The sequence below is a fragment of the Hyperolius riggenbachi genome, chromosome 2, assembly GCF_040937935.1.
Source record: "Hyperolius riggenbachi isolate aHypRig1 chromosome 2, aHypRig1.pri, whole genome shotgun sequence".
NCBI lineage: Eukaryota > Metazoa > Chordata > Amphibia > Anura > Hyperoliidae > Hyperolius > Hyperolius riggenbachi.
In genome coordinates, this window is record NC_090647.1 from 44,388,005 (window position 1) to 44,530,283 (window position 142,279).

Genomic DNA, 142,279 nt, shown 5'->3' on the forward strand with positions numbered 1-142,279 from the left:
TTACTAAGGCATGGAAATGCACAGTATTCCATCTTAGTATGGAAGACAATTGTGCACAACCACTTTCCTTTGTCTGAAACATAAAACCCACAATGCATCACTTCAGGAAAGTGAGCAAAACTATGCAAATAATTCAATCTGTCTGAGTGGGGACATGTTGAAAAGGGAAGAAAGATGATATCCTGTTGAAAAGAGCGGCCACGAAAATAGCAGGAACCTGGGCCACCCACTATGAGAACTTTGGCTACAAATGTGCAGTTCACATAACAGGTGACACCTGCACCCACTATTTTAGCAGGTGTCCTTTTTAACAGGATGTCAGTAGGAGTGATAGGGTATGGAGGGAGAGGGGGGGTAAGGTGTTAAGTGTTCCCCTGCAGGGGTTCATGTTAGGTGCCCACCAGAGGTTAGTTTAAGGTTAGGTGCCCACCAGAAGGTAGGTTAAGGTTAGGTGTTCGACGGGGTGGAGGGTTAAGATTAGGCACCACAGAGGGTTAAGGATAGGAACCACCGGATGGTGGGGGGATTAAAGGTTCGGTACCCACCAGGAAGAAGTCAAGGTTAGATTACCACCTGGGGGGGGGGTTACAGTAAGGTGCCCAAAAGGGGGGTAAGACTAAGGACCACCGAGGAGGGGTTGGCAAGGCACCAACAGGGGGGTTCTGTGTGTCTTTAGGGGGAGGAAGAGGTTATGTCACAATCCCCATCTGCTGGTGACATCATGAACTATTTGGACGAACTTCCTCTGTCTCACCAGCAGATGTCCTTGCTCTCTTCGGGTATTATGCAGCCTGAACTGCTCTCTGAGTGAATGGAAGGCTTGTGGGAGGGAACATCGTGGCTATCATCATATTCCTTTCTGAAACGTTGGTTTTACCCAGAAGTCAAAATTTTCAATGCGTTATTACGGAGCCAGGGAGAATGAGAAAGGGATGGACAATGCATAGAAGTGTGTGAACCCAGCATGGACATACCTCTATGCTTAACTGAAGTAGCTTTGCCTCAGGTCTCTTCCTCCCCCTTTCCATCTTTTCCATATTTTTGATGGAATCTATTTATTCCTCTAAAATCATAGAAAGTGGCACATCACAATGAAAAGACTCCTCCCACTCAGGGCTCTGGCCAGGCGCCTGGCGACCAGTCCAAGCTCCAGCCTCCAGCATATTATTAAGGGGTTGCACATTCTTTCACTTTCTCATTAGTCACATCCAGGTCACCTGACCTGAGGTTTATAGCATTACTGGAAGATGTAATGTTAAATACTGCTTTCTCATTACAAGAAGATGCAGTGACTGATTTTCTATTACAAGAAGATGTAGTGACAGCTTCTCCATTACAAGATATAGTGGCGGCTTCTCCATTACAGGAAGATACAATGACTGCTTCCACATTGCAAGAAGATGCAGCGACTGCTTTTCCATGACAGAAAATTGCAGTGACTGCTGCCCCATTACAGGAAGATACAATGGGCCTGATTCACTATTCGGTGCTAACCTAGTTAGCACGCCCAAAGGGTTTGGGCGTGTTAACTAGAGTACTAAGTAGTAGCGAGCGCTACTTAGTGCGCACAAAGTGTCTTTAAATGTGATAAGGGGCTTTTCACAAGCGTGCTAACAGTTAGCACCGCTTTGTGAATCAAGCCCAATGACTGCTTCCCCATTACAGGAAGATGCAATGACTGCTTCTCCATTACAGGAAGATATGGTGACTGCTTCCCCATTACAGGAATATGCAATGACTGCTTTCCCATTACAGGAAGATGCAATGACTGCTTCCCCATTACAGGAAGATGCAATGACTGCTTCCCCATTACAGGAAGATACGGTGACTGGTTCCCCATTACAGGAATATGCAATGACTGCTTTCCCATTACAGGAAGATGCAATGACTGCTTATCCATTAGAGGAAAATACAATGACTGCTTCCCCATTACAGGAAGATGCAATGACTGCTTTCCCATTACAGGAAGATGCAATGACTGCTTTCCCATTACAGGAAGATGCAATGACTGCTTCCCCATTACAAGAAGATGCATGGACTGCTTCCCCATTACAGGAAGATGCAATGACTGCTTCTCCATTACAGGAAGATACAATGACTGCTTCCCCATTACAGGAAGATGCAATGACTGCTTTCCCATTACAGGAAGATGCAATGACTGCTTCCCCATTACAAGAAGATGCAATGACTGCTTCCCCATTACAGGAAGATGCAATGACTGCTTTCCCATTACAGGAAGATGCAATGACTGCTTCCCCATTACAGTAAGATGCAATGACTGCTTCTCCATTAGAGGAAGATACAATGACTGCTTCTCCATTACATGAAGATGCAATGACTGCTTTCCCATTACAGGAAGATGCAATGACTGCTTCCCCATTACAGGAAGATGCAATGACTGCTTCCCCATTACAGGAAGATACGGTGACTGCTTCCCCATTACAGGAATATGCAATGACTGCTTTCCCATTACAGGAAGATGCAATGACTGCTTCTCCATTAGAGGAAAATACAATGACTGCTTCCCCATTACAGGAAGATGCAATGACTGCTTTCCCATTACAGGAAGATGCAATGACAGCTTCCCCATTACAGGAAGATGCAATGACTGCTTCCCCATTACAGGAAGATGCAATGACTGCTTCTCCATTAGAGGAAGATACAATGACTGCTTCCCCATTACAGGAAGATGCAATGACTGCTTCCCCATTACAGGAAGATGCAATGACTGCTTCTCCATTACAGGAATTTATAGTGACTGCTTCCCCATTACAGGAATATGCAATGACTGCTTTCCCATTACAGGAAGATGTAATGACTGCTTCCCCATTACAAGAAGATGCAATGACTGCTTCCCCATTACAGGAAGATGCAATGACTGCTTCCCCATTACAGGAAGTTGCAATGACTGCTTCCCCATTACAGGAAGATGCAATGACTGCTTCTCCATTACAGGAAGATATAGTGACTGCTTCCCCATTACAGGAAGATGCAATGACTGCTTCTCCATTACAGGAAGATACAGTGACTGCTTCCCCATTACAGGATAATGCAATGACTGCTTCCACATTACTGTCCCATTACAGGAAGATAATGAAGGGGGAGGGAGTCGGGGCAACTGTCCTGGAACTAGACTTTTTAACAGGAAGGAGGTGTCGCCTACGGATTAGGGTGGAGTCTGGACAAAGTAAAATGGGAACTAGTACAAGAAGGATAAAGTCTACTGATAAGCCAAAAGTTCATGTTTCCATAATCATGACATGAAGTTGTGCAATTACGACACAAAATTGCAATTATAGTATCAGAAAATTTGTAATTTGGTGTCGTAATTTTACATGAAATCATAATTTTGTGTTTAAATTTGTGCTACTCGTAATTTCTTGTAAAACAAGAAAATGATCCAAAATTATGGGTAACATGAAATCATAATTTAAAGTTTTAAGCAAAAAATAACATTAAAAAAAATACTTGTAACGGGAAGCGGAAAGGGGTTTTAGTTGATATGTAGATATTTTGAAAGCAACTCTTCCCCCCTCCCCCACAGCCTCTGAGATGACTCCCAGGACCCATCCCAAAACACTCCCTGCCATACAAAATCATTAGGTGTCCATCATATGTCCCCAAAAGCATTGTTGGTAGCCCCATTATTCCCCTCTTCCTTTCCCTTACAAATACAAACTGTACACAGCGGAGTCTTACCTAATCCAGGCAGGACACAGGAGGCAGCACCATGTTCTACACTCTGGATTTCACCCCACAACACCCCTCTTCCTCATTCCCTGCAGGCATGTATGGGGTCATCGTAGCTGGAGGGGAGGGTACACATACTCGGGTATTACCTAATCCAGGCAGGACAGAGGAGGCAGCACCATGTTTTACACCCTGGACTTCTCCTTATGGCACCTCTCTTCCTTATTCTCTGCAGGCATGTATGGGGTAACCATAGCTAGAGGGGAGGGTACACACTAGTGTTGGGCGAACAGTGTTCGCCACTGTTCGGGTTCTGCAGAACATCACCCTGTTCGGGTGATGTTCGAGTTCGGCCGAACACCTGATGGTGTTCGGCCTTTTAAGTTCGGGTTCGACCCGAACTTCTAATGGCCGCCGAACTGGGCCGAACAGGGCTCCTGTTCGGCCGAACAGGGCCCTGTTCGGCCGAATACTGCCCCCCTACGGGGTCGCAGGCATAAGGGGGGAGCATGCCCCGATCGCGGGGGGGGGGGTCGGAAATTCCCCCCACCCCCTCCGCTAGCGCTCCCCCCTCTGCCCGCTTCCCCATACAAAAATTTCAAGAAGTACCTGTGTCCGGTGGTAGTGGGTGGCTGCCTGGCTGGCAGTGGGCGGCACTATGAAGGGACTGACTGAGGAGGAGGAGTCCGGAGAGTGACGCGTTGAGGGAGGCCGGGCAGCGGGCGGTTCAGCAGTAGTACCGTACTACTGCTGATCCGCCCACTGCCCGGCCTCCCTCAAAGCGTCACTCTCCGGACTCCTCCTCCTCAGTCAGTCACTTCATAGTGCCGCCCACTGCCAGCCACCCACTACCACCGGACACAGGTACTTCTTGAAATTTTTGTATGGGGAAGCGGGCAGAGGGGGGAGCGCCAGCGGAGGGGGTGGGGGGAATTTCCGACCCCCCCCCCCGCGATCGGGGCATGCTCCCCCCTTATGCCTGCGACCCCATAGGGCCCCTAAAAGCGGGATGTTCGGGGAGTTCGGGGTTCGGCCCGAACATGCCGAACATTGCGGCCATGTTCGGCGAACTTTCCCGAACCCGAACATTCAGGTGTTCGCCCAACACTAGTACACACACTCGGGTATTACCTAATCCAGGCAGGACACAAGAGGCAGCACCATGCTCTACACTCTGGACTTCTCCTAATGGCACCTCTCTTCCTTATTCCCTGCAGGCATGTATGGGGTCTCCATAGCTGGAGAGGAGGGGGCACACTTTGGGGGGGGCCCTACAGGCTCTGGTGCCCCTTTTGCCTCTATGACAGGTCCGGCCCTGGTCAGGGGAGCGACGGTGCTACTGGAGCTAGTTAGAGTTCTTTACTTAGCTTTTTTTTACTGTACAAATGCCGCAAGTGACAGTCAGCTTGCAATTAGTTTAAATGTGTATAGATTGCTGAGGAGTTCTGCATTTGTAACTGTTAATGTCTCTGTGCCCTGGAGGAATACGACCAATCATTAGCCTGCTACTGCATTGTATGGATTTCCCCTAATCAGCGTTTAAATACGCTGGCAGCTTCATTCCACAACATGCGTAGAAAGCAACACCCCCACTGTTTCCAAAATACAAAGTGCACTCAGCAGGCACCTCTTGCCACACTTGGGAACCTCACAAATCTATTTACTCCACTATATTTTGTAAAATATCAAGACTTCAAGGAGTTTTTTACTGTAAACTTTCTCACTTCAAAAATTAGCTGAATCTGGCTTCATTGCTGACACTTTAGGGCCTGTACACACTGGCTGGGTTGTGCTGCGTTTTTATAATCGCATGCCTGTTTAATAACGGGCGCTAGGCAACACGCTGTCAACTGCTGTATGGTCCCCCATGCGCGCATGACTGCCTCAAGTCTGCCCACGGCCAGCCGCTGCGCATAACATGTGCACCCCTGACGCATAACCGCAGGGACACATGAGGATGCAGGGAGATTATTATATAGGATGTGTTTTTCAAACACAAAGTCTTTTTTAAAAATAATATAAAACCTGATGAACTGTACACAGTGGTGCAATGCGATTTTAGAAAATCACAATCGCAGTGACTGCAGCGCTTTTTAAAGGGAACCAGAGATGAACGATTCACACAAAATAAACATATCAGTTTATAGCTTGTAAAGAATAAATGCTCTACCTGATAATTTCGCCGCTCTGGTGTGCCTTTTTGAGTGTTTTTTATCCATTATTGCTCCAGGAAAAATCCAATATTGCCGCCGGCTCATATCCCTTCTGCTTCCAGTTTATAAGCTGTTCTGGATGAGCTGTCTAGGCTATATGAAACTATAGACAAGCAGAGCTGCTGCAGCCTTTCATCTGTGTGCTTTCAACTTTATTATTCTGGCATGCTGTGTGGCTGCCTGTAGGAAGTGTCTCTCATAGAAATTAAACTGCATACAGTAGATAATGACTGGCTGCACAGTGCACTCAGAAACACTTGTCTGTTTCAGAGCTTCTTTCTCAGCAGCAGCAGCCCCTCCGATGTCATCAGAGCTCTGAGTATGCAAAGCAGGAAAGCTGAGCTAAGAGGGGGCAGGCTTGGGCTTGAAAAGACTCCACAGAAGAGTGACTCAGCTGTAATGATTCCAGGTCAAACCTAGACTGAATGCTCAGTCGGGGATTCTTATCACAGCTGATAACAGACAGATTAGGCAGAGAAGAATAAAACTGAAAGCATGGTAGGTGTTTACTGTCACGTTCCCACTGATAAATGTAATAAAATACATGAGGGTGCTTCGTCTCTGGTTCTCTTTAAGAGCTGTGCTTGGAAAAACTCATACAAAAACACAATGTGATTGCTTTGCGTTTGTTCAAGGTCAAATCCCAGGAGATCTTGCAACTTCCTGTTGCAACTTTTACCAATCACAAAAAAATAAAACGCAAATGCATTGCAAAAATGCAAGCATCTGATTTAAAAAATGCGCCGTATGCAATTTTAAAATTCAACCGTATGCCATTTTAAAATCTTATTGCGTTTGTGATTGTGCTTGGCGATTTTCAGTGTGTACAGGCCCTTGAAGTAGATTTGAACTCTTACACAAGACATATGGAAAACACAGAGATATGCACATGTATGTATTTAGAGAGTTTAGCCTGTCTAATTCCCCCTCATCTGTGACTAATCACAAGCTGTGATTTGATCTCTCTCCTGTGTCAGCTGACTGCCATGGCAGATAAGCTCATTTGAAAGCACAGGCGGTTAACAATATGTCTGCTTCCATGAAAGCAGGAAGTATAAACACTACCGATTTATTTGTGTCAGCTGTAACAAAGCAATGTTTGGAGCAAAGAGGAAGTTTTGAGTTCAGGTCCGCTTTAACAGGTTTATTGCATTTTGCTTTGTACCTGTTGTAGCATCAGTAAAAATGGCAATTTCGAGAACTAGGAATGTTCATAATGACTAAAATGACTAAAATAATATTTTTGTGTAAAAAAAAAAAAGAAAAGAAAAAGAAAGAAAGCATTTAAAAAAAAAGTACAGTAAGACGGAGAGTGCTGTGCTCACAAAAGTAAAGTTAACAAAGAAACTAAGCAATACAAAATGAAGTAAATGTTCGAAATGTTTACACTGGTGTGCAAAATATAATTACATAAGAATACAGCAAGATACCAAGCCTATTAAAACTTTATATCTTTAATGAAATTTAATAAAAAAAAAACTATAAAATGTTATTACATAAATACAAATAAAATAAAATACAGCAAACTGCACCCAGTGGGGTCATTTCATAAGAATAGCCACAGTAAAATGAAACTGAAGCTTTCCAGTGATAACATGATAAAATACTCAAGTTTCTAGGATGAGTAACAAGAAGAATCGCATCCAATTTGATCCGTACTCGTGTTTCATGGCCAAAGGCCACTTCCTCGGGATTGTTATGAACCCTGAAAAAGTCATGTTGATCCTAAAGTTACAGATGTAATTAAAGTTAGCTTTGAGAAAGAAATATACAATGCTACTTTAAAATGCCCATCTAAGTGTAATTAAAAGTTTAACAACACCCCCTCCATCAAACAGACACACACATGCACACTCCCCAACCCAATATACATGCTTTTCTTGCACTCTAGGGTAATCCTAATACTTCTGATTACTCTTAAGGGGGCCATTCATGGTCCCATTTGGTGAACGGCTTGCCTTCCGAGCCGATAATTGCAATCAAAAGGAAACAATCAAATGGAAACGATCATAAATCAAACAATCCCCCCATAAATGTGATTAAATATAACCAATTCAATCATTTCAGATAGCATTGATCCACAGAATGAGTATCAATAATCCAATAGATAAACTGACATTTTTTGTCAATCGGCACCATCAACACTTTCTAATTTCAACCAAACCGATCGCAATTATTGGATCAGAAGGCCGATATTTCTCTTAAATTGTACCATTATAGGCACCTTAAGGACTTTACAGGATGCATTTCCTATTAAAGTATCACATCTAACTTGTAATACTTCAGCAATCAGCCTAATGGGTATCCACATTACTTTTTCAGGCTTCACAGTCATGGGTGGATAAAGCCACATGAATCACATGAATCAGACGGCAAAATCTAGGGGGTAGCGTTTGGACATTGGCGAGAGTTCACCACGGCCATTCAGAGGGTAAGCTCTGGCATGCGACCAATCAGACTGGGGGTGCTGGCACCAGACTGGCCAATCACAGCTGCCGATGTGCTGTATTGCTTCTGTGTCCACCATCAAGACAGATCCACACTTACCAGAATAAACAGAACCCCAATCAAAAGATCTACAGCACACACTTTAGAATCCCCAGTAACTTATTCCTTATCTGCTATGTCAAGGTTTGTCTCAGCAGGCATACAGGAAATATAGAAAAAATGTTTTAAGTGAAGATAATTAGTTCATAAACTTACATCCAGTGTCCACAAACAATGGACCCTTAAATATATATATAACGCTCTGTATAGTTGCCTTCTCTCCGCCCTCCTCTCTGCCCGACTGGTTTCGCTCTTGCTTTGTAAGTTTTTTCCTGAAAAAACTATGGACTATTCACAGAAAGCATTTCAGAATTATTTTTCAAACCCATAGTTTTTGTGTACTGAATGTAAATAAATACCAACCACAAATAATACAACCACAAATTTACAATATAATCCCCCCCAAAAAAATCCTTTTTAGATTCTTCATTGGTCCAGCAAATAAATAACACATTTTTCCTAATGCAAATAAAGTCACTTGAAAAACAAATTCAGGCGACTAAATGCCTCATTAGAAGCCATCACTTGTGCCCAGTGAAGCCTTAGCAGGAGCAGAGCCCACTTCTCCTGAGTCATGTCTCAGGCAGTAAATTAATTATGCTGCAGGTCAATATTATGAAGGCTGTTATTATGTGATTCAGTGCACTCAGCATGTTCACAGGCAGCATGGGTCCTTGGAAGTCTTTTCAAGCTTTCGATTTGGCATTATTTCTTATTTATTACAAGCAGTGTTACATGAGGTCACACGAATCAAGAAAGCAAGGCTGTTCTGTATAATGTACTGCATTTCAACATGGCATCTCTACAATCTACAGCATATGTCTATAGAATAGCAGGACATGTACGTACATCACTGACAGCTAGAACTCTCTCCTTTATCCCTTTCCTATCCTATGGCAGACTATTTTTGATCTTTTTCAGTATAGGCCCAATGTCAGATATGGTCCAACATAGCAAAATGGCTGCCGCTAGGTGGCGCTGTTGCAAGATAAAATCTGGCACGACCTCTGCTGCTGCACCACATATTGTAAATAGTACATGGGTGCATTTGGGCTTGTTGTAGGAATGCTGCTGCTGCTGCTGGTAATGTGTCTGATGGTGCTGCTTGTAAATTTGCGCTGCCCCGCATGCGCAGTAGGATCCTGTGTGGTCACATTTCCTATTTAATTAACCTGCTGGTGGTAAAACACTAAAGATCTCCATTTCTACACCTCCAACGCTCCCCAAATTTTCAGGGTAGACAGAGGACCCCCCAAACTACCTCTATGCCAAATTGCAACCCCAAATTGTAATTTATCTCTGGAACCAGCGGGGGCTCGGGGGCTGCAATTTGGCACAGAGCTAGTTCGGGGGGTCCCTTCCCTACCCTGAACATTTTGGGAGTGTAGGAGACATGGGATATTTAGTGTTTTACCACCGGCAGAATAAATAACTTCCCACTGAACATGCGTGAAAGGCAGTGTTGAAGGGAGCTTCCGGGCAGCATGATCAGACATAACACCAGATCTGGTCTGGCATGGCATTGCCCTATGTGGATGTGTGACACTTTGATCCCCTCCAGCACCATGCTGTACCCTTGTGTGTGTGCAGGGCCAGATTTGTACTCTTTACCGCCCAAGGCCACTGTCACCAGCTACCCCCCCCCCCTTCATTATAGGTAGCGAGATGACCCCTGTGGCTAGGGTTTTAATTCAGTGCACTCCCTCCTCCCCCGTCTGTGTTTTTTGTCAGCATGTGACCAGGAAAAAAGAGAAAAGAACGTCCGGGCACCTTCCGTCTTCAATTTTATTGCAAAGTGATCTCATCAATTCGGGTTACATACCACTGGTGCGTACAACTGGTGGTCAGTTTGGTGGTGGTGAGTTGGAGGTGGGGGTGCCGGGCATCAGTTGGGGCTTGCGACGGCCGTTTCGCGTCTTACTAGACACTCGGTCACGCTGTGCTCCAGTGTTAGCATGCACACAGCTTATGCTGGCGTATGTGCATGGTGCGCATGGACACATAACGTTAGCTCCCTTGTGCGATTGGTAAGATGCGCTATCTATCCCATGAGAGGACGTCAGGATGTGTGCTCCTAATCCCTAGATAGGTTTGATGCAATGAATGTTTGCATGTCTGCACTATGCATGTTACAGGGCCAGAGTTAGAACACCTATGTTTACCTGGGTACTTCTGCGCAGTGTGGATGACTAAGCATAAGAATGCATTCTTCTGAGAACTAAGACCCCGGCTTTTAACTTACTGTAGCTGTGGGGATAACAGTGGTGCCTGGATGAGTGAATCTGTGAATGCATTTGTTTGAACATTTGCATGCGAGAGTGCGAAGGGTTAATAGATTTTTGCTGTTTTCTGGTCACACCCCCTTCAGCACCTCCCTTTCCTTAATAACTTATTTAATGTCCTAACTAGAGGCGATGTGCCTGGATATACTGTATGTGTTTTTTTCCTTAGGAGACATAAGACGTTAATAGTTGACATATCAGTTCTGGGTGGAATAACCCATTAAACGCCAACCCCTTTAATGTCCAGTTTTGTCCCATTTCATAATTAATCTTTTTTTTTTTTGTAACATGCTAAATATAAAGTGAATGGTAGTAATATCTTTATATCTGATAGCATCTAATCATTTTCAATTCTATATCATTTTATATTCATGAGAGATAAGATGAACCCTTCTATATTAAAATAGGCAATTTGGAGACTGTACGGAAGACATTTAAATTTCCTGTGCCCGGCCCTTATCTCACAGTTCAAAAATAAAAAAAATAAATAAATAAGAGCACGTTTTTATGAAGCACTAATTAGACCGCAGGAGGAAATAGTCACCACAAAACGTATCAGTTAACTAAAGTTCAACATTAAGGCCACTTTCTCATGCATCACTTCCAAAGGGATCTTCATTGTCTGGTTAATGAAATCCTCTATTTGTAGACGTTACATCCTCAGTGTCTAAATGCAACTCTAGGAAAAAAATAGTTTTTACTTTGTTTTGAGAGGAATTTGAAAAATACAATGAAACTGTGCTTTCCCTTTTATAGATGAATAGGGCCGAAAACCAATTCATTTATATGAAAGAAAAGGATCCCCTGATGACGCTAGATTGCGAAACCGGCCGGAAAGGAGACAGATGGCACCTTTTAACTGTCTTATGCTGTTGACCAACACACGTGCGCAACTTATACCGGGATTCCCTTGTCTTGGGTCCCGTATGTAAGTTTCTTATGTATTATTCCATGTTTTATGTATTTTGCCTTAAAGCGTATCTGAGGTGAAAATCTAACCAATATAAGTAGCTTGTCTATATATCTTATCTAAAGTTTAGATAGTTTACACAGCAAATCTAGCCGCAGACAGCTTCAACAGTAGATGATTATTTCTTCCTGTGATACAAGGACAGCAGCCATGTTCTGCTTGTGATCATTACACACAGGCAAGCTGCTCTGCATCTCCTCCCCTCAGCCTGTGAAAACTTTACTCCCCTCTCCTCCTCTCTCCTCCCCTCCGCCTTTGAAATCTCTGGCTAATAACCTCCTCCTCCTGCCCAGACTGAGCTCCCATAAGCCCTTGCTACAGTGCCATGGCGCTGGAGGAGCTGTGGGCGAGGCTTGTTTAGTTTATAGGGAATTAGGCCATTAAAACCTTAAAAAAAAGTATTTGGCTTGAGGAATGCCCTGTAAACTATATGAAAGGAACACAATTATGCAATGAGTAAAAGTTTATCTTGGATCTACTTTAAAATAAACGGTGTACACTAAGGGCCTGTTTCCACTACACACAGATTGGATGCAGAATGGATGCAGAAAAACTGACTCCAATTAAAGCTTATGGGCCTGTTTTCACTAAACGCGATTTTTCTGATGCAGATTTTTCCATATGCATTCATTGGAGTCAGTTTTTCTGCATCCAATCTGCGTGTAGTGGAAACAGGCCCTTAGAGTTGCTGTTTGTTTGTTTTTATAAGTGATTATTGATTAACCTGGTTACCACACCTACTCACACTGAGGCTCTGGGCGTCATTATGACATAGTACTGTTAGATACTCCTTTTATATAGAACCTTTTAATGTGTGCTGCTTGTAGCTGGTAAGCCTCGCTCATTGTTTGGGTAATGGTGACCACAGGAGCATGTGAAGTTTAAACAACACCGAGGTGACGTTTTAAAGACTGTATGCTACATTATATAGACATTTGGGATCTGCATTGATTTTGTAACTGTAATATGAAAGAAAAACTCTTTAACTGAGCAACATATAACCAAGTCCAGAATGCTGTTCTAGTTGAAACAAGCCAGGAGAATGTCTATGAAGTACTCTGTGGGCACTTGTGCAGTGTGGATGCGATTGTACACAGAGGTGAACATGGCTACGAAGAAGGAGAGGGTCCCAACCAGCAGCGGAGGGGTCATGGAGGATTCAGGAAGCCACTGGAGCATCCAGAGGCTTCCTTCTACAGTGGTAAGTATCTCACTTTTTTTTAAAAAAAAAAGGGGGGCAGGCTTGTGGGTTGGATTCAATTTTACTTTAAGACAGAAGGAAGAAGAATCCAATACCATTGTTCGGGATAAATACTTGTTTAAAATAGTAAAGACATTTGTTAGTAAAGACATTTTTAAAATAGGTCTTTCGTTTCTGTGTTGAAAGACGACAGAGCTGCCCCCTTTACACGGCAAATGTATTGTCTCCCTAATAGAAAAGAAATGCATTGTTTACTTTCATCTGGTGTCCCCGGACACAAATGCTTCCTCATTTCCAGTAAAGAACATACAAGCCAAATAGAAAAAGTCATCTAGAAGCATGTGCCCCCGCTGCTTTCCCAATAAGTGTGCAAATAACTTGCTATTTTTGGTTTTTACGTTATTTGTGGTGGAGGAAGGGTTTTTTTAAGGTTAGGCATCAGAAAGGGGAGGTTTAGGGTTAGGCATCAGGAAGGGGGTGACTTATGGTTAGGTATCAGGAAAGGGCAGTGCAATTTTTTTAGGGGTGCTATGCAGGTGCTGGATCTTTTCTAGGGGTAGCTGTGAACTTGCGGCACGCTTTGCTCGCTGCTGAAAAAATAAGGGGGCATGGCCAAAAACCAGGGGGTGTGGTCAAAATGGGCATATCTATTCACTGCAAAGTGGGCGTGTATAGGTAATAAAGTTTCCTCAGTATAGGTAGTAAAGCTGCCCCAGTGTAGGTAGTCCCAGTGTAGGTAGTACAGCTGCCCCAGTGTAGGTAGTACATCTGTCCCAGTTTAGTTAGTCCCAGTATAAGTAGTACAGCTGCCCCAGTGTAGGTAGTCCCAGTGTAGGTAGTAAAGCTGACCCAGTGTAGGTAGTCCCAGTGTAGGTAGCACAGCTGCCCCAGCGTAGGTAGTATAGCTGCCCCAGTGTAAGTAGTAGAGCTGCCACAGTGTAGGTAGCATATTTGCCCCAGTGTAGGTAGTATGCTGCCCCAGTGTAGGTAGTACAGCTGCCCCAGTGTAGGTAGTATGCTGCCCCAGTATAGGTAGTACAGCTGCCCCAGCGTAGGTAGTATGCTGCCCCAGCGTAGGTAGTATGCTGCCCCAGTGTAAGTAGTATGCTGCCCCAGTGTAGGTAGTACAGCTGCCCCATTGTAGGTAGTATGCTGCCCCAGCCAGTAGGTAGTATGCTGCCCCAGCCTTCTCTCCCATCCAGGGAGAGAGAGAGAGGGGCGGCGAGCAGCTGCAGGTGCTCAGGGGGTGCTTGAAGAATTTTAGGGGATGCTTCAGCACCCCAAAGAACCCCCCTGGCGCCTCTCATAGGAAAGGGGGTTTTAAGGTCAGGAAGTAGGGCTTTTAGGGTTAGGCATCAGAAAGGAGGGGTTTTAGGGTTAGGCATCAGGAAGGAGGGGTTTAGGGTTAGACATCAGAGGGGGGAGGGTTCTGTATAACAGTAGGGTTAGGTATAGTTGTAGTAAAACATCAGTAATATTTACCAATGTTATTTTGCAATTTCGGCTTCACCCCAAGCTCTTTAACCACTTAATGACATGCCTCTTAATGGCTCCAGGACGTTTTTATAAGTCAGACAGTGCTGCTGCCGCTGTGTGTGTGCACTTGCACGGGAGCACGCGCGTACGTGCACATGCATGCTCCCGCGGTTGCATGTGCTCGCTCCCGCGCATGCGCGTGCATCCCCGTGCACGTGAAAATAGTGGGGAAAAAACACCCCAAAAAAAAATACACCTTTATTTCCAAATTATATCTTGTTACCATACTTTGTACTAGGGACATAATTAAAATGTTGTGATAATCAGGACAAATAGGCAGATAAAATGTGTGGGTTTTATGCACAGTAGCAGTGTTTATATTAAAACTATAGGGGATGAAATTGGAGAAATAGGGAATTTTTTAAAAAATTTTCTTGTATTTCCCTTGCATAGAAAACGAAGTAATTACTGAAAACAAATATCAACCCCAAAAAGCCAAATTGGTGGTAAAAAAAATAAGATATAGATCATTTCATTGTGATTAGTAGTGATTAAGCTATTGGCAAATGAAAGGGATGAGCACTGAAAGGTGAAAATCGCTCTTGTCCGTTAGGGTAAAAACCGCCTTGGGGTGAAGTGGTTAATACCGTTATTTTAAAATATTTACTAATCTAGCGCAGATAAAGATGATGAAATGATAAAAACTTTGTTATATACAATATTTTTAGATTTCGCCTTTCCCCGCGCCCTTTTTTCCCCACGCCTTTATTTAACGTACGCCTCCCCAACATCCCTATGTTAGTAAAGACATTTTTAAAATAGGTCTTTTGTTTCGGTGTTGAAAGACGACAGAACTGCCCCCTTCACACGGTAAACGTAATGTCTCGCTAATAGAAAAGAAATGCATTGTTTACTTTCATCTGGTGTCCCCGGACACAAATGCTTCCTCATTTCCAGTAAAGAACATACAAGCCAAATAGAAAAAGTCATCTAGAAGCATGTGCGCCCCCCCCCCCCCCCCCCCCCCGCTGCTTTCCCAATAAGTGTGCAAATAACCTGCTATAAATAGTCTTTATAGCATAACTAATTACTGTACATAAAACACCAGGATGCAGCATATGCAGCATGCGAAACCTGCCCGTGGAATTCTTAATAATCCAGCATGATGTGTTTTATTATCTTATGCTGTGTGTTGGAGGCCATAAAACACACCCCACAAAACCCTTTGTTTATTGCAAAAAGAACTGTCATAATGTTACACACAGAGCACCTCACCGGAATAATAAGACTGAAGGTACCTTCTGAGATCGCCACTCGAAAGATCCCTCTCTGATCTGAATCATTAAACATAGATTATCAATAGATTTCAGCCTGATCTATCTCCGCTCCTACCCGGCTCCCATTAAACTGAGATCTTCTGTCCAGTCGGATCAATATTTTTCACAGTGATCAAATCTGCTCAGAATTGACAGGGAAAGTCTATAAGTATATGGGCATCTTAAGGGCCGGTTCTCACTCGGAACGCAAATGATAAATTGTGATCGTTTGTGATTTTGCATTGCGATTTTGTTGTGATTTGCGTTTTGATTACCGTTCAACGGACTCCCTACCCTCCCTCACTACCTCCCTACCGACCCCCCCCCCCCCTCCCTCCTTTAACGTCTTCAAGAAGGCCCTCATGGTTTTGGGCCCGTAAAATGCCAGGTCAGTATAGGAACCCTACAAGTGACCCCTTTTTATAAAAAAGACACCCCAAGGCATTCTGTTAGGTGTATGATGAGTTCATAGAAGATTTTATTTTTTGTCAAAAGTTAGCGGAAATTGATTTTTATTGCTTTTTCACAAAGTGTCATTTTTCACTAACTTGTGACAAAAAATAAAATCTTCTATGAACTCACCATACACCTAACGGAATACCTTGGGGTGTCTTCTTTCTAAAATGGGGTCACTTGTGGGGTTCCTATACTGCCCTGGCATTTTAGGGGCCCTAAACCGTGAGGAGTAGTCTAGAAAACAAATGCCTCAAAATGACCTGTGAATAGGACATTGGGCCCCTTAGCGCACCTAGAGTGCAAAAAAGTGTCACACATGTTGTATCGCCCGTACTCAGGAGAAGTAGTATAATGTATTTTGGGATGTATTTTTACACATACCCATGCTGGGTGGGAGAAATCTCTCTGTAAATGGACAATTGTGTGTAAAAAAAAAATCAAAAAATTGTCATTTACAGAGATATTTCTCCCACCCAGCCACAAGTGACCTTATTTTAGAAAGAAGACTCCCCAAGGTATTCTGTTAGGTGTGTGACGAGTTTATAGAAGATTTTATTTTTTGTCACATGTATTGTTTTTTGTTTTCACAAAGTGTCAATTTCTGCTAACTTGTGACAAAAAAAAAATCTTCTATGAACTCACCATACTCCTAACAGAATACCTTGGGGTGTCTTCTTTCTAAAATGGAGTCACTTGCGGGGTTCCTATACTGCCCTGGCATTTTAGGGGCCCTAAACCGTGAGGAGTAGTCTAGAAACCAAATTCCTCAAAATGACCTGTGAATAGCACGTTAGGCCCCTTAGCACACCTAGGTTGCAAAAAAGTGTCACACATGTGGTATCGTCGTACTCAGAAGAAGTAGTATAATGTGTTTTGGGGTGTATTTTTACACATACCCATGCTGGGTGGGAGAAATCTCTCTGTAAATGGACAATTGTGTGTAAAAAAAATAAAAAAAATTGTCATTTACAGAGATATTTCTCCCACCCAGCATGGGTATGTGTAAAAATACACCCAAAAACACATTATACTACTTCTCCTGAGTACGTAAATACCACATGTGTGGCACTTTTTTGCAGCCTAACTGCGCTAAGGGGCCCAAAGTCCAATGAGCACCTTTAGGCTTTACAATTTAGCACCCCCCAAAATGCCAGGACAGTAAACACACCCCACAAATGACCCCATTTTGGAAAGTAGACACTTCAAGATATTCAGAGAGGAGCATAGTGAGTCCGTGGCAGATTTCATTTTTTTTTTGTCGCAAGTTAGAAGAAATGGAAACTTTTTTTTTCTTTTTTTCTTTTTGTCTCAAAGTGTCATTTTCCGCTAACTTGTGACAAAAAATTAAATCTTCTATGAACTCACCATGGCTCTCAGTGAATACTTTGGGATGTCTTCTTTCCAAAATGGGGTCATTTGGGGGGTATTTATACTATCCTGGAATTTTAGCACCTCATGAAACATGACAGGTGGACAGAAAAGTCAGAGATGCTTCAAAATGGGAAAATTCACTTTTGGCACCATAGTATGTAAACGCTATAACTTTTACCCAAACCAATAAATATACACTGAATGGATTTTTTTTTTATCAAAGACATGTAGCAAAATAAATTTGGACAAAAATGTATACAGAAATTTTACTTTATTTGAAAAACGTCAGCACAGAAAGTTAAAAAAAAATCATTTTTTTTGACAAAATTCATGTCTTTTTTGATTAATATAATAAAAACTAAAACTCGCAGCAGCAATCAAATAGCACCAAAAGAAAGCTGTATTAGTGACAAGAAAAGGAGGGAAAATTCATTTAGATGGTAGGTTGTATGACCGAGCAATAAACCTTGAAAGCTGCAGTGGTCTGAATGGAGAAAAAGGCTCTGGTCCTTAAAGAGAACCCGAGGTGGGATTTACTTATGCTAGTGGGGCACAGAGGCTGGTTGTGCACACTAACACCAGCCTCTGTTGCCCCATGGTGTGCCTCCAAGACCCCCCTGCGCGCAGCTATACCCCCTGCAGTGCTGGTGACACGCAGCATGTCGCCTGCACACTGTTTACCTCTCGCCTGTCTGTTAGCGCCGCTCCCCCGCCTCTTCCGAATTGGCGCTACCCGCCCACGTCCCTTCCCTCCCGCTGATTGGAGGGAAGTGACGTGGGCGGGTAGCGCCGATACAGAGGAGGCGGGGGAGCGGCGCTAACAGACAGGCGAGAGGTAAACATTGTGCTGGTGACACGCTGTGTGTCGCTAGCACTGCGGGGGGTATAGCGGGGGGTTTTGAAGGCACACCATGGGGCAACAGAGGCTGGTGTTAGTGTGCACAACCAGCCTCTGTGCCCCACTAGCATAAGTAAATCCCACCTCGGGTTCTCTTTAAGGGGCGAAAAGACTGTGGTCCCCAAGTGGTTAATAATAATTAAAACAAAAACACCCTGCAGCAGCGATTAGAGCCCACCAACAATAAGCTCTGTTGGTAGGCAGAAAAGGAGCCAAGATTCATTTGGCTGCTAAGTTGTATGGCTCTGCAGCGGGCTGTTAAAGCTGCAGAGCACTGAATTGTAAAAAATAGTCTGGTCACTAGGGGGTGTAAGCCTGTGGTCCTTAAGTGGTTAAACGAAACCTGCGTGAATATAAACTGATGAGATAAACAACTGTATCTTACCTCTTATTACTAAAAATTACTTCTTCTTTTTTTAGAATCCTGTTTTATTTCCTGTGTGCTAAGAAAAGAATGTTTAATATTGCATTGTCTCATACGCTGACACAGTCTTTCAGTGTCACAGAAGCTAAACTACAGTATATGAACTACTTACCTTTTTTATCAATCCCCTACTCTCAAAAATCTTCTCAGCAAGGAAGGAGGTTTATTACTGTAATTCCTTATCAGTGAGGGTTACGCTATTGTCTGACTAAAGTTAAGTAACCACTGAAAGATGGATCAGGGAATCTGCGGTGATGAACAACCGTTCCTCAATCCATCTTTAAAACCTGTGGGCCTCAAAAACGAACAAAAGGATGTAAACAATCGTTTGAACATCACTATCACCCATGGTGCTGCTGTGGCAGCCCTGGCATGAGTCATGCCTGAACCCCTCTAGATACGCTACTGCATCCAGAAGCCTCGTATAGATTAACACGGACCTGAACTCAGAACCCCCTCTTTGCTCTAAAAGATACACAACAGCATAATAGCCTTTAAAGAAAAACATTTCTTTGTTACAACTGATAAAAATCCTACAATAAATCTGCACTGTCTCTACTTCCTGATTCATGGAAGCAGACATATTGTTAACAGCCTACACTTTAAAATGAGCTTATCTGCCATCTCTGCCATGGCAGTCATGTGACACAGGGGAGGGATCAAATTATAACTTGTGATTAGACACAAATGAGGGGTAATTAAACAGGCTAAACTCTCTAAATACATATAGGGTGCATTTCTCTATGTTTCCCTTCTGTTCTGTGCATGAGTTCAAGTCCACTTTAACTTTTCTAAGGGCCTTCAGCCTAGTAATTTGAATAGTTACAAGTCTTCCTAAAAATGCCCATTAACGGTACAAGTTTTTCACCAAATGTGATCTTTTGATGCGATTTTTACGATCGAATGGGATAGAAAATTCACTGTTTATGAAGGCAATCGATAGTGAACGATTCTTTGGTCAATTGCTTAATGGGATAAAATTGATCCAAAAGTTGGAAAATATGATATCTTTTGAAGAAAGATACGTTCAATAAATGTGAACATTCAATCATTGCCTTCAAATTACTTACGATCATTCAAATCGCATCGAAAGATCGCATTTAGCGAAAAATTGTACCGTTAATGTGGGCACCTTAAAACAACAAAAAACATTTGTAAAATGCTTTTTTACTACTGAAGTGCTAACATGATGCAATAATGCTTATTAAGTGTGGAGATAATCTTAATTTATGGTCAGAGATATCTCTCCTGAACCAAGCCTGACTTTCTGGTGCCTGGAGAAAATGTCCAAACACATATTTCAAGGTATTTCTTTGCCTTATATGAATAGATGACAGACACCACCTGGGTAAAAATAATTTCTAGAGTACAAAAACAGTCAAGCCAGTTGAAACTGCAATGTTCTCCCTTGGATATACCGGTCTGAATATTTAGCATCACTTTGATGGCTTTAACTCTCTGACAGCCTCTAGAACTGAGAAGAAAACCAACAAATAATTACAAAAAACATGCATGGAATATGTATTTTCTCCCCAAGTAATATATTCGCAGGATAATGAAAGATATATTTCCTTAACGGCAGCATGGCCAGAAAGCAATACCGCCTGATGGAAAGTCGTCCCTCCATCAGGATGGGCTTTGGGCAAGATGTTTTCCATCTCCGAGCTTGGAATTAATGTTTCTAGGCAGGTGTGACTTGGGTCTCTGTGGAAATGTTGGTATTTTGGTCCTGTAGAAGCAAATTAAAGTAAAGGCAGTGCTATTTGATTTCCAGAATCCTATCATGTTGTTCAGGGTCTATTTCTAATTTAATCTGGAGCTTGCGAGCTGACATTGGTCAAGTCAGAGAACTCATACGCACTGGGAATTGCACTACACCATATACTTACTCTTCACCGAAACAACTTTGGATTAAACTGTAGCAAAGAATTTAATAAGAGGACAATGGGATCTTCACTCTGCGGGGCGCAAAGTTTTCTCTAAACTTTCTTCTATCTAATATATATATCTACCGGGCATACAGAGTCTTATTTAAAGTGACTCTGCCTTGCACTGGGATTCATAAGAATCTGAATTTCCACTCCAATTTATTTATCTGCATCACAGTTAAAGATTCAATACTGTAGCGTATCTGAGTCCCATTTATTTGATTGCTTTGTGAGAGGCTCAATGTCATGGTAAGGAATGAATTAAAGTGGTATGAAAATTAAAAGTAAAGCGGAGAAGAGGGGGTAGGTTAGTGTTAGGAGAGAGGGAGGTTAGTATTAGGAAAGGAGGGATTTTAGTTTTAGAAGAGGAGAGGGGGAAGGTCGGTGTTGGGAGAGGAGGAAGGTTAGTGTTTGAAGAGGAGAGAGGGAAGGTAAGTGTTAGGAGTGGAGAGGGTGGAGATTAGTGTTCGGAGTAGAGAGGGAAGTTAGTGTTAGGAGAGAAGGAAGGTTAGTGTTAGATGAGGAGAGAGGGAAGGTTGGTGTTGGGAGAGGAGGAAGATTAGTGTTTGAAGATGAAAAGGGGAAGGTAAGTGTTAGGAGTGGAGAGGGTGGAGATTAGTGTTCGGAGTAGAGAGGGGTGTTAGTGTTAGGAGAGGAGGAAGGTTAGTGTTAGAAGATGAGAAGGGGAAGGTTAGTGTTAGGAGTGAAGTGGGGGCAGGGAGGATAGTGTTAAGAGAGGTGGTAGGTTAATGTTGGGAGAGGTGGAAGGTTATCGTTAGGAGAGGAGAGGGGGTAGGTAAGTGTTAGGAGTGGAGGTGGAGTTAGTGTTAGGAATGAAGAGGGGGAGGGAAGTTATTGTTAGGGGAGGTTAGTGTTAGGAGTGGAGAGGGAGGTTATTGTTAGGATAGGTGCGGGGGAAGGTTAATGTTAGGAGAGGAGAAGGGGAAGGTAAGTGTTAGGGGTGGAGAGGGGGGGTTAGTGTCAGGAGTGGAGAGAGGGGAGGGAGGTTAGTGTTAGGAGAGGAGTGGGGGAAGGTGAATGTTAGAAGAGGAGGGAAGTAAGTGCTAGAAGTGGAGAGGGGAAGTTAGTGTTAAGAGAGGGAAGAGGTTGGGGTTAGGAGTGGAGTGGGGGAGAGAAATTCGTGTTTGGAGAGGGGGAATGTTAGAGTTAAGTGGTACAATGTAGAAGGTTGTGACAACTCGGCAATCTGTGCCCTTACTTCAGGGGGGGGGGGGCATGCAGACCTGCATATGCATCATGCAATCAGTCAATCTTCACCCCAAAGCACCCCTGTATAGTGGCACACAGTAGAAACCAAAGGATTTATATGTGGCATGAAGATGGAATAAAACGTTTAAAGCGACAGTTGCCCGGTCTGCCTTGGTGTACCGCATGTTAGAGTTAAGAGTGCAGAGAAGGAGGGTTGGTGGCAGGAGTGGAGAGGGGGTGAGAGGTTAGTGCTAGGAGAGGAGAGAGGGGAGGTAAAAAACTATTTTGGCAATATCCTGTGCCAAAAAAACAGAGACAAAGAAAATAAATGTATGTCTTTATAGGAACCTAACCTTTACTTTGCCTTTTAATGTTAACTCCGGCTGTCTTGCCCCAACTGTTTAACCCTAACAACAAAACTGTCCTTTCCTTACCCTATACCTTAATTCTAACCCTACTAATCTATGTTTTATCCTAACCATGACCCCTAAAAACTGCTCACCTTCCATTCTCTTCAGTGCCCAGCATTTCAAGTATATAACAGCCAAACTCTAGCACCAAAACTAATGAGCCCACCACCAAATATATAAGAGCGTAAAGTGTAAATGGAAACTGTAACTAAACAGGGGCTATAATGACCATCCCCACTAATAGCTTGTATTTGGGAATTACATCAATGTGAAGTCCTGATCTAAAGTAACAACGCAGAGAGTCTTGTTTTATTAAGTATATAACCGGTGAGCAGGAAGGAATATGAAGAAAGATACAACCTTTTTCAGGCTAAATCAAGCAGTTAAGTAGTAAAAGAGAAAAGGAAGAAGATCCTGAATTGAGTGCGCCGGCTCTGAATAACAGGGCTCTAAAAATTCTAATAGCCGTCATAACCGAGTCCCCGAGTTTTAATGATGCAGTTCCCTGATTGGAATTAATAAAAATGGTAAAAAATCTAATTAATAGAATAACTTACATTAGAAAAGGCTCACAAAATTTACTGAGATAGCAAAAATCCTGGCACAGCAATGTCTTCTACTTCCAGAAAAGGAAATTTTTATATATTTTTTTTTTAAGCTTTATTTTCCTTCTGCCAACTTATCGCTCATTGAAAGAACAAAGAGTAATGTTATGTGATAAGTAATATGTTTCTCTTATTTCCGGGGAAAGCCTGGGATTGGTCGCTGGAAATATTTGAGATGAAATCGGCTTTCTGTCAACCAGCTGTTCGGGGATGATTTCTCATCATCGTTGCGAGTCTCATAATGTGAGGATTTAGGGCTTTTGAACATGGACTAGAAACATGGAGGGCGAGGAGAACGCCAGCGCATACCACTAAGGCTGCATCTGAAATGACCACCAGCTCAGTGTGCAGCACCTAAATAGATTTTCTGAACACTTCGCATTCAATTCAGATGCAAATCATATGCAAATCTGCTACTACTTATTATGCAAACAGGAAACTCAGGAGGAGGGGCTGGGAGCAGCTAATCTGATAGTTACATGGTTAAAAAGTTAAGAAAAGGTGGGGGGAAAGCCTGCACATCCCTAAACACATGTTGCAATTGAATGGTTAATCGCACAGGCATACACCGCCTCTGTCAGACTGAAAAATGCATGCCCTGCATCCAAGACAAGTGCTAACATTTATTAAGCTAGGAGGAACTTTAGCTTCCAATATGGTTTGCATGCAAAGTATATTATACTAGACACTTGCACCACGGTGAGGCAAACCTCCGGGCAAGTGACCTAACCTAAATTTAAAACCTTGGGAGCAGCTAAGCAAAAAAAATGTGTAACTTACATTTTGTTGAACAGCGAGGAGAACGCCAGCGCATACCACTAAGGCTGTATCTGAAATGACCACCAGCTCAGTGTGCAGCACCTAAATAGATTTTCTGAACACTTCGCATTCAATTCAGATGCAAGTCATATGCAAATCTGCTACAACATATTATGCAAACAGGAAACTCAGGAGGAGGGGCTGGGAGCAGCTAACCTGATAGTTACATGGTTACAAAGTTACAAAGTTACAAAGTTGTTGCAATTGATTGGTTAATCGCACAGGCATACACCGCCTCTGTCAGACTTTCCCCCCACCTTTTCTTAACTTTGTAACCATGTAACTATCAGGTTAGCTGATCCCAATGGGAAGTCTGTGGGAAGGAAAAAGTGTGGCAGAAAACGCTGCACAAAGAGAAGAGGTGACCGGACCCTGAGGAAGATTGTGGAGAAGGACCGATTCCAGACCTTGGGGGACCTGCGGAAGCAGTGGACTGAGTCTGGAGTAGAAACATCCAGAGCCACCGTGTACAGGCGTGTGCAGGAAATGGGCTACAGGTGCCGTATTCCCCAGGTCAAGCCATTTTTGATCCAGAAACAGCGGCAGAAGCACCTGACCTGGGCTACAGAGAAGCAGCACTGGACTGTTGCTCAGTGGTCCAAAGTACTTTCTTCGGATGAAAGCAACTTTTGCATGTCATTTGGAAATAAAGGTGCCAGAGTCTGGAGGAAGACTGGGGAGAGGGAAATGCCAAAATGCCTGAAGTCCAGTGTCAAGTACCCACAGTCAATGATGGTCTGGGGTGCCATGTCAGCTGCTGGTGTTGGTCCACTGTGTTTTATCAAGGGCAGGGTCAATGCAGCTAGCTATCAGGAGATTTTGGAGCACTTCATGCTTCCATCTGCTGAAAAGCTTTATGGAGATGAAGATTTCATTTTTCATCACGACCTGGCACCTGCTCACAGTGCTAAAACCACTAGTAAATGGTTTACTGACCATGGTATTACTGTGCTCAATTGGCCTGCCAACTCTCCTGACCTGAACCCCATAGAGAATCTGTGGGATATTGTGAGGAGAACGTTGAGAGACACAAGACCCAACACTCTGGATGAGCTTAAGGCCGCTATCGAAGCATCCTGGGCCTCCATAACACCTGAGCAGTGCCACAGGCTGATTACCTCCATACCACGCCACATTGAAGAAGTCATTTCTGCAAAAGGATTCCCGACCAAGTATTGAGTGCATAACTGAACATAATTATTTGAAGGTTGACTTTTTTTGTTTTAAAAACACTTTTCTTTTATTGGTCGGATGAAATATGCTAATTTTTTGAGATAGGAATTTGGGGTTTTCATGAGCTGTATGACAAAATCATCAATATTAAAATAATAATAGGCTTGAACTACTTCAGTTGTGTGTAATGAATCTAAAATATATGAAAGTCTAATGTTTATCAGTACATTACAGAAAATAATGAACTGTATCACAATATGCTAATTTTTTTAGAAGGACCTGTATGTTAAAAACAATAGGTACAAAGTATTTTTAAAAAAAAAATGTGTAAAGAGGAATCATATTGACAGAATATACTGTTCAGAATATACTGCTTCAGAAACCTTTCTTACTGTATGTCTATATAAAGTAGGTATTGCTATATATTGATATATAACACCATCTTCCAGTAATGTTTAGCCTAAGCTATGATGTCACACAACCTTCTGCCCCAGATCATTCTGGGAGACCAACTAATGTTCCTACTCACTAGTTCTAAAGTGTTCAGGTTTCTCAAATTCGTAACATCAAATTCTTCCAATCAGACCCTGCATGTGGACACTGGACAGTAGCTGGGGGCATTATCTTAACCTTGTTGCTGCCTCTGGCTGCTGTGTTCCATGTTGCGTTTCATGTCATGTCAATACTTTCTCCTTCTGATATTGAAGGAGGAAGTATCAGAGAACTGGAACCCGACATGGAGTGTAGCAGTGAGAGGCAGTGACAAGGGTAAGTAGAGTTGGGCCGAACCTCCGATTTTAGGTTCGCGAACCGGGTTCGCGAACTTTCGCGGAAGGTTCGGTTCGCGTTAAAGTTCGCGAACCGCAATAGACTTCAATGGGGATGCGAACTTTGAAAAAAAAAAAAATTATGCTGGCCACAAAAGTGATGGAAAAGATGTTTCAAGGGGTCTAACACCTGGAGGGGGGCATGGCGGAGTGGGATACACGCCAAAAGTCACCGGGAAAAATCTGGATTTGACGCAAAGCAGCGTTTTAAGGGCAGAAATCACATTGAATGCTAAATGACAGGCCTAAAGTGCTTTAAAACATCTTGCATGTGTATACATCAATCAGGGAGTGTAATTAAGGTACTGCTTCACACTGACACACCAAACTCCACTGAACAGAACAGGTATGCAGTGGCGGGTCCACTGAACAGGTATACAGTGGCGGGTCCACTGAACAGAACAGGTATGCAGTGGCGGGTTCACTAAACAGGTATACAGTGGCGGGTCCACTGAACAGAACAGGTATGCAGTGGTGGGTTCACAGAACAGGTATGCAGTGGCAGGATCAATGAACAGGTATGCAGTGGCAGGATCACTGAACAGGTATGCAGTGGCAGGATCAATGAACAGGTATGCAGTGGCAGGATCAATGAACAGGTATGCAGTGGCAGGATCAATGAACAGGTATGCAGTGGCAGGATCAATGAACAGGTATGCAGTGGCAGGATCAATGAACAGGTATGCAGTGGCAGGATCAATGAACAGGTATGCAGTGGCAGGATCAATGAACAGGTATGCAGTGGCAGGATCACTGAACAGGTATGCAGTGGCAGGATCAATGAACAGGTATGCAGTGGCAGGATCAATGAACAGGTATGCAGTGGCAGGATCAATGAACAGGTATGCAGCCAGGGACAAGCTAAGGCTAACTAATCTTTCCCTATGAGAGACTGCAGTAGCTCGCCCTACTCTAACTAATGCAGGCACACGAGTGGCCACGGCCGCCGCTGCCTGCCTATATAAGGGGGGGTGGGGCTCCAGGGGCTAGTGTAGCCTAATTGGCTACACTGGGCCTGCTGACTGTGATGTAGAGGGTCAAAGTTGACCCTCAGTGCATTATGGGGCGAACCGCAATGGGGCGAACTTTTCCGCAATAAAGTTCGCGTGCGGGTACACCTAGGTTCGCGCGAACCAGGTTCGCCGGCGAACCGTTCGGCCCAACTCTAAGGGTAAGTCAATGTCCCAGCTGCTGTCAGCATGTAGGTTCTGATTAGAAGAATTCAGAACGAGATTTTGAATAAAAAAAACACATCAGCACTACTGCTCACTAAACAAGTAGAAAAAAAAATCCCAGCATCAGGGTGAGGTAAGATTTTCCAAGTGACTAAAATTTTTTTTTTTTTTTTTTTTTTGCAGCTGCTATATTTAGTTATCTTCCAGCCCTGCTGATGTTTTATGCTACAGCTGAGTCTGAACCACACACTTGAAACAAGTATGTAGCAAATCAGGGCCGGCGCTACCATTAAGGCAAAGGAGGCAGCTTCCCCAGGGCCCCAGAGCTTGTAGGGGCCCCCAGTGGCTACAAGAGGAAAAAATTGTTTTTCAAATCGGCCTTATAGTTTTTGAGAAAATCGATTTTAAAGTTTCAAAGGGAAAAAAAACACATTTAAAAACCTGCCGAATTTAATGGTTAATAGCAAATCCACCTTAAATGCTAGAAACCCTAAATTTGCAGGATATGTTAAGGAGATCATTAGGAATAAGAGGAAAAAAACAATTTTTCAAAAAGACCTTATAGTTTTTGAGAAAATCGATTTTAAATTTTAGAAGGAAAAAAGTATAGTTTTAAATGTGGTAAATGTAACTTTTAGTAGCAAACCTAACGGTAGTGTAATTTTACATGCATCAAACGAAAGTGCAATAAATTTCCTGACGGGGTTTCCAGGGGGTCTATAAGCAGCCGCAGCGCTTTGGCCAGGGATCGCTATACAGCCGCAATATGGCTGTATGAAGATACCCGGCATTTTTTCCTATTTTCCCGATTTTTTTTATGTTTAGAGTGTGGGAATTTTTTTTTTTTAAATTATGTGGGGTCCCTTCTCCTGAAACTTTTTAACCCCTTGTCCCCCATGCAGGCTGGGATAGCCAGAATGTGGAGCTCTGACCGATTGGGACTTCACACCCTGACTATACCAGCTGCAAAAAAGGTCCCCTAATGCCGATTTTTGTTCCGGGGTATATGTTGGGGGGGGGGCCCCAGGTTTATTTTGCCCTCGGGCCCCATTGTTGCTTAAACCGGCCCTGTAGCAAATCCAGTCAGACTTCAGTCAGAGCATCTGATCTGCATGCTTGTTTAGGGTCTATGGCTAAAAGTATTCGAGGCAGAGGATCAGTAGGTCGACCAGATAATATGCATTGTTTAAAAGAATATAAAAATGACAGCCGCCACATCCTACTCACTTCAGGTGTCCTTTAAGTTAAATTCCGTAAAGTTCCTTTTTGATTTATTTATTCAGAAATGTACAGTTAGGTTCTCTTTTAATTTCAATAGATATAATAATAATAATAATAATAACATAAAGCTGAATACAAGTTTGAAAATTAGAGGGATTGTCCATCTTGTTCCTTGGCCTTTGAGCTCCGGGCCGAGCCTGGCCAATCCTCTGTCCAGGAGGGATTGTATAAAATTTGAATTTTTTAGCGATGATCGTAATGGTAAATTTCGCTTACGTAATTGTTTGTAATTATGATCACTACCATAATAGCAAGAAGTTTTGAATCAGGATGATACCATTTATTGGCTTTCTTAGAGATAAATAAAAAGTAAGCTTTCGGCTAATAATAAGCTTTCATCGGACTTGGTTCCTGCTGCCTACATATACTAACCAAGTCAGATGAAGCCTTATTATTAGCCGAAAGCTTACCTTTTATTTATCTCTAAGCCAGCCAATAAATGGTATCATCCTGATTCAAAACGTCTTGCTTTTTACTGATGGCTAACATGGTACAACACTCTTCTGTTTCTACTATCGTAATATCAAAATTGTAATTTATGAAAAATGAAACAACATTTTGCGTGATTACAAGTATATGCATACTTTTTGTGATTACAATCATTTTTGTGATTGCTAATTTGTAATTACTTGTTTTGTGCATTTACGATTGATTATGATACATTTTTTATGTAATTACGATAAATTACACAAAATTACGAGTAAACAGGAAATTACACACACAATTATGATTTCACTTAAAATTATGATGCAACATTACAAATTACGACTAAATGAATTACTAGTTTGATGCAAATTTGAAATTACGATTTTGCATCATAATTGCAAATTACGATGGAAAATTGTGCATATATTTTTGGCTTATCCCTACTTATAAATCAGTAAAATGTACAAAGAAAATCAATTTTCAGTTAACAGTATGGACAATCAACTTGTTGATTATAAAAAAGGGGGTTCTGTTTAACCACTTAAGCCCGAAGGGTTGAAATTTTTTTACATCCGAGCAACTTTCACCCCCCATTCATTTGCCAATAACTTTATCACTACTCATCACAATTAATTGATCTATATCTTGTTTTTTCCGCCACCAATTAGGCTTTCTGTGGGTGGTATATTTTAAGAGCCACTTTACTGTAAATGCATTTTAACAGGAAGAATAAGAAAAAAATGGAAAAAATTCATTATTTCTCAGTTTTCAGCCATTATAGTTTTAAAATAATACATGCCTCCATAATTAAAACTCACGTATTGTATTTGCCCATATGCCCCGGGTATTTCACCGTTAAAATTATGTCCCTATCACAATGTATGGCGACAATATTTTATTTGGAAATAAAGGTGCATTTTTTCCGTTTTGCGTCCATCACTGTTTAGAAGCCCATAATTTATTAAATCATATTGATATACTCCTTTGACATGCATATTTAAAAAGTTCAGACCCTTAGGTAACTATTTATGTTTTTTTTTGTTTTTTTATTATTGTAATTTTTTTTTTTTAAATTTAAACTTGTATGTGGGTATTTTTTGGTGTGGGAGGTAAACAGGGTTTTTTTTTAATATATTTATATGTTTATTTGTAAAACTTTTTTTTTTAGGTGTAATTTGCTATTTGGCCACAAGATGGCCAGAATCAAAAAGTCCTGGGAGCGATCGATCTCGCTCCCAGGCAGAAGAAAGGAGACCAGAGCTCAGAAAAGCCGCAGCGTCTGAAGAGACGCTGTCGGCTTTTCTCCGGGGGGGCCCGATCAGCGAAAGGGATTTATAATCCCTTTCACTGATCGGTGGGCTAGCGGCCAGCAGCGGGGGCGCGCACGGGGGGGCCCGCGGGAGCGTCCAGTTGGGCTTAAGTGGTTAATATTTATTTATTTATTGCAACAGGTCTAACATTTGGATTCGGACAGTCTCTAGTAAACCATAGTCATTTTTGAGTTTAACGCAATCACTCCTTTTTAGGAATAATTCTGTCTCTACAAGGAAGTTCTAAAACCGTCCTTGGTTACAAAGTCAAAATGTAATCATGAAGGCCTACCGATGATATTAATACTGAAAGTCAAGTCAGGTAAATGTTTTTTATTTACTTACATTGCTCCTTAATGGGATTACAGAAATACATTAGCGCTTGCCCCGCATCAATCTCAAGTGTTTATTCCTATGCTGGCGGCTGATGAATGGTACCCAGCAATGCTGAGGACTTTTATTACTACAACATCAGCTCATTGATGGATAAAAAGAGGCAAGTGAGGCATCTGATTAAAGTGAACCTTAAAGGGAACCTAAACTGAGAAGGATTTGGAGTTTTCCTTTTAAAATGATACCAGTTGCCCGACTCTCCTGCTGATCCTGTGTCTCTAATGCTTTCAGCCACAGCCCCTCAACAAGCATGCAGATCAGGTGCTCTGACGGAAGTCAGACTGGATTACCTGAAGGCTTGATTCAGGGTTGTAATTCAGCCACTACTGCAGCCAAAGAGATCAGCAGGGCTGCCTGGCAACAGGTATTGTTTAAAAGGAAACATCCATATCCCTCTCAGTTAAAGTTCCCTTTAACTGAAGTAAAAATAAAGACTTTAATTTACTTGAGGCCTCTACCAGCTCCCTGCAGCCGCCCTGTGCCCATGCTGTCACAAAGTGATCCTCCAGTCCCCTGCAGCTACCCCCTGTCATTCGGATGCACGGCCCTGGTCCACGCACCTCCTGGATGTGTTACCAAGGACGGGAGCTCTCTGTGCAGGTGCAGTATGAAAACATCTCTACTGTACTTGCGCAGAACGCTCTCGGCAATGGGAGTCTGATCTAGGACGCGCACAGCCATGCATGCACAGTGGCCATTGACTCGCCAGTTGACCAGCCAGAAGAGGGTTGTTGCGGGGGACTTGAGGATGACTTTAGTGACAGCGCTGGCATAGGGCAGCTGCAAGGGGGCTGGTAGAAGCCCCAGGCAAGTCAGGTGAGTCTTTTTCTTTTAGTTCAATTTAGGTTCCCTTTATAGGACCATTTCACACAAAAAAAAATTAAATTCATTTGTATGAAATACATACATTTTATCCCAAATAAAATGCACAATAAATGTATTTTTTCCCATGTCACAGTCACTTACAGTAGCTTGTTAAAATCTGGCAGATCTGAATGGCAGTTGCTCAGTGCCAAAGTGCCAAAACAGTGTACAAGAAAGAAGGGAGGCTGACTGGTATCTTAGTATTGATCCTCAATGCTTGGAATACACGATGAGTTTTTGGGCAGATTTACTTTCCGATAGATTTTCCGACTGTTTTTGTGATCGATTTCCATTTACTTGTATGAAAATTCGATCAGAAGAACGATCAGCTAGGACCTGTCGGAAATTATCCATCGAGCCATTTATCTGCCCAAAAAATTCATGGCCTATTCCCAGCATTACAAGGAGTGCTTTTGTAAAAATAATAATAATAATAATAATAATAATAATAATAATAAAGGAAATGCTGAGAATTCCCCATGAGGAGATGAACTAGTCCAAAACCTGTCTGATTTTTACTGCTTACTGTAAGCTACATCAACAAAGGAAAAATGTATTTTATAGTGCATTTTACTCTGGGAGAAATGTACATCTTCTATGTATGTGTTTTAATGCTTACAATTTTTTAGTGATAGTGGTCCTTTAAAGGAAGCCTGAGACAATGATAGCACAAGGATTTATACTTACCTGGGGCTTCCTCCAACCCTCCCTCTGTATCTGTCTGGTCCCCTCAGTCCTGCGGCTATGGGGTCTGTAATTCAGCCGGATTGCGGACCACTGCGTATGTGCAGTCCCGCCTGCGCGCAACACAATCGTGCTCCCGTTGCTGGGAGCATTCTGCTTAAATGCAGTTACAACCTTAATGAACCAAGAATGTGCAGAATGCCACAGGAGGGCAATCAGGGGTAAGCGTGACTACAGGTGCATAATAGTCCCGTACTGGCTTTGTCTGAGGCTGACAGCAGCACAACAGACTGGGAAGACAAAAAAGGAGCAGACAGACTACAGGGGGCTGGAGAAAGCCCAATTTAAGTATAAATCCTTTCATTGTCTCAGAAAAACTATATATATATATATATATATATATATATATATATATATATATATATATAATGTTTGATTTTTTTAGAAAGTACAATAACATTGTGATTTTACACCAAAGGATTCAAAAATAGATAACGGTCATAGTGTTGGGACATGATCACAGCTGGGATGAGCTCTTGAGACAAACATTTCTTTCCTCAACTTGTAAGTCAAGGCCTGCGCAGCCCTGCCAAGCATATCCTTTTTATGCGTTCCTGTCTGCAATAACGCTATATTGCGGACTGGAATGTGAAGAAGGATACGCGTGGCCAGAGCCACGCTGGCGAAATGGCCCGGCGGCAAAACCGAATGGAGGATCGTGGAGGACCGGCGCAGGACAAGATGGCTGCTGGGGGCTTGGGGTATCCCCAGGTAAGTAAAACTGTTTGTTTTAAAATGTACTTCAGTTCCGCTTTAAGCTTCTAGCTGTATCTGAAGAAGTGATAACATTATCTTTTGTTTACATTCCTTTGTTTGCTACATTTAGTATCCAGCCAGCAGCGTACTGAAACTGAACTGTACACATTGTAGAACCAGAAAGAGCTGAGAAGCGATGACAGGATACATTATATTGCTGTTTATAAATATAGCAGCTATGCAATAAAATGAAATGGCAGCTTTCAGAGCAGATAAAACGTACTTTGGGAATTTGTAAATTTGTAGACAGACAATATAACTCGTGCACAAAAGGAAATATAACTGTATGAGTAATAAAAAGTAGGAAACCGACATTTTTAATGAATGTCATGTCAGAGTTTTATCCCACTTTAACAATGTAAATCAAGGTTAATGTAAGATTTCACAATGGGCTAAGGTTGACTAAATCATTTATTAATGACTACTGTAAAAGAAAAAAAAAGTAATTATATTCATTAATGTATGTACAGTAAAAATAAGTGTCTCAGTATCTTTGCATTACCATTCTGAATATTAAGCAATAACCTGTTTATAACCCTTTTTTTATTTCTTAGCAAACCTGTCATTTCTTCTTCATGCTTGCAGCAATAATGCCTATGAATTTTTCATGTGTCTCTTGTCACTGAAGAGTGCTGCACAACTCTGAACAAGCCTGTGCTTGCAGCTTGCCGGGATCCGTGAGCGGAGCGGCGGTTTGAAGCCCTGTGTTGGGTGTCTGTTCAGGTGGTGTGCTTTGTACATCCTCGGCGTAGTTATCATTCCGTCCTATAGATCTGTCAGCCAATCTTGTCACAGCTCACTCAATTACTGGGCGCAGCTGTCGTGGTGTAGCAAGGTGTACGGAGTGTAGATATTCTGGCGCTGCAGAATGAGCAAAACCAGACACTGTTTTGTTTATATTTTTTATTGACAATGTTTCACTTTTTTTTTTCTTTTTGTCTTGTTAGAATTTATACGGGAATATTGTCAGAGCAGTAGACAGCTGTCACAATCGATTACCAGCAGGGGGCGAGGACTCACCCGGGGCACCACATTTTAAGAAGTTTATGATTTTTGCGAGTGCATCTGACAAACTCTAAAGAACACGCACCCTTAAAGTGGACCTGAAATCTTGCACAGGACAGAAGTAAAACATATAGAAATGCATCCTGCATGTACAGCAAAGTCCCCGTTATTCAGAACTTAACCAGTCTAGCTTTTTGGTACTACGTCCAAAAGGCTGCTGCTGCGGTGCTGCGTGCTCCCATGCGTGATCGAGTGTGCATGCTCCCGCACAGCCACCCATTAGCCTGAAGATCAATGAACGGGAACATAGTTCCCATTTGTTCCCATTCATTGATCTAAGTCCCAGGCAGAAAGACCGATGGCTTCTTTGAGAAGCCGTGTTCTTTCTGAAAAAAAAAAAAAGATTCCCGTCCTCCCTATACTTCCTGAAAGCGAGAGCATTCACTTCCAGGACTAAAAAAATGTACTGTGGTCATCTTGTGGCAAAACAGTAAAACTACATCTACATACATTTTTGTTTTATTAAATAAACTCACATTATTACATTCAAAATTAACTGTTTACCTCCCACACCAAAGTGTACCCAAATACATTTTTTTGTGAAAATAAAAAAACAAACAAAAAGCATAAATAGTTACCTTAGGGTCTAAACTTTTTTTATTATGCATGTAAAGAGGGTGCATTACTAATATTTTTTAATAAGTGATGGATGCAAAACTGAAAAAAATGCATCTTTATTTCCAAATAAAATATTAACACCATACAATGTGATAGGGACATAATTTAAATAGTGTAATATCTGGCACAAATGGAGCAAATAAGAGACATAGGTTTTAATGATTGTATTATTTTAAAGCTAGAATGGCCGAAAACGGAGAAATAATGATTTTTTTTCCATTTCTTTCTTAATATTCAAGTTTAAAATGCATTTAGAAAAAAATAATTATTGGCAAAAAGCACCACCCAAAGAAAGCCTAATTGGTGGCAGAAAAAACAAGATATAGATCAGTTAATTGTGATAAGTAGTGATAAAGTTATTGACGAATGAATGGGAGGTGAAAATTGCTCGGGTGCATAAGGTGAACAAACGACAGAAGGCTAAAGTGGTTAAGCAACTGGAAGTCTCAACTACCCAGCATGCCTGAGGGGATAATGGAGACTGTGCTTTGGGGTTTTGTTTGGGCAGTCTGCAGGCCATAAAATACTCACCAAGCCTCCAGTAAGCCTCCAGTAAGCCGCTAGAAGCCACAGGTAGGCTAGAAGATGTCGCCGGAGGCTTGGTGAGTATTTTATCCTGCATGTGTAGGGGAGGGTGTTTGATTGGGGGGGGGTTTGTGCTTTTTCGGCAAGTTGGTCAACCCGGGAAGCACATGTATCCAGCATCAGACGATCCATGCCTTTGCTGGATACTAGGGACTTTGATGTGTGTAGAGAGTTTAGCCTAATTACCCCTTATCTGTGACTAATCACAAGTGTAATTTGATCGCTCAGCTGTCTGTGTCAGCTGGCTGCCTCGGCAGATCAGCTAATTTGTAAACACAGGATGTTAACCCTATGTCTTTTTCCATGAAAGCAGGAAGTAGACACACTGCAGATTTATTGCAGTATTTGTTTTAGCTTAGTAGATTGAAGCAGCTGGCACCGTCTGTATATATATATATATAGCTCAAATATTTATTTTGTTCAGCACTGTCCTATCAGATACACACAACGTTTCGGAGCGCCTTCTTCCGAACAAGTTCATGATGGTCTAGCACCAGTTAACACAATTTCACATTATTTTATACCACACAGAGCAGCCAATCAAATAGCTGCATTTAAGTTGCCCAATCATCGCTCTGGTGCATAGATTGGACCTAATGGACAACTTGTACATATCTGGGAGAGCCACTCAGAATGGTATCTATACACCATGTGACCGAGAGAGGAAGAAGTGGAAAAACGTCAGGCGCGACACCTCTGAGAATGCCGTCCATCACGTCTCAGTCTCCACCTCCAGGTCCGCAAACCTGACAGGGGACAGAGACTCAGGTACGTCATCGCTGGCCAAATGCAATACGTAAAAAATTAAGTGATCAAGCAGTTTCTCATCATTTTGCATTGTGGAATCACAGTGTGAGTGAGCTTAGATGTCAAATTATTGAGGGAGTCCTTCCACTTAAAGAGAACCCGAGGTGGTTTTTACTACAGATAATAATAGACAAGACAAGACAAATAACATTTATATTGCGCTTTTCTCCTGGCGGACTCAAAGCGCCAGAGCTGCAGCCACTAGGACGCGCTCTATAGGCAGTAGCAGTGTTAGGGAGACTTGCCTAAGGTCTCCTACTGAATAGGTGCTGGCTTACTGAACAGGCAGGACCGAGATTCGAACCCTGGTCTCCTGTGTCAGAGGCAGAGCCCTTAACCATTATACCATTCAGCCACTACTACATAGAGGCATGTTCTCTGCACAATGACATGCCTCTGTGTCCTTCTGGTTTGCTGCCAGTCCCCCCCCCCCCCGGGCTTTGCTGCCCCCCCCCCCCCCCCGGGCTTTGCTGTCCCCCCCTGAAAATAACAACAGGATAGTGACAATCTGCTTGTCGCTAGCTTGCTATTTACCTGGCATTTGTGAATCTCTGCACCTCTCCCACCCCCTGCATTGTCTGTAAGCTATCTCCAAGGGAGTACATCCAGGTTGCGGCTTAGCTTCCGATTGGAGGAAGCTGAAAGAGGCAGGGAGTCGTGCAATGGAGGACGCGGGGGAGGCAATGCGGGGGGAGGCAGAGGAGATAGCGATTGAAAAATGCAAGGTAAATAGCAGGCTAGAGACAAGCAGATTGTCGCTAGACTAGCGCTATTTTCGAGGGGGGAGACAGCAGAGCCCGGGGGGGGGGGGGGGGGGGGCGACGACTGGCAGCGCAACCAGAAGGCATGTCATTGTGCAGAGAGTATGCCTCTGTGTCCTATTATCTTTAGTAAGAAACCACCTCAGGTTTTCTTTAAGAGGGGAAGAGATAGATACAAACAGCTAGCTATTATTATGTCTCATTGACCCTTTCTAGTCATAGGCAAGTTTGGTCAGTAAACAAGATGAGGTCGATAACAGGTACAAAAGTTACACCTTTGGTCAGACAGGCCGGGCCAGTAACAGGACTAATAAATGAAGCATAAGTCCTACAAGCTAAAGGTAGCCATACACTGGTCGATTTGCCATCAGATTCGACCAACAGATCGAACAGATCGAATCTGATCAGGGAGGGATTGTATGGCTGCCTTTACTGCAAACAGATTGTGAATCGATTTCAGCCTGAAACCGATCATGGTCTGTGGTGGTGCTGCCGCCGCCCCCCAGGCCCCTGCATACATTACCTGATCCGGCCGGCGCGAGTCCTTCCGGTCACTGATGTCTTCTTCTCCGCTGGGTTCCGCGTTCCGGTCTGGCTGGCTTCACTTCTTTCTGTCCGGGGAAGTTTAAACAGTAGAGGGCGCTCTACTGGGACAGGAAGTGAAGCCAGCCAGACCGGAATGCGGAACCCAGCGGAGAAGAGGACAGTGGTGGAGGACTCGCGCCGGCCGGAGCAGGTAATATATTGCGTCGGTCGTCGAGCATTCGAACGCCGCTATCGACGCTCTCCCGGCCCGCCAGCGATCGAGAAAAATCTTCCGCACGGACGGCTCGATGGGAATCGACGGAAACAATTGATTTCAGACAGAAATCGATCATTCTGTCAGCGTTTGCGCAACGATTTCACAGCAGATTCGATCACCGTGATCGAATCTGCTGTATATCGGCGGGAAAATCGTTAGGTGTATGGGCCCCTTAAGTCAGTAACAGCAGCACCGGGGCTAGGCAAACTTCATTCCCCAGGGCTGAAGACTGAGAATTATCAGCTGCATCTTGTAGGGCACTTAAATGGAAATATCACTTTCATTATACAGTTGCCATGAATATAGATGGCTGCTGCACAAGTCTTTTTGTATTATAATGGTATTGAAAGTTATCTTTTCATTTCCGTTTGCAGGCAGCCAAGAATTTCGGAATCTGACAGCGAGCTCCAATTGCTCTTCTTTACAACCATACCAACAGTACATGTATTGCAGTACAGACTGCAGAGTAACTCCTCCTGTGCTGCATAACTGATAAGCTGCACAAAGCAGGAACCATTGCTACTCATTAAACAACATCTGGACTAATCCATTGACTGTCTGCAGCCTTTAACACTTTTCAGTATCAGTTAAAGAGACTCCGAAGTCTCCTAAAAATGAGTTTTTTCTTTAAAAACCTCTTTAACTTAATTGCCCCTCCTAAAATGCTGCACCCCCACAGGTGCAAACTCCATAAATCACCCCTAACTCCCCCAGCAAAATCCACAACTTTCTTGGTCGTGGATTTTGCTGCCCTAAGGAGACAGAGCTTTGGGCTGTAGCTCTGCCTCCATGCGCATCAATCAGAGCTGATCGCCACCTCTGCCCCGCCCCTCTCAGTGAAGGAAGACTGAGAGGGGCGGGGAGAGGCGGCGTTCCGTGCTGATGGACGAGTGTAGAGGCAGAGCTGCAGCCCACAGCTCTGCCTCTATACGGAAGGAGCCCCGCGATGTGCCCCAAGGAGTTTGTTGTGATTTATGGAGTTTTCAGCCACAGGGATGCAGCGTTTTAGGAGGGGCAATTATGTTAAAGAGGTTTTTAAAGTAAAAACCTCATTTTTTGGAGACTTCACAGTCTCTGTAAAGTTTACCAGGGGCTTACCTGGGGCTTCCTCCAGGAGTGGCCCGGAGAGACAGCGAGGGGCAGAGGGGTCTTAAGGGGGCTGGAGGAAGACCCAGGTAAGTATAAAACCTGATTTGACTTTCATCTCAAGTTTCCTTTAAAGGCAACTGAAAACCATAAAAGGTTTTTTTTTTTTTGTTTTTTTTTAATGAACTTTCCCATAAAGGAGGTTCGATTGGAGTGTGCCATTGGTGGGGGTTAGGGTAAGTTTCACTACTTACCTATGGGGTGCTGCTCCTCTGGCCTCCTGTCCATATGGGCTCCACCATCTTCTCCAATGAGCGACCGCATCAACTGCATTTTGAGGTTCCCAGTGGAATCTCAAGTACATTTGCACCACAATGCATGCCGGGAGATGTAGCCTGTGGATGCGAGTAGATCTCTCGCATCCACTGACTACATCTCCCATCATGCATTGTGGCTCATGCATGCATGTGATACTGCCGGGAAATTGAAAATTTAGATGAAATGGTCGGTCCTGGATCCCATACCGATTGGGAGCAAAAGGAGCATGTGTGTGCGCGGGGCTGGATTTCTGGAAATGCCACCAAGGCGGCAGCCGTCCAAGGGGCGGCTGGACATGGAAGAGGGATTGCTGCATATGAAAGAAGAGGCTGCAAATGAAATACAAAGGTTGCAAATAAGGAGCAATACATGGAAATAGGGAGCTGCTGCCCAAGGCATCTGTATAGAACTGACGAAGGCTGCTGTACATGAATGTTAGACATGGAGGGGGCTGCACAAGGAATAGGAGGGGGTGCTGCACATGGAAGGGAGGCTGCAAGAAAGTTGGCCTAGGGGCAGAAAAAGTATAAATCCGGCCTTATGTGTGTGAATGAAACAAACGCATGAACTTGGACGTCTTGTATGAAAGTCAAGCCAAGCTCAGTGGTGTGTGGAGGGGGAGGTTACCATTACCCAGAATCCCCCCTGTGGTGCCTGTAGCTTAGTGTCCTGTGGCACAGTCACAGTCAGAAACCCAGAAAAGCAGCAGTGCCCAGCAAGTATGAGCGAGTCATCAGTGGTGATGACTCCTCCTTCATTCAGCTCTCTTGCCCGATCTGTGCCTGTGAGTCAGGAGATGATCTCCTGCAAAGTGTGTGTTTACACAGGATGGGCTGCTCAATAAAGTGGCTAACTTCTGCTAGAGTGAAGCTCCCTCCTCCTCCATGAAGGAAGGTTATCTGCCTGCTCACCACCTCTGTGGAGTGATCTGAATTGCCTGTTCCTGTGCTATTCTTGTGAAAGCTCTGTATATATTCAACCTCATAGTGTGGATCTTTCTCCCCCTTTCCATGTGTGTGTGTGTGTCTGCCTGCCTGTCAGTGTTGCCAACCGCCCGTAAATTAACGGGCAGCCCGTAAATTTTGATGCAAATTAAGCTGCCCGTGAATTCCGTAAGGAATTCAGCAGCGTCCGTATAGGCGGCCAATCCGCCGCCCGCTCTGTTGAAGGAGGACAGCAGCGCAGTGGAGGGAGAGCTGTGAGCAGCGGTGGAGAAGAGGGGCAATCTCCCCCCCCCCTTCTCTCACCTTAGTCCTCTCTCTCCCCCGCTGTCTCCTCCTGATCTAGTGCTGACTGAGTGGCTGGCAGCGGGCGGGACTTACCTTCCGTCTCGCTCCAAGCGCCGGAAGTTCTGCTGCTCTGGTCTGAATCAGACCAGAGTAGCGGCAAATAATCTGGCGCCTGCGACGAGAGACGCAGCAGGTAAGTTCCGCTCGCTACCGCCTGCCAGTGCCAGCCACTCAGTCAGACAGCACTACTGCAGGAGGGGAGAGCAAGGGAGGGAGAGCACTAAGGTGAGAGGGGGGGGGAGATTTCCCCCCTTCTTCACCGCTGATGCCACAGCTCTCCCTCCACTGCGCTGCTGTCTTCCTGCTGGGGGGGGTCACCTGGCTACCTATTGTGGGCACATATACCTCTGGCTACATATACTGGGCACATATAACCCTGACTACATATACTGGGGACATATACCTGCCTACATATACTGGGGACATATACCTCTGGCCACATTTACTGCGCACATATACCTCTGGCTACATATACTGGGCACATATAACCCTGACTACATATACTGGGGACATATACCTGCCTACATGTACTGGGGACATATACCTCTGGCCACATTTACTGCGCACATATACCTCTGGCTACATATACTGGGCACATATAACCCTGACTACATATACTGGGGACATATATCTGCCTACATATACTGGGGACATATACCTGCCTACATATACTGGGGACATATACCTCTGGCCACATATACTGGGCACATATACCTCTGGCTACATATACTGGGCACATATAACCCTGACTACATATACTGGGGACATATACCTGCCTACATATACTGGGGACATATACCTCTGGCCACATATACTGGGCACATATACCTCTGGCTACATATACTGGGCACATATAACCCTGACTACATATACTGGGGACATATACCTGCCTACATATACTGGGGACATATACCTCTGGCCACATATACTGGGCACATATACCTCTGGCTACATATACTGGGCACATATAACCCTGACTACATATACTGGGACATATACCTGTGGCTACATATACTGGACACATATATACTGCCTACATATACTGGGGACATATACCCGACTACATATACTGGGGACATATACACCTGCCTACATATACTGGGCACATATACCCCTGCCTACATATACTGGGCACATATACCTCTGGCTACATATACTGGGGACATATACCTCTGGCTACATATACTGAAAACACTGGCTGTTTGCAATTATGTGCATTTACTGGTGAAAAGCTGTATCTTATGTGCATTTACTGGTGAAAAGCTGTGTCTTATTATGTGCATTTACTGGTGAAAAGCTGTCTCTTATTATGTGCATTTACTGGTGAAAAGCTGTCTCTTATTCTTATTATGTGCATTTACTGGTGAAAAGCTGTCTCTAATTATGTGCATTTACTGGTGAAAGGCTGTCTCTTATTATGTGCATTTACTGGTGAAAAGTTGTTATGTGCATTTACTGGTGAAAAGCTGTCTCTCATTACGTGCATTTACTGGTGAAAAGCTGTCTCTCATTACGTGCATTTACTGGTGAAAAGCTGTCTCTCATTACGTGCATTTACTGGTGAAAGGCTGTCTCTTATGTGCATTTACTGGTGAAACGCTGTCTCTTATCTGCATTTAGTGGGGAAATGCTGTCTCTCATTTATGTGCATGCCCACTTCAGTCGCCGGGCGCTTTGCGCGCCGCAAATTTCCTCGAACATGTTGCCCCCTACCCATTTGACTGCCCCCTCATATGTGCTAGTCTAGAACCGGCCCTGTACCCCTGCCTACATATACCCCTGGCTACCTGTTCTGGGGACATCTCTCCCCCTGGCTACCTGTTCTGGGGACATCTATACCCCTGGCCACCTATTCTGGGGACATCTATACCCCTGGCCACCTATTCTGGGGACACCTATAGACCTAGGGCTACCTATTTTTGGGGAACCACTGCTGTCAGATTAAATGTATTTTGGGGAACTGCTGCCAGATTATGTGTATGTTGGGGGAATCGCTGCTGCCAGATTACATCTATTTTTTGGGAACCACTGCCATATTATCTGTATTTTGGAAGAATCTCTGCCAGAGTATGTGGATTTTTGGTGAAATGCTGTAAGATTACATATATTTTGGTGGAAGGGGGGGAAACACTATGGCAGAGCTCAAACTTCCCTGGCAGACCTTTTACAGCAATACTAAAATCATGTATATTTGACCCCACCCATGACCACACCCACATTCTGTTACGTGGCCACGCCCATTTTTCATTTTTTTGTCAGCAAAAAGAATCTTTTGTCAGTAAATTTTTAGGTATTTGTCAGTAAAAAATAACGTGAAAGGTTGGCAACACTGCTGCCTGTGTGTGTGTCTCATGGGCTTTCTCTCCTCTCCATGTGGCTCTCTCCCTCTGAGTCACCACCCCTCCTCCATGTGTTTGTCTCTCCATCTCTTTTACATCTCCCCTTCCATGTAGCTGTTCTTTTCTCGTGCCTTTCTGTGACACCACCATGGTCACAGCATGTCACACCTGCAATGTGGCTTCCTTTCACTTTCTGTGTCATATATGGTTTCCCCTCCATCTCTGTCACTATCCCTGCTTCATATGGCCATAACTTGCGCTATTGTCATTATGTGGAATACCCTCGTTAACCTTCCACTGGATTGTCCAAACTAAGCCTATTTCCCTTTCCTCTCTAGGGGAGTTTTTCCAGTGCTGTCTCCGGCTCAAATTTGCCACTACCAGGAGCCCTCAGAAACACTCTTGTCCTTCAGTACTTCCGAAGATAAGCAGCTTCTTAATACGCCAGCGCACTTTTGTGCATTCGCAGTATGGAGCCGCCTATTTTCAGAAGCACTTGGGGACATAAGTGCTTCTGGACCTTTCAGGAATCCCCCTTACAAAATCTTGGTTTGCCCCTGAAGCGACCTCTTACTTCCTACATCAGCTTTTGCACCAGTGCAGAAGGTGGAAGTGGTCAGATGCCGTGGAGAACAGCTGGTCAGTTTGGTCCCCGATGGGTTTGTGACTAACTTCGAGACTTATTAGAGCTCAGTATTTGGAAAAGTAATGCAGAAGGCAATGATGTGAAGATGGTTAGCATACAACCTTGCTGGTATTATAGCTTCACACATCGCAGTCAGCTTTTTGCACCTCCACAAGGTCTTTTTCATAGCAAGCACCCACCAAGCGATGTCACTGTGTGTGGAAAACAGCGGTAGCCAGCACAGAGAGAAGCGTCTTCTCTGAGATCTAGAACTGGCTATACAATAGGAATATGGGTCTACTAACTTTTATAACAATCATGGCCAGATTTAAGGAAAGTCCACCAAGGCCAGGACCTCGGGCGACAGCTGGCCAAGGGGCGGCTGGACATGGAAGAGGGAATGCTGCAAATGGACTACAGAGGTTGCTTATTAGGACCAACACATGGGAGTAAGGAGTTGCTGTCCAAGGGACCTGTATAGAACTGGAGGAAGCTGCTTTGCATGAATCGTAGACATGAAAGGGGGGGTGGGGGCTGCATAAGGTATAGGATGGAGGTGCTGCACATGGAAGGGAAGCTGCAAGAAAGTTGGCCTAGGTTTGGAAAAAGTTTAAATCCGGCCTTGATAACAATGAATCAGACCTGGATAAGTGAGGTGTTCCAGCTTTCCATTGCTGACTCTAGGGATAATATAGGTTCCGTCTGGTCCTTCCTTGCTCCTAGTTTGACCTTTTTCTGGTGGTCAGTCGTCTGAATCACATAAAGCCCTAAGCACAGCAGAATAATGTTTCCTTGTCACCCCCTGCTCTTGCATCAGCTTTCTCTCGTCTTTAGCAGAAGCCATCCAAATACGTGTTCATCGATTTTCCCAGCTTTTGTTGTAAGATCTGCTTACACAAAGCTCCATCATACGACAGCTAAAAAACACCAGGCAAAGTTCTTCCTGCCTTGTTACAAGATTGACTCAGTGGGTCTGAAGAATCAACGGTAACAAGTGATGCTCTTAAAAGATATTTTCAGCGACCTCCGAAGAATGGTCTCTCCAGTCAATTCCATTGATTGTCCGTTAACCTTTTGTATTCGTATTTACGCCCCCTAGTCCATCGCATTCTATTTTATTTTTTTCTTCACTGGTGATGGCGATTTTTTTTTTCTTCTTCTCCAAGCTGGATAAATAAAACATTTGCTTTTAGGCAAGTTTAAAGGAGAAAATATTATCCTTTCATCTAATTCTCGGTACGGAATCCACATCTGCGCTGGAGCCGAGTAATAAAAGTAAAGAAAGCAGGCGACGGCGGAAGAAGCCGCAGCGCGATCCCAAAGGATGAAGTGTCACTACAAAAGCCAAGCGGAGCTTTGATTTCCAGAGAATAGAGGCGAAATCATCGGAAAGGGTAATGCCATCAGCCTATTGTGTGAATGGAAAGTGACATGACAAAGACAGACGATTTCCCTCTCTCTGACTCCTTTTGAATTATTTTTTTTTCTATTATGCCTCTTCTTTGTTGACAACTTCTTTTCAAAGGCGTTTAAACTTTTTGCTTGCAAGAATAAAAATAAGGCCTCTTTATGTTCCCTCCTTTTGTGTAACTGGAATAATTTATGGTTTATTTTGATTACATGGCTTGTTATTTATCTTTTTTTTTTTATTATTATTTCTTTCAGAACTTGGAGGAATCTTTGCCAGATATGAACAAAGCAGGCTTGGAGGTCCAATCAGAACGACTTGTATTCATCCTATAGAGTCGTTTCCACAAATAAGCTCTGGGATCAAAAGTTCAGCGCCGGCGATCCCCAGCAATGAATGAAATTGTAATTGTTGGTTTTACTCTTTTCGCCATTATCCGCGGTATGAACTGAAGTGGGTGGAGGAGCAGAAGAGGCAGGATGTGTGTCTGAGCTGTGGAACGCCACTGCGCGCAAATTCTGGGGGTGATATCCCCCTTGCAGAGAATATTCCATGCCAGCTCTATGCGATTTGAATTCGTGTTCAAGGTGTATATGAAGAAGGGGAATTGGTGTGTCTGCAATAGTGTTGGTCGAACAGTGTTTGCCACTGTTCGTTATTCCCCGAATATCGGGGTGTTCGGGTTCGGCTCGAGCTCAGCCGAACACCATGCTGTGCTCGGCTGCGCTGTTCGGGGGGGGGGGGGCTTTTTGGGGCGCTGGAGGGGATGAATGAAATTGTAATTGTTGGTTTTACTCTTTTCGCCATTATCCGCGGTATGAACTGAAGTGGGTGGAGGAGCAGAAGAGGCAGGATGTGTGTCTGAGCTGTGGAACGCCACTGCGCGCAAATTCTGGGGGTGATATCCCCCTTGCAGAGAATATTCCATGCTAGCTCTATGCGATTTGAATTCGTGTTCAAGGTGTATATGAAGAAGGGGAAGCCAAACATTTGATTCCTAAAAATAGGTGATTTTTACTGATATTCTATTCTAACACCGCTAATGACAATAGTAAAATATAAAGCCCCTGATGAGTCATTTGATGAAACGCGTAGGGTGTGGCTTGGCAGGTGGTGGTGTTAGCACATGGGAAAAAGAGGCGACGTCCTCAGATTTTTTTGATACGCTTGTTTTAATCTACAATTGTGAGTAGTACTGCCTTTGGAATAAAGTTTTATTTATGGTTTTATGCTATGAGAGCTAGTTGACAGAAAGTGTGTGGCCCAATGAGGGGATTACTGTGGACTGGTGAGAAGATATCAGAGGAGCTTGCTGAACTGCGCTCACATGCTGTATCTGCTGTCTGTAACCTGGGGCAGCCTGAAATTCAGGTGAGCGCGGCCCCTGTAGGTGTTGGGTACACGTGTAGCCTGTGGGTGAACCCATAAAAGCAGCGGTGACAGTATCCCCAACAAAAGGTGGTTTATAAGTGGTAGATATATCCTACACAATGAGGATTTGTTTCTCTTTCACCTTTATGGTGCATAACATCCGAGACAAAGCTGCAGGATCTATCTGAGAGTCCACTTGGTTGGAGGTTAAAAAAAACGTTTGGTGCTGTCTGTTGGTCACAGTCAGGGCAGCTACCATAGAAGGTGAGAGTGATCCCTATAGAGGGTGGAGGTCACCGTTGTTTTATGGGGTGCTCTCTCACTTTATCCACATGAGGATCTCTCGCTGATGGAGTGGTGACTGTTGTGTGTTTTTATAATACAGCCTATGGGCCCATTCACACCTGAGCGGGAATCGCACGATTCCCGCTCGCGGCAAACCGCTAGTGGTTCTGCAAGAACCGCTACACATTGTAGCCAGTGGCCGTGTTCTCACTGCCGCGGTTGCGGTTAGCGATAACCGCAACCGCGTTGCATGCAGCGGTTTGCCGGCGACGAGCGTTCCGCGATTTGCGATCGTGATTAGCGTGCATAGCACGCTAATCGCGATCGCTCCAAAACCGCCGCAGTGTCCAGTGATTTTTCCGCGCTAATCGCGGGAAAATCACTCCCGCAGAACGCCGGCGGTAATCGCCGGCGTTCTGCGATTGTAAGTGTGAATGGGCCCTATGTGATGAAATCTGTGTTTGGTTTATTTTGAGGTGGAGTCCTGACAAGAGTGTAAGTGATAAGTTACTCGCACAGCTCTCAGCATTCAACTGATGAGATCTCCCATCAGTCAGGGGCACCTCTAGCTACTTCAATATTGAGGGTACCTCTGGCTACCTAATGCTAAGGGACACCTGTAGCTACCTGTGACAAGGAAAATAAGGGCGAAGGGACAGCCAGCACACTTGCGTTGCTGTTCTGCTCGGATCTTGTTAGTTCATGAAGGGCAAAGTCTAAGGTGCCTGGACATCTGTGTCTATAGGCTCCTGTGAGGTAAATCTGGGCCTGTGTGTCTGCAATAGTGTTGGTCGAACAGTGTTTGCCACTGTTCGTTATTCCCCGAATATCGGGGTGTTCGGGGTCGGCTCGAGCTCAGCCGAACACCATGCTGTGCTCGGCTGCGCTGTTCGGGGGGGGGGCTTTTTGGGGCGCTGGAGGGGACGCAGCATTAGGAGAGAGCTATGACCACCGCATACTCCTCACTCTAGCGCCTGACGCAACATCCGGTTATACCGGGGAAAAATGAGTTGAACTTACCCGGAGCGTCTAACGGTCCCCCGCAGACATCCTGTGCCTGCGCAGCCACTCACCGATGCTCCGGCCCCGGGTCTGGTTCACTTCTGGAATTTCAGACTTTAAAGTCTGAAAACCACTGCGCCTGCATTGCCATGTCCTCAATCCCGCTGATGTCACCAGGAGCATACTGTGCAGGCACAGACCATACTGGGCCTGCGCAGTATGCTCCTGGTGACATCAGCGGGAGCGAGGACACGGCAACGCAGGCACAGTGGTTTTCAGACTTTAAAGACTGAAATTCCAGAAGTGAACCGGAGGCAGGGGCCGGTGCATCAGTGAGTGGCTGCGCAGGCACAGGATGTCTGTGGGGGCAGAGCAGGGACAAGGTCCTCCAGCACCCATGTCTTTCACCTCAGCTGTCACTCACTGATTGCTATTAGACTAAGAGGCGCCACAGGGCCCACAACCTCCCCAACACCTTAATATCTAGTTATCTGGCTTGCAGTCACTGCCATGTATCCCCTTTTCTTATTTCTTTCTGCTTCATACACAATTAGGAATGACAGCTGAATGAATTGTGCGCCCCCTCCTACACTGCACCCTGAGGCTGGAGTCTCTCCAGCCTATGCCTCGGCCCGGCCCTGTGTGGGGGACCATTAGAAGCCCCAGGTAAGTTCAACTCATTTTCTCCCTTTAAGGAGGAACTGTAGTGAAAATAACATTATGAATAAAAGTACTATATTAATTTATAAATCATTTAGTCAGTGTTTGCCCATTGTAAAATCGTTCCTCTTCCTGATTTACATTCTGAAATGTATCACAGGTGGCGACCAGGCCCAGATTCACATCACAAGAGCCTATAGGCACAGTTGTCCTGGCATCCTAAACTTTGCCCTCCAGAAACCCACAGACCCCCACTGAAATGCACCACAAGTGTACTGACTGACTCAGCTGTCATTTCTCCCTTACCTGTCATAGGCTGCTGCAGGTTTTCCCCTAGCATTAGGTAGCTAGAGGTACCTGAGGGCCCGTTTCCACTATCGCGAATTCGCATGCGCATCCCGCATGCAAATTCGCATGGGCAAGTGGATGGGACTGTTTCCACTTGTCAGGATTTCTGAGCGTTTTTCTGTGCAGAAAAAATCTGCATGGCAGAGCCATCAGAATTCGTATACCGCATACCGCTATGCGATTCGCATGTATTTAATAGGAAATTCGCATGCGGTTTTGGTATGCCAATTTTCATGTGAATTTGCATACAATTTCACATAGAAACAATGGGAAAGCACACAGGCAGTGCCATGGTTAAATTCGCATACATAGTCATCCATGCAAAATAGTATGAGAAGTCGCTTGAAAATTCGCATACAACCGCATGCGAAGTTCGCATCCGCATGCAAAAAAATTTCTGCGGCGATTCCCCCCACACTAAGTAGCTAGTGGTTCCTTGTTTAAAGGGAGATATTGTCAGTGAAATGCTGAGGCCCAAGAGCCATGTTAATAAACTCTCATTTACGCTCCGCTCAGGACTTAGCATAGGGAAGGAGGGAGGTGCTTGGGGAGGGAAGTGAGCCGCCCCTCTATCACCAGGCGCCTGTAGGCACGAGCCTACAGTGCCTTATGGTGAAACCGGCCCTGGTGGCGACATTTTTAGTCCTGTCAGGTGATCTCTGCAGAATGTTTGCTGAATGTTTGCTGTGTAAGTAATACCTGCTCTCTCAGAATACTTTGGGAGGAGAATTTTGCATACCAATCTAGAACTGGTTACATACCAATCTACAACAATATATAGCAGAAAGTAGTAAAATAACCATAAAAGAGGTTATCCTGAATAATGTCCTGCTTTTTACTATGTATCACTACAGGGCCTCTTTATTGAAAGCATGTGGTTGGTAAGTGTAAGCAATGAGAACTCTTCTTTAGTGAGACTAGGTTGTTATGTGTGGCTGTGCTATAAGCTGATGGAGCAGTTTGTATGAGATGCCTTCATGCCAAATGACATGGTGCTAATTTTATACCTGCCCGGGGCAAGGTGTCTGAGAAGGTCACTTGCGCATGGACTGGCCCAGCTGTCAAAAAAACTATTTTATAGCAAATTCGCATCCTCCTTTCCGAGCTCAGAGAGTGTCATGTTATTTTACTGAGGTGACAGTGTGTCTACTCCCGGTATAAATCACTGTAATGCAGCATAATGTAGCATTTCACCAGTCATGCACCTCTCAGGATGAGGAATAAAGTTTTGTAAATCGTTTATAGTGGTTATTTTACGCTTTGAGGCCCTATTCACACTTGAGCGTTTTGCCGGCAATTTCAGCAAAACGCCAAACGCAAATTTGTAGCCTGCACCATTGTCAGGTGATTTCCCGGCGTTCGCGTTTAGTGCTATAGAAGCGCTAAACGCGATCGGGAAAAAATTGCAAAGTGTGAATGGTGATTTTTTTCGCGTTTATCGCCAAGAATCGCCAGAGCAAAAGCGCTAGAGTTTTCCGTTTTCCAAGTGTTAATGGGCCCTTAATGCTTCTTTATGTATATTATTAAATGCAGTTTGTTTTTGTTTTGCTTTTTTTCTGACTTAGGAAGAATAAGCTTAGACATGATCATGGGCAGAAAAGGAGTTGACATACGCTCTACCCCCCTCCAATCATACCAGTTGGTGCAGGATCTGCTGAGCTAGACATAAACATAAAGAACAAGCTAACACATCTTTGAGGGCTCTTTCCCACCAGGGATGATTTTGGCCGTTTTGACGCAACGACCATTGTGTACGTTTTCCAAGGTAAAATAAAAGTCCATAGACCCTCTACACATTGGGGACACACAGCACCTCTTCTTACTCAACGACGGGGGACATCGGACGACCATGGGAAGCCTCAATAGGATCCTGAGGCTGCACTCTCTTCAGGTGAGCATAGCTCCCAACTGTCCCTCTTTCCTCCTCATCTGTCCCTCTTTCAGGACTTTGTCCCTCTTTCTATGTAAATATATATATTTCTCTACTAAAAATGTGTTTGATTGACTCTAAACTTTATTCCCAACCTTTAACCACTTGATGACCCAGCCTTTACCCCCCCTTAAGGACCAGCGCTGATTTTGCTGATCTGTGCTGGGTGGGCTCTACAGCCCCCAGCACAGATCAAACACCAGGCAGAGCGACCAGATCGCCCCCTTTTTTCCTCACTAGGGGGATGATGTGCTGGGGGGGTCTGATCGCTCCTGCCTGCGTGTGGCTGGCGGGGGGGGGGCACCTCAAAGCCCCCTCCACCGCAGGATTCCCCCTCTCCTTCTATTTGCACCTTTAGAGCTTTCACATAGTCTTGTCAATGATTGTCCCCCAGAGGGACTTACAATCTAATGCCATACATAGTCATGCATTCAACATAGTCTAGGGCTACTTTAGGGAGAAGCCAATTTACTTATGTAAAGACAAATTCCTTGTAGGTGCAAACTTACTTGGCGAAATAAAATTGATTCTGATTCTGATTTTTGGAGTGTGGGAGGAAACCAGGGTGGCCGGTGGAAACCCACGCAGGCACGGGGAGAACATACAAACTCTGTGCAGATAGTGCCCTGGCTGGGATCCAAACCAGACACCCCGCGCTGCAAGGGTGCTAACCCCTACACCCCCGTGATGCAAATCAAAGACACCCCAAAGGGTGGAATCCATTTTGTTCTCTGTTCAGACTCCCTTTCAACATGAGCATTTCATAAACAACAACAAAAAGGGTGAACTGACAAAGTTTTTGCAATGTTTCTCCCGCTGAAAATGTTTTCTTTCCCTCGCTGGGGTAACTTATAATTGCTGCTATTTTTTTCTGTTGAGTTCACCTTTATCATCATGGATTTAACGGCTGGGTGATAAACAAAATGTATGACTGTGAGCTGCTAATGATGCCTTCTTCTAATGAAATAACCGATAAGAGATAGCTTGTAAGTGTTCCCAGAATATTGCCGTATTTAATGCGCGTTGCGGTAATTACGCTGTCTCGGTAATCACTTTCCTTGAATGTATATAATGATTCGTGATTAATCTGCAAGCGCAGTCATGAAAAGGCGAAGTGACGGGTTTGTCCTATGAGTCTCAGGGATGTAATCATAACACAATCTTCCTGTGTGTTCGGAGACATGGAAGGGCCGCGCAAATTAGGAAATGATGGGAGTTATGTAGGAGGGAGGGGACATGTTATCACAACCTGAGTGTAATCACTAGTATTGTAGTTCAATAGCTTATCTCCATATCCTGTGCTTGTAAAGTGAACCTGTAACATTCAAAAACAGGATGGAACTTAAAGAGGAACTCTAGTGAAAATAATGTAATAAAAAAAAAAGTGCTTCATTTTTACAATAATTATGTATAAATGATTTAGTCAGTGTTTTCTCGTTGTAAAATCTTTCCTCTTCATGATTTACATTCTGACATTTATCACATGGGGACCTTTTTACTGCTGGCAGATGATGTCAGTGGAAGGAGATGCTGCTTGGGTTTTTGGGAGTTGGACCCAGCTGTAAACAGCTGTTATTTACCACAAACCAATGAGGTTCACAGACAGGAAACTGTCAGGACCATGCTCCTGACATCACACTGTTGGAGGGGTTTCACCACAATATCATCCATACAGAACCTCCTGATGATCCATTTGTAAAAAGAAAGGGGGCACCAGCTACTGATTGGGATGAAGTTCAATTCTTGGTCACGGTATCTCTTTAATGTGAATCTGAAATCTTGCACAGGACAGAAGGAAAACATAGAAAAATGCACTCTGTATATATTTAATAGCTTAGCTTGTCTAATTCCCCCTCATCTGTGACTAATCACAAGCTGTAATTTGATCTCTCAGCTGTGTCAGCTGACTGCCTCAGCAGCACAGCTAATTTGTAAACACAGGATGTTAACCCTATGTCTGATTCCATGGAAGCAGGAAGTAGACACACTGCAGATTAATTGCAGGATTTCTATCTGCTGTAACAAAGAAATGTTTTTCTTTAGGTCCGCTTTAAAGGATCCCCACCTGTAGAATTTAAAATACATGAAGCACATAAACAAAATGTGCACTTCTCCCAAAGTGAATTGGCAGGGGAGCCTCTAGGCATAGGCAGTACAGGCCATTGCCTGGAGTGCCATTGGTCCTGGGTGCGCCATGTTGCTGGATTAAGCCCCTCCCCCAATTAAGCCCCACCCCAGACTAAGCTCCACCCCGTGAGTGTTCTATTACTTGCTTCTGCTGCATCTACTTAGCATAAGTTGCAGGCAGCTGCCACCTCTGTGCCTTGTGCAACCTTCTTTCTCCATTTGTGCCTCCTGTCTTCTTGTGCCTCCTTCAGTCCCTTGTGCCATGTCTGACCCCCTGTTTTTCCTTCTGTCTCAATGTGTGCCTCCTTCTGTCTCCATGTGCCTCCTTCAGTCCCCCTTGTGCCACCTCTGCCTCATTCTGTGCACCTTTGTGCCTCCTTGTGTCCCCTGTGCCTCCTTATGTCCCCTTTGCCTTTATTTGTCCCCTTGTGCCACCTCTGCCCCCTTGTTCCTCCTTCTTCAGTCCCACTCTGTGTCCTCCTGTCTTCCTGTGCCTTCTTCTGTCTCCCTCTGTGCCTCCTTCTGTCACGCCTCTTCAGTTCCCATGTGCCACCTCTGTCCCCTACGCCTTCCTCTGTCCCCGTGTCTCCTTCTGTGCCCCTTTGTACTTTTTTCTGTCTCTCTGTGGCTCTTTCTGTCCCCCTCTGCCCCCTTCTGTCTCCCTTTGTGCCTCCTTCTGTCTCCATGTGCCTCTTCAGTCCCCATGTGCCACCTCTGTCCCCTGCGCCTTTCTCTGTCCCCCTGTGCCACATTCTGTGCCCCTTTGTGCCTTCTTCTGTCTCCCTGTGGCTCTTTCTGCCCTTCTCTGCCTCCTTCCATCCCCCTTTGCCATCTTCTGTCCCCTTTTGTGCTTCCTTCTGTCCCCCTTCATGTCTCCTACTGTCTCTCTGTTCTTCCTTCTGCCCCCTTTGTGCTTTTTTCTGTCCCCCATTGTGCCTCTTTCTGTCCCCTTTGTGCCTCTTTCAGACCCCCTGTGACTCCTTCTGTCCGCCTTTGTGACTCCTTGGGCTCGATTCACGAAAGCGTGCTAAGTATTAGCACGCCTGTGAAAAGGCCCTTAGGACGCCTAAAGGGCTTTAGGTCGCGCTAAGCTTCGCGCGCTAAGTTAGCGCGTGCAAAGTTTAGCGCCGCTCGGTGTGCGCCGAATGGCACACCGGGTGCGACGAAATTGCACCGGGTACGCCCGAATCGTCACACAGTGCGACAATTTGGGCACACCCGGTGCGACGTTATAGGCACACGTTATGCGCCGTTTTCGCACACACCGAGCGGCGCTAAACTTTGCGCGCAATGAGTAAAAGCTGTGGGCGTGCTAACTACTTAGCACTGTAGTTAGCATGCCCAAAGCTTTTAGGCATGCTAAGTTAGCACACTTTTGTAAATCAAGGCCCTTGTGTCCCCCTTTGTGCCTCCTTCTGACCTTCTTGCAGAGGTGCCTGGCGCCAGGCCAACCAGGAGGTCACGATTGCTGTGCGGGGGTTGTGTCACCAGGTGGTGAACAGACTTGCGGCATCTGATAGACGCCGCGCCAGTTCACTGACTGCAGCCCATAAGCTCACTTCTGCAGCCTGCGGAGTCTGTGGGTTCTGACAGGCAGAGCAGGGCTACGGTAAAATGGCGTCCAAAGCCCTGCACTGGAGACTATTTGTGTCTCCATTGCAGGTCTTGGGGTGCAATTTTCCCATATCCCTGCTCTGCCTGTCAGCGTGGGAGTTTTGCAGCTGGAGTTGCTGCACGAAGATCATCAGGGAACCTGCCGCGTGCCAGAGGGGAGGTTGGGAGAGGAGTCTTCTGCAAGTGAGTACATTTTTTTTTTCTTATAGGTGCAGGCAGGTATTAGGGGAACTAATGGGAAGGGTGGGTGCAGAGGAGCCCTGCCTATGTGTATTTTCTGGTGAAACGCTGCCTGCATTGCATATTTTCTGGTGAAACGCTGCTGCATTTGCATGTATTTTCTGGTGAAACACTGCCGCAATAAGTGTGATTTCTGGTAAAACACTGCCGCATTACGATTATTTTCTGGTGAAATATTGCCGTATTATATTCTTGTGAAATGCTGCTGCATTTGATTATTTTCTAGTGAAACGCTGCCATGATTATTTTCATGGGGGGTTGCATACTTCTTATTTGTATGTGTTTACATTTATTTTATATGTTACTATTTTTGTAAAAAAAAATGGTCCTTTAACCACTTTACCACTGAGGGGTTTTTCCCCTTATGGACCAGAGCAATTTACAAATGAAAAGGGGGGAGGGGAGCTTTTCATTTGCCAATAACTTTATCACTACTTATCACAACACAATGATCTATATCTTGTTTTTTTTCACCACCAATTAGGCTTTCTTTGGTTGGCACTTGTTACTCTAAATTATTTTATTCTAAATGCATTTTTATTAACTCAAATATAAGTCTACCCAGCAAAGTTAACAGCTGCACTTGGGGACCAGGAGGGGTTAATGACAGCACTGCATGCAGTATTGCAGCCATTAACCCCTCCCGTCCCTTAAGTGCAGCTAATAATTCCTCCAGGCCCCCAAGTGCAGCAATTATTCACTCCCCCTCCTGCAGCCCAGTATTTCCCCCCTGCCCCTTTCCTTGTAAATTGTTGTGGCTAGGAGTTTCAGACCTGTGTTTTCTTGGCATTTCCTTTATCAAGAAAGTGTCACTTACCACGGGGCAAATTGCTGCAAATGGGAATGTCACTAGAAGTGCACACATTACTCAGTGTGCTCAGTGTTGCTCGTGACTCGTGTATAAGTCGACCCCTATACTTTTATTTAGTGAATCAGTCCTACATTTCTAGGATTATTCGAGTCGAGTTTATATGGTAGTTCATATGGCTCAACAAAACCTGCCAAGGACATCTACAATATGAGAGGTGTAAGTAGAGGAGGGGAACAGCTTGTTAATGATTACCACTATTCCAAGCATATATAAAAGTGATTATTACCAACATAGCACCATTGAAGAGTTAATACTGTGGTGGTTGAGGGGCATCCATGCAAAAAGGGCGTCGGGAAAAAAGGGCACGGGCTGTAAACGATAAGTGGCAATAACGTTTATAAAAAATAATGTGTTGTCTTTTGTTTACAATAATATTTTACAAATTGAAAACCTTTAATAATGTCTATAAAATCTCAAATTGTGAATACGATAATCTTCCCTGTTTTGAAAGTGAAACTTATGATTACATTTGTTAAAAAACGATAATATATACTGTATATAATCATTATAATTGTATAATATTGTGTATAACCTTCATTTATCGTTTCTTCATGTAATAAAATCAGAAAATATTGTTTGTAACAATGAAAAATAACTGTAATAAAATATTACTAACATTTGACTACAACTAAACCTAACCCTACTCTCACACAGAACCCTCCCTCTACCTATCCTTTAGACCCCCCCCCCTGGTGGTGCCTAACCCTAAGACCCCCCTGGTGGTGCCTAACCCTAAAAACCCCCTGGTGGTGCCTAACCCTAACCATCCCCTTGGTGTTGCCTAACCCTAACCACCCCCTGGTGGTGCCTAACTCTAAGACCCCCCTGATAGTGCCTAACCCTAAGACCTCCCCTGGTGGTGCCTAACCCTAACCATCCCCTTGGTGTTGCCTAACCCTAAGACCCCCCCTGGTGGTGCCTAACTCTAAGACCCCCTGATAGTGCCTAACCCTAAGACCTCCCCTGGTGGTGCCTAACCCTAAAAACCCCCTGGTGGTGCCTAACCTTAACCATCCCCCTGGTGTTGCCTAACCCTAACCACCCCCTGGTGTTGCCTAACCCTAACCACCCTCCTGGTGGTGCCTAACCCTAACTACCCCCCTGGTGGTGCCTAGCCCTAAATCCCCCTTGGTGGTGCCTAACCCTAAGACCCCCCTTAGTGATCCCATTATTGTGTAGATAATAATGTTTTACAAATAGTGACTGTAAAAAATATATTACGATCTACTTGCTGATCGCTTTATTATGTGGATAATATTGTTTTACAAACAGTAGGTGATACAATTTTAAATAACGCTTTAGTGAAATATGATAGATATGTTTAGTATATTTTTAAACGTGATTTGTCACGGGTGCAGTTATGAAACGTTAATAATCTCCGGCGCCCTTTTTTCCTGTTCGGCACCCATTGAACGATATTTATTATAGGAGTGAATGGCGGCACCCTTTTCGTCCACTAGCTGCCAGCGCCCTTTTTTACTGCTCCCGGTATATATATATATATATATATATATATATATATATATATATATATATACCTGCTATTTATGCCACCTTGAGCGTGGCGTGTTGGGGGAGGAGCAGTAAGCGTGCCTGCGTTCACATAGCGCAGCTGTCATTGTGTTGCACGCCGCTCGTCTCATTCCGACAGGTGCATTCATTAAAGTTCATTTAGTTGTGATCTAAAAATAAAATCTCTGAAGACACATGTGATGATGGTATAATTGCTGTGTGAAGTTCAGGGAAATTACAGAAATTATTCACCCACCCCTTGTGAAGGAAAAAAATAAAATAACAAGTAAAATGAAAGAGTTTTTTTCCCCTCAATCAGTCATCGCTGGAACATGTTTATTACAAGGCACAGAGGTTAGTTGTCTTCCAAGTACAGAGAGGATTTTCTAGAAAGAGCTGCAGCAGTATTTGCAAGGCTGTAAAAAGGTGAAGGAAGGGAATAGGAGGTCGCTGCTGGATACACAAGAGGTAGTTGCCTTCTTCACAGAAGATTGTGAGTTCCTCTAAAGGACAGCTACACGACTACATACACTGCTGCGAGGATAACAAGAGGTAACAAGAGGTACTTTAAAGGACTTACGAGGCCAACGGAGGAAAAAAGTTAATTACCTGCATCGTCGTTTCAGGCACGGAGGACGGCGTCCGCGCCCTCCGTGCCGATCCGCCGGGTCCCCCCGCTCATTCCTGCCCCTCCAAAGATGACCGCTTCCTCTGGCCATGGCTGCGCAGTCCGCACTGGCCGCAAGTGCGGACTGCGCAGCCCTAGGGCCAACCCCCCTATCCACGCTACGTAACTCGTTGTCTACAGTTTAACCGTTTTTGTAATAAACACTCCCTGTTTTTCAATCTTTGTGAGTCTTCTATAGAGGCAAGGTACCTGTTTTTATCCTCTAAGTATTGTATGATAGTTTCTTCTACCCAGTTACCCCTACACCTCTAATAGAGACGTAACCCCCTCAACTCAGCAACCAGCTCTACAGTAGAGAGGGACACAGGAGGAGAGCGACCGCCCGGCTGACAGTGCTGGGATACCGAGCGGGAATGGTTGTTTTCCGCATGCCCATACGGTGGTTGCAGGATTGCAACCCATCTTTGTGAGTATTTAATGCCCACAACTTTCTGTAAATTCCTCTGATCTTACGATACTGCACCAGAGGGCTCCCGGTTTCTCCCCCTTTTTTACAGGCAATAGGGGCCCACCTAACTATGTGAAGGGTCACCTCGTGCCTGTATCACCACCTACATAGGTATATACTGTACGTACATTTATTTACCATATTTTTCAGACCATAAGATGCTCTGGATCATAAGACATACCTAGGATTAGAGGACAAAGACCAAGGGAAAAATATGGTGGATCTTCTCCCCCAATTATTATGTATCTCTTGTACCTGTTGGGTCCCCCTTGTACCTTTTGTGTCCTCATCTGTCCTTCTCTGTCCCCGTGTCCTCTTATGTCCCTCCTGCATCCCCCTCTGTCCTTCCTGGCCTCCTATGTCATCCCCATGGCCTCCTATGTCCCTCTTGTGTCCCCCTCTGTCCCCTTGTGCCCTCCTTTGTCCTTCCTGTGTCCCCCTCTCTCCTTCCTCTGTCCCCATCTGTCCTCCTCCTCTGTCCTTCCTGTGTCCCTCTGTGTCCTCCTCTGATCTTTGTGTCTGGATCACTCACCCTCCATCCTGGGAGCAGCAGCATGTGTGTGAAAGTAGTGTAAAAGCCAGCCTTCAGATTCCCTGCAGCCAAAGAGGCCAGGGAGCGCTGCCAATCACAGCCACTGCACTCGCCGAGCCTCAGGCAGTGCAGTGATTGGCCCCAATGATGGAGCAATGGTCCCACCTGCGAGAACAGCAGCTCCAGTAACAGAGCAGAGCAGTGCTGCATAATGTCTGCATAACACCAAAAACAAGCATGCAGCTAAACTTATCAGATCTGACAATAATGTCACAAACACCTTATTTGCTGCATGCTTGTTCAGGGTCTATGGCTAAAAGTATTAGAGGCAGAGGATCAGCAAGCTACCCAGGCAGGCAACTGGTATTGCTTAAAAGGAAATAAATATGGCAGCCTCCATATCCCTCTCAATTTAGTATACCTCCCAACTTTTTTGAGATCAGAAAGAGGGACAGTTAAGCCACACCCATGCTGCACATCTAACCACGCCCTGAACACACCCCTAGTCATGCATACTATGAAGATTTCATAAAATATGTTGTTTTATAATTTAAACCACACTGGTCCTTTCTATTCTTGTCTATTTCCCTTCATATTAACATTTGAACATAAGAAATATTTCAATTTAAAGGATGAGAATAAAGTTTAGAGTCAATTAAACACATTTTCCAGTAGAAAAATACGTATATTTACATAGATCTGAACATGAGTTCTGAAAGAGGGACACATGAGGGAGAAAGAGGGACATAGGGACAGGGTTCCAAAAGAGGGACATAAAGAGGAACAGTTGGGAACTATGCTTTAGTTGTCCTTTAAATGGCATCCCCAGTAGATGGCTTTCTGTCATAACTTGCCCAATTCTAAAACAGGGGTGTTTCTTGGTAAAATAGCGCCTATGGCAAACACTGAAATTGCGCCCCATATCCATACTGGAGGTTTCCCCCAGTATGGATATCCAGAGCAAGGCCGGGCCGTGGCATAGGTTGGAGAGGCTCCAGCCTCAGGGCGCAGTGTAGGAGGGGGTGCAGAATTCATTCAGCTGTCATTCCTAAGTGTGTATGAAGCAGAAAGAAATAAGAAAAGGGGATACATAGCAGTGACTGCAGGCCAGATAACTAGATATTAAGGTGTTGGGGAGGTTGTGGGCCCTGGGGCACCTCTTAGTCTAATAGCAATCAGTGTGTAACGGCTGGGGTGGCAGGGATGGAGGGGCGCACTTTGGTGTCTCAGCCTTGGGTGCTGGAGGACCTTGTCCCTGCTCTGATCCAGAGGTGTTTCAACCCTATTATAGGTAGCCGGAGGTGCCCCCCTCCCAGCATAGGTATTTAGACGAGTCCCCCCTCCGTATAAGTAGCTCCCCCAGTATAGGTTGCTAGAGTTAGCCCTCCAAGTATGAGTAACAGGCGGCAACCCTCAGTATAGTAGTGGAGCATGAGAGAGGAGGGGCAGAGGGAGGAGGAGACAACCATGGTGCTGTGGTGCCCGTGGCATGAGCCATGCTTGTACCCCTCTAGATACACCTCTGCTCTCAAACAGCTATGCTGAGAGGGAATTCATTTACAATATATCTGCAAATAAGCCACGAATTAAAAATGTCTTCCTTTTTTACTTGTGTTCAGGTTTATTTGCTCCCCTCACTGAATGGCCAGAGATTTACAATGCTGATTGACACCAGAGGTACACAATGCTCATGTGGAGATTAGAACAGAAACAGAGCTTTTATCTTGGAAAGTCAGGGAGAGGTTGCGGTGCCATTGTAATACAGGCTTCACCTTCATGGAGTTTGGGGAACTTTAGCCCGCTCTTGCCTTTTCTTTCCTGACAGCCAGACTCTGACGCAAAGCATTACGAGTTCTGATCAGGGTCGCACAATCTGTTTTTGGCATCCATTGTCTGTGATGCAAGCGGAAAAAATCTTTTTGTTGTCCCAGAACAATGTTTAAATGCTGAAGTCCAGGAGAAACATTATTTTACCTTTCAAATATTACTGTGATTTATATTACAAGAAAACACTTTCACTCCAGGAGCACTACTGTTTGGTGTAACTGAGTGCAAAGTGAAATACTGGAAGGACTCTCTGTCGCATTGTCAGTGTCTTCTCAGCCACACTATGCACCTTTTTCATTGGTTAAAAGGAATAAATGTGGACACCTGGGGCTTGATTCACAAAGCGGTGATAACTCAGTTATCACGCCTAAAAGACTTTAGGTGTGATAACCTTTGCACCACTGAGTTATCACCGATTTTTGCTCTAACTCGCGCGAAGTTTCCGCGCGTACGTGCGTACGTGCGCGCGCAAAGTCCCATAGGGCTTAATGGGAGCTTCGCGCGAAGCGGGGACGCTGCACGCGCGTGCGCGGTTGCGCGCGCAAAACTTTGCGCGCGGAAAATTCGCGCGAGTTGCTTCTTATCATGCCTAAAGTGAGTTTAGGCGTGATAAGGGGCTTTTCACTGGCGTGCAAACACTTTGCACCGCTTTGTGAATCAAGCCCCAACTGTTATATGTTGAATGTTTTGAGATTTTAATCAAATGAATGATATATCATTGACGGATTTTGATTTCTACATTTGGCTAAGTGCCCTGCCGGAGGAGAAATGATATCTGTAGGATGTCATGAGATTGAGATATCAAAGCTATTGTTTAATATAGTGATACTTATACAATATTGGTTAATAGATATACAGTATAAGGTTTGGATTGAGCATTTAGAGGTCTGGTGAGCTTGTGTTCCTTTCCTTGTGGAATTTAAGGTCACAGATGTCAAGACCAATCATCATTAGAAGTGTAGAAAATAGATCTCTGTCTAGTTAGGCTACTGGTTGTAGAAATTGCATCTTGGTTACATAATCAACAGCTGGTTGTTATGTGGCGTGATTCAACCTAGGTTATTATGAGTTAGGAAAAGATTCTTCGCTCATGATATTAACCATATATAGTTGAAGACTCAAAAGTTACATCATAGCATTATTGCTGGTCCAATCAGAAGGAAGAACAGTAGTAATACTGAGGACTAACATATATATAAGAACCAGCAGGAAGGTCTGGACTCTCTCACACATTCATTCATTCTCTTTACATACAGGCACATATACACACATACATAAGCTCAAAGAACCCTACTACAGACAGTAGATTCCGTATATATATAGATTACACAACAATCTAATCATTCTGTTTTTATATCTTTTGTAAATGATTTTGATGTAATAAAGAACTGTACCTTATTGATTTTTGAACATTTATGGAGATCAGTAACGTTTAATTAAAATCCACATTTTTACTGTCTCCTGAGGACTTTGTTTCTAAACGAACTTTTAAACCCCTTTTTACACCTACATATTTTTCTCACTTCAGGTGTGCTTTAACCGCTTGCCAACCGCGTCACACTGATGAGCGTGGCCGGAAGGCCCCAGGACCACCTAACGCTGATTGGCGTAAGGTCCTTGGAGCGGGTATTGCAGGAGATCGCGGCGCTGGGAGACTGTTAGGCGGAAAAACCGCCGTCTAATAAACCTGTACAGCACTGCAATCCAAGGCATCACTGTACTGGGGACAGCCATTAGGGGACAGAACATTAGGGGAGCGATCAGACCCCACCATCAGATATCTCTGCTGGTGGGGAGAAAAGAGGGGGGGAATCACTTGTGTGCTGTGTTGTGCAGCCCTGCAGCGAGGCCTTAAAGCTGCAGTGGCCTTTTTTGTGAAAAGTAGCATGGTCTTTAGGGGGGTTTAACACTGTGGTCCTCAAGTGGTTAAAGAAAACCTGTAAGCAGGGCCGGTTCTAGCCTTTTCGCTGCTTGAGGCAAACTAGTGACGATGAGACTCCCCTCCCCCCCCCTCCGATTTGGTATGATTGCACAAAACCCGACAATTTACTCTGCTTAATTTAATGTTCTCACATGACACAATAGCACACTGGCTGGCTGTGAGTTTGTAACAAACAAACTGCTCACCCTCAGCCACTCTATTCCTCCTCAGTCAGGACAGCAGTGCCACGTTCTCCCTTCTGCTGTGCAAGTCAAATGAAACACTACTGCTCCCCACTTCCCACCTCCTCACTCACTGTCAGACTCCTCACACAGCACAACTAGCTGCTTTTCCCTAATGATACTTCTTCACCTCATCCTCTCGCTTCTCCTCCTACTCTGACTGCATGCTGTTAGTGTAAACACAGTACAAACATGCTGCCCTTGTAATCTCTGCACCTGATGCAAATGTTTCCCTTTGCTTCATGAGAGAACCGGCCCTGCCTGTAAGGGAAAAAAAGTGCCCCGGGGGTACTTACCTTGGGGGTGGGAGGGAGCCTTTGGATCCTAATGAGGCTTCCCCCATCCTCCAGTCCTCAACCAGCCTGATCTTATGCTGTCACCCCCAGACAAGAGAAAACAAACACAATCCTCATTGTTGATGCGCACTGGTGGATTCACGCTCTGGTGGAAATAGCTTGATCGGGTCTGCTCTACTGTGCAAGTGCAAGGGCTCTGTGCCTGTAGAGTAGAGCGGACCTGATCATGCTTGGCTCTTTATGAAGGAGCTCAAGCAGGAAGCCGCTAGTGCACAAACGCGCACGCCGACAAGGAAATCTTCGGGAGTCCAAACACTGGATTCACTCTATTAGGGAGGATGGGGGAAGCCTCTTTAGGATCCAGAGGCTTCCCCTCCCAAAGCAAGTAACCCTCAGGGGCTCTTTTTCTTTACAGGTACACTTACTTGTTAGTCAAGGGCGTTACAATTGACCCTGCAAGGGATGCATCTGCTGGGGGGGCCAAAAGCTACAGAAGGCCCTGTCCTGACAGACTGAGAACTAAAGTCAAAGAGAGAAAAAACGTTCTGCTCTTTGCTCAGTTGTTCTAATGACTGCATCTGCTCAGCCACTGATAAGGAATTATACAAAGTTTTGCAGACAAAGATTTTTAGATAGTCCCTATTCAGTGTGCAGCAGGCTGTTGTGTACAGCCTGTTCTACATCCCTCCAGCCTTTTTACCCCTCCCCAAGTGCTGTGTCCCTGTAGTGATGCTTGAGGAGTCTGGGCACGGAGAGAAGACAGGAGGGGGCCCCATCTAAAGTTTCGCAGGGGGGCCCTGTGATTTCTAGTTATGCCCCTGTTGTTAGGGATTGTTGAGTAGCATGATAAATATTCTGTTGAAACAATTTTAATATAGAAAACACATTAAAATAATTATGAGTTAAATTAGCACATTAAATGAGCTTGGCACACCACAGTTATGGTAGTGAGGGCAGCATTGCTATGCTTCTTTTCAGTGCCTATTTTGTTGGTAACAAATTACTAGTCTGGTTGGGTGTTTTAACTGTTCATTTTGCTGCCTCCTTTTCCATCAAATCCCTTTATATTGTAGCTAGCATGTATGTATAATACATCCATTAAAAGTGGCATTGTTTGTTTTGTCCCCTTCTCTGGCAGATGGCCTCAATTCACTAAGCAGTTTACTTTAGACTAGTCTGCAGATGGTTTTTAGTCTACTGATGGTTTGGTGTAATGTTTTAGACCTGTTTCTAGACCTGGTCTAATATTCAGTAATTACACAATTCACAAAGGCAAACAAGGAGAAACCATGCCCACTATGGCCTCAATTCACCGAGCAGTTTAGACTAGTCTACTGATGATTTTTAGTCTACTGATGGTTTGGTTAGTTGCATCAAAGGGGAATTCACTATTACTAAATGTTTTAGACCTGTTTTTAGACCTTGTCTAAAAACCATTTGGTAATTAGGTGGGTAAAGCAGGGGACTGCTTAGTGAATTGAGGCCATGGTGTCTTAGGCTTATGGTGCCTATTCTGAAAACAGCCCTGTCCACACCTGTTTGTGCAGTTGCTCACCTTCTTGGCTTGGTGCAGGAACTGAGAGAGAGTGCTGTAGATGAGTGTGTCTTAACATTATTACAACATGTAACCCATTATGAAAGCTGGTTTGCCATATGACCCCCTAATGTGAATAATGTCATATCAGGTTCCCATTGTATTTGTTAGAAATTTTCCATAAAAGGTGTATAAAGTGTTTCAAACTTTCCTTTATGGTTTTAATTGACTAAACAGTCTTCCTCGGGCTTATTTATACATGATGTATCATTTTTTTTAAAACTAAAACTCATTGTAAAAATAGAATATAAATGTTCAAGTAATCACCGTATCTAACCCAAGAACCCCTGGGGTACATGTACCATGTGTTTGGAACCTAAGCTGTAGATCACCAACCACCGATATATAAAAGTGGGATAAAACTCTGACATAACATTTGATAAAATGTGTTTTCCTACATGTGCTTTTTATTACACATACAGTTACCATATTTGCTTTTGTGCACAAGTATTATTCTCTGTTTACAAATGATAAGTTCCCAAAGTACAGTTTATCTGCTTTGAAAGCTGCCATTGCATTTTATTGCATAGCTGCTGTATTTAGATATTATAATGAATCCAGTGATCACTTCTCATCTCTCTCTGCTTCTACTATGGGGGCAGCTCAGGTTCAGCACTGCTGCTAATGTTTACTAATTGTAACTGAAACAGGACTGTAAACAAAAGATGTAATTACCTGTTCGGATTCGGCAACAAGCTTTCCACTGATGAAGAAAGTACTGTGTTTAACTGTTTGAATGCTGTTCTGCTACCAATTTTTTTTGTTTAACCTGTATATAATCTTTTTAGAGCAAAAAAGAAATGCTGAGTTTCATATCACTTTTGTGAAGCCAGTTGCGTGTGGTCTGGTATTATGGGTAGAGTGCATGTCTCTACCCATTGTATAGAGCCTTTAGAGTTAATAGATCTAAGGTTTGGTTACATCATTTACATTTGAAAAATGAGGAAGACTAACATGAGGTCAGTTTGCAGTGTACTCTACAAAATCAGATATAAAGCTGGTGTATGTGACAGTACTTTGTATGGTCCTGATCCAGTTCTGAAACATGCCTGAAGAAGAAACTTAACCTCCCTGGCGGTAAGCCCGTGCTGAGCACGGGCTATGCCGCCGGGAGGCACCGCTCAGGCCCCGCTGGGCCGATTTGCATAATTTTGCTAGCTGCGTGCAGTGCCCGATCGCCGCCTCTACCCGCCGATCCGCCGCTAATCGTCGCGCCGCAGCCGCCCCCCCCCAGACCCCGTGCGCTGCCTGGCCAATCAGTGCCAGGCAGCGCTGTGGGGTGGATCGGAGTCCCCCTTGACGTCACGACGTCGGTGACGTCAGTGACGTCATCCCGCCCCGTCGCCATGGCGACGGGGGAAGCCCTCCAGGAGATCCCGTTCTTTGAGCGGGATCTCCTGATCTCCGCCGGAGGCGATCGGAGGGGCTGGGGGGATACCGCTGAGCAGCGGCTATCGTGTAGAGAGACTTTGTCTCGCTTTATGACAAAAAAAAATAAAAAATTTGCATTTGCTGCCCCCTGGCGGATTTTTGCAAACCGCCAGGAGGGTTAAAGTGAACCTCCGGACTAAAAATCGACTCAGCAGCACTGAAAAGGCTTTGTGTTTCTTTAACAGTTTCACAGCGTCAGAACTTTGTTTCTCTTATACAAGCCTCATTTTTAGCTGCACAGAAGAAAACTGCCCGGGCTTTTTTCCCCTGCTGCTGTGCAAAGCATGATGGGATTTCTAATTTTGTTGTTCTCGTTCTGCTGTTTTGGTGCAATTTTTTTTTTACATTTTTAATTTGACATTTGAAGCCTAGTGTGTGCAGCTGGGAGGGGTTATCAGGACACAGGATAGTTGAAACTGTGTCTCCTGCTCCTTGTCACCTCCTTTCAAGCAAAAAGATGGCTGCCCCCATGAATCACAAACATTTGCCTGTTCTTTTAAAACAGGGTGAGTAAGAGATTATATGACCTATCTATTCTAATTAACATAACTAATGTAACTTGATGACAGTATGTTTGTTTAGGCTGAAGTTCCCCTTTAAAGTCTCGAAAGCGTGCAAATAAATCTTGTACAGTTAATCATTAAAGATATCACTTAAACAACCATTGTTGTTATGTCTTCAGATTCATATCACTTTACCTACGCTCATTTTTCCTTTTGCTAAAGCATGATGACTTGGATAAACAATAACTTTCAGAAGCATATAAGTATTACTGCATCTTCTCTAGCAGACTGAGTCCTTGGCTTATGTTGCCTATGCCTAAAAAAACAGCCCTGATCATACCTGTTTGTGTAGTTGCCCACATTCTTGGGCCTGTGCTGTAAATCATCATCCACCTACTGTATTTTTCAGACGATAAGATGCTCCAGTCCAGACCATAAGACGCACCTAGGTTTAATGCACAAAAATCAGAAAAAAAATATATACTTACCCTGGTGCGTCCATGGTGCAGCAGGGGCATCTTATATACCTTCCCCTCCATCACCCCAAATTATTATGTCTCCCTTGTACCTCTGGTGTCCCCCTTGAATCTTTTGTGTCCCCCTTGCTCTGTCCAGTGTCCCCCTCGCTTTTTCCAGTCTCCTCTTTTCTCCTGTCTTCCCCTCTCTCTGTCCCCCTCTGTCTATTCTGGGTCCCCCTTTCTCTATCCTCTAGCTGCTCACTCACCCTCTGGGACATAGAGTGGCAGCATTAGAGGAAGTAGTGTAGATGCCCTGCGGCCAATCAGGTGCGATGCACTGTCTATCACCGCCACTGCTGTGCTCTGTGACTAGAGCCGACCTCCTCGAGGGCGGGACTGCAGCTCATTCATTCTGGCCAATTGCTGCACTCACTGAGGGGGACTCAAGAGAGGGACGCAGGACATCAAGGGGGGAACCCAAGATACACAGAGGCAGACACACTTGTAAGCATTGCCCTGGTCCTATGTTATATTCAGACTATAAGACGCACATACTTTACCCCCCCCCCCCCACACACACACACACACACACAAACACACACTTTTGGGAGAGAAAAAGTGCGTCTTATGGTCAGAAAAATACGGTATATGAACTAGCCATAGTTTTTACTTCTGCAATACCACGATTGCCTGAATAAACAAGAACTTTTGCAAGCATGCCAGTTCTTAACTTATACACACAATATCCCAGATGATTTCATCGTTAGGTGGAACTCGATTGATCTTTGATTATAGCCAGTCTTTATTTTATTTTTTTTCCCCACAGGGAGGTATGTGTCTCTGAAATTTCTGCTTTAATTACTCTCTCCTCCCGGCATAAATGTTTACACGGTTGCTTTTATCAGTTCCTTCGCTTTAATCCTTTCGCCCCTCCTGCTTCCCGTCGGTGAAAAGCAAAACAGCGAGTGACATTTAATGCGGGACTTGGAAATGTCACTTATTTTAATATAATACATGAATAAATATAGACTTGAACGCTTTTTAAGGAGTTGGGTGTTTTTTGTTGCTAAACTTTAAATGTAAATCCCAGGAGGAAATATTTCATTAACATGTTATTATACTTTTTATCATTAAACACCGGGATAAACACAGCTCTTTCTAATCTTCTGTTTGGGAAATAAACGCACATTAGCGAAGAAAGAGAGGAAGAACCAATGTGTGGTTTACCATACCAGGCCAATGTAAGCGTCCAAAAGTAGTGTCCTCAACCAGACTTTTTCTTCAAAGGCAGGGGCGTAACTAGAAATCACTGCAAAACTTTGGATGGGGTCCACTCCCCCCTGTGTTCTGCACACTGAACACTGAATAGGGACTGTCTACAAATGTTTGTCTGCAAAACTTTGTATGATTCCTTATCAGTGGCTGAGCAGATGCAGTCATTAGAACAATTGTGCAGAGAGCAGAAAGTTTTTTTCTCTCCATGCCCTTAGGTGTCAATCTCTCAGGACAGGGGAAAAAACTTCTCCCTCCATGGGGTCTGCTGCGGCTTCTGGGCCCGCCTGCGGCTGCATTCGTTGCAGGATCTATTGTTACACCCCCGTTCAAAGGACATTTATGATTAAAGGAAACATCTGAGAATATAGAAAAAAAATCATTACTTTACCTGGAGCTTCCTTTAGGCTTGGAATCCTATGTGTCACTCGCCGCAGCTCCACTCCAAGCCAGCAGCCTTCCAGGAGGATTCCCTCTGCAGCCGACCCGGTCAAGGCGGCGGCCTCTGTGCAAGCATCATGCTCCTGTGGTAGACCCTCTTAACTACGGGAGCATGACCGTGAGCGGCGCTGCAGCCACACAGAGGCCACCGACCTAGTTACAGAGGGTGCCCTGGGAGACCGGCTTGGAGCGGAGCCATGGCGAGGGACACATAGGCTTCTAGGGGCTGGAGGAAGTCCAAGGTAAGACAATCTGATTTTTTTAATATTCTCAGATGTTTCCTTCAAAGCTTAACTGTAGTAAAAAATAATAAATTAATAAAATTGCTTTTAAAAAAAAATATTCATTTATAAATTATTTGGTCAGTGTTTGCCCATCTTTAGTCCTGCCAGTTGATCTCTTCAGAATGTTTGGTTACTGAATATTTCGAGGCCAGTACAAAATATACCTGGTGTCCTGAAGAGGCGTGAAACTCACGTGAAACAGCTGTAGACAGTAGGGGCATCTGCTGTATCTGTTGCTTTGTGGCTTCAATGAAAAGAAGATATCCTATCCTGTGTAGTGCTGGAGTCCGTGCTTTTCTTTTAGGATACAAAATATACCTTGTCTCCTAAAATCAGCCTAGGCCAAACTGGGCAAACGTTTCCGGCAGGGCCGGCCCTAGACTTTTTGCCACCTGAGGCAAATTTAGAAAAAAATTGCCGCCGGCGGGGTAGTGGGCAGGACGGGGGTATTGGGCCTAGTGGTGGGGAGGGGGTCGGACCCACCCCCCTCCCTCGCCTGGGTCCCCCGATCTGCGCTCCCCTCCAGCTGTAAATAGGAAGCAGCCAATGCCCGATAGTAAGAGGCACAGGCGGGGAGGACTCACCTTTTCCGCGTTCCAAAGTGCGCTCAACTGACGTCACTTCCTGCATAGCCGCCCACTGTATTGTAATACCCCCGTCCTGCCCGCTACCCTCCGGCTCGGCGGCCGGCCCCCCTGCACCCACGGACGGGCGGGTGCTGCCCCTAGAAGATTGCCGCCTGAGGCAAAAGTTTCACCCCGCCTCATGAGAGGGCCGGCCCTGGTTTCCGGCCTGCGTGCGCTGTACATCAGGCCCACCGATAGACGGCTGGATACCTCACTTTTCCCCTTCCCTCCCTATACAGTCGCGAGTGGGCAATTAGCTTGGGTTAAAACTCACCTATTTGACACTTCCTGAGTTGCATTTCCACGACAACAGGGTGTCACATGACACGCCGTGGGGACATGCCAGCATATTACATGCTGGCTCTGTGTAATTTTGTACTTACATATTTTCTTTAATGTGAAATTATAACCTACAGGTGTAGCCCTACTTACAAACAGGATCAGTTCCTAGAAATTGTTTGTAAATTGAATTTGTTTGTAAGCTGAGTCGTCATGTGTTAAACATAGTGAAATGTGAATAAAATGATTTACTTTCAGACAACTCTGGATTTATATTTTGGACATTTGTTGTTGTTTTCAATGTGCTTTTAAACTGACCGCTATCATGAAAAAAAATGCCACATTTAAAATACAAGGCAACACATACACATAAAAATATGTTTCTTTCAGAGTAAAATGAGCCATAAATTATTTTTCTCCTATGTTGCTGTCACTTACAGTAAGTAGTAGAAATCTGACTGAACCGACATGTTTTGGGCTAGTCCATCTCTGGACTAACTGGTCAGCCTTCCTGCTCGCTTTGCACTTTTTGGGCAGTTGGTCTGAGCAACTGTCATTCACTAAGTGCTTTTGAAGATATAGAAACCCCTGAGAATCCCCCATGAGGAGATGGGTTACACTAAAACCTGTCAGTTCTGTCAAATTTCTACTACCTACTGTAAGTGCCAGCAACATGGGAGAAAAGTAATTTATGGCTCATTTTACTCTGGAAGAAATGTACTTCTTATTTCAATGCATTTAAATGCATTTTAAAATTTTAGGTTTTTCCCGATAGTGGTCCTTTAACCACTTCAGCCTACAGCTTCGAAAATCTTATGCATCCGAGCAATGTTCACCTCCCATTCATTCGCTAATAACTTTATCGCTACTTATCAATGTTAATTGATCTATATCTCGTTTTTTCCGCCACTAATTAGTCTTTCTTTAGGTAGTACATTTTGCTAAGAGCCACTTTACTGTAAATGCATTTTAACAGGAAGATTAAGATAGAAATGGAAAAAAATCATTATTTCTTAGTTTTTGGCCATTATAGTTTAAAATTAATACATGCTACAGTAATTAAAACCCATGCATTTTATGTGCATTAAATTACGTCCCTATCACAATTTATGGCGCCGATATTTTATTTAGAAATAAAGGTGCATTTTTTCAATTTGCGTCCATCACTATTTACAAGCTTATAATTTTAAAAAAATTTAATAAGATACTCTCTTGACATGTATATTTAAAAAGTTCAGACCCTTAGGTAACTATTTATGTAGTTTTTTTTTTTTTTTAATTGTAATTTTTTTAATTTTTTTTTTAATACAAAAATGTATTTGGGTAATTTTAGTTTGTGAGGGAAACTGCTAATTTTAGATGTAATGTAATGTATTTTTTTATTTAATAAAAGTATGTGGGTACAGTTTACTATTTGGCCACAAGATGGCCACATCCAAAAATTCCTGGATGCGAACAATGTCGCATCTAGGAACTAAAATGAAGAGAAGAAGTTTCCTGGGGGCAGAAATACCGCGCTCTCTGATGAGAAAGCGTCGGTATTTCTGCCGGGGAGTTAGATCGGTGAATGGGAATTATATTCCCATTCACTGATCGGGGGGCAGCGGGAGGCAGCGGGAGCGCGCGCGGGCGCGCGCCCGATCGCGCGCACCACACGGCTGCAGCACCACTGCCTATCTGGACGGATATATGCGTCCAGATATGGCGAAGTGGTTAATCACTTCAGCCTTCAGTCGTTTTCACTTTATGCATCCGAGCAATGTTCACCTCCCATTCATTAGCCTATAACTGTATCACTACTTATCACAATGAACTGATCTATATCTTGTTTTTTCTGCCACTAATTAGGCTTTCTTTGGGTGGTACATTTTGCTAAGTGCTACTTTACTGTAAATGCATTTTAACAGGAAGAATAAGAAAAAAACGGAAAAAATGCATTATTTCTCAGTTTTCGGCCATTACAGTTTTAAAATGTTGTGAAAAAATCTCTCAAAGGTAAAGGGCAGCGTCAAATAGGGTAATATGTAAACCTTCTAAAAACATGAAAATATATACCAATCAAAAAGTCTCTCCCATGCACATGCCAACGATAGTAAATAGCAAGCTGAAAATAAATGAGAGTTGGCTCTTGGGTGCATGAAAAAGACACTCAATACTTTATTTATGACAATCATATAAATATGAAATGTAGTACAAACACAGTAAACCCTAAAATCTTAAAACCCCCCACTAAAACCCATAAGGATTCTCCCCATACACCTTTCCAACACCAAAGGGGCTGCAGTCCCCAGTGTGACAAACTCAGGATTCCTGTGCTCTCAGGAAAAAGATGATGCCGCAGAAAGTATCTGGCTGTAAATGCAATGGCATGCAGATGGCAAAGTTCATGGCAGACATTAACAGATGATGGATAGCATGTAGTAGCAGAGGATGTTATTGTGTTGAAGATCAAATGATGAAATTCATAGCAGCCATGCAACAAAGCACTGTATAGCATATGGATGCAGGTAAATCAAGCTGATGGTGCAATCAGAGCATGAACCAGCAAAAAACTGGCAGTCACCATGGACATATGATGAAGCAAGCTGATGGCAAGCAGGTGGCAAAGCAAAAGCAAAGCAACTGATGGTGTGCAACACATGCATGAAAAGTCCCCCAATCGCAGGGCATGAACAGTTTAAAGGTGAATCACAACCAGATGGTGATGTCCACAAGATGAATGGTGTAGCCAGTCAGTCCCCCAATCGCAGGGTATAAGCACACTCTCAATGTATAGGACGGGAATGCCACATAGTTACCAGTCCTTTCATCAGCAGGTCCAAACGGCAGTGCAGCTATAGACTCCAGGATGTATGAGCCATGGGTGCCATGTGTTGCCAGCCGTGCATCATCCAACATAATGGGCACAGGACGCCAGGTGGTGTGGAAAAGGAGGAGCGCTGTCAGGAAAGCCTGACATGTTTCGCCGCACCTAGCGGCTTTTTCAAAGGCAGACAGCGGTAGCGTGTGCATGGACGCCATAATGGCGTCCATAAATACTGAGCGCGGCTGCGCAGCTCCGCCCGCCCGCCCCCAGCCCCGTCATCACCACACGCCCACCAAGCACCATGTGGGCGTGTGGGCGGCAAGCATCCGGAGCGCAAATGCGCTCCACCGACAGCCGAGCCGGAAGTGTCCTGCGACACCAGGCAAAGGACGTCAGGGAAGGAGCCGCCCATAGGGGAGGACGGGGAGGGAGGGACCAGGCAAGCCCGACCAGCGCAGCCGCACCAGCATGAGGGCATATGTGAAACAAACAAACATACCAAATAAATAAAAGATTTGAAAAAATATGCAAACAAAAAATATGTATGCATATATATATGAATAGAAATGATACCTATATTCAAAAATAATAAACACCTCAAATCACAGATACGGGAATCCGCATCAGCAGGCAGTGGCACTCCAATAGAATATACTGGACACGCCATGTCCGCGGACGCGGAGATCCGTACATTTTAACACATGCATATAAATGTATAGAAGGTGGAGAATGACCGGCTCATATAAAAATACATGACCACTGTGGGGGTATAGTCAAAAAACCCACCATCAGTATATAAATTAGCCAGCATGAAAAAAGCTACAGCCAAAAAAGGGGACGGAACCAAGAAAATGAAGCAGGGAAGGGTGAGAGGAGCATGGATGTACAAAGCCCCCGCAGTTGGTAACTAAGGTGCGCGCAAGGAACAGGGTGGGGGGGGGAGCAGGAAAGGGGAGGAAGGAAGGGGAAGGAGGGGAGGGAAGGAGTGGGAGGGGAAGGAGGACTAAGGAAAGGGAGGAAGAAAGGCGGAAAAGTGTGTGGGAAGGAAAAGGGAGGGAAAAATGAGGGGGGGGTGAACAAAGGAAAAAGGGGGGTGGAGGAAGGGGGGGGGAAAGGGGGGAGAGGAATGGGGAAACATGAGGAAAAGAAGGGGAGAAAGAGGAAACCAACAGGACAGGAAAGGGCAACCCAAAGAATGGAGTGATAAGAGAAGGAAGGGAGGGGAGGGGAAGGGGGAGGAGAAAGGGGAAGGAAAGGGGGGACACAAGAAAATGGAAGAAAGTGGAAACAAACAGGATGGGAAGGGCAGCCCAGAGAATCATTGCAACAGGCTCTAGAGATGTTGTTGATTATCTGTGAGCAATTATCTAGGCAAGAACACTCGATAATTCATGCTATCATTCAAGCCTTTTGGTTCCGTGGCCTTAAGATTGAAAATCCAATGGGATTCCAACTGTAAAAGGGCTCTATCAATGTCGCCACCTCGAAGATGTGCATGTATCCTATCCAAACCTGTAAACTTGATAAAACTAGGATCTCCTCTATGTTCCAAATGTACATGTCTGGAGATTGGAGATTTAAAGTTGCAGTTTGCAATGTCACCCACATGGTTTTTAATCCTTTCCTTAAAAGCTCTTGATGTCTTACCGATGTAAAAACATCCACATCTGCAATACAGTAGGTAAATAACACCCGCCATATTGCAGTTAACAAAATGTCTCAAATTCCATTGTCGTCCATTGGGTAACATGACAGACTTACCAACCTGTAAATATTGACAATAAACACACTTTTCACAGCTGTAAGTACCCGTAACTGTACAGTGTTTCTGGGGACCAGTTTTGCCCCAGAAATGACTAGACGTTACACAATTTCGCAGAGTTTTACTGCGTCTATAAGTTATCTGAGGGGAAGATGCCGCAAAATCCCTCACTGTTTTGTCGTTCGTTAGCACATGCCAGTGTCGACTAAGTATCCTGTCAACCTCTTTGTTTTGGTCGTTAAATCGAGTAATCAGACGTGTAAAATTGCTACTAGGGATTTCTTTATTCTTTTTAATCAAAAGTGTCGTGCGGTCCGCCGTTTTCGCACGTTTGTAGGCCTTCTTCAGCCAGCGATCCTTATAACCACTCTCTCTAAAGCGAGAGCGTAACAATTTGGCTCCCTTTTCAAAGGCAATTTCGTCGCTGCAATTTCGGCGTGCCCTTAGGTATTGACCTGTTGGAATGCCGCGAATCGTATGTGTAGGATGTGCGCTACTAGCATGCAAATATGCATTGGATGCAGTGGATTTACGATACAAATTGGTAGACAGGAAACCGTCGACACTGACATTAATTGTGAGATCCAAAAAAGCTATGGAATGATCACTGCATTCCATCGTAAATTTTAAATTCCAATTGTTACAATTGAGTGTAGTGACAAAATCGTGCAACAATTCTCTGCCACCTGTCCAAAACATCAACACATTGTCTATGTATCTGTGCCACGCGACAATGTGGCACAGGTACATGACGAGGGCATCATTGCCAAAGAGAGAGCGTTCCCAATCCCCCAGGTACAGATTCGCCAATGAGGGGGCACAAGTGGTCCCCATGGCGGCCCCCTGCACCTGGAGGTAGTACGCGCCATCAAAAACGAACACATTGTTCTGTAATATGAACGTCAATAAGTCAAGAACGAATTGATTATGAGGCATCTCTCCAATCTCCATCTCCGAGAGAAATTTACCCACAACCTCCACTCCCCTGTCTTGTGGGATGCTGGAGTAGAGGGCCTCCACATCCAGGGTCACCAACAGAGAGCCAGCAGGAAGCTGTAATCCCTCAAGAATTCCCAAAAGATGCAAGGTGTCGCGAACATATGAAGGTAAGCGATGGACATGTGGCTGTAAATGCTTGTCCACATATACACTGATGCGCTCGGTTAGTGACCCATTGCCCGAGACAATGGGTCGTCCCGGCGGTCGACTCACATTTTTGTGTACTTTGGGCAGGGCATAAAATGTCGGCGTAGTAGGGTTCTCCACTTTAAGAGTCGAACCCACCTCCGCCGTAATCACGCCCTGGCCAATCGCAAAATCGATAAGATCAAACAACATGCGCTGATTGGTGATGACCCTGGATGCGGATACCCTCCGATACCATTCCTTGTTGTTTAAAATCTTCTGACACATGTAGACATATTTGTCACAGGAGCCCCAGTGGCTGACCGCACTTAGCCTTCTAAACGGTGCCAGCGCACAGATCGTGCGAACTCTGGTCGCAGTCAATGCGCAGGAACCGTTAAGAATTAGCCGCAGACAACTCAGAAGGGAGCCTGTGAGACACGGGTAATTACAACGTCACCTACTGGTTCAGAGTAAACTGCCACCACCGCGGTTACCATGGGACCGTGGAGCCCACTAACTGACTGACTAGTCCTGCGAATAAAACGGTTAAACACACGGTATTCTGTCTAGCCAACAACAACAAACAGTAGCGTATCTTCAGAGACCCAGGATCAGTTCTGTGTGTGTGCTGATAAGCAGGGTAGCTGACAGTGAATGACTTGGAGAAAGTCGTTTATTCACGCAATATAAATAATTAATATATACAGACAATTATTAAAATCACAATTATTAAGACAGTAATAGCCAGTATAAAAAATAAAAGAAGGGAGAAAAATACTTAGTTCCTGGAAAGATGTCCTTTTTGTGGGAAAACAGAGTTCTGGGTTTCAATTTGAGTTCAGAGTTCAGATCAGGTGGATGCCAGCATATCCTCAACCTGGCATCTGATGAGTTCAAGATGTTTCAGTGTGGAGGACACTGAGTTTGGGTCCTCTGCCATTCTTATGCCCCTGCTTCAGTAGGAGGGAGTGAGGGCGGGGAGCCATACACCCCCTTAGAAGAAGAGATGAGCCCTCCCCTTATCCTGGGGGCTAGAAATCATATCTACCCATATATGGGCTCTATCTCACCGAACCGTACAGGTCAGGGCAGATTTATTAACATTTTCAGGTCTGTCTCGATTTACCCAGCGCCCTGATACCAGACATGAGGGGTGGGACCCCTGTGGTATCATCAGGGCATTTTCAAACTGCCTAACTGGCAGTCCTTACCTCAGAATGTTCTGAAACTTCCTCAGAACCAGCCCTGGGGCTCATGCTACACTTCCCCCACGTTTGGCGAAGCTGCCATCTCAGGAACCCCAGAAATATGACAGATCTGGGAAGTTATGGATTATGCTATGAGACTCAGGTTTATTCAGTATGTGTTCTAGCTGCTAACAGCTGACTTCCCTTTGATCTTTACCAGTGAGCAAGGTGTCAAGACCTCCCGGAGATTTGTAGCCTGCCTGGCTGCACCTAGGCATCCTGATAACCCCTTGGTTAATTAACATCTACATGAGATCAGCTAGGTGTCACCTTATACCTGGTGGATGGGCCATCCGCACAGCTTGAAGCCAGGGACTCTCTGGGCCCAGGCTCATTAGCATATCAAAAGAGCCATCCAGCCTTTAGGATGGTGCTCTCTCTGCTAAGAAAAGGACTTCAGCTCCCCCTACACACTCAACAGAGATTGTATCGATTTGAAGCGCAATCGATGCAGGGAATCGAGTGCGATCGCTTTTTCTTCACGGGCGGTTACAGGACGCGCCTGCGGCCCCGCAACCGTCCGTGACAGCCCTCCCTGGGGAGAAGGCAGATAGACATTCATCAGCAAGATGTGTGTCGTTGCCGCTAACCTGCGAGATCTGATCTAGTTCCCCGTTGGCGTTCTGGGGTCGGCTGCCCGCTGCGTGTCGGCCAACCTGGCTGACGGGTCTCGGGTTGCCGGTGCGGCGGGAAAACCTATTGGAGCCTGTGGCTCGGTTCCCCTGGACCGGGCGCGGTCTGCTACCCTCAGGGTTGACCCGACATGGACCATTCTGGACAGGGCGTTTGCGCCACTGCAGTCGGACGTGGTGTCTGCCGGGACTGCTGACAACGGGCAGTGGGTTGGTTAGGTCAACAGCCAGCCCACGCAGGGTTCCCCTGCTAAGTGGCTGTGGACCTAAGGGAACCCCGCGGGGATCCCTGGACCTTCCCAGCTCCTGACAGACGGCACATGCTCTGCAGTGGTTTGCTACATCCCTGTTCATCCGGGGCCAATAAAACTGTTTCCGAATACCGGCAAGTGTCTTGCGGACCCCTGAGTGCCCTGTCAGAGGATTACCATGTGCGGATTTCAGCACATGTCCCCTGAACGCACTCGGGACCACAAGCCATTTGGTATTCGCGTGGGATCTACCTGTAGGGGGCTGTACAGACTCACTGTACAGTCTCCCACCTTCCCAGTACACCTTGAAAGCGGCCCCGTCTGCGAGGGGCTCAGCGGCTTGCTGCCTGAGCACCTCCAGGCTTGGGTCACGTTGTAGTGCGGCTGAGAATACGGCGCTGTCAGTTTCAGCCAACTGGCTCATGTCACACGAGGGCAGCGGCTGAAAGGTCTCATCCCTGCGGTCAGAGGAGGGGGAGGAGGCCGGAACCCCCTCCACCTGTTCTGAGCTCGGGTTCTGAGCAGTGCAGCTGTGCGGTACTGCTAGCACAGGTACACTGTCAGAATGGCACAGACGGACATTACTCAAATCATCATTGCATGCAGTAATGACATTGACAGGTATAGACATTTTTTCATTACAGACAGGTTGTACAGTAAACTCAGGTACAGTTACAGCATCATCACAACAGACAGTCTGTACATCAAACTCAGGTGCCTTTGAAGCAGGCACTATTGAACCTGGTACCCTTGAACTGGGCACATTCAACCCACCTCCCCCTGGTGCTCCCCCAAGTGTATAAAGTACCTGGTGGTGGGTGGAGAGTCCGTCTCCTTCCGTGAGCGACAAGGCGGTCGTGGCAGGTTCATAGTAGGACACAAGCTTGCCCAAATCAGTCCCCAGCAACACAGGGACTGGGAGATCCTTCATAACCCCAACAACCCTTTCTTGGATTCCTCCCACTCCCCAATCCAGCTTCACTGTCGCGTGGGCTATGTGAAAAAGGGTGCCCTCTACTCCAGTAAGGGCAAGGGATCGGCTGGAGCTGATGCTCTCCTTTGGCACAAGATGTGAGTGAACTAACGTGATGTCAGCTCCGGTGTCTCGAAATCCGGTGACAACTTTGCCGTTCACTCTAACAAGTTGCTGCTGGTCGGTTCGGTCGCGGATTTCCTTTCCGCGGGCAAACAGGACAAAATCTGATGATCCAGGCTGTGGTTCGCTGGCGGGTTGCCTCTGCTGTGGGTGAGGTGCAGGTGATGCAGATGATCCAGGTGCGGGTGGTGTCTGTCTCCGCTCCGGGCAGTCGAACTTCATGTGTCCGGGCTGGCGGCAGTAGTGACAGGTGACCTCTCCAGGCGCTGCAGGCCTGGGTGCAGCAGCTGCGCTGGGTGGCCTCTGTGGCGGACGGCTCACAGGGGCAGGAGAGTCTGCCAGAGTATTGGACTGACCTCCTCTCCAGCTGGATGGGACAGTTCTGCGTGTATCAGCCACCCGCGTAGTTGCAAAAGTCTCAGCAAGGTCTGCAGCGACAGTTGCTGAAGCCGGCTTGCGTTCTAGCACAAACTGTCGTACATCAGCAGGGCAAATGTTCAGAAATTGTTCCAGGACTATCAAGTCCTCCAGGACATCATAAGACCCTTTGGTAAGGCCTAGAGTCCACTGGCGGAGTGTGGTGAGCAAGCTGCTGACCACATCTCGGTACGAATCAGAAGACTTTTTCTGCCAGGCCCTGAACTTTTTGCGATAGGCTTCTGGCGTCAGCTGGTACTTAGTAATGATAGCGTCTTTTATAGCATCATAATCATTATCCTTTTCCGCAGGCAATTCTGCGAAAGCATCAAGCGCTTTGTAGCGCAGCAAAGGTGTCAGATGTCTGGCCCACTGGTCTTGGGACAGACGATACTGACGGCATGCTTTTTCGAAAGATCGCAAAAACAAGTCAATGTCTGTGTCTTTCTCAATATTAGCAAATTTAAATTTTGCACTTACGGGTGCTGCAGCTCCTTCAGCAGGGAGGCTGGGCGGTGAACTCCGGCTGGCCTGTTGCACTTTTGCCATGTTTAGCTCATGCTGTCGTTGGCGCTCCCGTTCTCGCTCAGCGGCATCCCTCTCCGCGTGGCGTTCAGCAGCAGCAGCAGCAGAAGCTTGCCGCTCCCGTTCCTCCCGCATTTGGCGCTCCTCACGCATGTACTGCAGGTACTTGTCCAGGTCAGTGTCCATCAGCTTTTGTAATGCCTGCTGCATTAGCGGATCAGTACAAACGGACAGTCCAGTACTGGCCGGTTCCGGGCGAGTACTTTCAGAACCTCTAAGATTGGGGACCACACTGACATTCTCCTGCGTAACTGTTGATGCAGGGCCCTCAGGATGCACAACCTCTGTACGGTAAGGATTCTCAGTCTCTGGTTCCCCTCGATTGTCAGATGGGCTGGTATCCACTTCAGCGGACACCCCCGGCTCCCGCAGTTGCTGGGTATCCCATGGAAACAATTCCGTTACCAGGTCCTGTTGTGTCTTGCGGCCGACATCAATGCCTCTCTCTTGGCAAAGAGTTTGCAGATCTGCCAGGCACATTTTCTTGTAGTTCCCGGACATTTCCATGCCAAATAAAATAAAACTTTTGGGGAGGGGTACTGGCTACACAGTCTCTCTGTATATATAAAAAATATATTGCCTTCCAGCTACACCAACGAATTAGTTCGTTTCTCGATAGCGCTAGCGCTATCGTAGATACTTTCAGCACAACACAGATCCCAACCGCTGCCTAACACTGTCACAGGAGCCCCAGTGGCTGACCGCACTTAGCCTTCTAAACGGTGCCAGCGCACAGATCGTGCGAACTCTGGTCGCAGTCAATGCGCAGGAACCGTTAAGAATTAGCCGCAGACAACTCAGAAGGGAGCCTGTGAGACACGGGTAATTACAACGTCACCTACTGGTTCAGAGTAAACTGCCACCACCGCGGTTACCATGGGACCGTGGAGCCCACTAACTGACTGACTAGTCCTGTGAATAAAACGGTTAAACACACGGTATTCTGTCTAGCCAACAACAACAAACAGTAGCGTATCTTCAGAGACCCGGGATCAGTTCTTTGTGTGTGCTGATAAGCAGGGTAGCGGACAGTGAATGACTTGGAGAAAGTCGTTTATTCACGCAATATAAATAATTAATATATACAGACAATTATTAAAATCACAATTATTAAGACAGTAATAGCCAGTATAAAAAATAAAAGAAGGGAGAAAAATACTTAGTTCCTGGAAAGATGTCCTTTTTGTGGGAAAACAGAGTTCTGGGTTTCAATTTGAGTTCAGAGTTCAGACCAGGTGGATGCCAGCATATCCTCAAGCTGGCATCTGATGAGTTCAAGATGTTTCAGTGTGGAGGACACTGAGTTTGGGTCCTCTGCCATTCTTATGCCCCTGCTTCAGTAGGAGGGAGTGAGGGCGGGGAGCCATACACCCCCTTAGAAGATGAGATGAGCCCTCCCCTTATCCTGGGGGCTAGAAATCATATCTACCCATATATGGGCTCTATCTCACCGAACCGTACAGGTCAGGGCAGATTTATTAACATTTTCAGGTCTGTCTCGATTTACCCAGCGCCCTGATACCAGACATGAGGGGTGGGACCCCTGTGGTATCATCAGGGCATTTTCAAACTGCCTAACTGGCAGTCCCTACCTCAGAATGTTCTGAAACTTCCTCAGAACCAGCACCGGGGCTCATGCTACACTTCCCCCACGTTTGGCGAAGCTGCCATCTCAGGAACCCCAGAAATATGACAGATCTGGGAAGTTATGGATTATGCTATGAGACTCAGGTTTATTCAGTATGTGTTCTAGCTGCTAACAGCTGACTTCCCTTTGATCTTTACCAGTGAGCAAGGTGTCAAGACCTCCCGGAGATTTGTAGCCTGCCTGGCTGCACCTAGGCATCCTGATCACCCCTTGGTTAATTAACATCTACATGAGATCAGCTAGGTGTCACCTTATACCTGGTGGATGGGCTATCCGCACAGCTTGAAGCCAGGGACTCTCTGGGCCCAGGCTCATTAGCATATCAAAAGAGCCATCCAGCCTTTAGGATGGTGCTCTCTCTGCTAAGAAAAGGACTTCAGCTCCCCCTACACACTCAACCCAGATTGTATCGATTTGAAGCGCAATCGATGCAGGGAATCGAGTGCGATCGCTTTTTCTTCACGGGCGGTTACAGGACGCGCCTGCGGCCCCGCAACCGTCCGTGACAATATTGTTCTGTCCTCATGACCACCACGTTTCCTCCCTTGTCCGAAGGTTTAACAATGATGTCCCTATTGCTGCGCAGTTCCATCAATGCGCAGCGTTCATCCTAAGATAAATTAGGTCTCTGGTTATTTGTTATCCACAAAGTACGTATGTCTCTCTCAACCAACGAGACAAACGTATGGACACTAGGACACAGGGAGAAGGGAAGAAACGAGGTGGACCTGGGTTTAAATTGTTGATTAATCTGTTCACTAATAGTACGTCTAGAGATAGTGAGTCCAAAAAGATCTTCCTCATCGTCCTGATCAGTTTCCTCGCTCAACTTTACCAAATCCATTAATGCTCTGTAATCCTGATTGGACCAATCTTTCCAATCTGCAATGGCTCCCCCAAGCGGGGCAGCACTTTCCTTTTTATGTAAGGATCTTAGTGTAAGATTCCGACCAAACAGGTGTAAATCCTTCACAAATTCAAACCTGTCCAAGTTATTATTGGGGCAAAAACCAAGGCCCTTGCCCAAAAGATCTATGGTGCCTTGGGATAAGGTATAGCCAGATATATTAATAACTTGCAAATTACCAGAAGGTATGGACTGGGCTTGAAGCGAAGGATGTGCTACATCTGTGCAGTCTGCTCCCCGTCCTCCCCTAAAAAACCCGCAGAGGAGGACTGAGAGCCAGAAGGTCCACATGCTCCCAGTTCAAATTCACTTTCCTCTCCCTGGGAATCAGTGGCACTCGTAAGATATTTATTAATCGGACCCACCTGCTTGTTTTTGCCTTGTTTCTCTCTCTTTTTCTTGCTATCTTTATCTTTAAGAGTTTTGGGCAAGTTTTTACTCCCCACTGATCTTGTTACTGGATGATGAGGAATATCGGGGTGTAAATCAGTGGAGGACACAGAGCTTTTGTCCGCTCCCCCAACTGATGAGTCAGAATCTTCAACAGCACTAGAGCTAGCTGGAGCCTCAGCAGGCGCCTGTGGTAGTGGTTTCTTAGGAGGGTGTCTATGTGGCAAAGGTTTTTTGCCTTTGGGAGGCAATCTATGCCACTTATAGGCGTAACCAAACCTGTACGCAATTTTGTCGCGCTCAAATTTGGTGTCCTTTCTAGTGACAATTTCTTTATTGTATTTTGCGATATGAGTTTTTAGATTATTATTTCTCGTAATATATAGAGGGTGTTCCCTCACAGTATGAAGAGATTCCAAAACAACAATGATTTTTTTCTCAATATCAACCAAATCAACCTCTTCAAGCTCCTGCATAAGCTCCAGCATTACCCTAGAGCACTTCTCAAAGTTGTTTTCCCATCTTGATTTAAAACCATCAGGCAAATTCTATTTAAATGGAAAAATCTGGATGCGTAGCCACAGGGGAATTTTCCCCTCGGACAAATAGTTCTTATTGAACTTAATGTTCCACCATATTCTACTTTTTTGTTCATATAACTTCTCTAGTTTTCTGAAGCCCGAGTTGATCAACTGTTCCGCCCCCCTAACCCCCCTCTCCCGTGCGCACTCCTCCCCAACCTGCTTCACGATCTCGTCCCACTGTAGCATGGCCAAATAGTTAGAGCGGGTCAATCAATTTCTCTCCACCTTCTAAAAAATCCCCCTTGATCACTGACCTTGGGGCTATACATTGAGAGTGTGTTTATACCCTGCAATTGGGGGACTGACTGGCTGCACCATTCATCTTGTGGACATCACCATCTGGTTGTGATTCACCTTTAAACTGTTCATGCCCTGCGATTGGGGGACTTTTCATGCATGTGTTGCACACCATCAGTTGCTTTGCTTTTGCTTTGCCACCTGCTTGCCATCAGCTTGCTTCATCATATGTCCATGGTGACTGCCAGTTTTTTGCTGGTTCATGCTCTGATTGCACCATCAGCCAGTGATGCTCAAATACCCCTTTTTAAAATTCGAGTTTGGTCGAATTCGAATAGTAAATTATTCGAGGTCAGTCGAATATTCGAGTCGAATAATTTTTACTATTCGATTCGACCTCGGACTTCGAGCTCACTATTCGAGTCGGTATTCGAGCTCACTATTCGAGCTGACTATTCGAATTGGCCTTAAATAGCTTCCAACACTTGTTTTGAGGGTGAATGATGCAAGAAACATCTTTTTTTCCAAGTAACAACAGCAAGTGATTATGTGGGGATGTTCCTTTAAAAAAAAATGTGGAAAGAGAAGTTGTGTCCTAAATTTTGTTCAGTAGTGTTACTGTATATACTTGTTCTTCTTCTTCTTTATCTTTCTTCTTCTTCTAGATCTTCTTCTTCTATATCTTCTTCTTCTTCTTCTTCTTCTTCTTCTTCTTCTTCTTCTTCTTCTTCTTCTTCATCATCTTCTTCTTCTTCTTCTTCTTCTTCATCATCTTCTTCTTCATCTTCTTCATCTTCTTCTTCATCTTCATCTTCATCTTCTTCTTCATCTTCATCTTCTTCATCTTCTTCTTCTTCATCTTCTTCTTCTTCTTCTTCTTCTTCATCTTCTTCTTCTTCATCTTCTTCTTCTTCATCTTCTTCTTCTTCATCTTCTTCTTCTTCATCTTCTTCTTCTTCATCTTCTTCATCTTCATCTTCTTCATCTTCTTCTTCTTCTTCATCTTCTTCTTCTTCATCTTCTTCTTCTTCATCTTCTTCATCTTCTTCTTCTTTTTCATCTTGTTTTTCATCTTCTTCTTCATCTTCTTCTTCTTCATCTTCTTCATCTTCTTCTTCTTTATCTTCTTCTTCTTTTTCATCTTCTTCTTCATCATCTTCACGTATTTCTCTTTTCAATTTTTTTTTAAAGAAATGCAGCTATTTTTGAGCGTAACAAATAGCTGGTGGGCGCACGCATGTTGGAAGCGCCATTGTATGTGCTCCCTGGCAGTGGAAACACAAAGACAGCAGGAGGTAAATTCAGCAGCAGGAGGAGGAGGATGAGTGTGTGGCAGCAGGCAGTCAATGAGGCAGGCAGCTCGCCGTGACATAATAGCCCTGGTACCTAGCGGTGATACCAGGGCTGTAAATAAACACAACAGGAGGTCCCAGACAGCGGTCGTGCAGCCCACATTGTGTCCAATACACAACTGGGACAACACAGTTTTCAACCCGGGCACCTCAGAAAAATTAAACCTTTTTTTTTTTTTAATGGTTTTTTGGTTTTTGGTTTTACAACCAATATAGCTATTGTTTGACGTAATAGCTGGTGGCAGAGTGGCAGCAGAAGAAGGTAATGCTGTGTACCCTGGCAGTGGGAAACACAGACAGACAGCAGCAGCAGGAGGAGGAATGGAGGAGTAGGCGAGCAGCTATTGTTTGACGTAATAGCTGGTGGCAGAGTGGCAGCAGAAGGTAAATCATCTGTGTACCCTGGCAGTGGGAAACACAGACAGACAGCAGCAGCAGCAGCAGGAGGAGGTGTGGAGGAGCAGTGTGAGTGTGGCAGCAGGTAGGCAGCGTGACATAATAGCCCTGGTACCTAGCGGTGATACCAGGGCTGTAAATAAACACAACAGGAGGTCCCAGACAGCGGTCGTGCAGCCCACATTGTGTCCAATACACAACTGGGACAACACAGTTTTCAACCCGGGCACCTCAGAAAAATTAAACCTTTTATTTTTTTTAATGGTTTGTTTGGTTTTGGTTTTGCAACCAATATAGCTATTGTTTGACGTAATAGCTGGTGGCAGAGTGGCAGCAGAAGAAGGTAATTCTGTGTACCCTGGCAGTGGGAAACACAGACAGACAGCAGAAGGGCAGTACACAGCAGCCCACTGTAGGTGTAAAATGTGTGGCTGCAGGCGACGTAATAGTCAAAGTGAACCAGGCTGGCTTAGTGAGCAGGAGCCAGGAGGTGGTAAAGGGTGGTAAGGCACATTAACGATGGTTCCGGCAGCCAGTTCATGTCCCCCTCTCGCCGACAACAGGGGCCAGGAACTCGCCTTCCACCCACGCCTGGTTCATCTTGAGAAACGTCAGTCTGTCCACAGACTTGTGAGACAGACGTGAGCTTTTCTCAGTGACCACGCCACCAGCTGCACTGAAGCAGCGCTCGGACAGCACGCTGGAAGGGGGGCAGGACAGCACTTCCAGGGCGTACTGCGCCAGCTCGCTCCAGATCTCCATGCGCTTGACCCAATACTCCATGGGATCAACAGGGGCATCGCTGTCAAGCCCGCTGTACGACCCCATGTAGTCAGCCACCATGCGGGTCAGGCGCTGGCTGTGACCGGAGGAGGATGCTGCTGCATGCATCTCCTCTCTAGTCACTGCTGCCGGAGCCTCTACAGTCCTGTAGAGCTCGTGGCTGAGAGACAGCAGGTCTGTGGGGCGCTTGCTGCTGCTGGATGCAGGCACCTGCTGCTGCCTCTGTGCTGGCTGCTGGACAGTGGGGGTGGAAGGCTGGGGGAAGGCTTCCTCCAAGCGCTCAACAAGGGCCTGCTGCAAGCTCCTTATTTGTTGCGCTGGGTCTCCTCCTGCAGGCGGCAGGAACTGGCTCAACTTCCCCTTGAGGCGTGGGTCCAACATCATGCTGATCCAGATGTCCTCCCTCTGCTTCATCTGGATCACCCTGGGGTCCCTGCGCAGGCACGTCAGCATGTGCGCTGCCATTGGGAAGAGGCGGGCCACGTCTGCTGGCACATCGACGTCAGTGCTGTCCTCATCCTCCTCCTCTGCCGCCTCATCCTCTCTCCACCCCCGCACCAACTCAGCTGCGCTGTGCTGATCCCCCTCATCAGCAGCCAGGTCAGGGACCTCCACCAAGTCCTCCTCCTCCTCCCCCTCAGAGGTGGACTGCGCAGCTGGTTGCCGCTCCTGCTGGTCCAAGGCTGCCGCTCCCTGTTCCAGCAAAGCATCGAGGGCCCTGTTCAGCAGAGAAACCAGGGGCACCCACTCGCAGACCATAGCATGGTCCCTGCTCACCATGTTTGTGGCCTGCAGGAAGGGAGCCAGCACAAAGCACATCTGCTGCATGTGCCTCCAGTCATCATCGGGGACGATGGACGGGATGTTGCTGGTCTTGTCCCTTCTCTGAGCTGCGGAAACAGTGGCCAGGGCAAGGTACTGGTTGACAGCGTGCCTCTGTTCAACCAGACGCTCCAACATCGCCAGGGTGGAGTTCCAGCGAGTCGGAACGTCAAGGATCAGCCGATGGCGTGGCAGATCCAGCTCCTTTTGCACGTCTTCCAGGCTCGCACAGGCTGCAGCCGAGCGCCGGAAGTGACGCACAACATTCCTTGCCGTTTCCAGCAGTTCGCCCATCCCCTGGTAGGTGCGCAGGAACTTCTGCACCACCAGGTTCAGCACGTGGGCAAGACAGGGGATGTGGGTCAGGTTTCCCCTGTCTATTGCGGCAACCAGATTGGCCCCATTGTCGGCCACCACCTCTCCGACTCTGAGGCCTCTGGGGGTCAGCCAAATCCTCTCCTGCTCCTGGAGTTTGGCCAACACATGGGTTGCCGTCAGCTTGGTCTTCCCAAGGCTGACCAAGTGCAGCAGCGCTTGGCAGTGGCGGGCCTTCACGCTGCTGCTGAGGCGGGGGGTTTGGCCAGGTGTGCCGGAGGATGGCAGAGGATCGGAGGAACCTGCTGCAGTTCCCCTGACCCTGCGGGGTGGCACCACCCACTGTGTTGCTGCTGCTGCTGTGCCCGCTGCTGCTCTCCCATCCTCACCCCCTTCCACCAAGCTGACCCAGTGGACAGTGAAGGACAGGTAGCGGCCTGTCCCGAAGCGGCTGCTCCAGGAGTCCATGGTGACGTGGACCCTTTCACCAACCGCGTGCTCCAGCCCTCGCTCCACATTGGCCATCACAAAGCGGTGCAGTGCAGGAATGGCCTTGCGGGCAAAGAAGTGTCTGCTGGGGAGCTGCCAGTCTGGGGCTGCGCAAGCAAGCAGCGCACGAATGTCGCTCCCCTCCTGCACGAGCGTGTACGGCAGGAGTTGGGAGCACATGGCCCGTGCCAGCAAGCCGTTCAGCTGCCGCACGCGACGGCTGCTGGGAGGCAGAGCCCTAACCACCCCCTGGAAGGACTCGCTCAAAAGGCTCTGGCGTGGCCTTTTGCTGGCACGGGAATCAGCAGACACAGCGGAGGAGGCCACTGAGGACTGGCTGCCAGAACAGGCCTCAGTGTCGGCGGCAGGAGTTGCAGAGGGGGGAGGAGCAGTGCGTTTCCGCACTCCTGCTGGTGCTGCTGGAGGAGCAGGAGGGCGGGTGGCTGCTGTTGCTGCTGCTGCTGCTGAAGGCTGTGCAGTGATGGGTGTGGTGCCACTGCCAGCACCAGATGCCTTCAGCCTCTGGAACTCCTCATGCTGGTGGAAATGTTTAGCCGCAAGGTGGTTGATGAGCGAGCTGGTGCAGAACTTTAAGGGGTCTGCACCTCTGCTCAACTTCCGCTGACAGTGGTTGCAAGTGGCGTACTTGCTGTACACAGTGGGCATGGTGAAATATCGCCAGATTGGTGACTTAAACATCCCCCTACGGCATGGAAGCGCTGCTGCCTGTCTCCCTGTGGTGGTTGGGGGGGGGGCTTGGGGGGCTTGGGTGCGGCTGGTGGTGGTACTGGCAGATGCTGCTGCTGCTGCTGCTGAGCCTGAGACACCAGCAGGCTGTGGGACCTGCCTACTGCTGCTGCCAATGCTTGCAATGATGCGCCTCCTTGCAAGGCCCACAAGAGCATCCTCCTCCTCCTCCTCAGAGCTGCTGAGGACGACATCCCCTGGAGGTGGTGGCACCCAGTCTCTGTCTGTCACCGGGTCATCATCATCCTCCCCCTCCTGAAACATGTCCTGCTGGGATGAGGACCCCCCAAACTCCTCTCCTGATGCATGGATGGGCTGCTTGACTGTCGCCACAGTCTTGCTGTCCAATCCCTCATCCCCCAAAGTGCCCATCAGCATCTCCTCCTCAAGATCGCCAACAACAGCAGACAATTTACTCATGATGCCTGGGGTCAAAAGACTGCTGAATGACAGGTCGGCGAGTGACGGTGAACTGGCCTCCTCCCCAGACCCTGCTGGGCGGCTGCTGCGAACAGGGGTGGTGGTGGTGGTGGTGGTGAGGGTGGAGGCCTCGGATGCAGAGCTGATGGCGGGCTGCTCATCCTCCGTCATGAGTTGCACCACAGTGTCTGCATCCTTTTCCTCAATGGGACGTTTCCGACCCGGCTGGAGGAAAATGGGAGCAGGTGCTACACGCTGCTGCTGCTGTGTCTCTGCAGCGTGAGTTGCAGATGCTCCTGCTGGGCGGCGCCCAAGGCGTCCACGGCCAGTGGCTATGGGAGGAATGTTAGCCACTGACGCTGCTGCTGCGGAACTGTGCATGGTGGCGCGCCCGCGGCCGCGGCTTGCCACAATGCTGCTCCCTCTCCTCCTGATTCCCTTGCTGCCCTTCCCCTTGCCCAAACCGCGCTGGCTGCCACTTCCAGACATCTTCAATGTTTTGGGCGTATAGAGAAAAGTTTTTTAAAAGGGCGGCTGAAAAGTGGGGTACTTTAATGGAGTGGGTTGGTTGGTGAGGTGACTGAGTGAGTGTCCCCTAGTACAGTAAGTAAGTAGTAACAGTCAGGAAGTACAACTAGCAGTTACAATAATCAGTAGTAATCACAAGTAAATTTAGTGTGTGTACACTCAGACAGTGAGTGCACGCACGCAGGAGCTAGTAGCCTATGGACAGTGACTGAGTGTCCTAGACTCCTAGTACAGTAAGAGTAAGTAGTAACAGTAAGTAGAACTAACTAATTACGATAATCAATCAGCGATCAGAAGGAAATAGAGTGTGTGTTGTGTGTGTACACTCAGACAGTGAGTGCACGCACGCAGGAGCTAGTAGCCTATGAACACAGTGACTGAGTGTCCTAGACTCCTAGTACAGTAAGAGTAAGTAGTAACAGTAAGTAGAACTAACTAATTACAATAATCAATCAGCGATCAGAAGGGTGTGTGTACACTCAGACAGTGAGTGCACGCACGCAGGAGCTAGTAGCCTATGAACACAGTGACTGAGTGTCCTAGACTCCTAGTACAGTAAGAGTAAGTAGTAACAGTAAGAAGAACTAACTAATTACAATAATCAATCAGCGATCAGAAGGAAATGGAGTGTGGGTGTGTGTACACTCAGACAGTGAGTGCACGCACGCAGGAGCTAGTAGCCTATGAACACAGTGACTGAGTGTCCTAGACTCCTAGTACAGTAAGAGTAAGTAGTAACAGTAAGTAGAACTAACTAATTACAATAATCAATCAGCGATCAGAAGGAAATGGAGTGTGGGTGTGTGTACACTCAGACAGTGAGTGACCGCACGCAGGAGCTAGTAGCCTATGGACAGTGACTGAGTGTCCTAGACTCCTAGTACAGTAAGAGTAACTAGTAACAGTAAGTAGAACTAACTAATTACAATAATCAATCAGCGATCAGAAGGAAATGGAGTGTGGGTGTGTGTACACTCAGACAGTGAGTGCACGCACGCAGGAGCTAGTAGCCTATGAACACAGTGACTGAGTGTCCTAGACTCCTAGTACAGTAAGAGTAAGTAGTAACAGTAAGAAGAACTAACTAATTACAATAATCAATCAGCGATCAGAAGGAAATGGAGTGTGGGTGTGTGTACACTCAGACAGTGAGTGCACGCACGCAGGAGCTAGTAGCCTATCAACACAGTGACTGAGTGTCCTAGACTCCTAGTACAGTAAGAGTAAGTAGTAACAGTAAGTAGAACTAACTAATTACAATAATCAATCAGCGATCAGAAGGAAATGGAGTGTGGGTGTGTGTACACTCAGACAGTGAGTGCACGCACGCAGGAGCTAGTAGCCTATGAACACAGTGACTGAGTGTCCTAGACTCCTAGTACAGTAAGAGTAAGTAGTAACAGTAAGTAGAACTAACTAATTACAATAATCAATCAGCGATCAGAAGGAAATAGAGTGTGGGTGGTGTGTGTACACTCAGACAGTGAGTGACCGCACGCAGGAGCTAGTAGCCTATGAACACAGTGACTGAGTGTCCTAGACTCCTAGTACAGTAAGAGTAAGTAGTAACAGTAAGTAGAACTAACTAATTACGATAATCAATCAGCGATCAGAAGGAAATGGAGTGTGGGTGTGTGTACACTCAGACAGTGAGTGCACGCACGCAGGAGCTAGTAGCCTATGGACAGTGACCGAGTGTCCTAGACTCCTAGTACAGTAAGAGTAAGTAGTAACAGTAAGTACAACTAACTAATTACGATAATCAATCAGCGATCAGAAGGAAATAGAGTGTGTGTTGTGTGTGTACACTCAGACAGTGAGTGCAGTGCGCACACGCAGGAGCTAGTAGCCTATATGAACAGTGACAGTGAGTGTCCCTACGGGTACAGTAAGAGTAAGTAGTAAGTAAGTACAACTAAATAACAATAATCTATCAGTAATCAGAAGGAAATAGAGTGTGTGTACACACAGACAGTGAGTGAGTGCACACACGCAGGAGCTAGCTAGTAGCCTATAAACAGTGACAGTCAGTGAGTGTCCTACTCCTAGTACAGTATAACTACAATACTATTAGTAAAGGACAGCAGAAATACTGGTATAGATGAGAGAAATAAACAGAGGACAGCTGCCCACAGAGGCAAGGCCCCCCTGAGGCCTAAACCTGTAAGCTTGCAGCAGCTGCCTGTCTCTAATGTAACACACAAGCTACTAACTAAAATACAATGTCTATCTAACTAACAACAATATAGGTGTATATGGCAGGTGTAGGTGAGCAAAAACGCTAGGTAAATGATCACAATAGAGCACTTGCTAAGCCAAAGCACAAAGGAGCAACTCTCTCTCTGTACAAGTCTCAGGCAAGCATGGAGAAACGGAACATGGCGGCCGCTATTTATAGGGTAGGGGCTGGCCAGGGTCCCCCTCTGTGATTGGCTGCCGTCAGAGGGCCTGGGAGCCCTCTGATTGGCTCTAAGGACATCAATCTGGGCTATGACGCTATTCGAGCTCGGTACCGAGCTCGAATAGCGCCGGGTTGCTCGAATAGCTCGAATAGTGAATGGGCTATTCGAGTGTACTCGGATAGCCCATTCGAATAGCTCCAGCTATTCGGAGCTCGAATACCGAGCTCGAATAGCTGGAAAAGAGCTCGAATATTCGAGCTACTCGAATATTCGAGCTCTGCTGAGCACCACTGCCATCAGCTTGATTTACCTGCATCCATATGCTATACAGTGCTTTGTTGCATGGCTGCTATGAATTTCATCATTTGATCTTCAACACAATAACATCCTCTGCTACTACATGCTATCCATCATCTGTTAATGTCTGCCATGAACTTTGCCATCTGCATGCCATTGCATTTACAGCCAGATACTTTCTGCGGCATCATCTTTTTCCTGAGAGCACAGGAATCCTGAGTTTGTCACACTGGGGACTGCAGCCCCTTTGGTGTTGGAAAAGTGTATGGGGAGAATCCTTATGGGTTTTAGTGGGGGGTTTTAAGATTTTAGGGTTTACTGTGTTTGTACTACGTTTCCTATTTATATGATTGTCATAAATAAAGTATTGAGTGTCTTTTTCATGCACCCAAGAGCCAACTCTCATTTATTTTCAGCTTACAGTTTTAAAATAATACATGCCTCTATAATTAAAGTGGTCTAACACCCAGCATTTCAACTTTGCTTTAAAAGATTGCTTACAGCTTAGAAACGATTATGCCAGATTTTTTTTTTAGCAGAAATTCACTGAATGGATTAAACATGACATTTTAGTGCTGCATTTAGCTAGAAATCCTCCTCCCTGCTTAGGTTTAGTTACAAATGTATCTATTTACAAAGTAATAAACAAACACTGCTCTGAGAGAACAAAGAGGGCTTCCCCGGCAGGCTTTTCACAGGTCTATTTGCATTCAAAACAAAGATACATTTGTAACTAAAGATAAGAACGGATGCGGATTCCTAGTTAAATCCAACACTAAAATGTCATGTTTAACCCATTCAGTGAATTTCTGCTTAAAAAAAAATCTGGCATAATAATTTCTAAGCTGTAAGCAATCTTTTAAAGCAAAGTTGTAATGCTGGGTGTTAAACCACTTTAAGACCCACGTATTGTATTTGCCTAATAGTCCCGGGTATTAATAAATTTAAATCATGTCCCTATCACAATGTATGGCGACAATATTTTATTTGGAAATAAAAGTGCATTTTTTCCGTTTTGCATCCATCACTATTTACAAGCTTATAATAAAAAAAAATATATATATATTTCATCTTTACATGAATATTTAAAAAGTTTAGACCCTTAGGTAAATATTTACTTGTTTTTTTTTTTATTGTAATGTTTTTTTTTTTTTTTTTTTTTATTAAACATTTTATTTGGGTATTTTTGGGAGGGTGGGATGTAAATAGTAATGTTTTAATGTAAATATGTGTTTAGTTTTATTTATTTTTTTACATGTGGAAATAGTTTTACTTTTTGGCCACAGATTGGCAACCTTGAGTTTGTTTACATGACGTCACTCTAAGTGTAACATGTACGCTTAGAGAGACGTAAGGGGACATAAGAGGCAGAAAAACCAAGGCTTCCGAGAGAAGCGGTCACCTTTTCTGCAGGGGAAAGAAATCCATGATTGGGCACCATGTCCCGATTCATTGACTCCTGGGCTAACGTTCCACGGCCGGGAGCGTGCATGCACGTGCGCGATCGACCTCGGGAGCGCGCAGGAGCGCACATGGCCTACTGGACGTATCCTCTACTTCCAGAAGGCTTAAATGGTTAAACTACTTATAGCAGTTAATACAATTCTGTACATGTAACAACAAAAAATATGTAATAAAAAAACAAAAAATAGTATTGTATATTTTGTACATGAAAACAACTTTGTATCTCTGAAACAATGTAGCTTGAGTAATTTGTAGTAGATGGTATTGTGAACATACCAATACACAGTGGTACATTGCATTGGTACAGTTGGTGCATTGTGGACATACACCAATGCACCAACCATATTTAACCTCATGGCTAATAGGAGAAAAAATATGATGCACTTTTTCTCCTTAAAAAATGGGGAGAAAAAGTCACTGCGTCTTATATGCCAAATACAAGGAGTCCCCTACTTACAAACGCCCACCGATACTACCCATTGTAATGTCGGAGACTCCCCGTATTGTCCCCCTATGTCCTCCTCTGCTCCCCGCAAGTCTCCTCTGTTCCAGTGCATAAATGTAAGCAGCACGGCTTACCTTATCCAGCGGCTCCAGCAGCGAGCAGAGACCTCTCCTTCACTGTCCCCCACCAAAAGAAAACCTAATTGGTGGCAAAAAAACAAGATATAGATATAGATATAGATCATTTTGGTGTAATAGGTAGTGGTAACGTTATTGGCAAATGAATGGGAGGAGCGCTGAAATTTGAAAATTTGAAAAAAAAATGGTCAATAAGGGGAACACCACCTCTAGTGGTCAAGTGGTTAACTGTATTGTACTTACAAACACATCAAAGGAAGTCTGGAGTCAGACAAAAGTAAACAAACTTTTTCTTTTTTTTTACTCCACAGGGCAGGACTGCAATCTCACAACTGCTAATTCACTAAGCTTACAGGCAACCCTTACCATGGTCTGATGTGCCCTAGGCAAGGGCTATAACTAAATTGCAGATTTTTGTAAATCCGGGTCAGGTCTGCAGAGTCACCTGCGTTCTTTCATGTTCCCCAGGCCAGGGAGACTTTAGTAAATCAAGCTCTAAAGGTAATCAAGTCTCTGCAGTAAGCACAGTTTCAGCTGCTCTGCTTCAGGCAATTATCATAATGAACTACATACGCGGACACCAGCAGGAGAGAGAGAGAGAAGCTCCGAAACTCCCAGCATCCATTTGTGAGAGAGAGGCACGCTCTTTTAATTGAATGTAGAATATGCAAACTCAACTACCCCGGAGAGATTTGGTGATTTGTTTGTATTATCCATTTAAAGCACATGGGTTACAATATGTGTATTTTTTCTGCTTTAATCAAGTGCAATAGCAGACAGTGTTTATGGCAGCGGGCAGCATGCTGATGTGTGGCCATGTGGTGTGCTAAATGACTTTCATTCCTGCTGCTATTTTTTTTTTTCTTACAACTCAGCTTTTAAGGTAATATTCTTCAAAAATGCATCCAAAAAAAAAAATCAAGCCATGACCTCTAATAGTCATGGGCAGGTGAATGGGTGACTATGTCACTGACACAATGTAGAGGGTATTGCTTGGAGGGCTACAATGGGGAAATCATAGGGAGTTTAAAGTGGAAACACTTTAGTTTTTACTCCTATTGCTGCACTATTTGTATTAAAATAATGGGTGTATTTTAAGGGGAACTGGAACAAAAAACAGTCCCCAGAGGGTACTTACCTTAGGGCCTTTTCTTGACAGGTGCAGTGCAGTAAATTTACCGCAGCCCAATGAAAGTCTATGGTGCCGTTCATACTGACACGGTGCAATGCAACCGAAGTGACATTTTCGCCGCATCCTCGATGCAAACACAGTTCTACCTTATCTCTGCGGAGACCTGTGGTGACGTGTAGTGGACTGGAAGTCATGTAAGTTTATGGTGATGCTTGTGTGTGCGTGAAAACCCGCCGCAAGGTTTACAAGTCGCACATGCGTATTTTTAATACGCTTCCACGCACGGAGAGAGAGCGGGAGCACTTCCAGCGCAGCCACCGCAGAGCAGCCGCCGCCGAGTCACATGTGAGAGATGCACGTGCATCTCTCACATGTGACTCGGCGGCGGCTGCTCTGCGCTGGAAGTGCTCCCGCTCTCTCTCCGTGTCAGAGCGGTCAGCTGTTTGGAGTGAGCATATATCGGCACCTGGCCCTGGGGGGGAGAGGGGGTCGGGCAGAGCTAGGCATGCTAGGCATGCTATGCATGCTCAGCAGTATCTGCTATGCGGCTTTGCGTCCGGAGCTGGGGTACATGGATACATAGTAAAAAAATGATATTGATTTTTAACTTCTACAATGCCTTTTTGGCTAATTTAAATAGTAAATAAAAGATTGCAAGAGAGATTTCATTTTCAGTTTTGGGGCTAACAGTTACTCTTTAAGCCTACCTCCTATCGAGTTTCTGTAACAGTTGCGGCCTATGTAAATCTCAGGATTTTACTACTGTGTTTTTTCCCCAGTGGTGAGACTTTTCCCCATCCTCAACTCTTGTCACTAGGACCTAAATTGACCTCTGTGTCTTTCATATAAAAACGGGTAGTACTTGGGGAAGCAATATAAACTAGTCAGGGATTTTATTCCTCTCCATGCTTTAAAAAAATATATATTTTTTGATGTTGTCCCCTTCCATTTTGGAGATAATTCTTTGCTTCCTGTCTGAGCAGGAAGTGTTAAAAGCAATATAGTTATCAAAGGAGGTTCTAAGCTCTTAATTCATTACCCAAAACTACAATAAAAACGTTCCCTGGAGCTTGTCTTTATGAAGGGACAATGCATTGCAAACCATTATTGTGTTTACATAATGCAACCAAATGCTAGGTTTGTGGTGGCAAGCGATGTGACCTAGGCAAAGAAGCAACTGACCAATGCATGCGACTCTAGCAGTGCACTGCATGTTTCAAGTTGTAATGAGGGCCCGTTTCCACTATCGCGAATCCGCATGCGGATTCACACAGCCAATACAAATAGATGGGCCTGTTTCCACTTGTGCGGAGCGTTTTTCTGTGCAGGATTTCTCTGCACAGCAGAGTCCTCAGAATGCCTGCGTGTGGAATGCAGGCGAATCGCACACAATGTATTTAATAGGGAAATCACATGCGTTTTCCCCATGCGTTTTTTGACGCAAATTCACATGTAAATTCACATAGGTACCAATGTAAATTCACACAGGCAGTGACATGGTTAAAATCGCATATACCCTCACCTATGCGAATTCGCATGCGAATCCGTGGAAAAAAACGCATGCGGAATCGCATCCGCATGTGATTTCCTCAGCGGTGGAATCCAGGCGATTCCGCACCGCAATAGTGGAAACGAGCCCTGACAGAATCCATTGCATGATGGTTCAGTTCATAGACTTTGAATCACACCACGTTACAGTGCATAGAACAGTGTCTGATACAACATGTCACTGTGAAAGTGCCCTTAAAGGGGACCTGAAGTAAAAAAAAAAAAAAAATAAATAATATATATATATATATATATATATATATATATATATATAGATATTTCACCTCAGTAGAGGGAAGCCTATGAACAGTACTGAGGCTTTACATATCTCCTTGGTGTGCACCGTTTCAATGCTGGGTGCCTCTATGCATATTAGACAAGTGCTTGTAAGACATACTGTAATGGACGCGCTCCTGTCCTAGTACAAGCTTCTTTGCACTGGGCATGTGCAAGTAAGGTCTGCACATGCCCAGTAGATTAAAGCTGCTTGTGCACAGATTTTTTCTCCATGCACAAGCCAGCTTTGTTGTGCTGGGTTTGTGTAGCAGGTAGAAAAGGGGGTATCTGTTTTATATATATATACACTAGCTGATTGCCCGGCGTTGCCCGGGTATGTATTTGGCTGGTGTTGGCTCTGCATACTTTTTTAACCCTAACACACAATTACTTAATTACCAAGTTTGTGAGCTTTGCTGTCTTTGGTATCAATAATTTGCATTGAAATGAAAAAAATCAGATTTGCTGTTTGTGGCTCCACACCCCTTTCTGAATTTGAACCCCAGTCACCCAATAACCAACTGTACCAGGTTTGAGGCCTGTGCCATTAACAGTTCAAGAATGGTAGCAATTAAATATTCCCCTTGAAAAGCAATAGGTGGAGCTTACTTTTGTAGGCTCCACCCACTTTTCTGAATATTAATCCCAGTTACCCAGTGACCAACTGTGCAAAGTTTAAAAACCCTGCCATTAACAATGTAAAAATGGCTGCAGTTTACATTTTCCCAGTGAAATTTGTATTTGTCTCCACCCACTGATGACCCGGCGTTGCCCGGGTATGTATTTGACTGGTGTGGGCTCCGCCCACTTTCTAACCCTAACGCACAAACACTCAATGACTAAGTTTGTGAGATTTGGGGTCCTTGGCATCAATAATTTGTATATTCCCATAGAAATTAAACAAATCAGATAGGCCGTTTGTGGCTCCGCCCCTCTCCAGCATTTGAACCCCAGTCACCCAATGACCAACTGTAGCAGGTTTGAGGCATCTGCTATTAACAGTGTAAAAATGGCAGCAATTTAACCTTCCTGGCGGTAAGCCCAAGCTGAGCTCGGGCTATGCCGCCGGAAGGCACCGCTCAGGCCCCGCTGGGCCGATTTGCATAATTTTTTTTTTGCTGCACGCAGCTAGCACTTTGCTAGCTGCGTGCAGTGCCCGATCGCCGCCGCTACCCGCCGATCCGCTGCTATCTGTCGCGCCGCAGCCGCCCCCCCAGACCCCGTGCGCTGCCTGGCCATTCAGTGCCAGGCAGCTCTATGGGGTGGATCGGAATCCTCTATGACGTCACGACGTCGTTGACGTCATCCCGCCCCGTCGCCATGGCGACGGGGGAAGCCCTCCAGGAGATCCCGTTCTTTGAACGGGATCTCCTGATCGCCAATCGCCGGAGGCGATCGGAGGAGCTGGGGGGATGCCGCTGAGACTTTGTCTCGCTACATGAAAAAAAAAAAAAACATTTTTAAAAAAGATTTGCTGCCCCCTGGCGATTTTTTAGCAAACCGCCAGGAGGGTTAAATATTCCACTTGAAAATCAACAGGTAAATTTTGATTGGCTATTATAGGCTCCACCCATTTCCCTGAATATTAATCTCAGTCACTCAGTGACCATCTGGGCAAAGTTTGTGAACCCTGCCATAAACAGTAAGAAGGGCTGCAGTTTACACTTTCCCAGTGAAATTTGTTTTTGGCTCCACCCACTTTTTGTAACCTGGACACAAAGTCACTACTCAAGTTTGTGAGCTCTGGGGTCCTTGGCATCAATAATTTGTATTTTCCCATGAAATGAAACAAATCTGATTCATCGTTTGTGGCTCTGTCCCCTTTTTTGAATTTGAACCCCCGTGACCCAATGACCAACTGTACCAGGTTTGAGGCTTGTGCCATAAGTGCAAGAATGGCAGCAATTTTAATATTCTCCTTGAAAAGTGACATATGATTTTTGATTGCCATTTTTAGGCTCCTCCCACCTTTCTGAATATTAATCCCAGTCACCCAGTAACCAGCTATGCTAAGTTTAAGAACCATGACATTAACAGTGAAGAAGGGCTGCAGTTTGCAATTTCCCAGAAAAATCTGTTTTTAACTCCACCCACTTTTTGTAACCTGGACACACAGTCACTACTCAATGACCAAGTTTGTGAGCTTTCGGGTTCGTGGCATCAAAATTGTGCTAATGGAAGCAGTTTATCCAGCAAAGAAATCTGGCTGTTTTTGGCTCCGCACCTTTACTGAATTTGAACATTTTTGCATTTTACCATTGAAATTAAACAAATCTAATTGGCTGTTTTTGGCCCGATCCCTTCAGAATTTAAACTCCAGTCTCCCAGTGACTGACTGTAGCAGATTTTAGGCCTCTGCCATTAAGAGAGCATGAATGGCAGCAATGTAAATATTCCCCTTAAAAATCAAAAGGTGAATTTTGATTGGCTGCTGTAGGCTCCACCCACTTTTCTGAATATTAGTCCCAGTCACCCAGTGGCCAACTGTGTCACGTTTGAGAACCCTGCCAATAACTGAATGGCTGAAATCAATCTAACAAATCTGATTGGCTGTTTGTGGCTCCACCCCTTTAGTGAATTTGGATCCTAATCACTCAAGGACTGACTGTATCAGATTTGAGGCCTCTGCCACTAACAGTGTGAGAATGGTAGCAATGGGAATATTCCCCTTGAAAATCAATAGGCACATTTTGATTGGCTGTTATAGGCTCCACCCGCATTTATGAATATTCATCCCAGTCACCCAGTGGCCAATTGTGTAAAGTTTGGGAACCCTGCCATGTTAAAAATGTAGTTGTTGGCACTGCCCACTTTTTCTAACCTTGACATACAGTCACTCAGTTATTAAGTTTATCGGCTTTGAGGTCCTTGGTATCAATACTTTGTATATTCCCATTGAAAAATAAACAAATCTGGCTGTTTGTGGCTCCGCCCCCTTTCCGAATTTGGATCCCAGTCACCCAGCGACCAACTGTACCAGGTTTGAGGAATCTGCTTTTCACAGTATAAGAGAATGGTAGCAGATGAAATATTCCCTTTGAAAATCAAAAGGTGAATTTTTATTGGCTGTTGTAGGCTCCACCCATTTTCTTGAATCGTAATCGTATTCACCCAGTGACCAAGTGTACCAAGTTTGAGAACCCTGCGATTAACAGTCTAAGAATGGCTGCAGTTTACATTTTCCCATTTAAATGAATGGCTGAAATTTGATTGGCAGTTTTATGCTCCACCCACTTTTCCTGGATTTGTAACCTCGGTCACCAAGTGACCAACTGTGCCATGTGTGGGGACTCTGGCTTGATTACTGTGAGAATGGCAGCCTTTTACATTTTTTTCATTGACTTGATTAGGTAAAATCTGATTTGCTGTTTGTAGCTCCGCCCACGTGTGCAGGGGGGCCGCAAGACCCCCAGAACATATCATCCCAGGTAGTAAGGGATCTGTGTACCAAGTTTCGTTCAAATCGGTCAAGCCGTTTTCGCGTGATCGCGGCACATACATACACACACACGCACATACATACACACATCCGATTTTATATATATAGATTTACATTATTACCTGGTCAGCAGCTTTAAATAAGGTGCTACTGACACAGGTTTGTAAGTAAGGGCATTTTGCCCTTAGTCAGGATGGCCGCTGCCGCGTGTATAGGCAGGGCTGATGGCTATGCGGAGAGGGGAGTGAATGCACGCGTACATATTGAAGCATGCACTCCTCCAGGTTGCCCAGACAACCAGGACGCGTCGGGTAAGGCTCTCATGCGTAGAGCCGGCCGCATTCATTACGCGTGTGAGAAGGGAAGGTTGCTAAGCAACCAGGCGCGCGAGAGAGAGCCGTTGGAGCTATAACAGCTCTCTGAGGAGACGGTGTGGCGCAGTTTGGAGCGGACAAAGGATGAGGAAGGATGCAGCGGGCTGAGCTGAAGAAAAGCAGATCAAAAGCTGTGGCAGACGACATGACGGGAAGAAAGTAATGCGCTTAGATGATTCTTCTATCCTCCATTGATAGCCATCAGTCCATCAAAGCTGACAAGGAGAGGGGAAGCCAGGAGAGAGATTCCAGTCAGAGAAAAAGAGCCAGACAGATGTATAGCCAGTGATTCTTGATATAAAGATGCTGAAAAAGAAACCGTTCAAGATGACACATATGAACTGTGATTAATATTATGATAAATCAGCATGTGATGTGACAAGGAAGGTTCTTGAATATTTTGATTACAGGGAAGTTGGCTCTTTTAATATCCCTCACTGCTGAAGCATAGTGTTCGTGAGGATGAGAATAAAGACTGGCCATCCCTAATGGTAATGAAGATAATCTCACTTGTATCCTTATAAGTTTGACTGGATGGTTGCAGAAATGGGGAAACAGTTTTGTTACAAAGTCAAAGAACTGCATATTACTCATATACTGTGCATAAGACTATGAAATAGTGAGATTGAGAAGAAAGTGAATCTGGTTAATAAAATAGGCTATTGCCCTGTCCGCTAGAGGCCTATCATATCCTCTCATAGCCTATTGACTGTACAAAGTAACAAATGCCAGAAGACATTTTTGTTTTATTTATTTTTATGTATGGTGCACAGGATAGTGCGAAGCTATATTGAAGAAATGCTTACCTTTGGGAAGATGCGTCCGGCTGGATTCCTGTAAAGAAAGGAGAAAAGATTCATATGTTCATTTACCAGCAGTAGTGAAAGATTTGGAACAAGTACCTGTTAATAGACTGTTTTTCCTGGCAACAGACTGATCCTGCAAAAGAACAGAGTAATTGCATCCAGAAGTTACAGATTTTGGATCTAAAAAGAAAATATTCTTCTTTTCTTGTTTTTGTGTTTTTGTATTTTTTTGGAAGCAAGCATATTGAACAATTTGTTTACAAGAACAAGTGATGGAGTCATTTTTCTTTATATCCATTTAATTCAAGTAACCATATTAATTTACTAAATCTCGTAGTTCACTAACCAATTTCTTTTATTTATTTTTTTATTTGTGTTAACCAACCAATTTATTAACCTTTTAACCAACCAATTCTCATATGTACCTGGCTGCCATTTTGGATAAATAATAACCAGAATAATTTACTGGTATAGAAACAAAAAGGGAGAATACTTTATTTACTATTTGGTTACTAAAATTTTGCTGATCAGCAAATGTATAGGTGAAATTGATATAGTACAGTACCATTAGTGAGAAGGATTAAAACTGAAATTATTCTAGTACCCAAGGGTTTTCCGGAAAAATTAAATAATCTTCTTGGTTATTAAAGTGGGTAGGTACGCTAAGAAATACTTACTAAGGGGGAGGGAAGGTTATGTGTTTTTATTAACCAGATGTTTTCTCCTAGCTACCAAAAAAGGTCATGTGGAAGAAGATCAGAAGCTGTTCCGAAGACTGTGATATTATAGATGTCTTGTTTGTAATTCTCATTGGTTACATGGAGTAGAACGTGTATTTTTATTTTTTTATTTTCAATACATTTTTTGAATTTTACAACCTGCATTGGTGTCTTTGGAGTTCTCCTTCAGTTGGCAGTTGAAACAGTCTACATTTGTGCAACCCGTACTCACGATTTCCTAGTACAAAGAAGCTAGTACTTGGATAAGAGTGCGGCCACAAAGAAGAAGAGCAGGAGTGGACTTGAGCAGGATCCAGGAAGGATTTGGACTGTCTAGAACAGGGCTTGGCAAACTTTTCACGGCCCAGGCCCCTTGCTGCAGAGCGTGAACTGCATTCCCTAAATTTCTCCCCTCCTTCCTCCCTCCCTCTCTTCAGAGTTGCGGACGGCAAGCAGGGAACTTAAAACTCACCAGCTCCCATTCCAGCGTCATTTCCATGGCAACAGGACATCACATGACTAGCCGTCAGAACGTTGCCAGTTTGTTACACGATGGCTGCCAGCCTTTAATACACTCCGCTCTCTGGTCACGTTACACCCTGTTGCCATGAAGACGATCATGGAATCAGAGCTGGTGATTTTTAAGTTCCCCACTTGCCACACGCTTGCGGCTCTGCAGGGAGGGATGGAAATCCAGCTGCCTATCGGTGGGCCAGATGTACAGCGTACGCGCGCCTAATCCGGCCCGTGGGCTGTAGTTTGCCAAGCTGATCTAAAAGCTCCCACTACTTAGGCAAGTATTTAGTTTTACTATTTTTTTCTGTTAAAGTCAAAAAGGAATGTGAACGGTGCTCCTCTTCAAGCACGAACACGGCTGTACTGAGACCACACGAGCCCTTGTTGGAAATGTTTGGGAGGACCGCAAGTGGCAATGGAGGTCTTCAGGATACTGTGGGAAGTCTCTACAGGATCCAATGGCTTCTAAGGTAAATATCTCCTTTTTCACCCAAACTTTGGCTTGGGTACATCATAAGGGTTTGCTTTAAGTAGAGGCTGCTGTACATGAAAGAAGGGAACTGGAGTCTTGGAGAGGGGCCCCACATGGAAGTGGGAGAGGCCACAATACACAGGTTTTGAGGGGTTGCAAATTATATAAATCCGGAACTGTTTTGTATGTAGGAAAAAAGACAGACTATTGAATAAGAACATATTTTTTCCCGTAGAGGGTCTTCAGCTAAGGGGGGGGGGGGGGGGATCTCTGTGTCCTTTTACAAACCACAAGTAGATTTCAGATTGCCAAACGCTATTCGCTCCACTGCACTGTCCGAGGCGTTGAACTGTTAGGTCACAGATAAATTAACAACAAACCATTTTCAGGCATACGCTGTTTTAACACTTAGCGCAAATAATTAAATGCAGTGTGAAATGCCTATAAATAAAACAAAATGAAAGCAGGGAAACGGGAGCCGAACGCACGGTTCAGTAAGTCTCTGCAGTTGTATCACGGATAACATTTTCGCTGTGGATTTATTATTAATTGGCGACATTTCTGCCATTTGGCCCCAGGCCGCTAATGTCACTTTTGGACAGCTACTTTTTTATTTTTTACTTTTGGCTACTCTCTATAATTAAACCAACAAATCCAGACAGAACGTATTCCAACATGCAATTAAAACATAATTTTGAGCTATTCAGCAATGAGCCATGTAATTTTAACGCAAAACTAACATTTGCTTTTATGGTGGTTTAGCTTGAAAGGTGCTGTTAGAGTTGTTTTCACGCTTTCTCTTTTTTTTCTCTTTCTTTCTTTTTAGTAATTAATTGAACTGCATTATGTGGGTATCTGTTTAACTATTTAGCCTCTACAGTTTTTTTTTTTTTTTTTACTAATTCATTTCAGTTCGTGCTGCAATATTAAAAGCTAGAGCAAAGTAAAATAAAAACAGGATAAAAAAAAAATCTCTGGCCTATATCACACACAATAGCAGAAAATGTTTAAGGGCTGGAACCTACTAGAGCGATTTTTTGAGCGTTTAGGGAGTGATTCAAAATGCTAGCGATTTCCCTAAATGCTCAGCTAATGTTAATGGATGGGCCAAATTCCACTGGAGCGATTGCGATTAGCAAAATCGCAAACGCAGGACATGCAGCATTTTTGAGAGTTAGCATTTTGCGTTAGCGTTTCTGCAATGTAAAGTATATAAACGCTGGCGTAATCACTAATGAATCGCTATACAGAGCGATTTTGCTAGCGTTTTTCAATTACTGCACGTTGTAAAAAAAAATAAAATTAATTGAAAGGATCAATCAGAATTAAAAAACGCTAATCGTAAATCGCTGGCAAAACGCTTACACTTTTTAAAATCTCTACCAAAATCGCCAGAAATTGCTTACAAAACGCTGATTAAAAACGCTAGCGATTGCGATTAGCGATAGCGTTTTGTAGTGGATTCCAGGCCTCAAGTGTATCTGAGATGAATCTCAGGATGAAAACAGATTCTCACCAAGGAAGAGGAAAGCCCATGGATCCTGTAGAGCACATGTGTCAAACTCAAGGTCTGTGGGCCAAAGGTTTAAATGTGCATCATTGTAAGCAGTAAAAGACCAACAATAAGCAAGGATCCTCCGCACTCCTTTGATATGGTAAAATCATGTATTCGTTTATTAAATCATCGTAGAAAAACAGCAAAAGTTTCTAACCCCACCGAGTCCTTAGTCGTAGTTCATATAGAATTTACAAGTCTGTCCTTAAATACGAGAGAGCACTCCTCCTTCCCACCTCAGGCATACCTCCCAACTTTTTGAGATTAGAAAGAGGGACACTTAATCCACACCCCTGCCACACCTCTAACCACACCCCTGCCACACCCCCAAGTCACGCATGCTATAAAGATTTCGTAAGAAAACTATGTTGTTTGATAATTCATACCACACTGGTCCTTTCTATCCTGGTTCATTTTCCTTCATAGTAACATTTATTTTAAAATTAGTAATATATCAATTCAAAGGATGGGAATAAAGTTTAGAGTCAAACACATTTTTTAGTAGAGAAATGTATATATTTACATAGAAAGAGGGACAAAGTCCTGAAAGAGGGACAACTGAGGAGGAAAGAGGGACAGAGGGACAGGGCTCCCAAAGAGGGACTGTCCCTCCAAAAGAGCGACAGTTAGGAGCTATGACCATACCTAAACAGGTAATATAATTCTCTTAAAGGGCAATCACCCAAGGTGGGAAGAGAACAGACTCAAGTGTATTGCACATCATTTTACATACAGTAGATACACATACATAGAGATTAAAAGATACATAAAAAGACATTAAACAAAAGGAAATCCTGAGGTCAATATCATCCCTAGCTGTCAAAACCTATAGGGGAAAAGAAAAGAGAATGGAGGAAGCCAAGCTGTATTGTACAAGTACTAACTAGTATACTAACTCTCCATAGACAAAAGCATTTAGCTATAAATCACTATGGAAGAATAACAGCACACTGCCGTCCCATCCAGAGGAGCACAGCGGTGACAGTGTTTCTGGATGAAAAATTGGCAGTTTGAGCCGGGGTGCAGCAATCACCCACGGGACACCCCCAGTTACATTAGCACGGGACTTGCTTTTGGGATCCAAACACACTTGTGGGGATGGTATAACACACACACACACCATCTCCCCACAATGCAGAGTAGTGCAGCGGAGCAGTGTAAAGGTGGCCACATACGATACAACAAAATGATCCGATTTTATGGCAATTCGATAAAAAATTATCTCTCCCGAAAAAATTGAAAGCTTTTTTTTCATTCGACTGAAACATCTGATCGGATTTCCCGTTTTCTTCGATTTTTATCGAACTGGAATGCCAGATATTTTTCTTCAATCTTTCTAAAGATTGTATGGTGTGTGTTAGATTGTCACTTTATTAATATACAAACCCTTGCAATTTGCTCAGAGTTTCAAATCATTTTTATAATAATTGGGGAAAATTTAACATATGTGTGTGGTACATTGGTCATATTTTTGAAATGTTACAATCAGTCAGAAAAATTGATTGCAATTCTTAAATTGAACAGATATTTAAAAAATTGTATGGTGTGTGTGGCCGCCTTAATATTTGCCTGCTCCAGCAATGCACCGGGGCTCTTCTGTTCTTCCCAGCAGCTGCTCGCTCTATACTTCCATACCTCTATCTGTAGATCATGTGACATACATTCCAGAGCCAGAGGTAAGTAGCATAGAGCAAGTGGGTGTCAGGAAGATCAGAGTAGACCTGACGTGGCACTAGGACAGATAAATATTAAACGGCTCTACTGCACTACTCAGCAGAATGGGGACAGTGGCTATATTTATGCCACTTAAAGAGAACCCAAGGTGAGTTCTAAGAATGCTATTAGCACACAGAGGCTGGGTCTGCATATAATGCCCAGACTTTGTTGCTATACAGCGTCCCCCCCCCCCCCCCCCCGCGCTCTGCTGTCCCCATAAATCAAACGCCGTGCTAGCGACATCGCTAACCGGCTGTTTACCTCTTGATGTGTCAGTCTCGCCGCTCCCGCCGCCTCCTCTATGTCGCCGCTCCCCGCCTGCATCCCTTCCCTCCCCGCTGATTGGAGGGAAGGGACACAGGCGGGGAGCGGAGATATAGAGGAGGCGGGGGAGCTGCGAGACTGACACATCCAGAGGTAAACAGCCGGCTATCGACACGCTGTGTGTCGCTAGCACGGCGTTTAATCTATGGGGGCAAGCAGAGCGTAGGGGTGCCTGAGGGGGACGCTGCTAATAGAATTCTTAGAACCCACGCCGGGTTCTCTTTAAAGGAACCCGAGGTGAGAGAGATATGGAGGCTGCCATATTTATTTCCTTGTAAACAATGGAAGTTGCTTGGCAGTAGAGGTGGCCTGAACAGTTGGCCTTGCTGCAGGGCCGCACAATTCAGCACACATGTGATTCCTCCCGCCTTTTCTGCCCACCAACAGAGCTCTCTGTTGGTGGGCAATGATCACTCCCAGGGTGTTTGTTTGTTTTTATAAATATTATATGTTAATATTTTTTAAATAAATAACCCTATTTTTTTAAATTAATTTTATAACCCCCCCCCCCCCCCCCCGCGCTCTGCTGTCCCCATAAATCAAACGCCGTGCTAGCGACATCGCTAACCGGCTGTTTACCTCTTGATGTGTCAGTCTCGCCGCTCCCGCCGCCTCCTCTATGTCGCCGCTCCCCGCCTGCATCCCTTCCCTCCCCGCTGATTGGAGGGAAGGGACACAGGCAGGGAGCGGAGATATAGAGGAGGCGGGGGAGCTGCGAGACTGACACATCCAGAGGTAAACAGCCGGCTATCGACACGCTGTGTGTCGCTAGCACGGCGTTTAATCTATGGGGGCAAGCAGAGCGTAGGGGTGCCTGAGGGGGACGCTGCTAATAGAATTCTTAGAACCCACGCCGGGTTCTCTTTAAAGGAACCCGAGGTGAGAGAGATATGGAGGCTGCCATATTTATTTCCTTGTAAACAATGGAAGTTGCCTGGCAGTAGAGGTGGCCTGAACAGTTGGCCTTGCTGCAGGGCCGCACAATTCAGCACACAAGTGATTCCTCCCCCCTTTTCTGCCCACCAACAGAGCTCTCTGTTGGTGGGCAATGATCACTCCCAGGGTGTTTGTTTGTTTTTATAAATATTATATGTTAATATTTTTTAAATAAATAACCCTATTTTTTTAAATTAATTTTATAAACCCCCCTCCCTCCCTTCCCCCGCCAGCCAAGCAGCATAATCGGCTGTCATAGGCTTCAGCCTATGACAGCGGATTGCTGTCTTGTCTCCCCAGGGGACAGCCGAGTGACACCACTGTCCCCCAGTACAGCACGCTGTACAAACTAAATAGTCGGTGGTTTTGACATCTAACAGTCTCCTAACAGCGATCACCGCTGGGAGACTGATGGCAGAGCAGAGATACGTGTGCATCAGCGCGCGCGATCTCCTGCAAAAGGTCCCGGGACCTTACAGCAATCAGCGTTAGACGATCCTTGGGCTGGCGCCGCATCCATGCCAATTGGCGTGGAGTGGTCCTTATCAGGTTAAGGGGAGGTTCATTTTTTTTTTCCTGATGCCCACTTCATCTCATTGATCATCTCTAATTCTGCGTTATCTTCCTGGATCCCACACCCTACAGCGGCCTCTAGTGACCGGAGGAAGCAGCAGAAACTCAAGTCTGCAGGTAACCCGAAGAAGAGCCAGGTCCTTGGAAGTCACAGAAGTCCACTGCGTAAGACTGACATTTTTCCAGCTGCTCCGTGGCCTAATTAGAATCTAATTAGAGTACTTTAAAGTATGTTTGCCCTTTAAGATTTCACCTTTTGGTGCATTTACATAGTTCTTTACCTCTCTCCATTATATATTAACAAATACTGCTCTGTTCCCAGCGATGTCTGCAGATTTAAATCAAATGTTAGGAGCCTAATAACAGCGGTAAGATATAATGGAGACAATTAAATTCTATTTTACAGTTGCAGAGGCTCCGGCGATAAAAACCCTACACATCTTATAAGCAAGGTCAAATCTACCTTGTGATAAAATGGTCCGGCTGGATAAATTATACCAGAATTGCACCGGTAAATGATTCATGAATTCATAGTGGAAGGTCTCTGCACACCGGCAATGGTACTTCATGTGAAAATCCGGCTTTAAAGCCAAACCCCGGGCAAAGCTTTCTTGAGAAAGACTTATAACTTCTTCTTAATGTTTTTTTTTTGCTGTCTGTGCCCCCAGTGTAGAGTGTCTGACATTTCCTGCCCACTTATCCACTGCAGTGAGTCTTACCAGCAGAGAAGAACGATAAGAGGTTAAGCCTGCATAAAATAGGGGTGCAAGGAAAAATGGATGCCTGTTTTTGTTAATAAAATGATCATTAATATCTACCAATATTCTTGGTTTTTAAAGTGTAAATAGTGTAAAATATCGGTATATGAGTGATTCTTCGCGTTCCCGGCCACAATAGCGCCCTCTATGCTGCTATAGCATATAGCATATAGCAGCATAGAGGGCGTTATTGTGGCCAGGAACGCAAAGAATCACTCGCGTTCCCGGCCTGTCGGCTCTTGTCGCCGACACCGGAAGTGGCTGCCGGCAGGGCCAGGAACATCTGATGGAGTCGGCATGGGCACGATACAGCTGCAGGGGGCTGCTGGAAGCCCCAGGTGAGTAAAACTCATTTTTTTTAAGAGACTTAAGTGTCCCATAGAACCCTCCCCCTCCGATGCCTAACCCTAAAACTCCCCTTCATGATGCCTAACCCGAAAACCCCCCTACCTGACGCCTAACCTTAAAACTCACCTTCTTGAGGCCTAACCCTAAAAGTTTCTGTGTAACAGCATTGCCACCTGGTCAATCGTTGGATAAATTGGGAATGTCTGAAAAAATACTGGTCGCAGTATCAGGTGCATGGCGGTAATGGTGTTTGATACCATGACAACTGGAGCCCCCTGTCATTGTCCGCCCGTGTGTACAGTGTACCTCCTGTGCTCTGTGTTTTAAAGTGTCATCTCTCCAGCAGTGCAACTCCTGGCCTCCTCCATTGCCCGCTGTCACTGTAAGTGCTGGTAGCATGTGACACGGGCGCATATGTGACATTACAACATGTGCTAAGTCACATGGTACAGGTGCTCTCAGTGACGCTAAACACTGGAGGAGACCAGGAGTCAAGCTGGCGGAGAGTAGAGACTTTACACTGAGCACAGGCATGTGGGTGGGGGGGGGGGGCACCTTAGGGCGTCCTAGCACCATAATCTAGCTCTTGCTGTTCTAGTTTTCGTAGAGCAATGCAAGGCTTTGCAACCTTTTGTACACAGCGCTAGTGGAGATGGGACGTCCACAATCTAGAAAAGCGGCACCTCGGACCTAGATCAAGATTGGTGTCTGACAGGTCGGAGGCTGGACATCCCAGAACATTCTAGTAAATGGCAGTGGGACCCAGTGGCGCAAATACAATTCATGGGGTCCCCACCAAAACTTTCATTCGGCCCCAGTAACGTTCACATCCCTTCCCTTGCCTCCCCTTTTTGCCCTTCACAGGCTTGGGGACAATCTCACAAGGCTCATAAAACAAGTGTGGCCATCATCAGTGACGTCACTAGGGGGGTGCGGTAGGTGCAGACTGCATCAGGGCCCATATACAATTCACTTTTTCTCCTGAGTTTTCTCCTAGGTGATATTTTTAAACTTGTCAATAATATGCCTTTTATGCCACCAGAAAGCAAGAAAATACTCAAAATTATTTTGCCAGTACTTTTTCACCTACTTTTTGGTACTTTTTTAGTTGAAAAGTGCTGGAAAGTTATTTTAAATAGAAGATGAAAAATGATCTCCTGGGAGAAAACTATGGAGAAAAAGTGAATTGCATATGGGGCCAGGTGTCACCAGCAGAGGGGGTAACATCAAGCTCCAGGCTAAGGTAGAGTGGAGAAAGGCTCTGTAAATACACAAAACAAAGTATTTGTGGTTTTGTTTAGCCTGGTGAGGTTGGAGGTTCATGGGATAAGAGAAAGGTGACACCATGAGATTCTGCACCAGGTGACACCAACTGTGGTGGCTGGATAGTGTATTGGTTAAGGGCACCGCCTTTAACATTTGAGACCAGGGTTTGAATCCTGGCTAGGGTCTGTACCTATTCAGTAAGGAGTTCAAGGCAAGACTCCCTAACACTGCAGGGTGGCCTCCTGAGTGCGTCCCAGTGGCTGCAGCTCTTGAGTGCTTTGAGTCTGACAGGAGAAAAGCGCTATACAAATGTTTGGAGTATTATTAACTCCAGCAACGTCTCTGGCCATCATGATCTTCACACCCATAACAAGTGTATCCACAAAAACACCTGATCTGAAGTATATTCCCCTGTATCGGAGGAAGGGAAGGTTCATAGTTGCCCCCCCCCAAAGCTCTGGACTCCTCCTGCATGTGCTTCTCCCCTCTAGTTATGCCCCCGGTGGGACCAGTGTTAACTGCAGGCTGGAGCTGAACTTTTCACTGCTCTTTAACTACAAACTTAACTACAAACCAAGCTATGTGTTTTTCTGTCTTTAGTTTAGCTTCATCTATTTCTCTTCCAATATAACAGAAACTCACATTCCTTCTTGTGTTCATCGTTCCACGTTGTGAAGACCCACCATTTACTACCAAGACCTGCCCTCTCTTCACCCCCGTGTCACAGCTGCTGCAAAATGCTGCCTTGACACAACATATGGGACAAGAGAAGGGAAGGGCCACTCCCCTCTCCACAATCCGCGCATCTGCGCGAATAATGCGCTCAAAATCTGCAGATAATAAATTTTTCTGCTTGTTTGTTGGAAGGAATTGGCACATCCTCAATATGATAATCCTTAAACAGCTGTAGAATGAATCAACGATCTGCTCAGAATCCTGGAATAGGGTGAACCCAGCACATGGCCCAATAATTGCATCTGATATTTATAAATACAATGCCTAATTATGCACACATTAATAATGCAATGTCCTATTGAAGTAATCAGCTATAGCCTAATTAAAGATTTTATGTTGCTGGCACTACGGCGGCAATTCACGCCGCGCCATAAATGCCTCTGAAAATAATTGCGCAATTATGCAGGAGAAGATGCTCTCCGATCTGTCGTACGTGAAATACGGAGGACATAGCTGAAAATATTATGCGTGGCTTTTATTTTTGGCTGGTTATGCCTTAGAGTGTGCTTGTTATCTATCGATAATTTTTTTTTTTTGATGCAACGTAACTTAAAGGAGAACTTCAAGTGGACATGAACTCTTGCACAGGACAGAATAAATACATAGAGAATTCCACCCTTATTTGTATCTAGTCACAAGTTGTAGCTTGATCTCTCCCCTGTGTCACATGATTGCCATGGCAGATAAGCTCATTTGAAAGCACAGAATGTTAACAATATGTCTGCTTCCATGAATCAGAAAGTAGAAACAGTGCAGATGTATTGCAGGATTTATATCAGCTGTAACAAATAAATGTTTTTTGTTTAAGGGTTATTATCTTATATATTATTATATATTATTAGGGTTATTATTAAAGGCATACTGTAGGGGGGTCGGGGGAAAATTAGCTGAACTTACCCGGGGCTTCTAGTGGTCCCCCGCAGACATCCTGTGTTGGCGCAGCCACTCATCGATGCTCCGGCCCCGCCTCTGGTTCACTTCTGGAATTTCTGACTTTAAAGTCTGAAAACCACTGTGCCTGCACGCCCGTGTCCTCACTCCCGCTGATGTCACCAGGAGTGTACTGCGCAGACACAGACCATACTGGGCCTGCGCTGTGCGCTCTTGATGACATCAGCGGGATCGAGGACACGGCAACGCAGGCGCAGTGGTTTTCAGACTTTAAAGTCTGAAATTCCAGAAGTGAACCGGAGGCGGGGCCGAAGCATCGGTGAGCGGCTGCGCCAACACAGGATGTCTGCGGGGGACCATTAGAAGCCCTGGGTAAGTTTAACTCATTTTTCCCTGACCCCCCTACAGTATCCCTTTAAGGGTTGGGTATCTTTTAGAGCAGAGAGGACGTTGTGAGTTCAGGTCCGCTTTCAAGACGTGCTGTAACATTTGTTTGTTACAGCTGATACAAATCCTGCAATAAATCTGTCTACTTCCTGCTTTCATGGAAACAGATAAAGGGTTTACATCCTGTGTTTACAAATTAGCAGGTCGGCCATGACAGGGGAGATTCCTGAGCTGACACAGCTGTGGGATGAAATTACGATGGTGATTAGTCACAGATGAGGGGGTTTAGGCAGGCTAAATTCTCTAAATACATACAGGGTGCATTTCTCTATGCTTTCCTTCTGTCCTGTGCAAGAGTTCTGGTCCACTATAAACCAACTTCTATTTCACCTTCTGTTGTGTTAACACTGATAAGCCGCTTGTGTCAGGTATCCTTCTGTGTTTGAATACAACTTTTTTTTTACGCTTACCTTTCAAATCCCTGGCACAAGGGTAAGTTTATGGATACTTGCGCCCTTCACACGATGCAACATAGTGCGATTGAAGTATCAAAGACACTGCATTCCTGACGCAAAGGCTGCAGCGCCTACTGCATGGATTATGCAGCAATGCAAGTCAATGGGCAATGCAGGAAGTTTGCACAACAGCGAGTGGTGTGACAATGCATGCATGCACGGTCCAACTGGAATCCCAGTGACATACTACCTGTCCAGCAGGGTGTATGTCACTATCGGGGGCGGGCCTATGCATATATCACTGTACATTGGCACAGTCATACAAAGGTTGATTTCTGCAGTGTAATGTGGTGTTTGCACCGCATCCTGTTGCAAAACTCAGGTGTGCAACCAACCTTAAAGTGCACTGAGTGTCCAGGATACATTTTGTTAAAATGAGCCATAAGGAAAGTTCATAGTGCAGTGTGCCATTGGGGGCAGGTTGGGGAAAGCACAAAGCTCCCACCAGTGGAGCATGCTCCCGGCTGCCACAAAGCATGCCTGGACTGGAGATGTAGTCCATAGATATGAGTAAATTCTTCCACATACCATGGGTAATTTAGCTTGCAGTTCACCAGAGCAGGGACAAGGTCCATCAGCACCCAAGGCTGAGACACCAAAGTGCGCCCCTCCATCCCTCCCACCCCAGCAGTCACACACTGATTGCTATTAGACTAAGAGGCCCCCCCAACCCCCCAACATCTTAATCTCTCTAGTTATCTTGCTTGCAGTCACTGCCATGTATCCCCTTTTCTTATTTCTCTCGACTTCAAATACAATAGGGGAGTGATAGCTGGGTGAGTTGTGCGCCCCCTCCTACACTGCGTCCTGAGGCTGGAGCCTCTCTCGCCTCTGCCTCGGTCACCCTACAGGTCACATATGAAAAAGGGCACCATGGCGAAATTATGCAGTTCCATTATCCCCAAATCATTGATTTATTATGAGCAGAATAATTTTCACCATAGAGTTTGTGTTAAAAAAAGAAGAAAAAAAAAAAGCTTTAAATACATCTCTACCTCCCTACACATCTGAGCTGCGTCATTAGTGATAAGATTCTGATTTACAACACAGGCAGATCAGATGCTGCAGACAGAGCTGTGCTAAGTAACTAGCTTAGTAAATAGACAGGCTGCTAATTAGTTACTTTAGTTAGCAGCTTATTTATTTATGAAGCTAGTTACCGTATTTTTCGCCGTATAAGACACACTTTTTCTCCCCCCAAAATAGGGGAAAAGAGTCCCTGCGTCTTATACGGCAAAGGCAGGGAATTCCCGACTTAGAAACGCCCGCCGATACGGACCGCGACCCGCCGCCACGTCGGGAATTCCCTGTGTATGTAAGTTGTGGCTGCAGACGACGTATGCCTCTGCCCGCTCCCCATGCTTGTAATGTGTCCGGTGTGTGTAACTCCCGCTCCCGCTGTGTTCCTTATCTCTGCGTGAGTGTCTAATATGCCCGCTCCCGCCTGCCTTATCTCCCTCCCCCATGTCTTGGCTGGCCCTCCCCGGGTGTTAATCTGCAGTGGCTTACCTCTCCGCCATACCCGCGAGGATTGGAGACCTCCTTCCCAGCCGCGCATCTCGCTCTAGTGATCGCCATGTGGTGATTGCGTCATTATCACATGCCGATCACTAGAGCGAGATGCGCGGCTGGGAAGGAGGTCTCCAATCCTCGCGGGTATGGCGGAGAGGTAAGCCGCTGCAGATTAACACCCGGGGGGGCCAGCAACCACATGGGGGAGGGAGATAAGGCAGGCGGGGGAGCTGGCATATTAGACACTCACGCAGAGATAAGGAACACAGCGGGAGGGGGCATGTTACACACGCCGGACACATAACAGGGAGAAGGCAGAGGCATACGTCGTCTGCAGCCACAACTTACACACACGAGGGGGACACAGGCACATGGGGCAGGCATGAGGGACACAGAGGACACGGCAGGCATGGGTGACACAGAGGACACATGGGTGACACAGAGGACACATGGGGGACACAGGCACATGGGGCAGGCATGAGGGACACATGAGGCATGAGGGACACAAAGGACACATGGGACATGCATGGTTGCCACAGAGGACACATGGGACAGGTATGGGGGACACAGACAACACATAGGGCAAGCATATAGGGCAGGCATGGGTGACACAGGGCACATGGAGCATGTATGAGGGACACACAGATGACACATGGGGTATGCATGGGTGACACATGGGGCAGGTATGGGGGACACAGAGGACACATGGGGCAGGTATTTGGGACACAGAGGACACATGGGGAGACAATGGGACACAGGAGGACAACATTTGAGGGATAACATGTACAATGCGCTCCGGGAATATGGACGCACCAGGTTTAGTATATATATTTTTTTTCTCTGGTTTTTGCCCTCTAAACCTGGGTGCGTCTTATATTCCGGAGCGTCTTATACGGCGCGAAATACGGTATATAGCACAGCTCTGTCTGTAGCGTCTGGGCTGCCCGTGTTGTAAATCAGCTGTAGAGTGTCAGCAGCAGTTAAGCAGAGAGCCAGTCCGTTGGATTCTTATCACTAATGATGCAGCTCTGATGTGTAGGGAGGTAGAGATGTGTTGAAAGTCTTTTTTTTTAACACAAACTCTATGGTGAAAGTTATGCTGTCCATAATAAATAAATAATGTGGGGAAAATGGAACAGCATCATTTTCGCCATAGTGCCCCTTTATTTGTAGATGGGGGCCTGGAAAATGGCTGCTTGTGACGCCCCTGCTACCACATGACTATGTGAAACTAGAGGTCTCTTTGTGGTATAGAGGACATTCGGTTCAGCCCATAAGTCTTATATAGGGGCATGAGGGGCTGCACTTGTTACCGGTATATGGGGGGCATGAGAGGGGCTGCACTTATATAGGGGCACAGAAGTGAGGGTCACGTCATAAGAAAGTTAGCCTAGCGGATAAAATGTATAAATTGCTCATAGGCTGCCATAATATGAGTGCTGAAATGTACTTTCATTACTCCAAAATTATAAAAGAAAAAAAAAAGAAAGAAAAACATTTCTGTAACGAACAAAGAGAAGAAAATGTTTAATTAAGCAGTGTAGAACAATCAGCGGATGAGCGTATTGTACTTTGCCAAACTGTATGATTTTTTTCTATCTATCCATGTGACAAAAGCTTTAAAGAACACCTTGTCAGGCTTCATGGGAAGATAATTAACATTTTTTTGTTTTAACCAGTAATTTACCTATAAACACATGTTCTTTTTCAAGCAGCTCCACCGAACAGCACTTCAGCTCAAAACAGCCTTTGTGAGAAATTTTACAGAGCTGATTGTTGTTCTCAAGTGTTTTAGTAGTCTTTAAAAAACAGGGTTATGTTTTATTTCTTTTTTATATACACCGGTATGTATAAAGTGCCGACAATAAAATTAGGTACAGAAAAGCGATAGTTGTTAATAGATCTGGCTGATTATGACCTTGAAGAATGGATGACATGTAGATGTTTTTAGTCACTTCGAAAGCCTCTTTTAAAGTCCAACTCGTCTGGAAGTTTAAAGAGGAACTCTAGTAAAAATAACATAATGAATAAAATTGCTTATTGTTTACAATATTCATTTATAAATTATTTGCTGCAAGTCACCGGGTCACACGCAGAGAGACCCGCAGTAGCTAGGAGATGGCACTGGACACTCTGCTGCTGCAGGATGCAGAACAGTGCTGAAATTTCGGGAGCCGGCGAGTCTCTTCTAGTAACAGCTCCGCTGGCACTCTGCATGTCTGGCTACCTATACTGGGGGCACCTATTCCTGGCTACCTATACTGGGGGCACCTATTCCTGGCTACCTATACTTGAGCACCTGTGCCTAGCTGCCTATACTGTGGGCACCTATTCCTGGCTACCTGTACTGGAGCACTTATGCCTTTCTATCTATACTGGGGGAACCTATTCCTGGTTACCTATACTGGGGCACCTATGGCTGGCTACCTATAATGGAGCACCTATGGCTGGCTACCTATACTGGAGCACCAATGGCTGGCTACCTATACTGGAGCACCTATGTCTGGCTATCTATACTGGATCACCTATGGCTGGCTACCTATACTGGAGCACCTATGTCTGGCTATCTATACTGGGGGAACCTATTCCTGGTTACCTATACTGGGGCACCTATGACTGGCTACCTATAATGGAGCACCTATGTCTGGCTATCTATACTGGAGCACCTATGGCTGGCTATCTATACTGGATCACCTATAACTTACACCTATACTGGAAGCACCTGTACTTGTCTACCTATCCTGGGGCACCTATACCTGGCTAACCTATACTCGGGCACCTATGTCTGGTTACCTATACTGGGGAACCTATAGCTGGCTAACCTATACTGGGGCACCTATGTCTGGCTGGCTACCTATACTGGGACACCTATAGCTGGCTAACCTACACTGGGGCACCTATAGCTGGCACATCTGACTATGGGGGAGGGAAGTACATCTGAATGGCTATGGGGGGGGGGGGCTGAGGGTTGTGACCTGTGTTAAGGGGCAAGGTTTAGGGCACCGGAGCTTATGTGCCTATAGGAACCTGAGCTTTTTAATCCAGCCTTGGTAAGTATGCAAATAGGGACCCATTGCTTGTGTACTACTGACACAATCACTGAATACCCACATGACAATGCCCGAATCATATTTCCTGGACTCCTCACTGCCCCCAACCCAATCTAAATAAAAGCAGTACCTCCAGCAAGAACATCCTCAAGGCAGTTGCCTCAGGTGGTCAGACCACCTGCCACAGGACTCCCCAAGAGGCTCAAAGCTGGAGGTGAAGACTTGTGATCTACATGACTACATTGCCCCCTCCCCGCCCTAGAGATCTGTCATGCCTGACCTTAACTACTCCTCCCACTCACGCCTAAACCTTAAAAACACCCTTCATGCTGAACGTAACCATCCTTCCAATGCCCAGGGCCGGATCTCTCATGAAGCATGGTGAAACATTTGCATCAGGTGCAGAGATTTCGGAGGCAGCATTTTTGTACTGTGTGTACCTTCCTGAGGAGGAATAGAGTGGTTGAGGCAGTGGTGTAGCAATAGGGGGTGCAGAGGGTCTCTTGGGCAAGAAGGGCCGTCCTTCAACCGCATTATTAGCTTTCTATTGATCCTGTGCTGTTAATAATCTCTTCTATAGATGCTTTAAATAGTAGTAATCATTAAAGAGGAGCTGTGAGCAATACTATCTCAGAAAAAAAACAACATATATATAAGTCGATAAATACTTGCTCTACTTACATAACATATGTGTATTGCACTGTCCACGTTTTGATTTTAGTGATTTTTCTATTGTAACAAAAAGAGAAAATCCTTCATAGGATTCTCTATCTTAACTGTGTCTATTTTGAAACCAATCCTGATGTAATTTCCTCCCTTAATCTCTGCCTGATTGTGTTTGCATTGCCCACCCTCCTACCAGTCTTCAGACACTCCCACCCAGCTCTGCAATAGAAAATGCATTGTCTCAGCATGAGAAATATTGGCCAATCAGAGAGGAACAGAGGTGTGGGAGGGGAAAACAGGAGGGAAAGAGGCTTCAGCCAATCAGGCTGCATTAGTTAAGTCTGAGGGGGAAGTAAAACAGCAAAAAAAAGATAACCCAGCATTCCCTGCAATTTGATTTGTGCGGCAGATGTACCAAATAAGAGCCACGGAAACTGGGGAATGTTGTTTTATGGATAAGAAAACTAAGAGTGATTTGTAACGTTTGGATTGCCTGGTTAGCAGCATCCTTATTACCTGTTTAACAGATAAAAATAAAGAATTGATTTTTTTATTTTATGCCCGACAGTTACACTTTAACAAACTGTTCCCCATCCCCTTTTTGCTCCTCTGACACTGTGGTTGTCCTTGGCAGGTTTTAGTGTGCCGTGTCCATTGTTATGTATTGAGTGATTGGGGGGCCCCAATGTAAAACTTGCACTGGGGCCCATAGCTCCTTAGCTACACCACTGGGCTGAGGGTGAGCAGTTTGTTTATCACAGACTCACAGCCAGCCAATGTGCTATTGTGTTGAGCTGCAGCATGTCATGTGAGTACATTAAATGAAGCAGAGTAAATTGTTGGGTGCTGTACGATGATTTCAAACTGGGGTGGATCATTCTTAAAAGTTTGCCTCGGGCAGCAGAACTGGCCCTGCCCATGCCCAACACTTAAAAATGCCCCCATGCCTAACCGTAACTACCCCTACCCCCAACACATAAGACTTAAAAATACCTACACGCCTAACCTTAACTACCCTTCCAGACCTAAACCTTAAACTCCCCTCAAACCAAGCCTTAACCGCTCCCCCACGCCTAACTCTTTAAAACACCCCCCTCAACGCCTAACCTTAACCACCACCCCTACCCCTTAAAAACACCCGCATCCACGCCTAACCCACCCCCCCCCCACATTACCAACCCCCAACGCCATTCCGCTGCTATTACAAACATTTTGGGGTGCCACCATAGATGCCATTATAAATAGCAGCTATAGTATGAAATCTTGAAGGAGACAAGAAGAAACCGAGTGCCCAATATAGTGTAGTATCTCAGTGACAATTAGTCAGGTGTACAAAAGTAATGGTTATACTCACAAACGTGGGTCACCACAAAGGCAACCACTGGATAAGCAGGCGGGGAGAATAATAACCTGACCACACTCAGGTATAGGAAGTCGCTCTCTGTAGATAGGAAGGAATGGGGATACATCCCTCCACCAAGGGTGGACTAGACAATTTGTAAAGCAGTAACACAGAGGCGCCAAGTAGAGTAAAATCGATTAAAAACTGTTTGAAAGGGGGAAGTTGGTGGACTCACCTCCCTCGTAGAAAGAAAGACCAGACAATCTGTCCCAGAGGCGCTCAGCCAGGCCATTGACCCGATTTTGTACCCTCCAAAAATGTTTGCCTGATGAAGCGGGATTGTGACCCGTGAAACGAGCTGCAACTTTGGAGCTTTTAATAAAAAGTTACTTTATACTGTGAGTAACATCCCATTGTCCGGTCCTTCTTTCTGCGAGGGAGGTGAGTCCACCAAATTCCCCCTTTTAAACAGTTTTTAATCAATTTTACTTTACTTGGCGCCTCTGTGTTACTGCTTTACAAATAGTATGAAATCAGTTGGGCATCCAAATTTCACACTGGGGTTGATTCACTATCACCATCGCTCCCCTTACTGCACTCTTAGCGTCCCTTATCAGAGTTAACATGCCTTATCAGAGTTGATGTGCCTTATCAGAGTTAGCGTGCATTTTCAGAGTAGCAATGCGAGCGCTACAAACTTATGCCTGCTAATTGGCAATGACGAGAGCTCCACTCGTCCTGCCCTGAGCCCCTGCGGGTCCAATCACTTTAAAGGACATTATCCCCGCACTTTGATTGGCCCAATAGGCTGCCTGTCAAGTTTCCTATCAAGTGACAGGCAGCCTATTGGGCCAATCAAAGTGTGGGGATAAAATCCTTTAAAGTGATTGGACCCGCAGGGGCTCAGGGCAGGACAAGTGAAGCTCGGCAGGCATAAGTTCGTAGAGCTCTCTATGCTACTCTGATAAGACAGGCTAACTCTGATAAGGCACGCTAAGCGTGCAGTAAGGGGAGCTATAGTGATAGTGAATCAACCCCTATAACAGCTATCTATAATGACACCTATGCGCCAACTTCACTTTCCAGGTCAGCAGGTGCCCAAATTTCCTACTTTCCCCAGGCGTCCACGATTTACTTGGGGGGAGACCTGGGGGCCAATCAGCCAGTTCTCGGGCTCTAGGCCATTGCCAAGTTTGCCCTTACGGCCGTGCCAGCCCTATACGTTCATCTGTTAGTGACAAGCCCAGCAGGAAAATACAATTCTCCCCTACAGAACTCTATCTTCAGTAAGAAGCGTTTTAAAAATGATCAAACTTCGATGCCCTACCAAGTGCATTTAAGCCTAAATTGGATTGTAAAAATCCCCGCAGATAGTTTCCCCTTAAACTATAAATTGGTGGAGTACATCTTGACACGGAAGAAAATAAACTAGATAAAAATGTAAAATAATAAAGTTTATGTACCAATAAATGAAACGACATTTAAACCCACTCTTCGGATTCTTTCTCATTCAAACAGGGAATGCAAAGCCTATCGTGAGCAATTTAATCCTTCAAGTTAAACTTTGCTGGCGCCTGATTAATCAGCACGATTTAACGAAATTGCCGCACTAAGAGAAAGAGATATTCGTCTCCCGAAGTGGTTTATTACTTCTTACAAGCAAGTAGTGGAATAGTATTACTGCAGCAACGCTGTGAATGGGGATAAATACAGTTTGATTCACAGGAGTGGCCATTTAAATGCTTTATAGAGCATTCAACTATTAGAGCAAAAGTTTAAAATGGAACAGAACTGAGATCAATCATTGATTCATAACAGGGTTCTTAAAGGGACGCTGTACCCACTCAACATTGTTTTCATAAACTGGCTTATTTAGCTCTGGTTTAAAGGGTAAACAAACCTATGGCATAAATGTTTTAAAACAGCCCAAGAAGGTCCAATAAACCCTTTTTCCCACTGTAAACAATTTCTACATTTTTCGTGGCTCCCCTTTCTTGTGCCACAGCCCGCTTCCCATTCCACGTGCAGCCACTTCTTCCATGTGTAACATTCATGTACAGAAGCCCCTCCCATCCCATGTGTAGCCCCCTCTTCCACGAAGCAGGGCTTTTTGGCGCCTGCTGCAAAGCACTTAGCGCCGAAGCTTGGTGAGGCTATAGCAGTAATGCTATAGTCCTCGCCCCGGTAATGCTATAGTCCTCGCCCTTGACTTGGAGAATAGTATTTAACAATTTTCCCTCAAGACTCACCTTTTCATGCTCGCATACCCCCCTATACCAGCACCAAAATACGTTCTGTTGGACACCCTCTCAACAGATGCACCTATTGTCTCCACCCACTACCCTTTAGATTGTAAGCCTCTGGCAAGGCCCTCCTCCCTAGTGTTTCCAGATTGATTATGCAATCTTACTGTCAGTCACCCCTCTTCTGGAATAGAACAGTCTCTATTTTGACCTATGACACTGTACTGTTATCAAATCATTTGCTTGATCTTGTTTTGTTCTGAGTTTCCTGTTAGCCCTACCTTGTATGTTAACCCATTTATCTATTGTGCAGCGCTGCGTAATATGTTGGCGCTTTAATACAATAAATAATAATAATACACACACACACCCAATCCATGTAAAGCACCCTCTCTCTCTTTCATGTAAGGCACCCTAACACGCAAACATTTAATTGAGGGGCATTACAATTTTGGCGCACACACACACACACATATACTCATACATACACACACACACACACATATACACATACATACACACACACACACACACACACACATATACACATACATACACACACACACACACACACACACACACACACACACACACACACACACACACACACACACACACACACACACACACATATACACATACATACACACACACACACACACACACCACACACACACACCACACACACAGGCACACACACACACACAACCACACCTACACACACACACACACAGACACACACACCACACACACCCACACCTACACACACACACACACACACACCACACCACACCACACACACCCACACCACACAGACACACATACACACACACACACACACACACACACACACACACACACACACACACACACACACACACACACATACACAGACATAGACACACACACACACCACACACACCCACACCACCCACACCACACACACACACACACACACACACACACACACACACACACATATACACATACATACATACACACACACACACACACACACACATACACACACACCACACACACCCACACCACACACACAGACACACACAGACACACAACCACACCTACACACACAGGCACACACACCACACACACCCACACCTACACACACACAGACACACACACAGACACACACACACACACACACACACACCACTCCACACACACCCACACCACACAGACACACATACACACACACACACACACACACACACACACACACACACACACACATACACAGACACAGACACACACACCCACACCACACACACACACACAGACACACACACACATATACACATACATACACACACACACACACAGACACCCACATACACAGACACCCACACCACACACACAGACACACACAGACACACAACCACACCTACACACACACCACACACACCCACACCTACACACACACAGACACACAGACACACACACACACACCTACACACACACACACCCACACCTACACACACACACAGACACACACACCACACACACCCACACCTACACACACACACACACACACACACAACTACCAATAGCTTTTCCTCTACTTACTGACACTATCTAGACTAATCAGCAATCTCCTCAGTTCTCTTCCACCACTACCTCAAAGTTGCTGCCCCCCTTTAGCCGCTTCTTCGCCACAACACTACCCAGAAAACTCAAGCAACAAGCCACCCAAATACTACCTCCCCTGCAAACTCCGGCATATACTCCCATTCACTAAGGCCTCGTTCACATTGTGTGCGTGTGGAAAACGCATAGAACGCAGGGAGAAAACGCATATGAAAAACGTATGCGTCTGCATGCGTTTGTATGCGTTTTGTAATGCATTTCTGTGCGTTTTTGGTCCTCATGCGTTTTTTACTTCTTTTTTTTGTGTCCACTACACTTCCATCGAGAAACGTGATTCCCGAAACGCAGGAAAAACGCATGTCATGCGTTTTTACTGCGCGTACATTGACTTGCATTAGCATGCGTTTGTGCGCGCAACGCACAGAAATGCATGCAGCTATGCGTTTCAAACACGTGTACGTTTGAAACGCAGCTATGTGAACGAGGCACATAGAAAATCGTTGATTTTTATGTACCTTTACTAAACGCACACCCCACGCGTTCTTGAAAAGCACACAACAACGCGTGAAGTGTGAACGAGGCCTTAGAAAACTCTGCCTTGTATCTGCTGCAAACTCCACCACAACCACTAGCCGGACTGTGGCTATACTATAGTTCAACTCCAGTGCCCTGCATCCTAATGACCTTGGCCAATGGCAGCGCTCAAATTATCAAGTGTGCGGTACACCCATATTAACTGTTCTACCCTGCCACACCTCTAATTATGCCCCCTCCACAACCCCTAGTTACGCATACCACTTAGAATACATTAGCAAAATACAGTTTTACAATTCAAATCACATTCGTCCTTTCTATCATCATTAGTTTTTCTGCATATTCACATTTGAAAATAAGAAGTATATCATTTTAAAGGCTAGGTATAATGTTTAGAGTCAATTAAACACATTTTCAGTAGAAAAAGACATAGATCTGTACATTATAAATGAAAGAGGGACAAATGAGGAGGTAAGAAGGACAGGGCAGTGATGATTGTAATCTGCGTGATTATGATTTGGACATTCAATTGATTTTGAGTAATCTATTCTTAATTTCGGTTAAAAGATAACTGTAAGCTTTTAAAAACAAAAGAGTCGAACTTACCTGGGGCTTCTACCAGCCCCCTGCAGACATCCTGTGCTGCACCAGGACAAAACGACCCTCTAGTCCCTGCCCGTGGATCATTTTCTGCGACTGTAATGTTGCGGGCCACTGCGCCCGCATGGCCCTGGCCGCATGCATCCTCGCTCCTGCTCACGTTGCCGGGAGCATCCTGCGCAGGCGCAGTACGACCCAGTACGCAGGGCCAGTAAAAGTCCCAGGTAAGTTCAACTCTTTTTATAAAAAAAGTTTACAGTTGTCCTTTAATTCTCGTGTATTTTTTGTGTAATTTTGTGCTGAATTTAGCTGTTAATAGCAAAGCCCTCTTGCGTGCTATTGTCACCAAAATTGCTAGTTATGTTAAGGGGAATAGTAGGAATAAGACAAAAATATAATAATTTTACAAAAAAATAAACTTTTTGAGAAAATCGATTTCAAAATGCAAAGGAAAAGGGTTTTTTAAAATGAGAAAAATGACAGTTTAATAACTATTTTTCCTTTGTATTTTTAAAATCGTGTTTATCTAAAACTAAAAGGTGTTTTTTGAAAAATATTTTTTTCGTCTTCACACTATTCCCCTTAACATGCAATTGTGATGATAGTATATATGGAAGCTTTGCTATTAACCGCTAAAGGCAGCACGAGATTCCATGAAAATTATGCAAAATTGTAAAATTACGATTCCTGATTACATTTACATGCAAAATTTATTCAGATTTTTTCCCAAAATGTCACATTATGATTTTGCATCATAATTGCAAATTAGGATGTGAAATTACGATTATGCAAAATTCGTGCTCATTTGGTTACCAAAGAGAGGGTGTCCCTTCAAAAAAAGGGACAGTTGGGAGCTATGGCTTATTGGCTTTTCACTTTGGTTGTCAGACAACCACCCAACCTGGCAGCCTTGGCTAATGGCTATTATGGATATGGGTAAGATAGAAAGTGACCAGTTGGCACTATGAAACACCTATGCAAACAAGTGGGCCAATTCTGAAGAGGACAACCTGCTATGGCCTTGAGACTATTGCACTGAGGCCTTCTGCAATGCACTGTATATCCAATACTAAACTAACTGCAGTTTAGAGATGGAAAAATCCCAGTGAACATAGTGTAAGCTCAGAAATTATTTTCTGTCCTGTGACTTACTTGCCTGAATTTGGGGGAACTCTTCGGTGACATTTTGGTAGGCATCCTTAATTAGGATGAACTGTTGAACAAGAGTCGTACTGCCTTGCACTTGAACTCAAACAGTGGGAAGACCAGCAAAAACTTGGCAGGCATGACATATTTCTTACTTTTTAACTGTGCCAGTAGAAGAATTCTGAATATCTGAATAAAGCTAACAATGCACCGTGATTTGTGCTCATTAATTGTAGTACCAGTCATTTGCTTTTTCTACTATTTGTCCTTTTTTATGAGGGGGATAGGGGGCCGGAAGAGGACACAGGAGGACATAAAGGGGCAAAGGTGGACACAGTGGGACAAACAAAGCGACACACGGGGGAAAAGGAAAACACAGGACACAGAAAGAGCAAAGGAGGACACAGTGGGCACAAAGGAAGAGCAAAGGAGGACACAGGTGGACGGAAGGGGACACATGGGGGGATCAAAGGAGGACAAAGGGGGGGACAGAAGGGGACACATGGTGGACAGAAGAGGACACAGGAGGACACATGGGGACACAGGAGGACAATGATTGGGTGAAAGCATCTACAAGACGCTCCTGGAACATGGGAACACCAGTATATATATTTTTTCCCTGGTTTTTGCCCTCTAAACCTAGGTGTGTCTTATATCGCGGACAGACTTATATTCTTAAAAATACGGTAGGTCTTGTCAGCAACTGTGACTAGACTGCAGCAGTAATCTGTCAAGGCAGCTGTAACAATCGGTGTCAGCACACAGAGAGAATCTGATTATTGATGATCTGCAGAATTATCAACAATACAGATGTATACTTAATTATGGATGATCTGCAGAATCACCAATAATGCAAGTATGACTAACCTCTGGACACCTAATGAAGTGTAAGTGTTTGGTGCAACTGTAGGCTATCTCCCGTGGGGCGGGAGACACAGATAACTTAGGCCAGAGACCACCTGAGGAGCAGGTGGCCCTCGACTGTGCAGGGACTATGTCCTTAAGAGAGGGAATAGAGATATTCTGGCAGCCAGTGATTCCCTGGAAACCTGGTAATCAGACTGTACTGCAGCCAAGGGACTCCTATGGGATAGAGGCCACTGGCTGCACTGCAGGAAGGACTCTCTGATGAGCGAGAGGTCCTCGCAGCTAACTGACACTTGGTGGATTAGTGTCACGGGTAGTACAAGCAGAATGAATACTCGAGGGATGAGTGACAGTCAGAAGGGTCGGGAAGGCCAGGTCGGCAACACACGAGCAGATAAGGTACAAAGACAGGAGGCTGATTCGGTAACCGGGTACAGGCAAGGTTGGCAACTGGTAGGCAGAGGTACCGAATCAGAACGCAAGAGAGAGGTCAACAGAGCAAATGGTCATAACAGATATATAGCACAATCCTAGTCTGGGGTGTGAGGTCCTTGGTCTCGACACCCAGGAACTAGTCTAAGGAATAACACAGTATCTTATGCTTGGGTGTGAGGTCCTTGGTCTCAACACCCCGGAACTGGTCTAAGAAATAACTCAGCAATGACACAGTAATCCTAAGCTTGGGTGTGAGGTCTTTGGTCTCAACACCCTGGAACTGGTCTAAGATATAACACAACAATGACACAGTAATCCTAAGCTTGGGTGTGAGGTCCTTGGTCTCAACACCCTGGAACTGGTCTAAGATATAACACAACAATGACACAGTAATCCTAAGCTTGGGTGTGAGGTCCTTGGTCTCAACACCCTGGAACTGGTCTAAAGTATAACAAGAGTGTAATCTGGCTAAGTGTGAATTCCCAGGTCTACCTGGTTCTAACACACTGTAGGATCTGACTGAGGCCTGAGTGCTCACACGTAAGTATTTGCAACGGCAGACAACCAGCAACTGACAGGCAAGATGTATATATACTCCAGCGCTCCTCAGCGCCACGCCCCCAGCCACTCAACCAATCAGGAGTTCCACTGGAATCAGCTGATCGTCCTGGTCAGCTGATACCTCTCCTGCTGGCATAAAGGTCCTGCCTTCTAGCGCACGCGCGCGTAGCTCTCCATCTGTGTGCACTAGAAGGCCCAGGCAAAACAGACGCATGCTGCTGTGCGGAAACCGCCGGTCTGAACGCGGAGACAGCCGCCCCGCCGCCAGACCATGCGGCGGCATCTCCGCTATTCATTACAGCAGCTCTCCTAAACACTGAGGCCCTTTCAATGACTTCTGCAAAAGTGAAAACACATAAAACTTGTAATGAAGATTTTTTTTCCTGAAAAGGTTATTATGCTGTGGCTAATCTTTTAAACAGAAAAAGCTCCACTCCTATGCTGGATGCAATGCCAAGAGTAAGGATCTGTATTCAGTATTTTTCTTTTTATAACATCCAGAATTTCAGAACTTTTTAAGAGAGGTCATCCAAAATTAAATACCAAAACACGTACACATATCTAACTGAAACCTTATTATTATGGCCTTATATTTCCAATCTATATATATTATGTAGGTAGAAAAAAACAAAGTCTTGTAAAAGTAAAAGTAATACCTTTTAATGGCTAACTGATAAAGTTAAATAATGCATACTTTCTGGGATCTAGTCCCCTTCTTCAGGCATATTTTCAGATGTAAGCTGAAGTAAATAAATAGTACACACAAAGATGGCAGTTGTGCTGGTTACTGTTTAGCAGTTAGATGTCAGGTGATCAGCAGGCTGGAGCCAGTGAGCTCATGAAATCACCTGACATCTAACTGATCACCTGACATCTAACTGCTAAGCAGTAACCAGCACAACTGCCATCTTTGTGTTTACTATTTACCTGCATCAGTGTTTTACTTTAGCTTACATCTGGAAATATGCCTAAAGAAGGGAACTAGATCCCAGAAAGCTTGCATTATTTAACTTTATTGGTTAGCCATTAAAAAGTATTACTTTTACAAGACTTTGGTTTTTTTCTACCTACATAATGTGTTTGGCTGACACGGTACAGAAGCATTTTACTACTATAATCTATATATATATATATAATCGGATGTATGTGTGTATGTATGCGTGTGTGTGTGTGTGTGTATGTGCCACGATCACTCAAAAATGCCTTGACCAATTTGAATGAAACTTGGTATACAGATCCCTTACTACCTGGGATGATATGTTCTGGGGGTTTCGCCCCCCCCCCCCCCCCCTTGCACACCTGGGCGGAGCTACAAACAGCTAATCAGATTTTACCCATTCATGTTAATGGAAAAAATGTAAAAGGCCGCCATTCTCACAGTAATCAAGCCAGAGTCCCCACACTTGACACAATTAGTCACTCGGTGGCCGAGGTTACAAATCCAGGAAAAGTATAAAACAGCCAATCACATTTCAGCCATTCATTTTTTAATGGGAAAATGTAAACTGCAGCCATTCTTGCACTGTTAATCGCAGGGTTCTCAAACTTGGCACACTTGGTCATTGGGTGGATGGAATTAAGATTCAGGAAAGCGTGTGGGAGCCTACAACAGCCAATCAAAATTCACCTATTGATTTTCAAGGGGAATATTTAAACTGCTGCCATTCTTACACTGTTTATGGCAAAGGCTTCAAACTTGCTACACTTGGTCATTGGGTGACTGGGGTCCAAATTCACTAAAGGGGCAGGGCCACAAACAGCCAATCAGATTTCCTTGCTGGATAAACTGCTTCCATTCACACATTTTTGATGCCAGGAATCTGAAAGCTCACAAACTTGGTCATTGAGTGACTGTGTGTCAAGGTTATAAAAAGTGGGCGGAGCCAAAAACAAGTTTCACTGGTCAAATATAAACTGCAGTCATTCTTACACTGTTAATGGCAGGGTTCTCAAACTTTGCAGAGTGGGTCACAGGGTAACTGGGATTAATATTCAGGAAAATGGGTGAAGCCTACAATAGCCAATCAAAATTCACCTGTTGATTTTCAAGGGGAATATTTACATTGCTAATCAGCCAATCAGATTTTTTAGATTTATTGCAGCTATTCTGTTATTGACAGGATTTTCAAACTTGACACAGTTGGTCAGTGGATGACTGGGATTAATATTCAGGAAAGTGAATGGAGCCTACAACAGCCAATCAAAATTCACCTGTTGATTTTCAATGGGAATATTTACATTGCTACCATCCATACACTGTTAATGGCAGAGGCCTCAAACTTGATACAGTCAGTCATTAACTGGGGTTTAAATTTACTAAAGGAGGGGGGGGGGGCAGCCACAAACAGCCAATCAGATCTGTTAGATTGATTTCAGCCATTCTGTTATTGGCAGGGTTCTCAAACTTGACACAGTTGGTCACTGGATGACTGGGGTTCAAATTCAGAAAGGGGGTGAAACCATAGCCAATCAGATTTGTTTAATTTCAATGGGAATATACACATTATTGATACCAAGGACCCCAAAGCTCATAAACTTGGTAACTGAGTGACTGTATGTCAAGGTTAGAAAAAGTGGGCGGTGACAAAAAGGGGGTGGAGCCACAAACAGCCAATCAGATTTGTTAGATTGATTTCAGCTATTCTGTTATTGGCAGGGTTCTCAAACTTGACACAGTTGGTCAGTAGATGACTGGGATTAATATTCAGGAAAGTGAATGGAGCTTACAACAGCCAATCAAAATTCACCTATTGACTTTCATATTTACTGATTCCAAACACAAGGAAGAAGAAAAAAGAAATCCCCGCACTCCAACAATCACTGGGGGATATACATACTGTGCAGCTGCTATCTCACTGTGCCTCCACAAAGTAAACAACAACTTAATCAAACTTGAGCGAAAAAAGACGTGGGCACCAGGGCGCTTCAGCCAGCATTTATTGCACTTTCATGTGTAAAACCAATGTAGCAGTATAAACATGGAAACACCATCAGTTACTTCACCCGTCCAGATGACACCTAACACACAGAGCCCGTCCTCCCGACAATTGTTTCGCACCTGCCGGTGCTTGTTCACAGGGTTTTAGCTCGGCGGCGTTCTGTTCCAACAACGCCACGGAGAAAAGGGCGTAGTAAAGTAGCTACCAAAAGCCCACGCCCATCAGCCTGTCTGATCCAATCAGCCGCCAACTCCCGTAGCCGATGAGGGAGTGCGCGTCATATTCGCGCACTTCCGCCTTCAGCAATACGCTTCTGCCAGTCCCGGCTGCATCTGACGTCCACACCACGTGGGCGTCCGCATTGCCATGGAAACGGGTATACATACCCGAAGACCAAAAAAGGCCACTCCCTCCAAGCAATCCGGGAGGGATAGTGGCCTTCCATTGGCCCTGGCAGACTTGTTATGGGGATGCGGAGGAACGGACAGGCAGGCAGGCGCCAGTGAACACGTATATTGTCATTGCCTCACAAATTAACAGAGTATAATACACATTACAGATAACCATCAAGACTATTGAAATTACAATCAGACGTGACTCACATCTCACGAAAGTGTGAGGAGCATAATAGAGACCTGAACCCACCCTGTTATCGCACTAACATACTACGAAGGATTATGCCAGCAACCATATATCAAGGGTAATTAAGGTGACATCTAGAAAAAGAAGACATATTTGAACAATCACATTTATCTCTCCAGAAAGACACCCAATTCGTTTTTATCATTAAAGCCAAGGGGCCCCATAGCATTTGTTTTGGAGATCCAAAAGTACTCCCTCTGTGATAGGAGCCTCTCCCGGTCCCCCCCTCTTCTTGGAGTCACGACAGCGATCAGACCCACCATTTTGAGGAGGGAGGGATCGCTGCCGTGCACCTCCTCAAAGTGTTTCACAAGTCTGGGTACACCCCCCTCTGCCTTCCGGATAAAGCGTATATGTTCAACTAACCTTTCTCGCATTGGGCGAGTCGTTTTCCCAATGTAAAAAAAGGAACAGGGACACAGGAGGGCATACACCACAAACTCGGTTCTGCAGGTGATAAAATCTTTTATCTGGAAGCGAACCGGGCCTAATTTTACTTCTTTGGTTTTAAGAACGTGAGAACAAGTAGGACAATGACCACATGGAAAGGTGCCTTTAAATTTATTTCCACACAACCAACTGTCATGTGTGGGGGCTACAAATTCACTATTCATTAACATGGATCCCAATGTGGGACCCTTTCTAAATGCCATAGTAGGTAAATGTGTTACTCTTGGATCCAAACTCGTATCCTGCTCTAAAATTTGCCAGTTGCGTTTGATAATTTCCTGAATTTTCTCAGACATAGGGGAATAGTCGAAGACTAATACAAAGCCACTTTTCTCTGATTTTTCTTTCTTGTTTGTCAAAAGATCTGTCCGGTCAATTTTACGAACCCTTTCCAAGGCCTCATCTAGTTGGGTCTTTTCATATCCTCTTGCCTGGAAGCGATTATGCATTTCCAGAGCTTGTTTTTCAAAATCCTCGATTCTACCATTATTTCTACGCAACCTAAGGAATTGACTATAGGGTATAGATGACTTGACGTGGGGTGGATGGTAACTTGTGTTATGCAGTACTGAGTTTGTGGCGGTGCTCTTCCTGTGCCCCCTTGTCACCAAGGCTCCCTCCATCACCTCAATGGTAAGGTCAAGGAATGGAATCTGGGTTCCTCCCCATTCACCTGTGAATGACATATTCATGTCATTCACATTAATATATTGCAAAAAAGAGTCAAAAAGTTCCCTGGTGGATCCCCAAATGACCAACACATTGTCCACGTACCTGTACCATGCCCTCAAATAACATCTATATGGATTGCGCTCACTATAGATGTATTCGGCCTCCCACTTCGCCAGAAACACATTCGCGAAGGTTGGGGCTACCGATGTCCCCATCGCTGTCCCTGCAATTTGTTTGTACCAGACACCGCTGAAACGGAACGCGTTGTGACTTAATACAAAATCGAGACAATGTCCCAAAAAATCGCCACCTGGCTCATCGACTAATTTAGTCGCAAAGAGCATGTCGAGCACAGTCTTGACCCCCATTTTCTGCGGTATTCTGTTATACAGATTTACCACATCAATGGAGGCCAAGCTGTCACCATCGCGCCATTCCAATTGCTCCACTATCTGAAGAACATGCATCGTGTCCTTTAAAAAGGAGGGAATATAGTTTAATAGGGGTCGGAGGGCATGGTCCAGGTATTTTGAAAGGGGCTCGGCAATGATAAAAACGAATTGGGTGTCTTTCTGGAAAGATAAATGTGATTGTTCAAATATGTCTTCTTTTTCTAGATGTCACCTTAATTACCCTTGATATATGGTTGCTGGCATAATCCTTCGTAGTATGTTAGTGGGATAACAGGGTGGGTTCAGGTCTCTATTATGCTCCTCACACTTTCGTGAGATGTGAGTCACGTCTGATTGTAATTTTAATAGTCTTGATGGTTATCTGTAATGTGTATTATACTCTGTTAATTTGTGAGGCAATGACAATATATGTGTTCACTGGCGCCTGCCTGCCTGTCCGTTCCTCCGCATCCCCATAACAAGTCTGCCAGGGCCAATGGAAGGCCACTATCCCTCCCAGATTGCTTGGAGGGAGTGGCCTTTTTTGGTCTTCGGGTATGTAAACCCGTTTCCATGGCAATGCGGACGCCCACGTGGTGTGGACGTCAGACGCAGCCGGGACTGGCAGAAGCGTATTGCTGAAGGAGGAAGTGCGCGAATATGACGCGCACTCCCTCTTCGGCTACGGGAGTTGGCGGCTGATTGGATCAGACATGCTGATGGGCGTGGGCTTTTGGTAGCTACTTTACTACGCCCTTTTCTCCGTGGCGTTGTTGGAACAGAACGCCGCCGAGCTAAAACCCTGTGAACAAGCACCGGCAGGTGCGAAACAATTGTCGGGAGGACGGGCTCTGTGTGTTAGGTGTCATCTGGACGGGTGAAGTAACTGATGGTGTTTCCATGTTTATACTGCTACATTGGTTTTACACATGAAAGTGCAATAAATGCTGGCTGAAGCGCCCTGGTGCCCACGTCTTTTTTCTCTCAAGTTTGATTGACTTTCATATTTACATTGCTGCCATTCTTACACTCCTAGAGGCCTCAAATCTGGTACAGTCAGTCACTGGGAGACTGGGGCCTAAATTCTGAAAAGGGGGCAGGCCACAAACAGCCAATTAGATTTGTTTAATTTCAATGGGAAAATTCAACTTATTGATGCCAAGACCCCAAAACTCATAAACTTGCTCATTGAGTGACTGTATGTCAAGGTTAGAAACAGTGGGCGGAGCCAAAAACTACTAACTTTTTACATGGGAAAATACAAACTGCAGCCATTCTTACACTGTTAATGGCAGGGTTCGCAAAATTGACACAGTTGGTCACTGGGTGACTGGGATTAATACTGTATATTCTGGCGTATAAGACTTTTTAACCCTTGAAAATCTTCAGAAAAGTCAGGGGTCGTCTTATGCGCCGGGTGTCATTGATGCCGGGTGATACGCCCTATCCTGTTACCGACTCTGAGATCTCGCTGCTGAGGACTGTAGTGAAGCAGCGCAGGTGCACATGTGCGAGATCTGAGAGGCAGAGGAGAAGGTAAATAGGATACAAGGGCATTCCAGAAGTGTGAAAGAGGCGTGTTTTATGGGCACAGCGCAATCTATTCTTCCATACCACTCTGATAAACAGGTAGACAAGGATAGATGACCAATCCACTTAGGGAGAAGGAGAGTTGACCAAGCCAACCAGTCAATTAGCTATATACTGTTATATACTGAGTACCACATACAGTACAGCACAAGTATCTTCATAAATAGCACCAGTATATGATTTTTTTTAAATTTTTATTTGGTTTGCGTTGGAAGAGGGGTAGTCTTATACGGCGAGTATATCCCAAACTCTATATTTTAACTGGAAAAGTTGGGGGGTCATCTTATACACCCAGTCGTCTTATACCCCGGAATATACTGGAATTAGGAAAAGTGGGTGGAGCCTACTACAGACAATCAAAACTCACCTATTGATTTTCAAGGGGAATATTGAAATTGCTGCCATTCTTACACTGTTAATGGCAGAGGCCTCAAAGACTGAAGGGACGGAAGTAGAAAACAGCCAATCAGATTTCTTCGCTGGATAAACTGCTTCCGTTCACACAATTTTGATGCCAGGACGCGGAAAGCTCACAAACTTGGTCATTGAGTGACTGTGTGTCAAGGTTACAAAAAATGGGTGGAGTCAAAAACAGATTTCCCTGGGAAAATGTAAATTGCAGCCCATCTTCACTGTTAATGGCAGGGTTCCAAAACTTTGCACAGTTGGTTACTGGGTGACTGGGATTAATATTCAGGAAGGTGGGTGGAGCCTATAAAAGCCAATCAACATTTGCCTGTTGATTTTCAAGGGAAATATTTAAATTGCTGTCATTCTTGCACTGTTAATGGCACAAGCCTCAAACCTGGTACAGTTGGTCATTGGGTCACTGGGGTTCAAATTCAGAAAAGGGTCAGAGCCACAAACAGCCAATCAGATTTGTTTCATTTCACTGGGAAAATACTAATTATTGATGCCAAGGACCCCAAAGCTCACAAACTTGGTCAATGAGTGTTTGTGTGTTAGGGTTTGAAAAAGTGGGCAGGGCCAATAGCAGCAAAATACAACACCGGGTCATCAGCTAGTTACAAATAAATCCAACAGCGCATTCTGATAAACCTCTTTGACTTTACCCCAGTCAGTCTCCTACACCATATTCTACCCTTCTTCCACCCATGTCTGTCACTGTTTTTTTGCTTTCTTGTTCCTCTTGATCGGTAACCTACATCAACATCCCAGTGTTTTTTAAAAGGAATATAAGAACTCAGGATACTAGCATAATACTGCCCCTGGTAAACTCTAGTACGGCCGCTTCAGGAGTTCTGGGTGTCGTATTAAAGGAGGGACATTGCAGTTTTAGAGAAGGTGCAGAGACAAGCAACAAAATGTATCAGAGGGAGGAAGGTCTCACTTACCAGGAAAGGTTAGATAAACTGGGCTTACTTAGGCCTCGATTCATAAAGCATTCCCGCATTCGGAAATGCTGAAAACGGCTCACTTTACCGACCACACAGCAAAATCTGTATTCATAAAGGCTTTTTCCGCATGAAAAGCCGACATTCGCGAGCAGAGTGATAAATCACCGCCTTGCGCGGTCGATTATCATAGCAAAAGTAACAAGTAGTCAATTCATAAAGATTAGAGGTAGCGGTATGCGGACGGGTATTACCGCTACCTCTGATGTGGCGAGAAGCCTGCGGAATACAGTGCAGTGAATGGGACAGACCTCCCAAGCAGCTGCAGAGAGAACACCGCACGGAGGGACTCCGCCTGCTTCTCCTGTTTCCGCATGTCTCCCGACAGCCTTACGCCTGCCTACAGTGGAATATCTCCGCGCGCCTGTGACAACTAGCAACATTTTTATGAATTACCACCCTGAAGGCGGAAATACCGACAGCGGTGTTTCCCCGCTCCACTTTACCTTACCGACAGTAGTGGTGCTCAGCAGAGCTCGAATATTCGAGTAGCTCGAATATTCGAGCTCTTTTTCAGCTATTCGAGCTCGGTATTCGAGCTCCGAATAGCTGCAGCTATTCGAATGGGCTATTCGAGTAAACGCGAATAGCCCATTCACTATTCGAGCTATTCGAGCAAACGGCGCTATTCGAGCTCGAATACCGAGCTCGAATAGCGTCATAGCCCAGATTAATGTCCTTAGAGCCAATCAGAGGGCTCCCAGGCCCTCTGACGGCAGCCAATCACAGAGGGGGACCCTGGCCAGCCCCTACCCTATAAATAGCGGCCGCCATGTTCCGTTTCTCCGTCCTTGCCTGAGACTTGCATAGAGAGAGAGTTGCTCCTTTGTGCTTTGGCTTAGCAAGAGCTTTATTGTGGTCATTTACCTAGCGTTTTTGCTCACATACACCTCCTATACACACCTATATTGTTGTTAGTTAGATAGACATTGTATTTTAGTTAGTAGCTTTTGTGTTACATAGAGAGAGACTCAGACAGCTGCTGCAGGCTTACAGCTTTAGGCCTCAGGGCCTTGCCTGTGTGGGCAGCTGTCCTCCTGTCCTCTGTTAGTTTATTTCTCATTAGTATTAGACAGTATTAGACAGTATTAGATAGTATTAGACAGTATTTCTGCTGTCCCTTTACTACTTAGTGATTGTATTTTGTATTGTAGTTGCGCGTGCGTGCACTCACTGTCTGTAGTGTACACACACTCTATTTCCTTGTGATTACTACTAATTATTGTAACTGCTGCTAGTTGTACTTCCTGACTGTTACTACTTACTTACTGTACTAGGGACACTCACTCACTCTCTGTTCATAGGCCAGCTCCTGCGCGTGTTTGCGCGTGCGTGCACTCACTGTCTGTAGTGTACACACACTCTATTTCCTTGTGATTACTACTGATTATTGTAACTGCTGCTGGTTGTACTTCCTGACTGTTACTACTTACTTACTGTACTAGGGACACTCACTCACTCTCTGTTCATAGGCCAGCTCCTGCGCGTGTTTGCGCGTGCGTGCACTCACTGTCTGTAGTGTACACACACTCTATTTCCTTGTGATTACTACTGATTATTGTAACTGCTGCTAGTTGTACTTCCTGACTGTTACTACTTACTTACGGTACTAGGGACACTCACTCACTCTCTGTTCATAGGCCAGCTCCTGCGCGTGTTTGCGCGTGCGTGCACTCACTGTCTGTAGTGTACACACACTCTATTTCCTTGTGATTACTACTGATTATTGTAACTGCTGCTAGTTGTACTTCCTGACTGTTACTACTTACTTACTGTACTAGGGACACTCACTCACTCTCTGTTCATAGGCCAGCTCCTACGCGTGTTTGCGCGTGCGTGCACTCACTGTCTGTAGTGTACACACACTCTATTTCCTTGTGATTACTACTGATTATTGTAACTGCTGCTGGTTGTACTTCCTGACTGTTACTACTTACTTACTGTACTAGGGACACTCACTCACTCTCTGTTCATAGGCCAGCTCCTGCGCGTGTTTGCGCGTGCGTGCACTCACTGTCTGTAGTGTACACACACTCTATTTCCTTGTGATTACTACTGATTATTGTAACTGCTGCTAGTTGTACTTCCTGACTGTTACTACTTACTTACGGTACTAGGGACACTCACTCACTCTCTGTTCATAGGCCAGCTCCTGCGCGTGTTTGCGCGTGTGTGCACTCACTGTCTGTAGTGTACACACACTCTATTTCCTTGTGATTACTACTGATTATTGTAACTGCTGCTAGTTGTACTTCCTGACTGTTACTACTTACTTACTGTACTAGGGACACTCACTCACTCTCTGTTCATAGGCCAGCTCCTGCGCGTGTTTGCGCGTGCGTGCACTCACTGTCTGTAGTGTACACACACTCTATTTCCTTGTGATTACTACTGATTATTGTAACTGCTGCTGGTTGTACTTCCTGACTGTTACTACTTACTTACTGTACTAGGGACACTCACTCACTCTCTGTTCATAGGCCAGCTCCTGCGCGTGTTTGCGCGTGCGTGCACTCACTGTCTGTAGTGTACACACACTCTATTTCCTTGTGATTACTACTGATTATTGTAACTGCTGCTAGTTGTACTTCCTGACTGTTACTACTTACTTACTGTACTAGGGACACTCACTCACTCTCTGTTCATAGGCCAGCTCCTGCGCGTGTTTGCGCGTGCGTGCACTCACTGTCTGTAGTGTACACACACTCTATTTCCTTGTGATTACTACTGATTATTGTAACTGCTGCTAGTTGTACTTCCTGACTGTTACTACTTACTTACTGTACTAGGGACACTCACTCACTCTCTGTTCATAGGCCAGCTCCTGCGCGTGTTTGCGCGTGCGTGCACTCACTGTCTGTAGTGTACACACACTCTATTTCCTTGTGATTACTACTGATTATTGTAACTGCTGCTAGTTGTACTTCCTGACTGTTACTACTTACTTACTGTACTAGGGACACTCACTCACTCTCTGTTCATAGGCCAGCTCCTGCGCGTGTTTGCGCGTGCGTGCACTCACTGTCTGTAGTGTACACACACTCTATTTCCTTGTGATTACTACTGATTATTGTAACTGCTGCTAGTTGTACTTCCTGACTGTTACTACTTACTTACGGTACTAGGGACACTCACTCACTCTCTGTTCATAGGCCAGCTCCAGCGCGTGTTTGCGCGTGCGTGCACTCACTGTCTGTAGTGTACACACACTCTATTTCCTTGTGATTACTACTGATTATTGTAACTGCTAGTTGTACTTCCTGACTGTTACTACTTACTTACTGTACTAGGGAGTCGGGACACTCACTCAGTCACCTCACCCACCAACCCACTCCATTAAAGTACCCCACTTTTCTCCCGCCCTTTTCAAAAACTTTTGGGTTTACGCCCAAAACATCGAAGATGTCTGGAAGTGGCAGCCAGCGCGGTTTGGGCAAGGGGAAGGGCAGCAAGGGAATCAGGAGGAGAGGGAGCAGCATTGTGGCAAGCCGCGGCCGCGGCTGCACCATGCACAGTTCCGCAGCAGCAGCAGCAGCGTCAGTGGCTAACATTCCTCCCATAGCCACTGGCCGTGGACGCCTTGGGCGCCGCCCAGCAGGAGCATCTGCAACTCACGCTGCAGAGACACAGCAGCAGCAGTGTGTAGCACCTGCTCCGATTTTCCTCCAGCCGGGTCGGAAACGTCCCATTGAGGAAAAGGATGCAGACACTGTGGTGCAACTGATGACGGAGGATGAGCAGCCCGCCATCAGCTCTGCATCCGAGGCCTCCACCCTCACCACCACCACCACCCCTGTTCGCAGCAGCCGCCCAGCAGGGCCTGGGGAGGAGGCCAGTTCACCGTCACAAGTTGGCGACCTGTCACTCAGCAGTATTTTTACCCCAGGCACCATCAGGGTATTGTCTGCTGTTGTTGGCGATTTGGAGGAGGAGATGCTGATGGGCACTTTGGGGGATGAGGGATTGGACAGCAAGACTGTGGCGACAGTCAAGCAGCCCATCCATGCATCAGGAGAGGAGTTTGGGGGGTCATTATCCCAGCAGGACATGTTTCAGGAGGGGGAGGATGATGATGACACGGCGACAGACAGAGACTGGGTGCCACCACCTCCAGGGGATGTTGTCCTCAGCAGCTCTGAGGAGGAGGAGGAGGATGCGCTTGTGGGCCTTGCAAGGAGGCGCATCATTGCAAGCATTGGCAGCAGTAGGCAGGTCCCACAGCCTGCTGGTGTCTCAGGCTCAGCAGCAGCAGCAGCAGCATCTGCCAGTACCACCACCAGCCGCACCCAAGCCCCCCCCCCCAACCACCACAGGGAGACAGGCAGCAGCGGTTCCATGCCGTAGGGGGTTGTTTTTGTCACCAATCTGGCGTTTTTTCACCATGCCCACAGTGTACAGCAAGTACGCCACTTGCAACCACTGTCAGCGGAAGTTGAGCAGAGGTGCAGACCCCTTAAAGTTCAGCACCAGCTCGCTCATCAACCACCTTGCTGCGAAACATTTCCACCAGCATGAGGAGTTCCAGAGGCTGAAGGCATCTGGTGCTGGCAGTGGCACCACACCCATCACTGCACAGCCTTCAGCAGCAGCAGCAGCAGCAACAGCAGCCACCCGCCCTCCTGCTCCTCCAGCAGCACCAGCAGGAGTGCGGAAACGCACTGCTCCTCCCCCCTCTGCAACTCCTGCCGCCGACACTGAGGCCTGTTCTGGCAGCCAGTCCTCAGTGGCCTCCTCTGCTGTGTCTGCTGATTCCCGTGCCAGCAAAAGGCCACGCCAGAGCCTTTTGAGCGAGTCCTTCCAGGGGGTGGTTAGGGCTCTGCCTCCCAGCAGCCGTCGCGTGCGGCAGCTGAACGGCTTGCTGGCACGGGCCATGTGCTCCCAACTCCTGCCGTACACGCTCGTGCAGGAGGGGAGCGACATGCGGGCGCTGCTTGCTTGTGCAGCCCCAGACTGGCAGCTCCCCAGCAGACACTTCTTCGCCCGCAAGGCCATTCCTGCACTGCACCGCTTTGTGATGGCCAATGTGGAGCGAGGGCTGGAGCACGCGGTTGGTGAAAGGGTCCACGTCACCATGGACTCCTGGAGCAGCCGCTTCGGGACAGGCCGCTACCTGTCTTTCACTGTCCACTGGGTCAGCTTGGTGAAAGGGGGTGAGGATGGGAGAGCAGCAGCGGGCACAGCAGCAGCAACACAGTGGGTGGTGCCCCCCCGCAGGGTCAGGGGAACTGCAGCAGGTTCCTCCGATCCTCTGCCATCCTCCGGCACACCTGGCCAAACCCCCCGCCTCAGCAGCAGCGTGAAGGCCCGCCACTGGCAAGCGCTGCTGCACTTGGTCAGCCTTGGGAAGACCAAGCTGACGGCAACCCATGTGTTGGCCAAACTCCAGGAGCAGGAGAGGATTTGGCTGACCCCCAGAGGCCTCAGAGTCGGAGAGGTGGTGGCCGACAATGGGGCCAATGTGGTTGCCGCAATAGACAGGGGAAACCTGACCCACATCCCCTGTCTTGCCCACGTGCTGAACCTGGTGGTGCAAAGGGGGATGGGCGAACTGCTGGAAACGGCAAGGAACGTTGTGCGTCACTTCCGGCGCTCGGCTGCAGCCTGTGCGAGCCTGGAAGACGTGCAAAAGGAGCTGGAGCTGCCACGCCATCGGCTGATCCTTGACGTTCCGACTCGCTGGAACTCCACCCTGGCGATGTTGGAGCGTCTGGTTGAACAGAAGCACGCTGTCAACCAGTACCTTGCCCTGGCCACTGTTTCCGCCGCTCGGAGAAGGGACAAGACCAGCAGCATCCCGTCCATCGTCCCCGATGATGACTGGAGGCACATGCAGCAGGTGTGCTTAGTGCTGGCTCCCTTTCTGCAGGCCACTAACATGGTGAGCAGGGACCATGCTATGGTCTGCGAGTGGGTGCCCCTGGTTTGTCTGCTGAACAGGGCCCTCGATGCTTTGCTGGAACAGGGAGCGGCAGCCTTGGACCAGCAGGAGCGGCAAGCAGCTGCACAGTCCACCTCTGAGGGGGAGGAGGAGGAGGACTTGGTGGAGGTCCCTGACCTTGCTGCTGATGAGGGGGATCAGCACAGCGCAGCTGAGTTGGTGCGGGGGTGGAGAGAGGATGAGGCGGCAGAGGAGGAGGATGAGGAGGACAGCACTGCCGTCGATGTGCCAGCAGACATGGCCCGCCTCTTCCCAATGGCAGCGCACATGCTGGCGTGCCTGCGCAAGGACCCCAGGGTGATCCAGATGAAGCAGAGGGAGGACATCTGGATCAGCATGATGTTGGACCCACGCCTCAAGGGGAAGTTGAGCCAGTTCCTGCCGCCTGCAGGAGGAGACCCAGCGCAAACAAATAAGGAACTTGCAGCAGGCCCTTGTTGAGCGCTTGGAGGAAGCCTTCCCCCAGCCTTCCACCCCCACTGTCCAGCCAGCACAGAGGCAGCAGCAGGTGCCTGCATCCAGCAGCAAGCGCCCCACAGACCTGCTGTCTCTCAGCAACGAGCTCTACAGGACTGTAGAGGCTCCGGCAGCAGTGACTAGAGAGGAGGTGCATGCAGCAGCATCCTCCTCCGGTCACAGCCAGCGCCTGACCCGAATGGTGGCTGACTACATGGGGTCCTACAGCGGGCTTGACAGCGATGCCCCTGTTGATCCCATGGAGTATTGGGTCAAGCGCCTGGAGATCTGGAGCGAGCTGGCGCAGTACGCCCTGAAAGTGCTGTCCTGCCCCCCTTCCAGCGTGCTGTCCGAGCGCTGCTTCAGTGCAGCTGGTGGCGTG

The 142,279-nt window shown here is 45.4% G+C and overlaps 1 long non-coding RNA gene across 1 annotated transcript; it reads right to left on the reverse strand.

The window, feature by feature from the left end:
• Positions 1-33,306: 33,306 nt before the first annotated feature.
• On the reverse strand, positions 33,307-101,161 carry LOC137543676 (uncharacterized). Its single transcript, XR_011025565.1, has 3 exons — positions 101,132-101,161; positions 93,554-93,617; positions 33,307-33,625 (listed from the first exon to the last, which is right to left on the reverse strand). It is a non-coding gene; the product is annotated as an uncharacterized lncRNA (long non-coding RNA).
• Positions 101,162-142,279: the final 41,118 nt, after the last annotated feature.